This window comes from Grampus griseus (genome assembly GCF_964374135.1).
Source record: "Grampus griseus genome assembly, chromosome: 6".
NCBI classification, from domain to species: domain Eukaryota; kingdom Metazoa; phylum Chordata; class Mammalia; order Artiodactyla; family Delphinidae; genus Grampus; species Grampus griseus.
This window is the reverse complement of record NC_139000.1, coordinates 49,765,112-49,909,290: the sequence shown is the minus strand read 5'-3', so window position 1 is coordinate 49,909,290 and position 144,179 is coordinate 49,765,112. Positions and strand designations below refer to the sequence as shown.

At 42.5% G+C, this 144,179-nt stretch overlaps 1 protein-coding gene, 1 long non-coding RNA gene and 2 pseudogenes across 6 annotated transcripts; 2 read left to right on the top strand and 2 right to left on the bottom strand.

Moving 5' to 3' along the window:
* The first annotated feature begins 23,242 nt into the window (after nt 1-23,242).
* On the top strand, nt 23,243-129,041 carry TJP2 (tight junction protein 2). 3 transcript variants are annotated; one of them, XM_082656531.1, is made up of 23 exons: nt 23,243-23,356; nt 84,977-85,030; nt 87,785-87,909; nt 89,076-89,178; nt 94,899-95,484; nt 99,493-99,596; nt 100,500-100,653; nt 102,195-102,303; nt 102,409-102,542; nt 103,978-104,044; nt 105,104-105,254; nt 108,995-109,103; nt 110,355-110,565; nt 111,422-111,609; nt 112,242-112,337; nt 113,080-113,159; nt 113,574-113,784; nt 120,848-120,948; nt 122,170-122,382; nt 123,553-123,663; nt 124,861-125,190; nt 126,990-127,075; nt 128,111-129,041. In XM_082656531.1, the coding sequence occupies exons 2-23, from the start codon at nt 84,986-84,988 to the stop codon at nt 128,274-128,276; spliced, it is 3,480 nt and encodes a 1,159-aa protein (XP_082512657.1). In that variant the 5' UTR covers nt 23,243-23,356; nt 84,977-84,985; the 3' UTR covers nt 128,277-129,041. The 3 variants fall into 3 exon arrangements, with proteins under 3 accessions (XP_082512657.1, XP_082512656.1, XP_082512658.1); XM_082656530.1 differs by lacking the exon at nt 23,243-23,356 and adding an exon at nt 44,247-44,357; XM_082656532.1 differs by lacking the exons at nt 23,243-23,356; nt 123,553-123,663 and adding an exon at nt 44,247-44,357.
* LOC309824103 lies at nt 47,774-51,471 on the bottom strand. Its single transcript, XR_014296890.1, has 3 exons — nt 51,444-51,471; nt 50,684-50,859; nt 47,774-48,697 (listed from the first exon to the last, which is right to left on the bottom strand). It is a non-coding gene; the product is annotated as an uncharacterized lncRNA (long non-coding RNA).
* On the top strand, nt 90,484-91,793 carry LOC309823890 (UDP-N-acetylglucosamine transporter-like; annotated as a pseudogene). Its single transcript has 2 exons — nt 90,484-90,890; nt 91,291-91,793. The product of its transcript is annotated as a UDP-N-acetylglucosamine transporter-like (transcript).
* LOC309823891 (hypoxanthine-guanine phosphoribosyltransferase-like) lies at nt 93,435-94,346 on the bottom strand (annotated as a pseudogene). Its single transcript has 2 exons — nt 93,984-94,346; nt 93,435-93,745 (listed from the first exon to the last, which is right to left on the bottom strand). The product of its transcript is annotated as a hypoxanthine-guanine phosphoribosyltransferase-like (transcript).
* Nucleotides 129,042-144,179: the final 15,138 nt, after the last annotated feature.

Sequence of the window (144,179 nt, the reverse complement as noted above, 5' to 3'; positions counted from 1 at the left end):
AGGCTCAGTAGTTGTGGTACATAGGCTTAATTGCCCCGCAGCATGTGGGAATCTTCCCAGACCAGGGATTGAACCTGTGTCACCTGCATTGGCATGCGGATTCTTAACCACTGCGCCACCAGGGAAGTCCTCATTAATTCTTCATTCAAATCTTTTGGAACATCAGGTACTAGCTGCTCTAGGCTTTGAAGCAAATAAAAAATGAGCCCAAACTGAAATAAATTCCAAAAGAGCAAAGGAGTCGACAGCAAAGTGTTCTTTCCATGGTACCACAAGACCTCTCATGAGTGATCAATTAGACTATACGTGGCTTGAATGTAGCATTAGCATAGCTAGTCCAGCTCCCAGAAAAAGCATTGGGCGTTCTCCTTACTGAGACCGGTCAGCAGTACCATCTCTGCATATCAACCTGATGGTATTTACGAGGCACCCCAAGATGCTACACAGTGCGGAAGAAAGGGCACAGAATTCAGGTGCAAAAGAACTGAGACTTACCCTGACCAGCTGACTGAGCGGGAATAAACCTCATAAACTTGGAGCCACCGTGTTCCTAAATGTAAAATTAGGGAAATAATTATCTCCCCCTAAGATTATGGTAAGGACTCAGAAAGACCTTTTTTATAAAAATGCTTGTAAACTGTAAAATGATAATAAAAATGTCTTACCTTCATTTGGGAGAAATTTACAACGCAAAGGAGACAGAAGAAGCCACACATCTGAGGTACCGCACACATTTTACTTAACTGAGTTTGTTTGTAATTCTCTTCTAGCTTCTAGGTCATTCTTTAAAAAACAGTCTTATTGAGATGTAATTCACGTGCCATACAATTCATCTATAAAGTGTGCAATTCATTGATTTTGAGTATATTCACAGAGTTGTGCAGCCATCACCAGAATCAATTTCAGGACCTTTTTGTTGCCCTAAAAAGGACACCACCCCTTCGTGAAGCCCTTCCACCCCTTAGCTGGCACCTTCTAATCCCCTACTTCCCCCACCTTAAGCAACCACTAATCTACTTTCTGTCTATAGATTTGCCTATTCTGGACATTTGATATAAATGGAATTATACAATATGTAGTCCTATGTTTCTGGCTTCTTTCATTTAGCATAATGTTTTCAAGATTTATCTACATTGCAGCATGTATCAGAGTTTTCTTCTTTTTATTGCCAAATAATGTTCCATTGTGTTTATCACATAGTGTTTATCCGTTCATCTGTTGATTGACATTTGGGTTGTTTCTACTTTTTGCCTATTATGAATAATACTGCTGTGAACATTCATGTTTTTATGTGGGCATATTTTTTCATGTCTTTGGGGTACATACCTACAAGTGAAAAACATATCTAACTCTATATTTAACATTTTCAGGAACTGCCAGACTTTTCCAGAGTAGGTGCACCAGTTTACTATCTCATCAGCAATGTGTGAGAGTTTCAATTTCTACACATCCAAATCAGTCTTTTTTATTTTAGCCATCCTAGTTGGTGTGAAGTAGTTTTTTGTGTGTGTGTGTCTTTTTTTGCGTTACGTGGGCCTCTCACCGCTGTGGCCTCCCCCGTTGCGGAGCACAGGCTCCGGACGCGCAGGCTCAGCGGCCATGGCTCACGGGCCCAGCCGCTCCGCAGCATGTGGGATCTTCCCGGACCGGGGCACGAACCCGTGTCCCCTGCATCGGCAGGTGGACTCTCAACCACTGTGCCACCAGGGAAGCCCGTGAAGTAATTTTAATTCACACTCCTCTGATGCCTTATGATGTTAAACATTTTTTCATGAGCTTATTTATTAAGCCATTCTTTCCTGACCTTTTTATAAATCCTCTTCTAGGGGAACACTAGGTAGAGGAAGAGGAAAATCAATTTTGAATAAATTCCCTAGTTTCAATGGTTTAGAAAAATACTAAAAATGTAAATTGAGCCCTTTGCTCTTTTAAAATTTATTTTGGTTTTGGCTCATCTTTTTATTTGCCTTGGGGCCTAGTACATGTAGTACCTGATGTTCCAAAGGGTTTGAGTGAAGAATTAATACATAGATTCTTGGAGGCGAAGGGGAGTAAGTAGGCAGGGACTTTTCTTCTATATGCTGATTTAATGCGCACCAAAAAACCGTGCACCTCTCAAATGTTAATACACCAAAAAATATGCTTATGCTGATGGTGGACATTTTATTATTTATTTGTTTGTTTGACTGCACAGGGTCTTAGTTGCGGCACGCGGGATCTTCATTGCTCCGTGCGGGATCTTTTAGTTGTGGCATGTGGGACCTAGTTCCCTGACCAGGGATCGAACCCGGGTCCCCTGCATTGGGAGCACAGAGTCTTAGCCACCTGACCACCAGGGAAGTCCCGATGGTGGATATTTTAAACACTTGAACAAAAATATCGTTTGATATTTTGTTGGTTAACATCTGTCCATTCTACTTATTAAAATATGTAAGAATATACTTTACAAATCATATTAATAAATTGTTGATATCTTTTATTAGGGTACTCTCTTTTTTTTTTCTTTTTGCGGTACGCGAGCCTCTCACTGTTGTTGCCTCTCCCATTGCGGAGCACAGGCTCCGGACGCGCAGGCTCAGCGGCCATGGCTCACGGGCCCAGCCGCTCCGCGGCATGTGGGATCCTCCCGGACCGGGGCACAAACCCATGCCCCCTGCATTGGCAGGCGGACTGTCAACACTGCGCCACCAGGGAAGCCCTATTAGGGTACTCTTGATTTTATTTGCAAGTACCCCCAACAGGAGGGTAGGCTGATGGACATTTTGATGTGAGTTTGTACATTTTTGTTCTTTCCCAAGCTGCATGGCAGTGTTTTTTCTCTATAGCCGTATGGAGAATCATCTTCATGTTCTACAGTTACAAATCAATCCTGAATTTTTAAAATACCTATTAGCATTTTTAGAGGCCCACTCTATTGAACTTGGGTTGTGCTGTTTGGATCTTGTATTACTGGCAGCTGTAGGGAGCAGTAAGAGAAACAGGGAAATCATCTGGATTTAGAAAACGAAAATCACTGCCATTTGAAAATTAAGACAGCCTTAGAATAAGCAAATGAAAGTGTGTGGTTCAGTGGTCCTAACACATTGGGCTGTGTCTGAATCACCTAGAAGTTTGTTAAGACCCACATTACTGACCCCCTGAGTTTGGTTTCTGAGTCAGTCAGTCTGGGGTGGGGGCCAGAGAATCTGCATCTCTAGCAAGTACCCAGGTGATGCTGATGCTGCTGGTCTGGGGGCCTCACTTAGAGAACCAGTGGATTGGAGGCATTTGGAAGGGTAGGACCAGAGCAAGAGTGAGGGAGGGGACAAGGCTACAGGTGAGCTCACGGATCCCGTGTGTACAGGAGCTTAGTAGAGCTGAGGAAGTAGATATGACCCAGGCTGGGCTGGGAACTGGGACATAGGGATTCTGTGGGGAGGGGTGGCTGGAAGAGAAGCCTCTGAGATGGGGGAGAGGTGGGGAGAGAATTCTGAGGAGACAAAGGCCAGTGAGGCCCCCCACTGTAAACAGGGGACTGAGGACACGCCTCTTCAGGACACGCCTCCATGTAAACAGGGGACTGAGGACACGCCTCTTCACCACTTCTAGGAAGGCCAGCATTACCAGGTAGTGGGATAGGCTGCTTGGGGACAGGGCCAAGTGTGGACTTGCCTTCATAAGATAAGGCGTCCTTAGGCCACAGTCCTGGAGTCGTGACTGGCCCTCTCCCTCTTGCCTGTTACCATGAATCATAGTCAACCTAGAACCCAAGGAGCTTTGTAAGCCAGAGCAGGAGTCCTTTGTGCAGGTAGTGGCCATCGAGTTTTAGTTTTCTTCCTTTCACACCTTTGCCTGCTCAGCTTAATGGCTTAAAAAATCTGTGCTACCAGGTGTCTAGTCTCCTTAGCATAACTTGGCATAAGCCTATTCTGAGGGTGGGTGCTGACAGTCAATGCTGTGAAGGTCAGAAGGTTTGCTACAGAAAAGAAATCCAGGAAGGGCGGCGGCCCACTGCTATTGGGTCCTGTGAAGTTGAGCTGTGTCCCACCCTCCCTGCAGTTTCACAGACGTGAGACAAACATCTCCTAATTTTATTTCATATTTTTCTGAAAGGAATCCTCATTGTACCTGAGGATATAAAGCACTTCTCTTGGGCTTTGGAACAAGGCCAAAACCTGCCCCGCAGTGTTCTGTGTTACCATCTGGGGGCACCTGCTGTCAGCAGAGGGAGAGGGCTTAGCATCAGTGGGTGTTATCCCTGCCCAGCTCTGCCTGTGACTTGCTGCTGAGCTCAGGAGCTGAGTAACCACCGCCTACTTTAGACTCACCTTTGTGTCCTCTATCCCACTCAGCGAGTTGCACAATTTTACATGCCTGTGGGCCCAGGGTGTGCAAGTCCTCTGGTAATGGTCAGAACTGCACAGGAGGTATTTCTCAGTCCTGCTTCTGGGAGAGATTGTATCTCGGGATACTTAAGGTCACCTCCAGTTTCAGTGATTCACTAGGAAGACTCACAGGCTTAGCATATAGTCATAGCCACCTCTATGATTATTACAGTGAAGGCAAAAGTACACGATCACAATCTGAGAACACCGGGCGCAAGCTTCCAAGTATCTTCTCCCATTAGAGCTACGCGGGACAGGCTTAATTCCGATAGACCACATGTGTGAAATGTTGCCAGCCAGGGAAGTTCATTAAAGACTCAGTACCCAGGGTATTTTTTCTGGGGACTTATTATTGTTGGCATCCTCTGCAGAGCATGTACCAAAAGTTCAGATGCCCAGAAGGAAAGCAGATGTTTAGCCTAAACCGCATTATTTGTGTACAGAGTTTAGGGACAGTGGACAACTTTAATCAGTCCTGAGAACGGTGGGAGATGCCTCAGACCCAAGTTCCCTGACACCGTTCAAGGGCCAGTCTTGGAAGCAGGCCTCTCAAAGGATGTTAAGGCTTTTGTGCTCAGATGGGGACGAGGATGGAAAGCAAGGACGGTGGCAGAAGCCCTTGCACTTGGAGGAGGGGTCCGTCCATGCAGCTTCAGAGGCTGGTTCTGTAGGAGTTTTTCTCCCTTTGACCAAAGCGGCAGAGGGTAGAAGTGAACTGGGGTTTTGCACTTAGATCTTGGCTTTAGGAGGGTAATAGGGACTCCTTCACTTCAGGGACAGAGAAGGGTGAGAGGGCACATTGGCAAAGAGTTCAAAGCCCTGTTCATTCATGTGTTCATTCATTCTCAGCATGCCCCATTGATGCCATACTCTGCCAGGCCCTGTGGCAGCTGCTAGGGGTACAGTGGTCAACAGAGCGAAGTCTCTGCTGTCATGGGATCCTAGAGGGAGACAAATCAGTAAAGAGGCAATTCCATTTCATTATGATGGGGACACACCAAGGGCCCCAGGGCACCTACCCAGGCTTAGTGGGTGTCAGAAAGTATGAATTTTGTCATCAGACCAACCTGGGTAGGAATCCCACCTCCACTGCTTCTTACCAGCTTGGACCCGGGAAAGTTAACCTGGGCATCTGGTGCCTGAGTTTCTTCATCTGAAAACAGGGAGAATTTCCATCCACCTCTTAAGGTCCTTGTGAGAATTAAACAAGGTAATGCCTGTGGGGAGCCCTTATCTCGGTGGCTGGCACAGAGGACATGTTCACTATGTAATGGCTCAACCACATCTAGGCAAGGGGAAGGTGTGTTAGCAGGAGGGGCTGGCATCTGCCATACCTGCTGTGTGCAGAGCCTAAGGTCAGAAGGCATCTCTAGCCCTGAGTTCACAGGTGCACCTCAGGCTTCCCTCCTGCCAGCTCATCCTACTAACCGATCTGAGAACATTCTTCACTGTTTTGCTTTTCTGACTCTTGGGGATATTTTCTCCTCTGCCTGGGATGCCTCAGCTGCTTTTGTCCGCCTCAGGAATGCCTACTCATATTATTAAGACCTAACTCAAGTACATTTTCTGTGAAGAGTTTCCCAAGCCAAGCCCCTTGGGCAGGATTGTCCCCTCTTTCCTTTGTCCCACCCCTGTTCCATGGTCACTCGCCTCCCTACTGCAGTGTGCTGGGTTGCAGTTACTTGTTGCTCCATTCGACTGGATGGCTCTGGAGGGCAGGGACAGTTTCGTATTTTTCGTAGGTACAACATCCATGAGAGTGTTGGATAGGGAGCAGTTCAGTGGTTGTCCCAGGAGTGAATGAATGAATGGAGTATCGGGTTGGACTTAGAAAACCCAACAGGAGATGGATGCAATGTCAGCCAAATAGGTATCTGCCTTCAGAGCAGAGCTTACAGTCTAGTGGGGGAGATAGATAGTACACAGGTATAATGAGAGAAGCGACACAAGGGAAACAGAGTCTGGCCCAGCAGCAGGTGCAAGGGGAGCGGGAACAGAGAGAAAGGGGCGGTCCAAATGTTGATGCCCTGGGCAGTGTGAGGTTATCTTCTGGATATCTTCTGGAGCGTGGGTGGCGTTGGAGGCTGGAAGGACTGCTCAGCAGGGAGCCGCCCCAGGAGAGCCAAGAGTCCTCCCGTTGGGGATGGAGAGGTGGATCAAAGGATACCAGCACCTCAGCTGCCAAAGGGCAGGAGATCTAAGTGGACACTTGGAAGGTTGAAGTGGTCCACTTGGGAGCATGGAAAACTGGGGTTGAGGAACACAGGGTTGATTGAGGAAGCGGCTCCCGGTGAGCTGAACAACCTGTGGGCTGGATCCCCAGCCTTATTCTGCTCAGGCTTCCATAACAAATTACTGCAGCCTGGGGGGCTTAAACAACAGACATTTGTTTCTCACATTTCTGGCGGCTGGAAGTCTGAGATCGGGGTGCCAGCATGGTCCGGTTCTGGGTGAGGGTTGTCTTCCTAGCTTGAAAAAGGCAACCTTCTCACTGTGTGCTCCCATGGCCTTTCTTAAGTGCATGCGTGTGGAGAGAGAGCCATCTCTCTCCATCTTCTTATGAGGGCGCTTATCCCATCATGAGGATCCTACCTTCATGACATAACCTAAACCTAATTTACCTCCCAACACCCCACCTCCGATTACCGTCATGCTAGGGGTTAGGGCTTCGATTGATGCATTTTGGGAGAACATAAACATTTAGTCCATAATAACCTGGGCCAATAAATATTTGCTGAGTAAATAATAATCATGGCTAGCACTTAGATAGCACCTCAGATGGTTAAGGCCCTAAGTGTTTTGCATATACTTATTCAATTTAACTTTCACACAACTTTAATAGGTAGGTGCCATTTTTATCCCCTATATACAGATGAGGAAACTGAGGCCCTGGAGAGGTATAGAGGCTTGACCAGGTCACACAGCTAATTAATTGTGAAGCTGGGATTCAAACCCAGGCAGTCTGGTTCTAGAGAGCAGGGTTTTAACCATTACACCCTATTGCCTCTTAGGAAGTAAACCCTAATATTATTGGGTATCCGTCATACGCTGATGCCTCTTAGGAAGTAAACCCTAATATTATTGGGTATTTATCATACGCTGATTCCTGAGAGAGGAGAGATGCTGCAGATACAAGGTTGAGTATGACATCATATCTACCTTCTAGGCCATCATAGAATGCTGAGAGAGACAGAGCTGTGATTTTTGAAGACAACTGAAATATATTGAGGCCAACAAGGAGCTTTGTTTCACCTTTCTTTTGTAACTGTAGTACATAGCACCATTGACAGAGGCAAGTGTTTTGCTATTTCAGATGTATCTGATGGCTGAAGTGCTCACAAAATTATATATATATTGTTTAGGGAATAGTGGGCTGACTCATCAAATTAAAACTGACTATTTTTACTAGAGTTTCTAAAGTACTGATAATAATTAAATGATGGTAACACATATCCTAAAATTTATAACACTATCAAGATACAATTTGAGAAAAAGTAGAACCACTGATACGAAAAAGTTTTTTTAACTAAAAATAAATATAGGTAATTTAGAAATATTTTACAGGAAAATTTAAAACAAAATGACTTTAAAAACCTTGTGGTGTTTCAGGATCTTGACTATTAGGGAAGCTCATGTATATGTGGAAGCTCAGTAAACCCAGGAGGTAACTAACTCACTTTTATTGTCTGGATGGGGGTGTCCGGGGGAAAGCCCAGCCCATGAGGAGGAGAAGGACAGTGACCCCTAGGTGGGAAGCCAGCTTGGTGATGGTTGTGGAGAGGTAGAGCTTCCTGGAGAACGAGAAGGAAGAGGATGTCTTCTTGCCACAAACTCCACATTTGGATCCACTGGAAATAGCGGATTTGGGAAAGAGGAGGTGAGGGAAGAGGAAAGCCTGCAGTCAAGAGGCGGTTAGAGGGTAGGGGTGAGATATCCTTCTGTCTCAGAGGAAGCAGCACTTCTTCTAGGGATCAGGAAGCAGATGTTCTGTCTGAATCCTCAGCTGCGTGGAGGTCCACTCAAGAAGGCACTAGAACAGAGTAGGAAAGGGTCAGACCTGGGCTTGAATATCGGCTCTGCCACGTAGGAGCCGTGTGATCTAGGGCAGGTTTCTCAACTCTAAGCCTTAGTTTTCTCTTTGTAAAAGGGAGTCAATAATATTGCCTTCTCCCTGAATTGCTGTGGTTCAAGTTTCATTGCTCTTACGGTTATTTTTTTGTCTCAAGTCTGCACCCTTCTGTCTTGAGAGGAGGGGGTTTTGTCTAGCCTCCCACACTCCTCCAATGATCATAAGCTCCTTTTGAAGGAATAGAATTTGGCTTGAGAAGAACACGGGGTCACTGTAGCTTTTCTTCCAGGTCTCCAGCTACTCACCGTCACAGCTCAGCCTGTTATTTGCTTCAGACCTTTCCTCCTCTGGCTCTGCCTCAACAGGCAATATCCCAACAGGCTGTATTTCTTTCTTGTGAAGGAGTCATCATCTCATTTCCTCTCTCCTGAAGGTTTGGGGCTGCACTTTCACTCGAGGCTTGTTTAATCTGACATCACTAAGATGACCTGTTAAGTCTGCTTTTCTGTTCTCTTCTTCTGCAACATTGGTGTAAATTGATTTTTCTCTCCATCTTGGGTGGTGAGATGCATGCTTGGTTTTGGAACACTAGTCAGTTTCCTCCTGGATCTTCATGCCTGGTCATCAACATTATTGCCATCCCCTGATTCCAATTTATTACCCCGTTCTCTTCTCCAAGAGAAGGTAATGTTTTTAAAAAAATTTATTGAGATATAGTTGATTTACAATGCTGTGTTATTTATATATACATGTATGTATGTATATATACTTTTAAAGATTCTTTTCCATTATAGATTATTATAAGATACTGAGTATAGTTCCCTGTGCTATACAGTAGGTCCTTGTTTTTTATCTATTTTATATACTTTATAGTAGTGTAAATATGTTAATCCCAAACTCCTAATTTATCCCTCTCCTCCCCCCACTCCCACTTCCCCTTTGGTAACCATAAGTTTGTTTTCTGTGTCTGTGAGGGGAAGCTGATCTTCAGTCGTCAGTCCCACCAGACACTTGATCTAACTCTCCCACACAAGCTCTAGAGTGCCGTCTGGAGATCCCAAGTCTTTCTCAGTTGCTCATAATAGTTTTATATGGAATTTAACTTCTTCCTCTTTTATTTTATTGGATTCAGCTTCCAGAGAACAGATCCTTCTCACAGCATCAGACATTGGCTCATCTTGAACGTGATGCATTTTCTTTTCCCAGTTGATTTGCTATAAAGCACATAGGCTGGACCAAATCACAGGCTGGACGTGTCCAGGCAACTAGCTTCTTCTGGGCTTTTATCTTTTTCATCTCAGTTGATGAGGACTTTCCTTTTTTTTTTTTTTTCCAAGTTTAGGTAGCATTATGGATTGAATTGTATCCCCCCACCACCCAAATTCACATGTTGAAGTCCTAACCCCAGTACTTCAGAATGTGACCTTATTTGGAGATAAGGTCTTAACAGAAGTAATCAAGTAAAACTGAATTCATTAGGGTGGGCCCTAATCTAGTATCACTTGTGTCCTTATAAGAAGAGGAAATTTGGACACAGACACGTAGAGTGAAGATGATGTAAAGACATGGGGAGAAGGTGGCCATCTATAAGCCAAGTAGAGAGCCCTGCCTCATGGGCCTCAGAACTTTGATCTTGGACTTCCAGCCTCCAGAACTGTGAGATAATAGATTTCTGTTATTTAAGGCACCAGTCTGTGGTACTTTGTTACGTCAGCCCTCGCAAACTAATACAGTCAGAATAAGAAATTCTGCCTGGAACCAAGAGAGATGTTAACACAGCAGCTGTCATGCACAGTCCACCATCTCCCACTGATGTCTGAGGAGAGCGAGACAGGGGTTCACATCATCAGGTTCTTCTGCCTTGAACTCTGAAGTGTCTCCTGGGTTTGCCAAAAGTACAGCTTTGGGGCAGAATGAGGCTCCTCCGGGGGGCCCCGCGCTGAGGCTCTGTGGCCAGCTCGGCCACAACACTGTGATCACTAAACAGGCTCTGCCTGGAACCAAACCTGTGTCTGACACCCAGGCAGACCACCGCTGAGGTGGATTGGGGTGGAAGCCAAACCCACCAACACTGCCCCAGACTCCTTCTTAACCTTTAATTAATCTTCTCCTTCCATGGCCCAGAGGACCCACGCTATCCTCTGCACATGCCTAAACACATAATTTAAGTTCACTGCGGTTCTACTGTTTTTTTCTTTTTTTAAAATTAATTAATTTATTTATTTTTGGCTGTGTTGGGTCTTCGTTGCTGCGCACGGGCTTTCTCTAGTTGCAGCGAGTGGGGGTTACTCTTCATTGCGGTACGTGGGCTTCTCACTGCGGTGGCTGCAGAGCATGGGCTCTAGGCGTGCGGGCTTCAGTAGTTGTGGCTTGCAGGCTCTAGAGCTCAGCCTCAGTAGTTGTGGTGCACGGGCTTAGTTGCTCTGCGGCGGCATGTGGGATCTTCCCGGACCGGGGCTCGAACCCGCATCTCCTGCATTGGCAGGCGGATTCGTAACCACTGCACCACCGGGGAAGCCCTGTGGTTCCACTGTTGAGAGATTAAACAGAAAATATTTGAGAGAGAGCAGAAGTAACCTAGCCAGGTCTAGGTGGTTCAACCAAGAAGAGCTTTCTGGAAAAAATGAAGACGTAACTAGCAAGTAAAAGAATATAACACACACACATGACATATATTTTATGCTGGACATTAGATGTGCTAAGTGCTTTACAAGTAAAAACTGATTTAGTTTTTTTTTTTAATTTTCCCTGTTTATTTCTTTTTTTTCCCCTCCAGTTTTATTGAGGTATAATTGACATACAGCACTGTATAAGTTTAATGTATACAGCATAATGTTTTGACTTACATACATCATGAAATGATTATTACAAGTTTAATGAACATCTGTCATTTCATATAGATACAAAATTAAAGAAATAGAAAAAAAATCTTTTGTGATGAGTGCTTTTAGAATATACTCTCTTAATGACTTTCATATGTAACATACAGCAGTGTTAATTATATTTATCATGTTGTACATTACATCCCTAGGACTTATTGATCTTATAACTGGAAGTTTGACCTTTTGACCACCTTCATCCATTTCCCCCTCCCTCTACCCCCACCTCTGGTAACCACATATCTAATTTCTTTTCCTATGAGTTTGTTTGTCTGTTTGTTTTTGAAGTATAACTGACCTACAGTGCTGTGCTAGCTCCTGGTGTACAACATAGTGATTTGGTATTTCTGTACATTTCAAACTGAACACCACAATATGTCTAATTATGATATGTCACCATACAAAGATATTACACAGTTATTAACTATATTCCCCATACTGTACATTTCATACCCATGACTCATTTATTTTGCAACCTGAAGTGTGTGCGCCTGATTTAGTTTTTAAAACAGCCCTATGAGGTCAGCCCCACTTTACAGATGATGAAATTGAGGCAAAGAAACATTAAGTGACTTGTCCAAGGTCACACAGCTAGTTAGTGGTAGAGCTGGACTTCAGTCCTGGGCAGTGTCGTGCCACAGTTCATGCTAAGGAGGTTGGGGGTGGGTGTCAGCAGGTGGGATGTGGGATTATGTGAACTACTTCTCTCTAGCCACTGGCCACAGACTGCTGGATCTCAACACTTCACACCTTGTGTAGTCCCTACCAAGTTCCAGAGACTCTGTCCCTTTCCCAAAGTTGCAGAGCAGAGGTGACTGATATCCCCTAACCCAATGAATGGCCAAGCCCTTTGTGACTTAAACCAGCTCCTGTCAGTGTTCTAAATTCTGTGCAATGCCACTGCTCATCTGCTCCCAGGCAAGAGACCTGCCAGAATCCTACAACTCTACGTTCAGAGTAGAAATGTAACATGAACACAGTTTCTACCAACAGTAATAAGGAGTGAATTTCCCTCACATAAGGAGTTGAAAGTTTTTTATTTCTTAGGAATGAGGGTACTTACAGGATTACTATGTATTCAAGTTATTTGGGAGGTACAGTCAAGTGATTTTAATTTTGGCTTTTAATTATTCAGTAGCAGAGATTAAAAATTTGTGAAATATGGTAAGGGAGAACTTCCCCAGTTGGTGAGTACCACCTGAGCTGGGCCCCTTTCCTCTGCTCCCTGTAGCAGGCCCAGAGACCCTACTTTCTCTTTTTGATGGTTTCCATCATTCACTTCAGCCCCTAGGTTCCTGTACCCTTCAGTCAGTCTCCCTATTTTCCCCACAAAATCACTCATCCTTGGGCTTTTCTGTAGCTGCAGGGGAGGGTCAGAAGTTTGTAAGTACTCCTTGTGCTTGCCTGCAAAGAAATGAGGAGTAAGGAAGGTTTCTTACAGAGGTATTAGGAATGGAAAAAGAAGGACAGACGGGAGAGATGGAAGGAAGGGAGGGAGATGATATCCACTGACTACAAATACATCATCTCATTTATTATTTAAAGCCACCTCTGCAGTGTGGTCTTCTTGCAGCTTTACAGATAAAGAAATAGGTTCAGAAGGGTCAAGTAACTTGTTCAAGGTCACATGGTGTTAAACAGCAGAGGTGGGATTCAAATCAAGTCTTCCCATTTAAACTCAGCTCTCTTTCCCTGTGTCACGGGTTTGGTATGACTTGGCACTCCAGGGATGGGTGAGGATGGCTTCAAGGTCTCATGCCAGCAGAGCCAGGAAAAGGCAAGAAGCAACTGCTGCTGGGGGCTGGGCAGTGGGTTCCTTCAGGTAGATATTGGGTTGGATGGGAGGACAGGGTTGAAAGGACAGATTTGGTGACATCCAGTTGAAGGTAATAGTATAAACCCAGTAGTGAGTGCATTTTGAGACTGGCGATGAAGAGAGAAAACTAGTATGAGATGACCGGGGGTTGGCGGGGGTGGGGGGGAGAAATGGGGGGGGTGTTAAATCTAGGAGATCCGCAACTAATCTTGAACTCTTTGTAATTCTCTTACACCACGTAGTCTGTTTTTCTTACAGTGTTCTAGTGGCTCATCTGAGTAGCAAACATGTAAAGATGTATTCTATATGAAGCTACTGGGGACGGGGTGTGGGGATGAAATTATGCCTAAAGTCATATAATTTATCTTATGTGCAGTGGAGTTAAAAAAAAAAAAGGACTGTTTCCCCGACTCTTGTACTTTTAGTTAAGGCTTTTTTCAGCTCTCTGAAAAGCAGACCACACCCTGTATAACAGCCTGTTTGGGACATTAGTTCATTTCCATTTTTATACTTCTAAACACAGGAACAGTTAGAATACCCCGTGAAGAAGGATGTCCACTGTTTTCCTCCCACAGAAATAAGTAGAAATAATCAGTTCAAAGAGAAGGTCAGTCTTATCTGTGAATTTTTATATTCAATTTTGATTATTCAGAAAGAGAACTTGAGCATCCTGACTTAAAAGTTTTATGGATCATGTATATTTAACAATTTTTTAAAAATAAATAAGTGATTTTTAAATCAGATAGTTGTAGTTATAAAGAATTTCTAGAACTCTAGAAATTGGAATTAACCAAGTAAATGAATATTTCCGAAGATGTTATAGAATTACAAAGAAAATAGCCTTATAATTACATATCTGGATGGAGTAATTTGGTTAGATTAATTTTTTTCTGTATTATTGTCCTCATGTGCTATTATGAGGGAGTTCATACAAAGATGACAGTTTTTAAAAATGAATAAATAAATTAGAAAACTGAACAATCTTATTTGTGGAAGAAAAGCAAATTCTTTCTAATTACTTGCTAAAGCAGAATTTTTTTCCTAGTGAAAGACCCAATTTTAATCTTGTGTGACATCATCATAGATAAGAATCACTTTGTAAGAATTATTACGTTAAATGCATCAGAAATTCCTACAGAAAATGAAACTCTAATATATGCCTTTTATAAAGTATTGTCACTTTCACTGTAGTAAAACAGCTTCCAACGGATAACAAGTTGAGCTTGATTTTTGTTGTTGGTAACTCAGACTTCATTTCTTGTGTGAGAGGGTTGTGTCATTTCTTGTTTGAGAGGGTTGTGTAGTCATTTTTATCACACATCATTAGAAATACAATTTGTTAGAACAAAGACTGTTGTATAAGTATCATTACATCGTCCTGTATGATTAAATGAGGGCTGTATTGGAGCTTTTTCTGGCAGTGGCAGCTGTAGCCAACCAAGTTCAGCCTATAAAAGAATTCCTGTGACTAACTGGTACTAATTGTTTGTAGAACAACCAGTGGGAGTAGTATCACGCTTGCTATGGAAATGGAATATTCCAAGATCAAATGGTTTGTCCCTTGTTTTCACCACTTACTTGTGGTCAGATTATATTACAGTATCCATGGGAGATTCATTCCAGGACCCCCAAGGATACCAAAACCCAGAGATGCTCAAGTCCCTTATATAAAATGGCATAGTATTTGCTTACAACCTACACACATTCTCCTGTATACTTTAAATCATCTCTCAATTACTTATAATATCTAATATAGTGTAAATGCTACATAAATAGCTGTAAATACAATGTAATTGCTATGTAACTAGTTGTGAGTACTATGTAAATAAACAGTTGCCAGAGCTAGGCGAACTCAAGTTTTGCTTTTTGAAACTTTCTGGAATCCTCCCCCCCAACGTTGGTTTTATCTGTGGATAGTAATCCTCAAATGTGGAGGGCCAACTGTAATTATATAATCGGGCCAAGTGAAGCGGGGGCTTTTAGTCTGTTGCTGGTTTTGGAAGATAACTTGGTGTTCATCTGTTCAGGCCTCTAATAAAGAGGGAAATTGAGGCTTAGAGAGCAGTTGAAGTGTTAAGTTACCGACCTGGAAACTTTTTTTGCTCACACACACACACCCCATCAGATTTTTAAGCATACTCTATAATATATATGAGTATATTACTTTATAAATTATATATTTTGGGGACTTCGGGAACTAAGATCCTGCATACCTCGAGGCGCAGCCAAAAAAAAAAAGATATACTTTTATGTAATTTAAAATATACAATAAGTTCCCTACATATGAACCTTCACATTGTGAACTTTCAAAGATGCGAATGTTCATTCCCATGCCCAGTCAGGTAAGTTCGTTCCCGTGTCTAGCGTACATTGTCACATGCAGCTCGCCCTCCGTCTCCTATCGCTGACGATCCCTCAGCTCTACCATCTCCCACCTCCTCTCCCTCCTCCTGTCAGTAACTCTTCTTGCCTGTTCACTTGATGCCAGCCCCTGTATGCCAGCTGTTGTACTGTACTACTGTACTTTTCAAGGTACTGTACTGTAAGATTAAAAATGTTTTCTTTATTTTTTGTTTGTTTTTTATGTATTAGTTGTGTGAAAAGTATTATAAACCTATTACAGTACAGTACTATATAGCCGATTATGTTAGTTGGGTACCTAGGCTAACTCTGCTGGACTCATGAAGAAATTGGACTTACAAATGCGCTCTTGGAACGGAACTCGTTCATATGTAGGGGACTTAACTGTATTAGTCCCTAAAGTAAACATTACAAATATTTAATAACATAAATGCTTAAACTAAAATTTTAATAGAGAAGAGACAAAAAAGAAATAGATGGTTTAATATTTTCTTCCCACACCCCAAAGATTGTTGGTATATGCACCCTACTTTGGAGACCACTGATTTAGGTCCCTTAAGTTAAAAAAAGAAAAAGAAAAAGAAAAAAGAAACTTGCTGTTAAGGAAAGAGAGAGACTGTGGAAGAAGAGTTCAAGATTTGGGGGGATGTGGAAGGGTTTGCGACACTTATTCACTGTGAATATCTAGGTTAGTCAGAAGTATTACAGGACGACTCTCTTTGATTTTACTTCCCTTCTGTATATGAGTTTGTTTAGACAAGGAGCACTACAACTCGTATTGCAGTAAAAAGAGAAGAAGAGAAAATAGCTTGAAGAAGTGGTCAGGGAGGCGTATAAATCAGAACCCTTTCAGAGTGACAAAAACTCAACTAAAACTAAATTTCACAAAAATCAATTTATTATCTTAATAAAAGTGTACCTAGGATCTCCTAGGATGACAGTTATCTTAGGCATAGCTGGATCGAGAAACTCAAATGATGTCATCACATTTCCCCTGGTACTGTTTCTCAGCAGCTAGTGGAGAGCCCTTTCCACCTGGTGGGCAACATGATTGCTAGCAGCCCTAACCTCCTATCAGCCCTGGTTACCAACTCCAGTGGAGAGAGGGCATTTCTCTCTGAATGTCTTATTTTCAGCCCAGGGAGGGCTGGTCTACCCAGGCTGGGTCATGTGGACTCTGACCCATTAGGTGGGCCATATGATGGACCATCCACCTTTACCCCATGAAAAGAGGGTAAGAAAAGTCCTTACAGCTGAGAGGAGACATTTATAAAAAAGGGAGAGGGGTTTGAATATCTCCAAATAGTTATTATTTCCATGCTAGCAGAGCTCACCTCTGTTGGGTTTTAGAGGTATTTAAAAAGATATTTAAAAAAAAAACAGAATTGTTTCTCTATTAATTAATCTTTGCTTTGCAGTTGACTCAAGCAAAAAGTTTATAGCATTTAGAAATGCATTGCCATAAATGACAACTGGAACTCCTTTTTCAGTGTCAAGAGCAGCCTTGAGAGAGGTATTTATAGAAGGAGCAGATCTGCTTCTGATTTTAGTTCACCCAGAGGCATGCAGGCATTTTGGACCAATTACTATTTTATTACTAGACCTTGAGATAAATCACATCCTGTGCCGTTAGTACTTGAAGGATTAGTGGCTTCAAGGATTTATGTGTGGATTAATTGGGGATTGTACGTTAGATTGCCGTGTTTAAAACCACCGTCATCCTGCAAATCATTTTCATTAGTGCTTTATTCAAAATTCTCTAGCCTTATATAATACTGACGTTGCAGGGAAGTTTCTTTATTTATTCGTGGTTTGGCCATGGCCTCTCCCCCATGCCTTACCCCCTACAGTGGAGTGTAATAGCTCTGCCTAGGGGTATGCTGAGCATCTAAAAGCAGAGCAGCTTCTGGTATTGCAAAGATTACTTCATCTGCTTCAGCGGAACAGTGCCCAAAATTTACTTGACCTTGTACTGAAAGAGACAACATGAGGTACAAGAAATATATGGCTATTCTGGAAGCAGCAGTTGGTATCACCCCACTTAACAAAAGAGAACTTCTACCTGAGAGCAGAAGACACGTGAACCTTTGGCAGCACCCCGGGTAAGCAGCGGAGACCAGAAGATGCTTTGTGTGTTTCTGGGGCCTAGATGGAAGAAAGTGTCATCCCTGTCATAAGGGTAATAGATGTTGAGTTCTTCGCTGAGAACTTGTTTCTTTCTTTGCTTTTCTTTTTGTGTAGTTAGCCTCCCATTTATTTGTTTAGTTCTTATCAGCATTTTAAATAACATTGCTCCCCAAAGCAATTTATACACTTTATCTCATTTATCATATTCATTTTCTAAGCACACTACCTTTTTATGGCTAAAGTTAAATTCCATTTCAAGTTCCATCTGAGCTGATTCCAAATTTGTGTCATCTCAGCAAATGAGAACTTGTTTCTTCCTGGCAGATATGGCCTTCCCAGACTGAATTAAAATAGTCAGTAATGAAATTCATGGAAATAATACTCTAAGAAAATTCCTGGTCTAGCAGTCAAGAAGATGAAGTAATGGGTGTGTCTAGAGCCCATTTTTACATTCAGATATTTTAATTTCATGATTTTGAAATTTTTTTTACACGGTCTATAAACGTAGCAGTTCTTAAAGATGAAGTAAATTGTGACTTATTTTTTTTTCCTACAATGCAAGTATTTTTCTGACTGAAATGTACATGCAGACTATGTTTCAGGTAAACACTTCTCTTGAAACAGAAGTCTTTGCTTCACATCTCTTTTTATAGCCCCACTGATTTACCATGTTGAAGAAGCGTTTCTGAATGGTTAAGAGGCCTCAATCCTGACTTTATTCTCTGAAGTCCTTCATCCATGTCTTTTATATGTTGAGAAGTGTAACTGAAGGTGTCTGTATGGTACACAGTATTTTTTTTTTTTAAGAAGATGTTGGGGGTAGGAGTTTATTAATTAGTTTATTTATTTTTGCTGTGTTGCAGCTTCGTTTCCGTGCGAGGGCTTTCTCTAGTTGTGGCAAGCGGGGGCCACTCTTCATCGAGGTGCGCGTGCCTCTCACTGTGGCGGCCTCTCTTGTTGCGGAGCACAGGCTCCAGACGCACAGGCTCAGTAGTTGTGGCTCACGGGCCTAGTTGCTCCGCGGCACGTGGGATCCTTCCAGACCAGGGCTCGAACCCATGTCCCCTGCATTAGCAGGCAGACTCCCAACCACTGCTCCACCAGGGAAGCCCCGGTACACAGTATTTTTAAAGACCAAATTCAATTTTTAAACCGAACAAGCCACACATTGCCACTCAAGGACCAGCTTGAGGCATCTGTCTAGCTAATGATATTTCTTTTTAAAAAATAGAAAGTCACTAGCTCATTTTATCATATAAACAACAGATATTCAGAAAAATAAGGAAGAAAAAAATCATCCGTAGTCCCATCTTCCTGAAAGGATTACTATAATCATTTAGGTCAGTAGTTCTCAAGGGAGGGGGTGCAGTGGCAGGAATTGTCCCCTAAAGGATATTTGGCAATGTCTGGTCACAGTTCTGGTTGTTCCAGCCCTTGGGGGTTGGATGTGGAATTGGTATCTAGTGGGTAGAGGCCAGGGATGCTGCCCAACATCCTACAATGGACAGGACGGCCCCCGCCCCCCACAATAAAGAATCATCCAGTAAAAAAATGTCCATGCTACTGCTGTTGAGACACTTGATTTAGGTAGATTCTCTTAGAATCTAAAAGGTAGTTTTTATTGGAAATAAATTAGGTATTTCTTTGGGAAGTTTCAGAGATGCTTTAGAATGGAATCCCGAGGCGGCATGATGACAAGGATGACTTTGCTGTTGTCTTGAAAGTCAAAGGAAGTGAGTATATGTGTAGAGGGTGCAAGAGGTATAGAGTGACCCTAGGAGAGGCATTGTGGGTCAGTGTTTAGTGATGACTATGGAAAACATGTAATGACCAAAATGTGATTCCTCAAGTAGCCGCTAGAGATTGGGCATACCTTAGCCCGGCCCTTTGTCCCAGAATGGCAGAAATTTAGAGCTGGGAGGACCTTTTGTAAGGGGTGGCAAACAAGTTTCATAAGTCAGGCCAAAGCCTGCTGATGGGTGGATGACTTAGAGGGTCAAGTCAGGGAGGATCCCCAGGCCACGTATGGAATATTGTGAATAATGAGGGATGTTTGTTCTGGACATATAATATGGAGAATTGGGAAGCTGCAATACACATGGCTTATATCTTTACCATTCCTTAATTCTAATTTGGTCTTCGAATTTTACAAGTGTGAAACAGCCTCATCTGAAGACATCATGATCAAGGGCTTGGCCCTCACAGACAGCAGCTGGATGTTCTTAGTTTCTGGCTCAGGATCATTCATTAAGGGATTAACCCTAAACAAACACACATGATTCAGATGTGTAAATTGATTGCCACATTCTTTATTTCTTTTTGGAGATAACCTTTTCCAGCCCTCAGGATGAGTAAGTACCCTAGGTAGAACCACCTCTGGTTCTCCTCAATTCCCAAGTCTAGCCAAACAGAAGTCAAATTATTCATTCCAAAGTGATCCTTAATAAGGGAAGTTGAGTGTTCCTTTTTTTTTTTTTCTTAAGAGAACATTCCTTTAAACCTGATGAAATAGCACTGCATCACAGGTCAAGATCTTCCCTATATCTGTAAAACTTTGAGTTCCTTGAATATATACATGGACAAAAGAGTATTTTGCTGACTCTCATGTTTTGTTTGCTGACTCTCTTATCACCTCACACAGCCTTCCTGTGGACATATAAATATCCCTTGCTGACCTTGTAGTAAACTCTCCTTTCCCGGTATCCTAGGACGGATTATCTCCTTCTGATTAATTTACTTAATGAGTTCTAAATCCTTCAGAGGCACCTTGATATCTTATTTCTCACCCTTTAATGTGCATATGAATCACTCTGTTAAGTGCAGATTCTAATTCTGCAGATGTGTTGGGGCCTGAGAGTCTGCATTTTAATATGCTTCCAGGTGATACTGTCAGTTCAGGTGATGCCCACCCAGTGGATGGTCCAGATGTTGCTGATGCTTCCATCTTGCACCACACTTGGAGGAACAAGCATCTAGAGAGGCACTTTCCATGATATCCGACTTGTTCTCTCTTGACCTCAGAGTTCTCTGATCTTCCTGAAAACTTTTTGTCCCAATACCTTCCCTTCCTGCTGCTGTTAGACATCTCAGTGGGAAGAAGCTAGGTGGTTGGCTGTGCTGCTACAGAGGGAAATCTGCCCACCAGCATTCATACTGGAGATTTCTGTTGAGCTGGTTGACTGAATAGTGGGGCCAGTATTTCTTCCAAGAGTTCTATCCCTTTCATTCTTTTCAAGAAATATTCCAGTTGCTTCAACTTACATATAATACTGCATAGTATTTAAGAGCAGCTCCTTTTGTGTTTCAAAACATAATTGGAAGTCAGGTCATGATTGAGTTTTCAAACCTCGAGGAATTCTTTCACCACCAACCCCCTCCTCTCTTTAGTACTTTTGTCTTGCTGTCTGCAAACAGGCCTGTGCTGGGGCTTCTACTCTGCAAAATGTAATCACATGATAGGCCAAAACTGGCTGAACCAACCAATTGACTGTATGTTGCAAGTTTATTGAAGCACAGATTGGATGTCTTACACATGTGTCTATTGACCCTAATGCCCGGCAAATGACAGGTGCACAGCAAATATTTTGCCAGTGCTTGGTTTTAGCATAGACACAAATGAAAAAAAAATTTTTTTTAAAAGAATTGACATCCATTTACAAAACTACTGAGCCACTTATGGATTTCCCTTTTATTTTATTTTATTTTTTTTTTGTGGTACGCGGGCCTCTCAGTGTTGTGGCCTCTCCCGTTGCAGAGCACAGGCTCCAGACGCGCAGGCTCTGGACACACAGGCCCAGCGGCCGTGGCTAACGGACCTAGCCACTCCGCGGCATGTGGGATCCTCCCAGACCGGGGCACGAACCCGTGTCCCCTGCATCGGCAGGCGGACTCTCAACCACTGCGCCACCAGGGAAGCCCTGGATTTCCCTTTTAAAATTTTGTGAAGTTTTCCAGCACTAACTCATGTTACCTGACAAAATATTTGCATATTGAACACCAAGAGTATTATTTAGGTTTTTCTTCCAAGCTTATTACTGACAAGGTAGCCCTAGTCAATACTAGTGTATTTCAGAAATGGCTGATTGTTATTGGTGGTTCCTGTACATGTCAAAAACATCAGGCAATATCATAAAAGAAAGTTAAAATCAGGATGTTCTCAAAATTCAGAAAACTGATTTAATTCAAAAGCAAGCCATTTCAATAAAAGCAGCAAACTCTCTTTGGAACTGACACCTGTAGGAAAATTTCATATTAAGGCCAAAAGCATAACCAAGCCCATCTTGATCTGCTGGGCATGTATTTATCGTGGGAAGTAATAATAGAAACCATATATGGGCTGGGCTGTAATCCTGTTGCTTGCTTTGTAGGATATCCAGATGGCTCTGCTTTAGCCTGGGCTCACATTTCCTGCTGATCCTTGGAGAAGGGAAATGTGTCCCCTGCCTGTACAAATAGAATGGACACTATCTCTTATTTCTGTTGCATTGTGTAGGGAGTGTTTTGCACAGATGCCACAATATCACTTTGTCTAGCAAACAGAAGAGTATGTCCAGAACTGGTGAGAAGCCACATTCCTCCTCCCACTGTTAGGGCTCTCTGCGATGCCCCACGTGAGGCTGCCGGGGCCCAGGCCCAGCCCAGAAATGAACTTGCCTCCTTGCGTTGTGTGAAAGGCACATGCAGGATTCAGAAAAATGTCCAGAAGGGGTTTTCTTGGATTTCCCTGGGCTGAGGGGTAAAAAGAAAAACGTATTTGCCATCTTTTCTGATTCGTGGCAACCCACACATAAATATATAGAGACTAGCCAGTATTGTAATTATCTTTTAGTTGAAAATGTTTTCTCTATTGTATATTTTAAAATGGTAAATTTTATATTAAGTGTATTTTACCGCAATTTTAAAAAAGTTTTCTCTAGATGTTTTCTCACCTGCTGGGTACTTTTTTTTTAACCTGAAAAGTAAATTCTTATAAGAGCTTGGTCCTCAGGTGGATTCATGGTGCCCAACTTCACGTGATTACTCATTTTTTTCCACTTTTTGAAGACTGGAAACATTAGGGGCAGCAATTTCACTCAGAGATATATTTCCAAGAGAAATGAAAACTAGGTCCATATACACATTTGTGCATAATAGCTAAAAAGTAGAAACAACAAACCAAATGTCCATCATCTGTAAAGTAGATAAGTATGATATATCCATACAGTGGAGTGAAGCTCCGACACAGGCTACAATGCAGATGCAACTTGGAAGCCTTAATGCTAAGTGAAAGAAGCCAGTCACAAAAGGTCACGTATTGTATGAGTTCATTTGTATGGAATCTCCAGAAGGGGTAACTATATAGAAACCCAAATTAGATTGGTGGTTGCCTAGGGCTAGGGTGGGGGAAGGGAGGGAATTGGAGGATTAGGCAGTGATATCTAAGGGGTCCTGGGTTTCCTTCTTGAAGTAATGAAAATATTCTAACATAGATTGTGGTTATGGTTGCACAAGTCTGGGAATATATTAAAAGCCATACTATAAATGGGTAAATTGTACAGAATGTGAACGTCAGTGCATTTCGAAGATCTTGCCAAGCTGGGCATGACTGTGCCGGATTTTTAACAACACTGTCTTTTTCAGGGTGCGAAGTACCACATTATTATCATCTCCCTGTGAGTGGGATTGGCACCCCAGCTGCACCTCCGGGCACAAGTGCTCCAGGAAACACAGACTAGTGCCGGTTGACAGCCTGCTTTACCAGGTACTTGCTTTTTTTGTCTCTCATCAGCCTAGTTACTGGCTTTCCTCCACCAAAAGTGTGATGTAAATTATGTCACATCCTGGAAGTCAAGGCCACCATTTTTGATGTTGCTGATAGTGAAACTGTTTAATATCCAGGAAAATTTAATTGTAATGGCCTATTTCCCAAAGAACAGAAAGATCTTACCCGCATTTATGATCTGAATGGATAGGTAATTTTGGGCGAATGCCAGCTGAGGTGCTTCCTGCTAAAGCATGTAAGTCCAACCCCCGTAGTTCAGAATAAATGCCTAGCAAGGTATTTTGAGGTCTAGGGTTATAGGTCATTTTGGTAGGTCACGTTTGTTCTATTAGCTTTGAGGTAGCTGAATTATATAACAGTGGTAAGCACTTTGCTGAAAATAAAAAAGACATCAGTCACACTGGCTTCTAGAGATTAATTATGTACAGGCTTTTGGCAAAATAGGTGAGTATTACCTATTTACTGATTCAATTTTAAGTACGAATTAAATGGGATTTACAAGGTATTAAATTTTATTTTGACAGATGCTGGGATGTATTTGTTCTTAGTTACACTTAACCACTGATTATAGGCGTGACCATGGATGGCTGGAATGGGGTTAGAATTTTTTCCGTGTGCTTGTTTCATAATTCCTGTCTGTTGAAGCTCGAGGACCCTGCTGGGGTGGATTCCAACTGCATGTCAGCATTGGAGTTTAGTGGAGTGTGAATAGCAGCTGTTCAAATCCTAGGGTTCCTGCCTTCCGACTCTGTGATCTTGGCACATCTTAATATCTGAGAGCCCCAGATCTGTAAAAAGGGAGGGTTAGGGAATTCCCTGGTGGTCCAGTGGGTAGGACGCTGCGCTTTCACTGCTGAGGGCATGGGTTCAATCCCTGGTCAGGGAACTAAGATCCCCCAAGCCGTGCAGAGCAGCCAAAAAAAAAAGGGAGTGTTAACCTGAAGCTGAATGAGTTAACATACAGCAAGCACTGGGCAAAAACCAAGGCCTTTCTTGGAGTCTAGTTGTCCAAATGGGGACACTTGCGTGGGGAAGTCCTTAGTGTCCACTGAACTGACAGTGCTGGGAGTGGATTTTGTTTACTGAGATGTTCTCTGTGGAGCTCGTAAAGGTTCCAAACATAAGACAGATGCTTGCCCAGACCCCGGAAGTGGTTCTCCTGAAAGTAGATTTCTAGGTAGGATCTGTTGCTTTAGTCAAATGACTTACAGGGGCGGCATGGAGTATGGCAGAGGGGCTGGAGCCGGCATTGTCTTTGGAGGGAAGGATCTTTCTGACTCAGGCAAGCCCTTTCTGATAAATATCTCCCTGGTCTGATTCCCTACACTAGTGACCACATTCCCTTCAACATCAGTTTGTTTTCCCAAGTCAGCGTCTTATTCCAAAGCTCTTTCATGTGTAAACACTGAAGCTTGGGTTTCTGGGTAAATTAGCCTCAGGTGAGCTTGTGTGGTGAGGTTCTTTTTTTCCCCACATGGCTATAGTTTCAAATCCAGCAAACATTTATTAAGAGCCTTTTATTTGCCAGGCACTGGGCAAGGTGTTTTCACCCATCTTGTTTATCCTCAGAACATTCCTGAGGAGCTATTGCCAGCTCCCTCTTGCAAAAAGGAAACTGAGATTCAAAGATTTTAAATGGTTTCCCCAAGATCGCATAGCCTCTGATTCCTAAGTTCAGTGAGATTCCTATAGTAGCAGCTGTTTTCTATACTAACTTTACAGAGCTTGAAGACTTAACTCCTGAACTAGGATAGTAACAGGCTTTTCTCAAGGGCCAGTTCCGATCGATTGATAGTGGCTGCCTGGAGCGAAGGAATCCTAGATGCTGTCCACGTTTGTTGAGCAAGAATGTTGTGATCCATGAGCAATGTCTGGTATGGGCGGAGGAGGGTCCCTGTAGAGCACACTCTTGACCTGAGGTTTCTGATCATCAGCTTCTACCTGCGGCTGTCCTCCTTTACAGTCTTGGAGGCTCTGGAGAGCACTATTTGCCTGGCGCTTGTTTGTTGCTACTTTAAGGGGCTTTGGTGTTCACTTTTCTGATGTGGCAAAATCACCTTTGCCTCTTTGCTCTCAGGAAGGATGCTAAGAGTCTGGGCAGAGACTCACTTCCTAGATACGGATTCTCACTGTTAGGTAATTTAGATACTTTAGAGTTATTACCAGCTCATCCCATAATATGGGCATAGAAAAGTGAGTTGAAGGTAAAAATTAAAAACGTCTGTGCCCCTGGGAGCCCCTCTGCAGTGCCCTCTCCCCTGGGGGCGCCTCATCAGTAGGGGTACCTGGGGAGCTCACACCAGCAGCCCAAGCTCTTCATGTGGAACTGAAGACACTCATCACAGTAGCTCTAACTTTAACTGCATCAAAATCACCTGGAGGGCTTGTTAAAACCACAGATTCCGGGGTCTCACCCCCCAGAATTGCAGCTTCAGTCAGTCTGGGGTGAGGCCCAGGAATTTGAATTTCTAACAAGTTCCCATTCAGGCTCATACTTCTGCTTTCCCAACCATGCTTTGAGAACCACTAACTTGGACGGTACTTTTTTTTTTTTTAATTAATTTTATGGCTGTGTTGGGTCTTCATCGCTGCAGACGGGCTTTCTCTTGTTGCGGCAAGCGGGGGCTACTCTTTGTTGCGGTGCGCAGGCTTCTCATTGTGGTGGCTTCTCTTGCTACGGAGCACGGGCTCTAGGCATGTGGGCTTCAGTAGTTGTGGCTCATGGGCTCTAGAGCACAGGCTCAGTAGTTGTGGTGCACGGGCTTAGTTGCTCCATGGCATGTAGGATCTTCCCAGACCAGGGATCGAACCCGTGTATCCTGCATTGGCAGGTGGATTCTTAACCACTGCGCCACCAGGAAAGTCCCTGGACAGTACTTTTAACAGCTGCTGTAGAGCATGGTTTGTTTATAGGTGGTGTGTGGCCAGTTTCCCTACCTGTGGTGAAGGGTTTCTTTCCACAAACATTTAATGAGCGCCTCACACAGCACTGCCTGAGGGAGATTTAGAGGAACGTAAAGGCTTGTCCATCTGGGAGTCTAATTTGGGATCATTAATTACATTGCTGTGTGAAAAGGGCTGCTCTCACCCTGTACTGTAAGCAGAAGGCCTGAGGCAGTGATTATGTGACAGGAGGCCTCCTGGGGGAGGTGATATTGGAGAGGAACCTGAGGAGGGAAAGTCGTTGGCCAGGTATACAAAGAGGGGAAAAGAAATGCGGGGAGCCGGACTGTGCATCAGAGGCCTGGAGACGCTGCACTGAGTGAGAAGAAACGTAGTTTGTGGTGAGAATTCCATTGTAATTCTGATAGGAAGTGAAGTATCAACCTACAGTAATAAAGGTGGAAGCTTTTTGTTTATTGGGGTGCTTATTACAGTGTACTTGGTACTGCGCTGAGTGTTTTACCTGCATGTCTTCATTTAATTCTCATACCCACCCTATGAGGTGTAGGTCCAACTGTCATCTTGATTTGTATTAGTTTCCTAGGACTGCAGTAAAAATAAAATATCGCAGACTGGGTGGTGTAAACAACAGAAAGTATTGTCTCGCAGTTTGGGAGGCTAGAGGTCTGAAATCAAGTTGTTGGCAGGGTTGGTTCGTTCTGAGAGTTATGAGGGAAGGATCTGTTCCAGGCCTCTCTCCTTAGCTTGTCGGAGGTCATCTTCCCTCTCTATGTGTCTGTCTCTGTGTCCAAATTTAACCTTTTTATAAGGATACCAGTCATACTTGATTAGGACCCACCGTAAAGACCTCACTTCAACTTGGTTACCTCTTTACAGACCCTGTCTCCAAATAATATCATATTCTGAGGTAATGAGGGCTAGAACTTCAACATGTGAATTTGAGGAAACACGATACAACTCATTACACCATTTTACAGATGCAGAAATGGAAGCTTAGAGGGTTTAGATAAGCTGACCAAATCACACAACCATTGGGTCCAACCATGTAAACTTGCCATTTTTATAGCTCAGAAACAGTTGAATAGTGGCGATGTCATACTTTAAACCTAAGAAGTAGCAGAACTGGGGCTTGTCGAAACCCAGGTCTGATTCACCTTGTGCTCTTTCACCCAGTGCTTCAATTGTTTACTAGCTTTTCCTTTTTTTCTGCTGTTTCCTCATGGTTCACTGGGAAAAGCAGTGGTGTGGAGATTAGGATACCAAGCCACTAGCTTGTTTGTTTCTGGTTCTTGAGTTTCTGGATGAGATACTCTTATATTACAGTTTTCTATACTGCCTGTTTAAGGAGAGTGGTCAGAAATTGAGTATGTGAAATTTAACATTCACTGCTAGTAAAATGTTAAATACCTATACATACACAGGTTATCTGAGTATAGATGTTCTATTCTTTTTTCTGTAAGAAGGGAATTACACCCCACCTTTTTTTTTTTTAACATCTTTCTTGGAGTAAAATTGCTTTACAATGGTGTGTTAGTTTCTGCTGTATAACAAAGTGAATCACCTATACATAAACGTATATCCCCATATCTCCTCCCTCTTGTGTCTCCCTCCCACCTTCCCTATCCCACCCCTCTAGGTGGTCAAAAAGCACCGAGCTGATCTCCCTGTGCTATGTGGCTGCTTCCCACTAGCTATCTATTTTACATTTGGTAGTGTATATATGTCCACGCCACTCTCTCACTTTGGCCCAGCTTACCCTTCCCCCTCCCCATGTCCTCAAGTCCATTCTCTACGTCTGCGTCTTTTTTCCTGTGCTGCCCCTAGGTTGATTAGAACCACATTTTTTTTAGATTCCATATATGTGTGTTAGCATATGGTATTTGTTTTTCTCTTTCTGACTTACTTCACTCTGTATGACTACTTCACTCTGTATGACAGTCCCTAGGTCCATCCACCTCACTACAAATAACTCAATTTCGTTTCTTTTTATGGCTGAGTAATATTCCGTTGTATGTATGTGCCACATCTTTATCCATTCATCTGTCAATGGACACTTAGGTTGCTTCCATGGCCTGGCTATTGTAAATAGAGCTGCAATGAACATTTTGGTACATGACTCTTTTTGAATTACGGTTTTCTCAGGGTATATGCCCAGTAGTGGCATTGCTGGGTCATATGGTAGTTTTATTTTTAGTTTTTTAAGGAACGTCCAAACTGTTCTCCTAGTGGTTGTATCAATTTACATTCCCATCAACAGTGCAAGAGGGTTCCCTTTTCTCCACACGCTCTCCAGCATTTATTGTTTGTAGATTTTTTGATGATGGCCATTCTGACCAATGTGACGTGATACCTCATTGTAGTTTTGATTTGCATTTCTCTAATGATTACTGACGTTGAGCATCCTTTCATTTGTTTGTTGGTAATCTGTATATCTTCTTTGGAGAAACGTCTATTAGGTCTTCTGCCCATTTTTGGATTGGGTTGTTTGTTTTTTTGATATTGAGCTGCATGAACTGCCTGTATATTTTGGAGATTAATCCTTTGTCAGTTGCTTTGTTTGCAAAAATTTTCTCCCATTCTGAGGGTTGTCTTTTCGTCTTGTTTATTGTTTCCTTTGCCATGCAAAAGCTTTTAAGCTTCATTAGGTCCCATTTGTTTATTTTTGTTTTTATTTCCACTACTCTAACAGGTAGGTCAAAAAGGATGTTGCTGTGATTTATGTCATAGAGTGTTCTGCCTTTGTTTTCCTCTAAGAGTTTTATAGTGTCTGGCCTTACATTTTGAGTTTATTTTTGTGTATGGTGTTAACGAGTGTTCTAATTTCATTCTTTTACATGTAGCTGTCCAGTTTTCCCAGCATCACTTATTGAAGAGGCTGTCTTTTCTCCATTGTATATTCTTGCCTCCTTTGTTTATCTCTGGGCTTTCTATCCTGTTCCAATGATCTGTATTTCTGTTTCTTTGCCAGTACCATACTGTCTTGATTACTGTAGCTTTGTAGTATAGTGTGAAGTCAGTGAAACCGATCCCTCCAGCTCTGTTTTTCTTTCTCAAGATTGCTTTGGCTATTCAGGGTCTTTTGTGTTTCCATACAAATTGTGAAATTTTTTGTTCTAGTTCTGTGAAAAATGCCATTGGTAGTTTGATAGGGATTGCATTGAATCTGTAGATTGCTTTGGGTAGTATAGTCATTTTCACAATGTTGATTCTTCCAATCCAAGAACATGGTATATCTCTCCATCTGTTTCTATCATCTTTAATTTCTTTCAGCAGTGTCTTATAGTTTTCTGCATACAGGTCTTTTGTCTCCTTAGGTAGGTTTATTCCTAGGTATTTTATTCTTTTTGTTGCAGTGGTAAATGGGAGTGTTTCCTTAATTTCTCTTTCAGATTTTTCATCATTAGTGTATAGGAATGCAAGAGATTTCTGTGCATTAATTTTGTATCCTACTACTTTACCAAATTCATTGATTAGCTCTAGTAGTTTTCTGGTAGCATCTTTAGGATTCTCTATGTATACTATCATGTCATCTGCAAACAGTGACAGCTTTACTTCTTCTTTTCCAATTTGGATTCCTTTTATTTCTTTTTCTTCTCTGATTGCTGTGGCTAAAACTTCCAAAACTATGTTGAATAATAGTGGTGAGAGTGGACAACCTTTTCTTGTTCCTGATCTTAGTGGGAATGGTCAGTTTTTCACCATTGAGAACGATGTTGGCTGTGGGTTTGTCATATATGGCCTTTATTATGTTGAGGTAAGTTCCCTTTATGCCTACTTTCTGGAGAGTTTTTATCATAAATTTGTCAAAAGCTTTTTCTGCATGTATTGAGTTGATCATATGGTGTTTCTTCTTCAATTTGTTAATATGGTTTATCACATTGATTGGTTTGCATATATTGAAGAATCCTTGCATTCCTGGGATTAACCCCACTTGATCATGGTGTATGATCCTTTTAATGTGCTGTTGGATTTTTTTTTGTTAATGTTTTGTTGAGGATTTTTGCATCTATGTTCATCAGTGATATTGGTCTGTAGTTTTTTCGTAACATCTTTGTCTGGTTTTGGTATCAGGGTGATGATGGCCTCATAGAATAAGTTTGGGAGTGTTCCTCCCTCTGCTATATTTTGGCAGAGGTTGAGAAGGATAGGTGTTAGCTCTTCTCTAAATGTTTGATAGAATTCACCTGTGAAGCCATCTGGTCCTGGGCTTTTGTTTGTTGGAAGATTTTTAATCACAGTTTCAACTTCAGCGCTTGTGATTGGTCTGTTTATATTTTCTATTTCTTCCTGGTTCAGTCTCTGGAGGTTGTGCTTTTCTAAGAATTTGTCCATTTCTTCCAGACTGTCCATTTTATTGGCTCTTAGTTGCTTGTAGTAATCTCTCATGATCCTTTGTATTTCTGCAGTGTCAGTTGTTTCTTCTCCTTTTTCATTTCTAATTCTATTGATTTGAGTCTTCTCCCTTTTTTTCTTGATGATTCTGGCTAGTGGTTTATCAATTTTGTTTATCTTCTCAAAGAACCAGCTTTTAGTTTTATTGATCTTAGCTATTGTTTCCTTCATTTCTTTTTCATTTATTTCTGATCTGATCTTTATGATTTCTTTCCTTCTGCTAACTTTGGGGGGGGGGGTTTGTTCTTCTTTCTCTAATTGCTTTAGGTATAAAGTTAGGTTGTTTATTTGAGATGTTTCTTGTTTCTTGAGGTAGGATTATATTGCTATAAACTTCCCTCTTAGAACTGCTTTTGCTGCATCCCATAGGTTTTGGGTTGTCATGTTTTCATTGTCATTTGTTTTTAGGTATTTTTTGATTTCCTGTTTGATTTCTTCAGTGATCTCTTGGTTATTTAGTATTGTATTGTTTAACCTCCATGTGTTTTTATTTTTCACAGATTTTTTCCTGTAATTGATATCTAGTCTGATAGCATTGCAGTCAGAAAAGATACTTGATATGATTTCAGTTTTCTTAAATTTACCAAGGCTTGATTTGTGACCCAAGATATGATCTTTCCTGGAGAATGTTCCATGAGCACTTGAGAAGAATGTGTATTCTGTTGTTTTTGGATGGAATGTCCTATAAATATCAATTAAGTCCATCTTGTTTAATGTGTCATTTAAAGCTTGTGTTTCCTTATTTATTTTCATTTTGGATGATCTGTCCATTGGTGACAGTGGGGTGTTAAAGTCCTTTACTATGATTGTGTTACTGTCCATTTCCCCTTTTATGGCTGTTAGTATTTGCTTTATGTATTGAGGTGCTCCTATGTTGGGTGCATAAATATTTACAATTGTTATATCTTCTTCTTGGATTGATTCCTTGATCATTATGTAGTGTCCTTCTTTGTCTATTGTAATAGTCTTTATTTTAAAGTCTGTTTCATCTAATATGAGTATTGCTACTCCAGCTTTCTTTTGATTTCCATTTGCATGGAATATCTTTTTCCATCCCCTCACTTTCAGTCTGTACGTGTCCCTAGATCTGAAGTGGGTTTCTTGTAGACAGCATATATACAAGTCTTGTTTTTGTATACATTCAGCCAGTCTGTGTTTTGGTTGGAGCATTTAATTCATTTACATTTAAGGTAGTTATCGATATATGTGTTCCTATTACCATTTTCTTAATTGTTTTGGGTTTGTTATTGTAGGTCTTTTCCTCCTCTTGTGCTTCCTGCCTAGAGAGGTTACTTAATCATTTGTTGTAGAGCTGGTTTGGTGGTGCTGAATTCTCTTAGCTTTTGCTTGTCTGTAAATGTTTTAATTTCTCTGTCGAATCTGAATGAGATCCTTGCTGGGTAGAGTAATCTTAGTTATAGGTTTTTCTCTTTCATCACTTTAAATATGTCCTTTCACTCCCTTCTGGCTTGCAGAGTTTCTGCTGAAAGATCAGCTGTTAAACTTATGGGGATTCCCTTGTATGTTATTTGTTGTTTTTCCCTTGCTGCTTTTAATATGTTTTCCTTGTATTTAATTTTTGATAGTTTGATTAATATGTGTCTTGGTGTGTTTCTCCTTGGATTTATCCTGTATGGGACTCTCTGTGCTTCCTGGACTTGATTGACTATTTCTTTTCCCATATTAGAGAAGTTTTCAACTATAATCTCTTCAAATATTTTTTCAGTCCCTTTCTTTTTCTCTTTTTCTTCTGGAACCACTATAATTCGAATGTTGGTGCCTTTAATGTTGTCCCGGAGGTCTGTGAGACTGTCCTAAATTCTTTTCATTCTTTTTTCTTTATTCTGCTCTGTGCTAGTTATTTCCACTATTTTATCTTCCAGGTCACTTATCCGTTCTTCTGCCTCAGTTATTCTGCTATTGATTCCTTCTAGAGAATTTTTAATTTCCTTTATTGTGTTGTTCATCACTGTTTGTTTCCTCTTTAGTTCTTCTATGTCCTTCTTAAACATTTCTTATATTTTCTCCATTCTGTTTCCAAGATTTTGGATGTCTTTACTATCATTGCTCTGAATTCTTTTTCAGGTAGACTGCCTATTTCTTCTTCATTTGTTTGGTCTGGTGGGTTTTTACCTTGCTCTTTCATCTGCTGTGTATTTCTCTGTCTTCTCATTTTGCTTTACTTACTGTGTTTGGGGTCTCCTTTTCACAGGCTGCAGTTTCGTAGTTCCTGTTGTTTTTGGTGTCTGCCCTCAGTGAGTAAGGTTGGTTCAGTGGGTTGTGTAGGCTTCCTGGTAGAGGGTACTGGTGCCTGTGTTCTGGTGGATGAGGTTGGATCTTGTCTTTCTGGTGGGCAGGACCACACCCGGTGGTGTGTCTTGGGGTGTCTGTGAACTTATTATGAGTTTAGGCAGCCGCTCTGCTAATGAGTGGGGTTGTGTTCCTGTCTTGCTAATTGTTTGGCTGTGGGTGTCCAGCACTGTAGCTTGCCGGTCGTTGAGTGGAGATGGGTCTTAGCGTTGAGATGGAGATCTCTGGGAGAGCTTTCACCATTTGATATTACATGGGGCCGGGAGGTCTCTGGTGGTCCAATGTCGTGAACTGGGCTCTCCCACTTCAGAGGCTCAGGCCTGACACCTGGCTCAAGCACAAAAACTGTCAGCCACCCGCCTGGTTGGTGGGAGGAGTCTTGGTCAAAAGCAGATTCTGGGGAATTCCCTGGCCCAGTGGTTAAGACTCGGTGCTTTCACTGCAGGGGGCACGAGTTCGATCCCTGATTGAGAAACTGTGGCAGGCACCTGACACTTGAGAGAGCAGAAGGGTTTAAAGTCAGAAGAAGTGGATGAAGTGATGCCTCAGTCACATGCTGGTTGTGGAACCCAGGCACAGCCCAAATCTCCCTCAGCCTGTTTCTCACATTAATGGAAATTTGGAAGAAGTTGATTCCAGTCCTCATGGATGAGTTTGAGGGGTTCTAGACTTCAGTGGAGGAAGTACCTCCACTCAGCCCAAGGGCTGTTACAACGTTGTTGGGCTTCGCCTGTCACTTGTGGCTGGTGCACCTCCTTCCTGGCCCTCAGCTGAGCTGGAAGCAGACACGAGATGTTCTATTCTTAATTTCCATCTCAAACCAGCCTAAATGTTTTAAGCAACGTGCACTTGTATTATAAATACATTTTCTTGGAATTATTTCAGCATTCTGAGATTCAGGCAACTTAATTGTCTAGCTGTAGAGATTTCAGACAAATAGTTTTGTCAGTACCCAAAGAATAATTCCGTACTTTCTTCTCTAAGTATTTAAAATGAAAGAGCATTGCTCCAAATACGTAGATACAAAGACTTTGTCATTTTAGGAATTTAAGCAAACTTTCATTGTGACAAATTGGTGTACCATTGAAGTGGAAGAAAAATAAAAATATGAAGTGTTTATTTTTGGATGTGTTAGTTACAGTCTACCATGTTTTCCAAACAAAAATTAGAGTGCATTGTTCACTTATGAAATCAGCAAGACAGAGAGGTGGCCATTGGCCTATCACTGGAATCTGAGATGTCTGGACATTTTAAGTACAGCACATAGATGAGTAATATTCCATCTAGGTTCTGAAACATAAATTTAATTATACTCCTGCATGTTTTAGAGAGCCCAGAGCCCAACAATTCAAAGATGACTAGGGGCTTGTGAACCCAGAGCCCCACCTCTCTCTTACTTTTCACAGCCACGTTTCTTAAATGGAATCTCTGTACTTATCACCCTTTTTCCTCCCCACCACCTGCCTCTCTCTTCAGCACTTCATCCTCCACCTATTCCAGACACGCAGGGATCCAGTAACTGGCTTTAGGTACCCTCTAGGCTAAGCACAGCACTGCCTAAGAAAATTTTCATGGACAAGGGCTCTTCCGTGGCTGAGATGTGCAATTGAATTTTCAATCAGCAGTTACATTGTCTGTGTGTGTGCTGCCTTTATTGTGCTCCTGGTGCTGTGGCTGTGTGGGGAAGGCTGGAGTAAGCTTATTTTATGATTCCCATTATAATAAAATAATGCAATTAGCTTCTGGTTGGGAGGAGTGTCATCACTGGAGCCCTGATTTTGGTATTTCACGTTTTCATTAGTTCAGTGGTTGGTGACAGTGATTTTCATTTCAGCCAAAATTCTGATTCATTTAGAGGTAATGTGATTGTAGGGCGAGATTAGACAAAATACCCTGGGCGGGAATTCCCTGTTGCTTGCTTCTCTCCATTACTCTAGGAATGTGAGAAATTACCTTGATGCAGTCTTAGCCTCCAAGAACACTGCCAGGCAAGCTCTCCCAGAGATTATGAGACAGAAAGGCTCAGACACCAAAGTCGGGTGTTGCAGTCACACGATTTATTCAATTTGAAAACATGCAGTGAGAAGAAAGGGAAAAGATTCGAACACTTTAACATAGTTAGGTTAGGATATTAATAGGGTGAAAGGTCCATACGCTGGAACCTGTGCTTGCAATCTTTATATGTCCTGTCTCTGTGCGGTGTCAGCTTTCCCCAGTGACGGCGTGGTCACAAAGACCAGACCTGTTGTTGAACAAGGGGTCTTAGCAGATAAAAGGTGTCTGAAGCCAGCATAGGCTTGCTCCATCGGAGGGACACAGGGCAAGTATACCTGGCCAATAGCTGTAGCTCACTAGTAATTTGTCTGCATTTTGGGACAGAGTATACATGGGGCCAGAATTGGACATAATGGGTGTCACCAATGGGTGATCAAGTTAGGATGATTTAGCTGTCAATATGGAGGCAACATGAGCTGGGCTTTATTATGTATCATTAATATTTTATTAGATAGGGAATATTATTAACAATAATATAGTTATAAAATGTATTATTACATTATATTATATCTAAATAAATACAATTGTAAATTAGATATTATTACACTTATTAATATTTTATTCAATATGAATATTTACAATTTACTTTGTCCTTCCATCAGAACCCTTCTATTTATAAGTAACATTCTTATTTGTTTCATTCTTTTCATCTATATTTAACATAAAAACACTCCATTTATTTTTTTAACATATCTTACACGTTACTAACGTACTATGTACACTATAAACATCTTTTTTTAAAAAAATATATTTATTTATTTAGGCTGCACCATGTCTTAGTTGCATGCGGACTTCTTAGTTGTAGCATGCGAACTCTTAGTTGTGGCATGCATGTGGGATCTACTTCCCTGACCAGGGATCAAACCTGGGCCCCCTGCATTGGGAGCGCAGAGTCTTACCCACTGGACCAGCAGGGAAGTCCTGTACACTATACACATCTTATGAATTGTGCCTGAGTCTTACAAGCTACTTGTTTTCTCATTGTCTATGGAAAATCTTAAGAGTTTCATCCATCTGATTTTTACTTCGTCCTCTATACCAGTTTTTAAAAGAACTTTTAAGTATTTATTCAGCAAATTATGGTATGTTCATACAAATGGAATATTATGCAGCTAGAAAAATGATAATATAGATCTATATTGCCATGAAAAAATTAGTCAAACGATATTCCTATGTAGAAATAACAGGTAGCAAAAGAGCGTGTCTAGTATAGTCCCAGGTATATAACGTTATGTATGATATCTACATGCTTACCCGTGCATAGAGGTACCTGGAAGGATGCTCATCGAATTATTAACAGTAGTTTGCTCTGGATGATGACACTTTAGTTGCATTTTACTGTTTTTTGTGTGATCTACTGTATGGCTTGTGTAAATAAACAAGTATCATTTATTTAAAAATAACTGAAATCCAAACATATGTGTATATATAAATACGTATGCAAATCAGCATACCAAGAGGATTATAAGATCAGACCCTTTCGTTTGTAAACCAAAGACGTTTCGCAAGTAGAGAATTATTTTCTGACCTTGGAAATGTTTTACCTCCCTTCAAAATGGTAACCTTCCTGTCTTGGGCCAGAGAATTGTAACCATGTCCCTTTAGCAGAATGTCCTAAACCTCCCTGATGATAAGGCTCACCCTGGTGGGTACCTGCTGAAAATGTAAATTTCCCCAGGGCCCTTCTCAGATCCACCAAATCAGTATCTCAGGGAGGGACCTGGGATGCCTCAGGTGATTCTTATCATCAGGAAAATTTAGGAAGCTGTTCTTATAGAAACAAATGCTATGAGCCATGTTTCAAGCTTTAGAGCCATGTTTCAAGCTTTATCGAATGCCTCTTGGAAGTGCCTTTCCCTGGCCCAGCTTCCTTTGTTTTAAGAGGCCTGCACTGTTTTGCGTGGCTGCCCTGGAAAACTGTTTGCAGCTCTTTTCTAAGGCCCCTTTCAGGTCTGAGGATTCTTTGACAGTCAAGGAGACACTTCAACAATTTCAATCTGTGTCTATCAGGGTACTGAGATCTTAGGGCTAGAGGATTCTGTTGATAATTTTTTTAAAAGAAATTCAGGTGTTGCCAGGGACCCCTCTGGTCTTCCTGGAGGACCTGTGTATCACGTGGACAGTCCCCTGGGCCTCTCTCACCTTGGATTCCCTCCTTTGCATGGGAGATGAGGGCATTTTTCCTTAAAAAGGAAAAGTATTACCTTATTAAAGTGTGTTTCTTAAGGAACTTATTCTGGGAGAGGGACCGCTGGAATTCTTAGCACCAGAATCATATTTGAATTGAGAATTCTAATTCCTGGCCCACCTAGCTGGAGTCAAATGACATTTGCGGCATTTACCTTTCTAATATTGTAGAGGAAGATTTTCACAAATATTCCCCAGCATTGTTTGTTCGGTTGTTGTGTCGGCAAAACCCCTCTTAAGTTCTGTTAAAAGGAGCCAAAAGGAAAACAACAATAATAACAACCAAAGACTTACCTCTACCCCAACTGTGTGCAATTGTTTTATTGCTGTAGAGGCGAGGGGCCAGAGAGCAGTGATGAGAATGGGCTTTGAGTCCAGTAGGTCTGGAGTCTTACCCACCATCTACTCGGTGATGACCTTGGGCAGGCTGTTTTCCTCCGGGAAGTTTGGTTTCCTCATCTTAAAGTAGGGCAATAATGCCAACTATACAGGGGCGATGCGAGGATTTACATTAAATCAGTTAAAGTAGTGTTTGAAAGATTTTGCGGCACACAATGTGCATTTAATCAATTACTTTCTATCCAGGTTTTTTTTGTTTTTTAATGGAGTAAGGTTAACAAGCGGCACCTGTCCCCGAAGAGTGTGGATTTTATATACTCTGCAATGTAAATAGTAGTGAAATAATAAAAAAAAATATCAAAACGCAGAGCACAGTGCCTCTAGGACCCAGGGCACCTTGCCAGGAGGGGAGGGTTCCCCCACAGGCAGAGTGCTCTCTCTAGCAGGGTCTGTCCAGATGAGACCATACCCCAGAAAGTGCTTTTAGGATCTCCAGGTTTGGAGTTGGATTATGCTTTATCTCAACTCCCTGTTAATCAGGCTGAGTACACCTTGCCTTGCCTGCCAGCCTGAGCACACCCAGACCAGCCCCATAAGTCTCCTAGAAGCCTGCCCACTGACAGCCTTGCACCCCAAGGTCAGCCCAGACCACAGCCACCTCCTTCCAGCCAGAACTGCCCCCCGTATCGCCAGTCTGGGGCCTCCTCAGACGTATAATCCATGCAGCTGACTCTGAGTTGCACAGCTAATTCTTTTGACAACTTTGTGGCCAGATGAACCCATGGCCGAGTTCTTACCCAGGGCGGGGCGGGTATGGGGGATGCTGGGGTTTGGAGTTTGTGCCACTGGCAGGGAGAGGAGAGGCGAATAGAAGGCAGCCTTCCCCCAACTGAGAACTTTCTCTCCCCGTTAAGTCTGATTCCTGATGTGTTCATCCTTTTTGCTCTTACTCTAACCCTTTTCATCATAGTGATGATAGCAGCAATGCCAACATGTTACCAATGGTGGTAATAATGATGATGATGTTTAAAAAGAGGGGGCCCTTTCTTGGGCTGTTCTCCCTTCCTGCTGTTGTTCCTCTCTGGTCTTCACTTCCCCTAAACAAACCTGCTACCGCCCCCCCCCACCCCTTTCATACCCCTGCACTGGGCTCTCTGAAACCCTTGATTCACAGTAAATGAAACACTCAGCTGGACTCCACCTCCTTGCTTTAATTTAGACTTGGCTTTCTCCTGAGGGCATTGCTTCCTGATAACTACCTCGGGATGCTTCCTACTTCAGATGGAAAGAGAAATCTAAGCAAGAGCTGGCTCTGTGGTCCAGGCAGAGAAGCTCCAACAAAGGCTCTGGGGCAGAAATGAGTTTGGCAGGGTCTCAAGAGCAACAACTACAAAGAAAGGCCAGTGTAGCTCCAGGAAGTGAGGTTGGGAGTCTGCAGCCTGAGCTGTGCTTGGAGAACGCAGCAGGGTCCACTCATGTAGGAGGTGGAGGCTGCCTTAGCTCAGGCTGCTATAACAGAACACCACGGAAAGGGTGGCTTAAACAACAGACATTTACTTCTCACAGTTCTGGTGGCTGAGAAGTCCAAGATCAAGGTGCTGGCAGACTTGGTTCTTAGTGAGGGCCCTCTTGCTGGCTTGTGGACGGCCACCTTGTCGCTGTGTGCTTACAGGGCCATTCCTAGGTGCACGCACGTGGAGTTAGCAAACTTTGAAAGTGAGCAAGCATAACATTAAATAACGAAAGGTGAAGGCATGAGGGGCAGAGCAAAACTTTGAATGTCTCTCTCCTGGATGTTCTTTTAGGGGCTGTGGGTGGCTGCTTGTGGAAGAAGGAGTCCTTTAAGTGAATATGCACAGTTATTGGTATGGTCCTTTGATTTGGAAAGTTAAGGGGATGCCGGGCCTTGTCTCCTGAAAAGTGCCCTTTCCTCAGGCGGAGTTTTAACCCGTCAGCACTTCAGTCGTACATGTACTTGAGCAATTCTTGTGCCTTGTCATCGTTTGTTTACATGTCTTTCTCTTCATGCTGTGAGCAAGCCCCCTGTTTTATATTGCCTTTATCTTCTGTATACCTACCGCAGGGTACATGCTAGGCATTCAAGAAACACTTATTCACCAGCTCGGTGCTTTGTGATCGCCTGGAGGGGTGGGATAGGGAGGGTGGGAGGGAGGGAGACGCAAGAGGGAAGAGATATGGGAACATATGTAAAAAATAAAAAATAAAAAAAAGAGAAACACTTATTGAAGAAGAGTGTCTTTATAATTCTAATCTGCCATCCAGTGTGCAGGCCAATTAAATTGCTCAGTTAGCCTGGACCTTTTCATGTCAGGTTCCTTTGCTCCCATTTAATCATACTTTATAATCATGTTGCAAATATGTATGTAAGCGCGCGTGTGTGTGTGTATCCCCAAATCTTAACATTCTTGAGGAAATCTAATTAAAAGTGTTTAGTTTATTACATTTATTTGAGGTCTTCTGACTATAATTTAAGGATCTTACACTGTAATACATAATGACAAGTGTTGAAAAATTATCTATTGCACAAACAATAACTACAATTTAAAAAGAAAAATACACACAATCCTATCCATTCATCAAACCATGTTCTCATATAGTTTCCAATTCTTTTCTTTTGTAATTTCTTGGTTATTGCCATCAGGATAGATACTTTTTTTTTTTTTTTGGCTGCACTGCATGGCTTGCGGGATCTTAGTTCCCCAACCAAGGATCAAACCCGTGCCCCTTGTAATGAAAGCGTGGAGTCTTAACCACTGGACTGCCAGGAAAGTCCCAGACTTCTTTATATAATTTTAAATGATGGCTTGCTATGCCAATTAAGTTGATTTGCTGTAATTTAATAGCCCTCCATCCTTGAACATTGATGGTTTCCACCTTGTGTTATTATAAATAGGCATACAATGAAGTGCTGTCCCACCTCCCAGTCACCCTCTGTCATCTAATTTCCAGTCCCATCTTGCCATTGAAACAGCGCTGGCCAGGATGAGCAGTGGTCCTCTTCCTGGTGAATGTCTTCTGTTGTTATCTTAGTTGAACTCCTCGAAGTTCCATGTTGGCTCTTCTTCCCTTCTTGAAATTCATTCTTCTCTTGACTTTTTGGACACCTTGCACTAGAGGATTTTTTCCTTCCCCCAGAGGATTTTTTCCTTCCCCTTCTGGCAGTTCCTCTTTTATCTCTACTCTGAGGACTTAAGCTTGCCCCTTAAATATTGGCATTCCCAGGGATGGGTTCTATCCTTATTCTTCTTCTGCCTCAGTCTTCATCACTTCTCTGAAAAGTCTCTTTATCTCCCATGACTTCAGCTTTCTTGATACATTGGTGATTTCCAAATCTCTTCCTCCACCTCAAATCTCTCTACGCAAACACTCATCAATACCTGGCATATAGTAGATACTTGAGCATCTCCACCTGGAGAACGCGTAGTCCTCAAAACCCAATCAGTCCTTAATCGAATTCACCATCCTTCCTCAAGCCCCTCTCAACATCTGCTCCCACTCCTGTGTTTCCTATTTTGGCAAAAGGCACCGTCATCGACTTAGTTAAGCCAGAAACCTAAGAGTCACCGTAGACTTACTTCCCTCTTCCTTACCTCGCATCTGGTCAGGCAGGCACTCAGTCTGCTGATTATACTTCCTTAATTTCTCTTGAAGTGGCTCCTTTTGTCTAACTTCATAGCCGCATCATCTCTCACCTGCATTCCCACAAAAATCCATTTTTTTTTCTTTTTTTTTTTGCTGGTCTTGTCATTCTTACTGATGCCCCTCCCCACCACTGCCACCCAACTCATCCATCTTCCAAGAAGCTGACAGAGTGATCTTCATAAAATGCCAGTCTAATCCCTCTTCTATTGTGTCACAGTAGAACACTGCCCTTGCTTGTCTGGACAGCCTTACTTCCTGGCACCTCAAGAGCAAGCCCATGGTCTTCCTTCCTTGTTTCTCTACTTGTTATTTATTGCCTTCATCTGGAAAGTTCTTGCCCCTCTTTTTGTCTCACAAACTCATTCCTGCCTGTCCTTTAGAATGTGTAAGCTACCTCATTTCTGGAAAGCCTTCCCTAAACTCCATACCCCTAGTCTGGTGAGGAACACCTCTCCTGAAAGCCCCCAGACTACCCTGAGTCTGCCAGGAATGTCAACACTTACGTGGTTTCTTATAATTTACTGATTGTCTACTACAATAAACTGACTCTCTGAGGATAGAGCCTAAGTCTTTTATGAGGGGGTTCAGACTTGACAGAAGGTGTTTGGTAATTACTTGTTGGATAGAAGGTCTTCAGAGAAAAAAATTCTAGGAGTGGGGTTCACATGTGCACGCCCACATGTGAAAAATATGTACTACTATAACTTGTTTTTCCAAAGAGTTGTATTGATTTATACTGCCACCAGCAATGCTACTGTATCAATTGAATCACTTTTTTTCAACATCTGAGTCAGAACTATGTATTGTGCCAAAATATTTGTATTTCTACTGTAAAAGTATGTCATCATTTGGAGTAGTGTGATGCAATAGAACTTTCTGCAATGATGGAAATATTCTATATCTACACTGTCCAATGTAACCACTAGCCACATGTGGCTACTGATTGAGCACTGGAAATGTGACTAATGTGACTAAGAAACTGAATTTTTTGTTTCCTTTAATTTCAGTTAATTTTTAAAAATAAATTTATTTTATTTATTTATTTTTGGTTGCATTGGGTCTTCGTTGCTGTGCGCGGGCTTTCTCTACTTGCGGCGAGTGGGGGCTACTCTTTCTTGTGGTGCAGGGGCTTCTCATTGCAGTAGCTTCTCTAGTTGTGTAGCTCAGGCTCTAGGCGGTGGGCCTCAGCAGTTGTGGCACACAGGCTCAGTAGTTGTGGCTCGCGGGCTCTAGAGCGCAGGCTCAGTAGCTGTGGCGCACGGGGCTTAGTTGCTCCGCGGCACGTGGGATCTTCCCAGACCAGGGCTCAAACCCATGTCCCCTGCGTTGGCAGGCAGATTCTTAACCACTGCACCACCAGGGAAGCCCTAATTTTAGTTAATTTAAATGTATTCAATAGTCACATGTGGCAAGTGGTTATCATATTGGACTGTAGAACTCTAGAGAGAAAAAGGAAATCACTCAGCAGATATAATTGCTACATTCTGGGTTCCTTTGTTCCTCTTTAAATGCTTAGTGGTGTAAGCTCATGTCACTAAGGTGTGACCAGTTCACAAATGCTGCCATTGTTATTATTTGTCCGAACCGCCTAATTTGGGAAACATTTTTTAAAAATGGCTCTTTCATCAGGAGAGTAACACCTTACATCAGGAATACAGCCAAAACGTCTAATTCTGGAGACTTGAAGGAAAATGGGAAATGTTACTCACAGTGCTTTTTATTCAGAGGTAGGCACTTAGCCATTCCAAAGGAGGCCAGAAGCCTCACACTTTCAGAGAGGCATCTGCTGTACTTGTTTTTCCACATAAACTGCCAAACTTGTTTTGATTAGGCAGGAAGTGAAGCAACTTTTCAGGGAGAGAGCCCGGCATCTGTATCTTGTCAGCTGGTCAGATCAGACCTTTTACCTTTTACCTTCTTGTGAGTGTAGGCCGAGTTTCGCTTTTCAACTTAAGAGCAGGATGGGCCATACTTTTTTCTCTTACAACATGGTTTCCTTAAGATTTCAAATCCACCATTATATTTTTAATCAGTGTACCTGTTTTGATTCTCCAAATAATTTACATGCCCTTAAAATAAGGAAACGTTTATTTATCGTGCACAATTCTTTATACATAGAGGACTCTAAAACGAATAAATGTACTGAGTTGAATTCGATGAATCCTGCCTGATAAGCATTTGTGACCTACTTTTTTAAAGAAAGCCTTTGAAAAGCTGGTGATGGGAGAGGAGTTTTAATCGCTTTACTGGAGTTACTGGAAATGTGCCAAAGAGATAACCTGGAGTGCATTTTTCTCAAAAGTCGTGTTTTAAACGTAGGGGTACAGTGTGTGTGTGTGTGTGTGTGTGTGTGTGTGTGTGTGTGTGTGTGTGTGTGTGTGTGTGTGTGTGTGTGTGTGTGTGTGTGTGTGTCTGTGTCTGTGTGTGTGTGTGTGTGTGTGTGTGTGTGTGTCCTCTAGGCAGGACAGAAAAAACTTTTCGGTTTCTGCAAACCTCTCCAGAAAGGGTTCGTACAGGATGCGCACGCGACCTTGAGGGAAGAACCCGTGGACAAACAGGCCGCCCAGGGCTCGCTGCTACACGCAAACTTGCAGCGCTCCCCCGGCGGGCGCCCGGAGCCGGACCTGCTGCTCGCAGAGCTCGCCGCGGAGCGAACCATCAGGTCCGCCGGTGGGGGGGTTGGGTGTCGGGGCCGCGGGACGCTCTGTCCTCAGGATCCCCCTGCTGCTGCCGTCCTCCTTCGTCCCCGGCCGGGAGTCGCGCGTGACACGGCCCTCTGCGGGCCCCTCGAGGGTGCGGCGCCGGCGAACCCTCCCCCGGGTCGCGCGGGGGTGGTAGCGGCCCGTTTGAGAGTTTCCCGGGCCAGGCGGCGGGCGCAGAGGCGCTGCCTCGGGCCGGGGGCGGGCCGACGCCGCGACGAGGGGGGAGGGACAAAGGGGTGGGTTCCCGCGGGCCGGCACCTGGCTAAAACCCGGCCGCGGGTCGGAGGACTGACCTGACGCCCAGAGGAGAAGGAGGAGGTGGAGCCGGGTCCTGGACCTGCGCGACCACGCGGGACCCTCGCCTGAAGATGCTGGTGCGAGGAGACCGCGGGTTTCCACCCCGGCGGGAGATGTCAGGTTGGCTCCAAGTAAGTGCCCTCTTGCGTCCCGCTTGGTTGGGAGAAGGGTCGCGAGGACGGGGCATGGGAGCGCGTGGTGGGCTTCCCAGATGCGCATTAGGTGGCTGGGATTCTCCTATCCAGAGGTGGGGTTGAGGGCAGGGACTAGGTTTCACCGGACAAGGGTGGTGGCTCGTGGCCTCCAGGGCTCCTGGACCCTTTTCTCTGTTCTCTAAAGTCACTTGGATTTCAGGTTAAGTCGGAAGTAGGGAAGACTGTCTTGAACTCTGTCTTGGATTGGTGCTACTTCGGAGGCATCTCGTTGTTCCTGTTGTGTCGCCTGCCCTATGCCTTTGTGTTTTCCTTCTCGGTTTCAAACCGCACTCTCTACTTGATGCAAAATTACAGGCATGTGTGTGTGAGACAAACTGACAACTCTCTGGAGACCAGAATCCTCTCTTTCCCTTTTAATCAGTTGCCTCTGCAATATAAGTAAAAATTATTTGCAATAGGGAATGGATATGTACTCTGGTATTATCTTACCTGTCACCAGTTCTTTTTCTTTTGTGTCTTCATTTGTAAAGTTTCTGCTTTACACAGTAGTTTATTTTAAGTTATAAATAATCAGGGTTTTGACTGCAGGGTTTTAACATTCTTGAAATGTGGATGAACTTGGGAGGGAATACTCCAGGGCTTAGTAATGGAAAGGAATACAGCCTCCCACCTCTATTTTAGCTTCAGTTCTTAGGCAGCGCTGCTTCCTTGGCAGCTGTCTGGCCTGAGTAATGGTTGTGGTTTCCCTGCAGTTCCCAGCGTAGACTCATCCCATCCTAGAAATTGCCCTCCCTCCCCCTCCCTCCCCCCTCCCTCCCTCCCCCCCTCCCTCCCTCCTCCCTCCGTCCCTCCCTCAGCTAGGGGAATCGCAGCAGAGAAGAGCCCCTTTTCCTCAGATCTCTAGGTGGTCTGAGCTGGGTGCGCTGACAGTCACCTTGGGAAAACAGGTCCACCTGTGTCAGGGTTATTCCTGGGAGAGACAGTCTACATGCAAACCTTGGAAGTGGACCATTTTCATTTTAAGTGAGGAGTTACTAGTAGTGATTGCATTTGTGGCAAAGTGCCATTTAATATCTTGCCTGAGAGAATGAAATATGGTTATTCAATAAATTTTCATGAACAACTTCACTTCAGTGTGGGAAATACAAATGTTAAGAGTGTGCCTCTACCACACTGTCTTGGTGGGGAAGAATGCAAATAATTAAGACTCTGATGCATTCCAATTAGAAGCAGGAACAGGATGCTGTAGTTTCCCCTCTCCGGGGAGACTAGAGAAGGAGGGTGCTTTAGTAAGGCAACAGTGGCTTTTGAGGTGTTTCTTGAGCTTTTTCAGAGCTGCTGTCAGAGATTGATGAAGGGAGATTGTTTTCCCCCTGAGTTGCTGCTGTAGCTTTTTCAGGACCACGCAGCTGATAACTTAATGAGCACCCACTTGTGCCGGTCCACTGTGAGCAGGTGGGGTACAAGATAAGCAAGACTCAACTTCTGCTGTCAAGAGTCTGTTCGATCTGAAAAGTTTAGATGTTTTTTAAGACGCTGCAAACTCTCTCTGCTGGGATACCTGCGGCTTACAGAGGGAGTATGCGATACAGATGCACACTCTGCAATACAGAAATGCAACAAAGTGTGGGTTTGTTCCGTGCACACTCCCTTCAGGGTTTCTTTTTGGGAAGAAAGTTTGCCTTTGAACAGATACCTTACACGGTAAGCCAGTCTAGAAAATGGGGCTAATAACACGTCTCATAAGACGAGGACTGAGTGAAATGACATAGGGTGCCTGGCTAGTGGATGCTAAGTAGACAGTAGCTAGTAGTCATCCCTCAGTATCCTGGGATGGGGGGAAGAATGGTTCTGGGACCCCCCTCAGATACCAAAATCCAAGGATGCTCAAAGCCCTTTATATAAAATGGTGTAGTATTTTCCTATAACCTAAGGGCATCCTCCTGTACACTTTAAATCCTCTCTAGGTTACTTACAGTACTGGATACAATGGAAATATTATAGAAATAGTTGTAAATACAATGTAAATGCTGTGTAAATAGTTGCCGGTGTGTGGCAAATTCAAGTTTTGCTTTTTGGAACTTTCTGGAATTTTTTTCCCCCGCTGTATATTTTTGATCCACAGTTGGTTGAATCCTTGCATATGGAGGGCCAACTGTAATAAGAACCAAAACAGGTGCTGAAAACTCTTAAGTGCTGGGCTCTGGGTTACTAAGCACAAAAAGGAGGTACCAGGTATGTTAGGGCAGTTGCTGAGGGAAAGAGCAAGAGATGCGCACACTCTCTTGAAAGGCTTTAAATGCCAGGAAGAGAACTTTAAGAAAAAGAAAAAGTCCCAGAAATCCCTAATGTATTAATGACTTGACTTTTCCTATAAAGAAGTGAACCAGTTTCCCAGTAAACAGGGCTACCCCCAACACCCTACACAGGGAATATTACTCTTTTGGGGGCTCTCGTATGCATAAGACCCAAAATTTTTTAGCATCACCCCCTGGGGAATTCCATTTGCAAGGGTTTCTGCCTACGTTTGTTTAACTTTTAATCTGATTCTTTGTACATTGGCAAAAGGTCACAGCCAGACATTGCTCTTATGCTGGAGAAATGCCTGGGAATTCGAGGGAAATGATAAAATTCCTCCAGTGACTTTTTTTTTTTTTTTTTTTTTTGCGGTATGCGGGCCTCTCACTGTTGTGGCCTCTCCCGTTGCGGAGCACAGGCTCCGGATGCGCAGGCTCAGCGGCCATGGCTCACGGGCCCAGCCACTCCGCGGCATGTGGGATCCTCCCGGACCAGGGCATGAACCCGTGTCCCCTGCATCGGCAGGCAGACTCCCAACCACTGCACCCCCAGGGAATCCCCCTACAGTGACTTTTGAGCTTAGCAAGGTTTTCTCTTCTGAAGGCTTTCTTTTTAGGAGACAGAAAAGTTTTTGAAACTAGGCGGGGCCCCTGTAGTCCTGTGTACTGTCATATGTTCCGTAGTTAAAAGTTATGCAGATTTGGCTGGGGTGTGTCATGAGGTGTGGGAGGGGCTGGTGGGGTGAAGATTCAGGAAGGGTTAGTAATCACGCTGAAACTTTCAACATACCTCTACCAAGAATATGAGCCATCCGGGAATTCCTTGCCTAATCCCTAAAACAAATCCCATTGAGGAGCTGTGGCTGCAGATTAGTTTATCGAGGTTGAGAGCTGACACCCTATCAAATGCCTCATTGGTCAGACTCTAAGCAGTAATGGGGGCCAACAAGTGCTGGCTGGAATGGCCTTGGACCAGCCAGCCTTGGTATTGAGAGGCATTTTCCATTGAAAATTGGGTGGGTGCGGCAGAATGATTATCTCATATGTTTTACTGAGTTGTTTCTTCATCCTAAATCAAAGGGGCAGGGTCAGAAACATACAGTCAGACAGAAGTCAGATTCAACACCTATTTAGTGGGTTAAAAACTTCGATGTTTTACATGGACTTTTTTTTTTAATTTATTCATTTATTTATTTTTGGCTGTGTTGGATCTTTGTTGCTACGCATGGGCTTTCTCTAGTTGTGGTGAGCGGGGGCTATTCTTCACTGGGCTGCATGGACTTCTCATCGCGGTGGCTTCACTTGTTGCAGAGCACAGGCTCTAGGCGCGTGGACTTCAGTAGTTGTGGTGCGCAGGCTCAGTAGTTGCGGCATGTGGGCTCTAGAGCAGAGGCTCAATAGTTGTGGTGCACGGGCTTACTTGCTTCGCAGCATGTGGGATCCTCCCGGACGAGGGCTCGAACCTGTGTCCCCTGCATTGGCAGGTGGATTCTTAACCACTGTGCCACCAGGGAAGTCCCTACATGGGCTTTTTTAAGGTTAAAAAAGAAATGTTCCCTAAAACGATTTAGAACCTACTTCGTCCCCACAAGAATTTTCATGACGACCCTTGTGAGAGAAAGCTCGTATAGCTAGCAAATTTATGAGGGTCTGAGGTGGCATTCCCATTAAAAATTTTGCAAAACCTGTATAACAGCAATGGAGAAAAGTTATCAGGCACTCAGTCCTAACATCCGGTATTGGCAATAGCTAGTTCCAGGTCTGAAGGTTACCTAGGAAAGCAGTCGATTAACTTTGTACACTGCCTATGGCACCGTGTGAGGAAGAGAGTTCTGAGTTGGAAAGTACCTGCTTCCGCTTTTGCAGCTTGATTAGAAAATGCCCTTCTTGGAACTTAGCATCTGACTGCTAGAGCCTGGGCAGGCCTGCATGGGCCTTCCCATGACGGTGACTGTTTCATTCGGGTTTTTTAAGGGGGCTCGCGCCTCCATCATCCAAAGCTGTGTCAGCCTCGATAACCTGTGAACTCAAAAGGGAGACTCAGGACTGTCATATTGAAAAAATGCCTATTAAATTAAACATTTTCTCTGCCTTTTTTGCTGCCTTCAAAACAGTGTTGTTTCCAAAGTGTGCTGTGCAGACAGATTTACAGGTGGCACAGGGAGGGACATAGCCCATTCTTTAATTACTGCGCATGACCCTTGTAGTTCAGGACTAAAAAACATAAAGCCGGTCACCAAACTCATTTATTTCATGGATAGATTGCTTAGAATGAGGCAAAAATAAGTATGAAATAAAACGGTGAGTTCGACTTAAGAAAAATAGTAAATTATCAGGATAAGTGGTATGAGAATAAGGCCAAAACTGTGAAGACAGCCCTTGAAATCTGAGATTTGGAAAATACTCTCAAAATACGAGTGTGACGCTTAAGTATGGAGAGCTAGGTGTACCTCAACCACACCTTAAGGAAAGTCGGACACAGAATGGCCCAGAAAAGCCAGGAAAGTTGAATTTGATGGACTTTGTGTCTTAATATGTGCATCTTGCTCTTGTCCACCCAGTTCTCTTTTCTGTTGCTGCAGACAGTGTATTCGTGAAGCTATTTAATGTCTTCCCTAAGTCTCATTCCTTTCTTTGCTTCCCGCAAGCCATTCTGCAATTTTAAGGTCTGTTGGTGTGACATTTGTGGTAGGATAGAGTGAAAAGGGGGAAATGCTTTGGCACTCCTGGGGGACATCACTCTGTTACCAAGCGTATCTCAGTCACCATCCGTCAGCGCCTAAGAATACAGAGACCCAGGCAGCCTCACATGTAATGCATCTAACTCTTTAAAAATGGAGCTTTTATTGGGTCTGCAGAATAGGCTTTAACAAGGATTGTTGTAGGAATTGGAAGTCTTGAGGTAGGAAAAAAGAAACCCTGCCGTGACCTGGAGAAATGAGCAATTGAAGTTCATGTTCATGATAGGTGAATAAAACCACAATAGAAAACACTTTGCTTCAGTCAGCAGAATCCCTAATTGTATGTGTGTGCATACTCTTTATGAGAAGTCCTAGGCTTTCAATTAGTAACTTTAGTCATTTAAAATCACTACAGATATTTGTTTAGTGCCCCTGCCAAATGGTTAAAGTTAAATCAGGTCTTTAACCTTAAAAACATAATGCAGCTTTTCTTAGTCACTTATACACCATTGTGTGTTGCAAACCATAGCAGTATAAATTTCTGTAATAATGAATGTTTATTTTTACTTTCAAACTAAATATTTAGCCTGATTAGAATATTCATAGATTAGAGGTTCTATTTGTGTTTCTCTTTCCCCATCATTGTGTGTGAGTGTTGAGGGGTTGGAGAGTTTGGAGGGTGGCAGGAACGGTAATAGTGGTGAAAGACCCTTGATAGATCCTTTGAGAGTAAGATATTTGTTGGGTGTTACACAGGAAGCTCTACTGACCCCAGAATTTCAAATTATACCATTAATTATGGCAAAGACTTCATGTCACATCCTTGAATACAAATGTTTACTGAATTTTACCCATATGCATATGTAAACATGGATTTCAGAGTTAATATGATAATTATTATTTGTATTGTAGACTTTACTCAGCCAACACAATATATACATTATGTTCACAAGAGAAAATGACATCATCTTTGAAAACTAATTATAGTATGCTTCATCTGACACCCGATATAAGCAAGGGACTAAATATATAGCTATATATTTATAGTTAGTGACAATATAGTTAGTGACAAGTCAGGCATTTAGAGAGAATATATGTAATACATTGTGGGAGAGAATTATTGGGATAGTTTGCTGGTCGGTAAGAGTTATTAGGCTGTAATTAATAGATAATGATTAGAATCCAGTTGTATCTTTGCCATTGTATGTGTTAGAAAAACCTTTCATAGAGATGAGAGGACACTGCAGATACTCTAGACTTTGTCACTTAGTTGAAGTTGAACCGGGGAAATACTGCATTCTAGTCATCAGTAGGATTTACTGACCTTCTCTTCTAAGACTTGTAGCTTCTTGGAGCTTTGTTCTTCGGAGGAGGAAATAATGTTCCAAGTGTAGCTGTTTGTTTCCATTCGCTGAGAGCCATTTCTTATAAGGGAAGTGTTCCAAGTCCTAGGCTGTGGGGTTCCTTCTCTGCCTCCTCTTGCCCGGAGCACCTGAGAGCCTGGGTGGCGGGGAGAAGGGGTGATGTACCTGTGTGAGGCAAGTAGCCCGTTCTCAATCCTAGGAAGGCTGTTGCCAAACATATCTAGCAAAGCAGAATGAAATTCTTTGAAGGAGTTAGTATTAGCAAAGCTCGTCCGGACTTCCCTGGTGGCGCAGTGGTTAAGAATCCACCTGCCAATGCAGGGGACACGGGTTCGAGCCCTGATCCAGGAAGATCCCACATGCCGTGGAGCAACTAGGCCTGTGCGCCGTAACTACTGAGCCTGCACTGTAGAGCCCATGAGCCATAACTACTGAAGCCCGCGCGTCTAGAGTCCGTGCTCCACAAGAGCAGCCACCGCAATGAGAAGCTCACGCACTGCAATGAAGAGTAGCCCCCGCTCCCCGCAGCTAGAGAAAGCCCGCGCACAGCAACGAAGACCCAACGCAGCCAGAAATAAATAAAAGTAATGATTTTAAAAACCCGATCTTTAAAAAAAAACAAAAAACAAAAAACTCGTCATTTCTGCTTTTGAAAAGAATGAATAGTTTAGAAGAAACTTCCTGGTGAGCTCATTTTTAGAAGTCCAGTTTCTCCCTTACCCTTCTTCACTCGGGCTGAATCATTTGCCTCCTGGCCTGTGACAGGTTAGCGTGCACATGCCAGTGTTTATTCGAGCCCTTATCACATCTGCCACATGCCAGTCATTTCCCGTCAGCCGTGAGCCCCTCCCTGGTCTGAGTCATCTTGGTCACCCCAGAAGCTGACAGGGCACCAAGCACATGCACTAAGTGTTGACCTCATTGTACTGACTTGATCAGAAGGCTTGTTGCATAAACTAGTAAGAATTGAAGACATCGAGAACTTAGAAAAGTGGATTCCTGACATTGATATAGTGAGTGGATGATAGTTTATCCATAAGAAAAAAAAAGGTGTAGAATTTTATACAGACCCTTTCTTTAATGGTGTATAAGCTGTTCTACGAATTAGCTTGGTGACTTGAGCTAAGGCGTGTAATTCTAGTTCTCAGTTTCTTTATAGGGAAATGAATAATTATATTTGATCAACTCTGAAGTCTTTTACAGTGCTTAAGATTCTGAGTGTTTGGTATAAAGCCTAGAGAATATTCTAGGTAATTTCTGTTGGTTCATGCCATCTTTAAGTGCTTCCACACTCCTTAAACAACTTGTGTGTTTTCTTTCTCTCTGTTTTCTCTTTTAAGAAGAGAGCCAATGCATTCTCTCTGCAAAGCAACTTCCAAAGAGTGGCTGTCTTGTTTAGCTCATGAAGTGATGGAAAGATCTATTATTCAGTTGCAGCTTAAATAATGTACCAGCTCAGTGGGTGCTGAATTCTCTTCCTCACTCTGCAGCCCCAAGCCAGCAACTGCAGCCATCTCCCAGGGCTTCCTGAGAATCGTTCTTTCTCCTTCCTCTTTCCCTCCATCCTTCCTAGTAAAAGCTGCATCCTGGGGGCCTCCAGCACCCCTCCTTTCCCCATGGACTCCTCTCCCAGGGACCGCATTGCCTGTAACACGAGCACGGAAGGTAAGGCAGGCCTGCCACTGGGAAGCCTTTCTGATTTGTTCTTCACAAATGCGCTGAAGACGGGCCTCCTGGTGACTGTCGCAAGACCTCATTCACTGTTACTGACTGATGTGAAGTCACTCGCCAGCAGCCATGTTTCAGGGTTACCTCAGGCACATCAAAGTTTTTCTGCCTAAGTTCAGGGAGAGCACTTCGCCTGCCTCGGCCCGGTCTGTTTAGTGTCTGGGTGAGTTTTGAGAGGGGAGAGAGATTTGTGGCATCTCAGACACCCATTGAAATTTTCCAGAAATGGAACTGGAAACATTTGTGCTTTTCCTTCTGGCGTTATTGTTAAGTGTCTAAAAACAATCAGGTGGCGACACATTGCAATGAAGAGGCAACGAGTTCATTTTGAACATCGGTGGCCTTCTTTCTAGCAGAACCTAATTTGGATTTTAATCAAAGGTCTGGGAGAAGTATTTGGTCTGCTTATACTGCTTAAGCGCACAGTTTGCAGATGTCTTTACTCAAGAGTCAGGAAGAGGCAGGAAAGGTAGACTCAATTTACCAAAGAACTGAGGTGAAAAACATTTGCCTGAAACTGAGAAAAATTTTTCTATGGGAACAGTGGTATCCTGAGTCTGTCCTCCAAAGCCTGCTTACTCACAATGGAGCTTTTTCTATATTATTATTTTTAATTTTTAAATTGAAGTATAATTTACAGACAGTAAAATGTACAACTCTCAAGTGGAGAGCTTGATTTTTTTTTATTGTAGTAAAACACAATAAGATCCACTATTTTAACCATTTTTTTTTCTTTTAACGTCTTTATTGGAGTATAAGCTTTACAATGGTGTGTTGGTTTCTGCTGTATAACAAAGTGAATCAGCTATACGCGTACGTATATCCCCCATCCCCTCCCTCCCAACCTTATTTTAACCATTCTAAGTGTGCCCTCAGTGGCATTTCATTGTGGCAATTAATTGCAGCCACCACCACTATCCAGTTGCAGAGCCAGATGAACTTTTACGTGAATGTATTCACCTGTGTGATTACCACCTAGATCAAAAAATAGAACTTTCCATCACTCCAGAAGGTTCTCTCGTCACTTTTCCAACTGTTCACCACCCCACCCACAAGGGAACCTCTCTTCTGACATCTCTCACCATCCTATAGCCTTGCTTCACCTTGAGAGGATCTGTATAAATGAAATCAGCATTTGGTGTCTGGTTTCTTTCCTCAGAGTAACCTTTGTGTTGTTATACAATTCAGTACTTTTCTTTTATTGCTGAGTAGTAAATACTCCATTTGTATGAATTTACCAGTTTTGTTTATCCATTCTTTTGTTGACGGATATTTGGGTTGTAGTCAGGTTTTTGTTTTGTTTCTATTATGGACGAAGCTGCTATGAAAATCACCTATAGCTTGTTCTGTGGGCTTACGCACCCATTTCTTTTGTGTAAATTCCTGGGAGTAGAATTGCTGGATCATGGGTTGGAGATAGGCTTACCTTTCACTCTGTGTGTTTAACTTTCATTTTGTGATGTTGAAGTCAGGCAGACCTGGGTGTGAATTCTTCTTGTCCTGCCTGCTTACTTGCTTGGCCTTAGGCAATTTACTTTTCTCAGGTTTGGTTTTCTCAGCTGTGAAATGGACACTACAGACCCTCTGGGTCAGGGTTCCCTGAAGAAAACAGACATCATTCTAGCTAGTTCAAGGAGAATGAAACTTAATGGAGAGAATTAGGTGCCTACAGAGCAGAAGGGCCCATTGCTAGTCTCTGATTTGCCCCCTAGAAAGTTAGAAAGCTGCTGCTGCCCTGAGCCAGGACCTCCAAACAACCCTGTTACTGTCTCAGCCTCTGTAGCCCAGAGGAGGCTGAAATGATAGGGAGCTTGGAGGTAACTGCAAAGCTCAGGTCTGGGAAATCAGTTTTTGCCTATGACTGCTGCTACAGGAAAATGAGAACAAATGGCATCTGCTTCCCTTCATCCTTTTAGATCTTAAATAAATACTTGCACCTCATTGGTACCCTGTTGGCAAAGGGATTGGGGGCTTCTGGTCTCTGGGACTAGGGGAAGCTGAGTGCCAGCAAACAAAAGGCATAGATGCCTCCTGGGGTTGCAGTGGCAATTTAATGGCAGTGGTTATAATTTACTTGTATCATCATTATTACTGAGGACTGCTTTCTATAATTCGTGTTCAGAGTTATAGAAATCAGTCCTTTGACTTTATAATCACCTGCTGGAGTGTGGATGCTACCATAAGTCCTACCTGTCACATAAGGTATTGTTTCTCTGAAGGGCCTCAGATTCTCAACTGCTCTGTGATTCTTGGTACTTTTCTATATGAGTAAGCTTGAGAAATTATAGTTTGCTAGCCTACAAGTTAATACAGACTGAGAAGTAACTTGATTCTAAGAGCTGCTGCTTTTACGTATAACTGTATGAAACTTAATGAGTATTTTCTTTTTGAAGTCATTTTGATTTATTTGTTTTTATTTTAATTTTTAAAAAATTTTATTGAGGGCTTCCCTGGTGGCGCAGTGGTTGAGAGTCCGCCTGCCGATGCAGGGGACACGGGTTCGTGCCCCGGTCCGGGAGGGTCCCACATGCTGCGGAGCGGCTGGGCCCGTGCGCCATGGCCGCTGAGCCTGCGCGTCCGGAGCCTGTGCTCCGCAACGGGAGAGGCCACAACAGTGAGAGGCCCGCGTACCGCCAAAAAAAAAAAAAAAAAAAGTTGATTTACAGTGTTGTGTGAGTTTCAGGTGTACAGCAAGGTGATTCTGTTATACATATATATAAATATATATACTCTTTTTTAATATTCTCTTCCTTATAGGTTATTATAAGATAGTGAGTATTCCCTGTGCTATACAGTAGATCCTTGTTGGTTATCTGTTTTATATATAGTAGTGTGTATGTTTTAATCCCAAACTCCTAATTTATCCCTCCCCTGATTTGTTAGTTTTTAATAAAGTAAAAGGTGATATATAAATCCGGTTTATAGATGGGCTGAAGAGAATGTCCCCTTTTCCTCCCTCTGTCTTATCTTTTGACAAGTTAAATGGTAAGAGATTCAATCTTTATCCTATTTTGTGCCTCAAATCTCATGCTGACAGCACGTTCTAGTCTACCAAAACATTGGCAATAGTGTCTGTCCTACTTCTACTTATTTGTGAAGTATGAGCCGTAATGTATTGTTCTTGAAACATTTAAAAATATAGCCTCAATTTTGGCAAAATCCTCCCTATAATGATGTCTCATATGGAAAGAACTGAGTTTTTCTTATTTTAGAATGTCTGTGAATCTTCTCTCTCATTCGAATAATTTTCCCTATGACCCTGACTGATTAGGGACCTTACTATTATTGCTTTCAGGAAAGTAGCTAGAAGCAGACTGGCCAAGCAATTTATTGATTAATATTTTATTTTAGGCTTCTATCTACAGTGCTACTTCTGAAGACTCCTTTCAGAGAAATTTGAAGCGATAAGGAAAGCATATATTCTAAGGGCCAAGATAAGCATGAACAGTAACTTCATTTCAGCCACTTGTTTAGCAGTTAGAGTGAGCTGGTTCTGTGCGAAGCTTGCTTAAATTTGAATGTGCTAGAAATATATTGACAGAATCTCCTGTTTTATCTCTTTTTCGCCAGACTTATCCAGTCGGCCAGGACTAACAATGGATGTCCAAACAGTTTACAGTGGCTAATACAATGCACAAAGGTTTTCTTTGTTTGGAGAGTGGAAAATAGAGCTGAAGGGGAGCTTCTTAAGGGCACTGACCTAATTCACTCCTTCAACAAAAATGATTGGTTATAAACATGTAGGTATTTCTGATCCAGGTGCCTATAAATATTTCAGCTAGTAGTGTTACAGCCTGAGGAAGGGCCGTGTGGTGCTGCTTTGTGTATTTTTGTAAAATAGCTTTATTTTTATTTGACAATATCCTTTAAAATTAAGGAAAAAAAAAAAAAGTCAAGTTCTGGCATGAGCTGATATTCCACAGAAGCTAGGGAATTAAGAAAGGCTGCTGGCATTGCATCATCACCCTCCTCAGTCCTTGAAACCTCATATTTGGGGACTGGTTAGTCATCTGCTTTTTAAAGATAAAGTTCCTCTATAAAATGTGGGGAAACAGAACTTGGTTAAAATTAAAATTAGTTCGGGCATTGCTAAATTTTCTGAATTTCTTAAATTTCGTGGTTGTGATTTACTTTGTCCAGAAATCATACATCGGTGATGGTTTTGCTGTTTATTACCACAGAATATTTGCAGGCAGTACGCACTGTCTTAAAGAATCTCTCTCACTTATTAATAGAACAGGAGCCAAGGAGAGTACACATGTCACTGGGCGGGGGTGGGGCGAGGAAGCCCACTTGGCTTTAGCTGTAGTAATAAGCTCCAAGGAACAATGGCATTGTTGTTCTCAGTTGTCTTTGAGTGTGATTGGATGATCACATATAAATGTTGGCCTGATTGGATTATATCCCAGTAATGAACTGTCCTGAGAAAACAGCAGTCACATATCACTCCAGTCACCAGATTTGTCCTTTTGGCTTTATATACGGGATAGTGATTTATGTAGCCAAGTGCCCTGGCAACTGGGGTGCTGTCATGTCCGTCTGTCTGTCTCTTTCATCTCTTCCAACTTGGGTATGTTGGCTCTATTTGTGTAGTCTGCTACATTGGATAGGTTATTATCTTCCTGAGAAGCCACGTAAGCTTTTTGATTGGGTTGAGCTTAGTCAAAACGAATGCTTGGAAAACAGTGAACTGCCCCAAAAAAAAAAAAAAAAGTCCTCAATTAGATGTAAACTTCATTGCATGTGTTTATCCTTTCGGAAGAGCAGTGTGTTTTTCACGAGGCCTGGATTCTGCCTAGTGTTGGGAGGAGGGTCACTTTTAATGTGGGGGGTTGATTGTGAGTTCTCAAGGGCAGGTCTGATTCTTGGCATTACCAGTCCAGGCATAGAATAGTTACTCATTAAATGAAGGAAGGTGAAAGGAAGAGAATGGAGACGGTAAGTCCTAAAAAACTGAAACGAGATTGGCCTGGGTATGTTTTCTCTTGCCTTGCTGTGTTCCCCCCTACCTGGCCCTCCCCCAAAAAAGCACTTTGTAGGTAGCTTGGAGACTGAAGCTGCAACATTCCATTCCATTATTGGACCAACAAATGTAAAATATGCACTAATGGAGTTTGTAGAAGGGCTCTGAAGCTGTGTCCTTGATTTTTGCCAATAGGGGTGTGTTGGGGGTTGGCTCACTCAGCTCAGTTCCCAAGTGTCCATCAGAACTCCTGATGTCTCTGTAAAATGCCTAATTGTGAGGGGGCCCAGGACACAAAGTAAGATGCAGTCAGACCTTTCTGTAGTGAAGTGGTTGATGCAGTGTTAGACCCTTGGTACAGATCTCACTGAACCCTCCCAACCAATTGGGGGTAGGTGTTAAAACCCGACTTTTTTTTTTTTTTTTTTTGCGCGGGCCTCTCACTGTGTGGCCTCTCCCGTTGGCGGAGCACAGGCTCCAGACGCGCAGGCTCAGTGGCCATGGCTCACGGGCCCAGCTGCTCCGCGGCATGTGGGATCTTCCTGGACCAGGGCACAAACCCGCGTCCCCCGCATCGGCAGGCGGACTCTCAACCACTGCGCCACCAGGGAAGCCCCTAAAACACGATTTTATAGGTGAGGACACCGAGGCTCAGAAATGTTAAGTAACTCGTCCAGCATCACATAGTTTGTACGACAGGGAGGGAATTTGAGCCAAGGTCCCTTTAATTTGAAACCTATAGGTGCTTTCAACTCCCAGCCTCTGCTTTTCAGAATCATATGAGCAGAGAAATAAGAGGGAGAAGCTAACGGCCCTCTGTTGATTTGAAGGATTTTACACATTATCACTGAAAGTATACAGAAATTTTTCCTTCAGGGAATCATGAGTCACAATGAAATATCAGTGTTTTTAAGAGATGTTTTCATTCTTCAGTGACCCATGTGTGTCCATTACCGTAGGATGCCCCAAAGACGCTAAGGTGTGTAAGACACAGCTTTATGGGGAAGTAGATTTCATAGACAACTAGTTAAAATCATAATTTTGTTACAGAAATATTAAGACTGTCTTGTCAAGTGAGAGAGAGTCCACTGTCTTCAAGTCCACAGCCTCTAGTTAGAAATGACTGTGTAATCCCATCCCACAGAAAACAACAATTGTAATTAATGTCAAGAAAAACTGGTTGTGGCTACAAAGCGTCTGGATTGTGGAATTCGAAAGAATGTTCATCTTTGATGTGCTGTGTTTGTGAACTTGCCTGTTAAGGATCAGAATTCCATCAGGAGTTTCATCAGGGTCAAAGTACATCTTTTAAAAAAACACCGAGAGGTGTAGGTTACCAGGCACTCACACTTTAGTGGGAAGTAAGTCATCTTTTTCTGATATCTAGCTGAGACTGAAAGCATTGATACAGTGAGAGTTTGGGTTGGGGATAAAGGTAGAGAGAGAATTTGGGAGCCAGAACATTTTGCTGATGGAGCAGACGTTGTGTGTTGGGAGTTCACCTTTGAATGCTTTGGGGTAGGAGGACCTTGAAAGCCAGAGCAACCAGCAAGGGGTAGAAAGAGCTAGAAAGGCTCCAGATATAAACTTTGTTTCTTCCTGTTCCCCCTGGAGTCTTATTAAGGGTGCTTTTGTCTTTTCCTCATTGCCTCACTGCATGGCTTTCTTCTCCCAGGATCCAGAATTGATGAGTTTGATGAGCTTCCATGGACCGTCTAATAAGGTTCACACAATTAGAAATGCTGATTCTTGGTTCTAAGTTCAGCCCTGACACAAGCTGGATATATAGAATTCTGACCAGATTCTAATTCTGACCAGATTCTAAGTCAGACTTCATGGTGGGCAATGGAAACTTCTAGTGTTTTCACGTTCTCTTTAAATTTGTCTTGGGTTGTGGGTGCCGCACCCTTACTGTCTTTTTGTGAGGGTACACAGACAGCAGCCCAGCTTGAGGTCGGGAGCAAAGGTTTTTACTTCTCTGTGTCCAACACATCTCCTCATTCTTGCCCAATAAGCGTGTTGATAACGCGCCTCCCTGTAGTTAATCATCCACTTGGAGGATTATCTGAAGCAAGATTCTGATCTCAGGCCAGTTTCCCCTGTGGTATGTGATTGGAAATTGTGAACAAGTTCAGATTTTTTAGGTAAAATATAACCAGAGAAGTTAAGTTGCTACCAAAACCAAGTGCACTTCACTTTGTTTTGTTTTGCTTTTTAAAAAGTTTTTGGCTGCATTGGGTCTTAATTGCGGTACGCGGGATCTTTCTCTGTTGAGGCATGCGTGGGATCTTTCGTTGCAGCGCTTGTGCTTCTCTCTAGTCGTGGCGTGCGGGTTTTCTCTCTCTAGTTGTGGTGCACAGGCTTCAGGGCGCGTGGGCTCCGTAGTTTGCGACACGCGGGCTCTCTCTTTGAGGCGCTCGAGCTCAGTAGTTGTGGTGCGTGGGCTTAGCTGCCCCCGCGGCACATGGGATCTTAGTCCCCGACCAGGATGGAACACGCGTCCCCTGCACTAGAAGGTGGATTCTTTACCACTGGACCACCAGGGAAGTCCCGAGTTCACTTTGAATTGACCTAACTTTTGTATTATGTACCAACTAAAAACTTATGCCTTATTAATTAAAAAAAGAAAAGAGGGCTTCCCTGGTAGCGCAGTGGTTGAGAGTCCGCCTGCCGATGCAGGGGACACGGGTTCGTGCCCCGGTCCAGGAAGATCCCACGTGCCGAGGAGCAGCTGGGCCCCTGAGCCATGGCCGCTGAGCCTGCGCATCTGGAGCCTGTGCTCCGCAACGGGAGAGGCCACAACAGGGAGAGGCCCGCGTACCACAAAAATAAATAAAAAAAGAAGAAGAAAAGAAAGAAAGAAGCAAACAAAACAGGATTATCCCCAAATAGTGACTGGGTGCTGAGTATAATTCTAAGGCTTGTTGAGGATAGAAGTGAAAACCAAGGTGAAGGAAAGCAGGAATCAAGAAGTGTGTGCACCTCCCTGTGTGCTGCTTGTGAGCACCTCGCTGGCTAAACGTGGTGCCTTGCTTGGTGAACAGACACCTGCACATCTATTACTAGTCAGTTATTAAATTTTGCATAAGTGTGGACTAGGGGTTGGCACACTGTAGCCGGCTGCCTGGTTGGGTGGTTTTTTGGTTTTTTTCCTGCCTGGTAGCTAAGAATTGTTCTTACCTTTTTTTAATGGTTACATTTTAAGTTGCTATATAAGTATCTATTTAATATCCTCTACTTGCAAAGCCTAAAATATATACTATGTGGCCCTTTAAATAAATGTTTGCTGGGCACTAGTTTAGAACTTCCAGAAGCAGGATGCTTGGTTTCTAGGCAGTTTTTCTGCCATCTGGGTATAGGTATGTCAGATGCTGACTTATGAAAGGTTCTGGCTTTATGAGGACACTCTTGTCCAAGGTCCCCCTTGGCTATGGGAAAGCCAGATGCAGAAGAGTGTGGATCTTAGCACTGAAGGGCTGGTTTGCTTCTGGTTTCAGTCTTGGAAGGTGACTGGTAACAGGCCAGTCGAGAAATTATGAGTGTAGACTTCCTCTGGTTAAGCAGTAACTTAAGTACAAGAAAGTGTGGAGAAAGTATATGTCAAAGCTCATTTTGGTTTTAAGATGTTGAAAGGCCATAAAACTGAGATGTCCCTCTACGGTAAAATATGTGTCTGTGTTTTGGATTTTCTTATTTATGCTCTGCATTTCCAGCTTTGGAACAGATAATGTTTGTCGCATTTCTAAGTTGTTGGCTATTTCATTTCCAAACAATTCATTCTTTCCTGTGGCTGGCGGGGCGGGGGGTGGGGGCGGGGAGACTTCAAAGATATGATAAACCACCATCATGGTCAAAGTCGTGAAGAAATGTAACGCAGAAGAGGAATTAATGTCGTTTTTCCAACTCAGGGGATTTGGAAAGGCTTGAAGCTGATAGATCAGTGACTGATACCCCAGTTCAGTACACATTCACTGCCATTGTTCTCTAGACTATTCCAGGCCTTTCTGTATCCTAAAAAAGGCAACCTTTGAGAGTGGGGACTGTGTTCTATGTTGATAGGCCTTTGTTTTCAAAGCCTGAGTCATAGTAGATACTTAAATGCTGAATGACTAAATGCTATCTATTTCCAAAATCTTTTATTAAATGTGTATCATACTGCCTTTTTTAGAGTGAGATTAATTTAATATAGGAAGTACTCTTCATTTGTGTGAAACTTTTTGGTTTGTAAAAACTTCCACATAGGGCTTCCCTGGTGGCGCAGTGGTTGAGAGTCTGCCTGCCGATGCAGGGGACATGGGTTCGTGCCCCGGTCCGGGAAGATCCCACATGCCGCGGAGCGGCTGGGCCCATGAGCCATGGCCACTGAGCCTGCGCGTCCGGAGCCTGTGCTCCGCAACGGGAGAGGCCACAACAGAGAGGCCCGCGTACCGCAAAAAAAAAAAACAAAAAAACCCCAAAAAAACTTCCACATCAAATTCCACTTGATCTTCTCAAGAACCCTATGAGGTGGGTATTAACACCTGAGATGTTCAGCAAACTTAGAGGTTTTACAGCTGCTTAATGACAAACCGAGAACTCATCCACTGACAAACTAGAACAGCTGGAGAGAGCTCAGCGTGTTGTGCTGTTGTCTGGACCCTGGCCCCAGCCCTCTGGGGAAGCAGAAGCCTGAGTCTTCTGGCAAATGCAGTAGAAGTCCTTACCTGAATTTTCTTTCAATAGACAGGTTTTGGTTGTTGCCTTTCTTCAGACGAGCACTCTTTTTTTTTTTTTTTTTGGCCGTGTCTCGGGTCTTGTGGGATCTTAGTTCCCTGACCAGGGATTGAAACCTGGGCCCTCAGCAGTGAAAGCACTGAGTCTTAACCACTGGACCTCCAGGGAATTCCCCCTGATGAGCAGTCTTGATGGTGCAGTTTGTTGCCTTGGTCCTTTGGCTTATTTTGGTGTCTGCATCCATTTCTCAGAATGCCTGGTAAACATTCCTGTTTCCTGCCCTGATAGCAGTTTCTTGCCCACTCCTAAATTATGTACTTGCAGAGGTGGCTTTGGAACTTGGCTTAGAAATTATGGTTTGCTTTATTCTTTCCTCACAGTATAAGGGGATCTTGACTGGGGCTTAAACCCTTGGGTGGGCCCTGGGGTTCAGCTGCCCTGAGAAAGCCGTTACTGCCCTGGGAATTCAGTGCACCTCTCCCTTACTTCCTTCTTCCCACCTCTTGTACCCAGTAATCTACTGGGGCTATTGACCTAGGCTTAGATTTCTTCCCTGCTTCTCAGTAAAATGAGGAATTTGGACTCAAATATATAAGACTACAAATCCACTTGTGCCATTGATCTGCCTCAGACTTTTACTTACTTTACTCATAAATGAGACCAAGATCCTTACTGAGACCCAGGCTCCCCCATCTGCCTCCCTCTTTGTGCCTCAGACGTGGTGGTGGTCTCTCGTCTTGTCCTCCCTCAGTGGGTTGCATTCCCTATTTCCACGGGGTCACTAAGAAGGAAAGCCTTCCCTGATGTCCCTGGAGAGGCCAGTTCTTCCTATTCTAGACCTTTCTGTACTTGCCCTTTAAAGCACGTGTCACAGTTTTAGTTCTACAGTTGCTGACAGGCTCCTTGATTTACAGTTGGGCCCCCATTAGCCTGTAAGCTCCATGAAGGCAGGACCTTGTTTATTTTCCTCGCTGTTTAATCTCTAGTGCTCAGTACAAAGCCTGGCATGAAAAAGGAGTTTAATAAATATTTATTGAATGAACCAGTGAATGGACTCCACATTCTACATGAAACTCTAAATCCTGTAACTTTTTCTCCTGGAATATGTTCCACCATACCAATTAGGTCCTGTGATTAACAATTAGAAAGTGCTGTCTTCTACATTCCACATGGTTTAAATTGCTTTGACTATCCCACAACCAGAGCAGGGTCAAAAACCTCATAGGATGTTAATTGATTGTAATATCTAGTAACTTTTGAAAAAATATTAATGAGTGACAAATGAAAGTGTAATTTTCCTCTTTTAGTTTTCTCCCTCGAGTTGCAAATGTACCTTGCCTCTTATAAAAGCTATAATGGTGGGGTTTTATTGTAATTTTTAAAGTTTGTTTCTAATCTCCCCGAATTACGTTTTGAAGTTTTAAAGTTGAAACAGCCATCTTTTTTATTTCTGCATCATTGCGCCACCTAGTGGGTTATATGTCTGTTACTATGCGGTGGCCTTTGCTGATTTCCTAATAACCACAAATTCCACAAAAGGGAAATGTTGGGTGCCTTTTTATGCTTTAAGATCACATACAATTTCTGCCAACAATTTATGTTACTAGGCATAGACATGTTTTTTGAGAGGAGCTTAACATTGTTTAATTCAGAATTTAAAAAATAATATTGACTTATATCTGAAATTTCCCATGTCACCAATAAAGGAAAACAGTGGCAAAGAGTGGGGACAGGAGGGTGTCCTACACATTTTTTTATGGACTGTCCATTCAACTCAGTTTATATAATAATGCCATACAAGATACTAGATCAAAGAATGTGGTCCCTTTCTAAGTTTAGCAATAAGGCTGTTTCAAACATCTGAACTTTTTCTTTCAATTTTGTCATGAGAAGAAAAAATTAGAAGCCTAACTATTTAGGTACAACTTGCTTCCATTTCATCTGCTCTGTTTTCTTATTAAGTCAAAATCATTAGTAAAGCTTGCTGATGTGCATTTTCATTATTTTTAATAACTCGCTTGGGCTCCCACCTTTCGTTGGTGTGGGAGCTGGATGTAGGAAACCTCACCTTTCCCCTTCCTGTCTCTAGTCTTTGCTGTCCCCTCCCCTGAATGGAGTGTATTCTTGAATAACCAGGTGGGTCTTTGTTTTCCTCCGTTGATTCCCTGAGATACAGTGCACACTCATTATTCTGAATGTACCGTGCAAGTACACATTCCATTGTCAAGTTTATGATATTTAAAATGTACAACAAATATACAACTCAACAACAACAACAAAAAACCCAATCAAAAAATGGCAGAAGACCTAAATAGACATTTCTCCAAAGAAGAAATACAGAAGGCCAATAGGCACATGAAAAGATTCTCAACATCGCTAATTATTAGAGAAATGCAAATCAAAACTACAATGAGGTATCACCTCACAACAGTCAGAATGGCCATCATTAAAATGTCTACAAATAGCAGATGCTGGAGGGGGTGTGGAGAAAGGGAACCCTCCTACACTGTTGGTGGGAATGTAGGTTGGTGCAGCCATTGTGGAAAACAGTATGGAGGTTCCTCAGAAAACTAAAAATATATAGAATTACCGTATGATCCAGCAATCCCACTCCTGGGCATATATCCAGACAAAACTATAATTCAAAAAGATACATGCACCCCTACGTTCATAGCAGCAGTATTCACAATAGCCAAGACACGGAAACAACCGAAACGTCCACGGACAGATGAATGGATAAAGAAGATGTGGTACATATGTACAGTAGAATACTACGCAGCCATTTAAAGAACAAATGCCATTTGCAGCAACATGGATGCAACTAGAGATTATCATACTAAGTGAAGTCATTCAGAAAGAGAAAGACAAATACCCTATGATATCACTTACATGCAGAATCTAAAATATGACACAAACGAACCTATCTATGAAACAGAAACAGAATCACAGACATAAAGAACAGACGGGTGGTTGCACAGGGAGAGGGGGTTGAGGGAGGGATGGAGTGAGAGGGTGGGGTTAGCAGATGTAAGCTATTATATATAGAATGGATAAATAGCAGGGTCTGACTGTATAGCACAGAGAACTTATATTCAGTATCCTATGATAGACCATAATGGGAAAGTAAATTTTAAAAAGTATATATATATGTATAACTGAATCACTTTGCTGTGCAGCAGTAATTAACACAACACTGTAGACCAACTACTTCAATTAAAAAATTAAAAATAATAAAATGTATAACAAATACTTAGGCAGTTAAAGCCATAAATTATAAACTTTTAAATCTCATCCATAGATTAACGATTTAATAGAAAATTATTGTGTCTCTTACTGAGAGCTAGTTAAATTAGAGTTTTCAAAGGGTCATTTTCTAAGTTTTATCGATGTGCCTACAGAAGGAGTTCAAAATACTCTTTGCCCCACAATCCCTTCCTTTTCTTGCAGGAAAAGTTTTAAAAGAATACCAGAAAGATCTTTAAAGTATGGAAACAAGCACTGCTTCTGTAAATAAGTAGTGTTTTGTTCTCAAAATGACATTTGACTCATCTTGATACAGTACTGTAAATTGCTAGAACTTGATTTAAAAGTAATAGGTCAGGGCTTCCCTGGTGGCGCAGTGGTTGAGAGTCCGCCTGTCGATGCAGGGGACACGGGTTCGTGCCCCGGTCCGGGAGGATCCCACATGCCGCGGAGCGGCTGGGCCCGTGGGCCATAGCCGCTGGGCCTGCGTGTCTGGAGCCTGTGCTCCGCAATGGGAGAGGCCGCAGCAGTGAGAGGCCCACGTACCACAAAAAAAAAAAAAAAAAAAGTAATAGGTCAGTACACATGAAAAGGCTTAGAAATGAGTATGCTCTTTAATTCAGAAATACTGCAAATTATGGGGGGAGTGGCTACATGCACAACAGTGGCTGCCATAGTATTTGTTATGTAGCAAAAAATTGGAAACAGCATTAAAGGATTGCTAGGGATATGGCTAATTATTTACTAAATGTGGCTGTTTACAGTTAATTTAAATTAAAAGTTAGACATTCAGTTGTTTAATTGCAGTAGCCACATTTCAAGTGCTCAGTAGCCGCAAGTGGCTAGTGGTTACCATATTGGACAGCACAGCTACAGAAAGAACACTGTCATCATGGTGCAAAGTTCTGTTGCGGACCCGTGCTTCTCCATCTTTAATGTGCACATTAATCACGGGGGGCTCTTGTTAAGATGCATATTATTATCCACAGGTCCAAGGAAGGGCTTGAGATACAGCATTTCTATGAGGCTCTCAGGTGTTGGCAATACAGTATCTAAAGGTGAGGTTCTTTATGTGCCTGCATTTATTCCCCAATTCTCAGGGGAAAGGCATGTCTTTGAGGCTCAGGACTCTGTCTATAGGCTTCCTAATTTTCTGGGGATTAACCAGGCACACTGAAATATGGCAGAAGCGTCATGTTGCTCCCTTTTTTTAAAAAAATTATTTATTTATTTTTGGCTGCATTGGGTCTTTGCTGCTGCACACAGGCTTTCTCTAGTTGCCGCGAGCGGGGGCTACTCTTGGTTGCGGTGCGCGGGCTTCTCATTGCGGTGGCTTCTCTTGTTGCAGAGCACGGGCTCTAGGCGCGCAGGCTCAGTAGTCGTGGCTCATGGGCTCTAGAGCAGAGGCTCAGCAGTTGTGGCGCACGGGCTTAGTTACTCCGCGGCATGTGGGATCTTCCCCGACCAGGGCTGGAAACCATGTCCCCTGCATTGGCAGGCGGATGCTTAAACCACTGCGCCACCAGGGAAGCCCCGTGTTGCTCCTTTCTGTGTGAGCTATCCTCTGATGGTGCCTTGGGTCTGGGAGGGACAGTTGACCTTGGGTATTTAATACAGGGCCAATCCTGCTGGCAGGATTTAGCTGAGCACACTAATTGGTTTTCTAACCTGCCTTTGGACAAAGCAGTTTATATACCTTGGTACCAGCATGGGTGGTGGTTTGTATATGTTTGTTTTTTTAAGTAAAGCTATATTTTAAAGTTTATGGGCTTAGATTTAAAATCATAGAGTAGACAGGGCTGTGTCTGTGTTGCCAAATGAGCTCCTTTTTTGGCTTATTAATGGCTTCTTTGTGATTACAAATAAGAATGGCCTGTTAAATTATAATTATACTTTGTAACTTGGTGTAGCATAACTGTGAACATAGAGGTCTTAAATGTAATTATCTGTTGATGGTGTGTTTTTGTTTTTGCCTCATATCTTACTAAAATTGAACTTATGCAGATCCGGATTCAGATCATGACCATCCACTTACTAGCTGTGGAGTTCTGTGCGAGTCCCTTAATATCTCAGGATATGTACATATATGTATATATATAAAAACATATATATATATGTATATAAAAATGGGTTCCAGGACCCAAGGTGGATACCAAATTTCAGGGATGCTCAAGTAAGTCCCTTATATAAAATGCCATAGTATTTGCACGTAACCCAGGCAGTTCCTCCTGTATACTTTCAGTTATCACTAGATTACTTATAATATCTAATAATATAATGTAAATGCTATGTAAATAGTTGCTTGCATGTGGCAAATTGAAGGTTTTTTTGTTTTGTTTTTTTATTACAGTATTCATATTTTATTTTTCTTTAGTGAAAAGATACTGGAAGTACAGAAATATAGCATCACTGTGAAGAAATCCTTTTTTTTAATTTTTATTTTATATTGGGGTATAGTTAATTTACAATGTTGTGTTAGTTTCAGGTGTACAGCAAAGTGGTTGTACATATACACATACGTATATCCATTCTTTTTCAGATTCTTTTCCCATGTAGGTTATTACAGAATATTGAGTAGAGTTCCCTGTGCTATGGAGTAGGTCCTTGTTGATTATCTATTTTATATATAGTCATGTTTATATGTTAATCCCAAACTCCTAATTTATCCCTCCCCCCCAAAGTTTTGCTTTTTGGAACTTTCTGAAATTTTTTTTTCTTAATATATTTTCAATCCATGGTTGGTTGAATCTGCAGAACCTGCAGATACAGAGGCCAACTGTAATATGCATTAAGGTTCCTCCATGTCTTTTCATGGCTCCATAGCTCATTTCTTTTTAGCACTGAATAATATTTCCTTTGTCTGGAGGTGCCACAGTTTATTTATCCATTCACCTACAAGAGGGACGTCTTGGTTGCTTCCAAGTTTGGGCAGTTATGAATAAAGCTGCTAAAAACCACATGCAGATTTTCGTGTGAACATAAACTTTCATCTCCTTTGGTTAAATACCAAGGAACATGATTGCTAGATCGTATGGTAAGAGTATGTTTAGTTTTTTTAAGAGCCTACCAAACTGTCTTTCACAGTGGCTGCACCATTTTGCATTCTCACAAACAGTGAACGAGAGGTCCCATTGGTCCACATCCTCACCAGCATTTGGTGTTGTCATTGTTCAGATTTGGATCATTCTAATACGTATGTAGTGGTGTCTCATTGTTACTTAAATTTGCATTTCCTCGACGACGTGGAGCATCTTTTCATATGATTATTTGGCATGTGTGTATATCTTCTTGGTGAGGTATCTGTTGAAGTCTTTGGCTCATTTTTTAATCCAATAGTTTGTTTCCTTATTGTTGAGTTTTAGGAGTTCTTTTGTATATTTTGGATAACAGTCCTTTATCAGATGTGTGTTTTGCAAATATTTTCTCCCAGTCAGTGGTCTGTCTTCTCATTCTCTTGACATTGTCTTTCACAGAGAAGAAGTTTTTAATTTTAATTGAAGCTTCTTAATTCCTTGTTTTGTGGATCATCAGGCCTTTATGTTTTCATATGTAAAAAGGGAGGAATTTTATAGTTTTTGGAAGGATCAGTGGTCAAGAGCCATAAAGCATTTAGCACAGTGTCTGGCACGTTGTGACATTCAGTTAATAATGGTGTATGTCATGCCCCCTCATTTAATCGTGTTTTCACAGGGGCACGGCCATTAGGGAACTTATACCTAACTGGTTATTGAAAGAGCCAGAAATGAAACAAAATAAAGTCCGACCCTATTCCCTTCCTGCACTCTCTTCTTACCAAGTCACTGAGGAAGAGTTACTGAGCTGGATTGACTGAACCCAGGCCAACTGCTTGAAAGTGACCATCATGCTTTTTAAGATGTTCTGAGTTGTCAGAGTGATTGGATCCGTTGCAGGTCTGGTGCCCAAGCACCAACAACTATGGCTTTTTTTTGTTTTTTTGGTTGGTTGGTTGGTTGGTTGGTTGGTTTCAAGGCCAGGGACCAGTCATCACTCATGGATAGGTTCTGAAAGGCACAATCGCTGTATAGTGAAAGGCAATGTACTTCAGTCGAAAGGATACAGGCTTTGTAGCCACACTGACAAGGGTTAGAATCTATCCTCTGCCACCTTTAACTTGTATAACCTCAAACAAGTTACTTTATTTCTCTGACTTCAGTCTTCTTTTCTGTAAAATGAGTCCAATAATTATGATAATGATAATAGCTGAAAGTGGCAGAGCATTGGTTGTGTGTGCAGCACCACCCTGAGTTCTGTACATGAACTACCTTATTAAATTCTCACAACAACTCTAGGGGAGTGGGTCTTGTGACTACCGCTGCTTTACAGATGGGGGAAACTGAGGCAAGGAGAAGTTAAGTAATGGAAGTGGTGGAGCAAGGATTAGAATCCCTACTTTCTGGGAATTCCCTGGCAGTCCAGTGGTTAGGTCTCCGCCCTCTCACTGCTGAGGGTCCAGCTTCAATCCCTGGTAGATCCCGTAAGCCACTAAGATCCCGTAAGCGCAGCCAAAAAAGAAAAAAAAGAATCCCCACTTTCTGACTGCAGAATCCACGATGCATTCTTTAAATTTAAAAAAAAAAAGCTGTATTGATATAGTTCACAAAATAAAAGTATACAATTCAGTGGTTTTTAGTATATTTACAGAGTTGTGCAACCAACACCATATCAATTTTAGAACATCTTTATCACCCCAAAGAGGAAACCCTGTACGCATTTAGCCAGTCACCCCGCATTTCTCCCCGTATTCCCCTGTTCCTAGGCAACCACTAGTCTACGTTTGGTTTCTATGGATTTGCCTCTTCTGGACATTTTACATAAATGCAATCATAATATTTTGTGATTTCTCAAAATACTATGCATCTGGCTTCTTTAATAATGTTTTCAAGGTTTATCCTTGTTGGAGCATGTATTGGTATTTCTTTCCTTAATAGGCTGAATAATAGTCGATTCTATGCATATACCACACTTTGTTTACCCATTTATTATTTGATGGACATTTGAATGGTTTCCACTTTTCTGCTGTGATAAGTAGTGCTGCTGTGAGCGTCTGTGTACAGGTGTTTGTGTGGACATATATTTTCATTTCCCTTGGCTTCCATATGTGTTCTTATTGTAGTTAATCATACTCTGGGAGAGTATGATTTCTTCTGGGAGAAAGAAAACAGTTTCTTACTTGGGAGTGGTCACCTTACATTGCTGCTGCAGAACTAATGGTGGAGACCTTTACGGAGAGTGGTAATTGTGTGATGGCAGTGGGCAAGGCTCTTCACAAGCATTACTCCATTCAGTCCTCACAACAATTATAATAGGGTAGGGATTTTGAGCCCATTTTATAGACGAGGCAACTGAGCCTCAACAAGCAAACTGCTCAAGGTCACAGAGCTTGTAGAGTGTGTGAGAGATGAACTTGGACCCAGGCATGTGCAGTGACCTACAGGGCTATTCCCACCATGTTATGTGGCTGCCATTGTCAGGGGTATTTATGACAACCCCACCTCCCCATTGAAGGTTTACTGGCCTGGATTTTACAGTGTTGTTGTGGGAGTTTGCTTCATTTCACCCTGTGAAACAGATGATGATATACTTGTTTTCACCAAGTGGCAATGGAATTGAGTGGGTGCCCAAGGTCATGGATCAGTTGGGAGGGGCAGAGTCTTGGCTGGAAGTGTCTTCCTGGGAGCCTGGGTTCATTGCTTTGTGCCTTTCAGCACAGCTGCTTTCAAAACTGCAGATTGCATCCCTAGGAATACTGTCATCCTCTCCCAGTTCTCTATTATTATTTCCTTAAATATGCACTGAAATTTTACCTTAGGTAGATACTCTGGTACCCATCAGCAATAACTCCAGAATCTAATCCTGTGAATTCTATTGAGCTATCAAGAATCCCTCTTTAAACTTGTGTGTAGCTTTTTTCTTTAACCCTGGTCACACCCAGGCTGTGTCCGCTGTGAGTGGTGTGCTATAAGCACACCGTGCGCACTAGCTGTTCCCTGTCAGCGCTCACCTTCGTGAGTTGTGAAGGGAGGGTAAGGAGCTAGTGGTGACATTGTAATCGCATTTGAACATGAAATACTTATGGAATAAACTATGAAAGATTTTTTTTGGGAAACCAAGAATTACATAAGGGGTTGTTTAACTCACTGCTTACTAGTTTACTGCTACCAGGAAGGGTTTGGTTTTGAAGAGACACAGGCAGGTGCCTTGAAGCCAAAGACTTGGTTTATAATTTTAAAAACTACTCATTTTAGGAAGAGCAGTTTTTTGCCTTTTCTAGGGAAAAGGGGTTCCTGTGTACTTATTTGATGGGTGTTTCACAACTGGGTCTGGTGAAGAGAATTTTGACTAATTCACAGCCATTGAAATAAGACCAATTTCCTGGGGGAAGGGTGGGGGGAGGGTGAAACACAAAAGCCCTGTGATCAGCTAGAGGTAGGTGGGCTATGGTTTGCCCACCCATCCTGAGGCTGGCTGGCTGTTTGTTTATACTGTCTCTTGAGATGCCTTCTAAAATGACATACTGGACACAGCATAAAAACACCATAGGGGGCTTCCCTGGTGGCGCAGTGGTTGAGAGTTGGCCTGCCGATGCAGGGGACGCGGGTTCGTGCCCCGGTCCGGGAAGATCCCACATGCCGCGGAGCGGCTGGGCCCGTGAGCCATGGCCGCTGAGCCTGCTCGTCCGGAGCCTGTGCCCCGCAACGGGAGAGGCCACAACAGTGAGAGGCCCGCGTACCAAAAACAAAACAAAAACAAAAACACCATAGGAATCCTGGTGCAGGTAACCATTAGCCCAGTTTATCCTGGTGGTGGTCTCCCAAGATTTCATGTCTGCTCTATAGAGCCTCCTGGGAACCTTGATGATTTCACTTTGTGCTCCTTCTGTCTTACTTGCTTTCTTCCTCTCTCCTTTTATTTCCTTCCTTATGAGGTGTCCACATAATATTTATTAAGGGCTTAGTGTGTGCAAAGCACACATCACATTCTACACATAGAAAAGGAATCAAATCTGGGCTGGGGCTCCAGCCTCACATCCGTATCTGACAGCGTTAACTGTGTGAATTAGGGCTTCAGCTTTCCTGTTTGTAGAATGGAGACAGTCGTAGCTAACTCACAGGGTTGTGGGCATCAGTGACAAACTGAGAGCCATGGGCGAGGTGCCTGCTGAGTGTTAATGGCTTCCTTCCATTCCAGTTCCCATAGCCGTCTGGTCTCCTGTTTCCAGGATGGCTGTGTGTTTTAAGACTCCCAAGCTGTAATTAAGTTATTTAACACATCTGTCCGTGCTGAGGACGTAGCATCCCATGTGTGTTATTAAACAGCTTACTTCCCAGCCACACCGAGTGCTTGCAGTGTCTTGCACACACCTTACAGATTATCCCTCCTGCTCCGCAGTTCCCTCCCCAAGTCATCCACCCACCCGACAAGTTAGTCATCTTTCAGCACTGAGCTCGCGTAGAACGCAGGAGGGCCCCCCCGCCACTGGGGCACACTTCCATCCACTGCAGACCTCCCATCCCGGTTAATAACACTCATTCATGCCATCAATTTCACATTGTATATACCTGCCATTACTTCAGGGGTCGCCTTGCTCCAGCCCCATGTAGCCTTTTTTCTTTCATGATTATAAGCTTGTTTCTCACCTCGTGACCTTTGCATCTGCTGTTCCCTCTCCTTGGAGAGAGGTCCAGGTTTTCTTATGATTCATTCTTTCCAATGTCGCATCCCATGGCATTTACTGCTACTGGAGATTATAATATATGTTTACTTGTCTGTTATCTCCGTTAAAATCCTCCCGGTGAGGGGAGGACACTGGGTTGTGTTCCCCCCAGCATCTACAGCAGTGTCTGACACGTGCTGGGTTCTTGGGGAATATTCGTTGAATGAATGAGCCTTGTATATTCGTCTGCTGTTGTAGTTGCATTGACTTGTGATTACTGTTTATGTGTCCCAGTTCCCCACTGGACTGTGACTGCCTGAGGGTGATGATGTAGGGTAATTTTTCTTTTATCCACAGGGCGGGTGTCTAGTTGCTCGGTAGATGTTTCTCGCATATGTGACTATGGAAGTTAGGAATCTTGGAAAAGGTAAATCCCTAAACTATTGAGATCTTCTCATGGCAGCAGCTGTTCACCACAAAGTGTCCTTTTGATGCCACTGGTAGAATAGCTGCTCATCAGAACAGGCTGCAGGGGTTCTGATGGCCTTTTCACTAGCGGCCCCTCCTGCCTTTCTTTTTTCAGGGTCTTTGCCCTGTGCTGTTCTCTGGGTCCTGCACAACCCCACCCCATCCCCAATTGTATTCACTCTACAGACCTCATCTCAATGTCCCTTGCTCATGAGAAACACCTCCCACTCCCCACTCAGCCAGGTAGGTCAGGTGCTAGCTGCTGTCAGACTTCCTGAAGGCAGCGCTGTGTATGATTTGATCTTCATTTGATCCTCAAGGTCTGGCATATTGTACTTGGTAAATATTTGTTGAATGAATGAGTAAAGAATTAGTATATGTGCACACCTCCATTCATAGCAGCATTATTCACAATAGCCAAGAGGTGAGAGGAACCCAAGTGTCCATTGGTGGATGAATAAATAAAATATGGCATATGTATACAGTGGAATATTATTCAGCCTTAAAAAGGAAGGAAAGGCTGACACATGTTACAAGGATGAACCTTGAGGACATTATGCTAAATGAAATAAACCAGAGCAAAAAAGTCAAATACTGTATGATTTCACTTACATGAGATATTCAGAGTAAATTCGTGGGAACAGAAAGTAGAATAGTGGTTGCCAGGGGCTGAGAGGAGAAGGAATGAGGAGTTGTTCAATGGGTATAGAGTTTCAGTTTTGCCAGATGAAAAAGTTCTGGAGATTGGCAACAAGAAAGTTCTGGAGATTCACAGCAACGTGAACGGACCTAACACTACTGAACTGAACACTTAGAAATGGTTAAGATGATACATTTTATGTTATGCAGTTTTTTTAGCACAATTTTTAAAAAAGAGTGAGCGATGGCAGAGACTGTGACTTTTGGAAATCATAGAAGAAGAATCTGGAATTTGTAACTTGTGGGATGCCTATGAGTTCTGGGCAATATGCATAAATGTAAGGGAAAGAAGTGTTTATTTCCTCATCGGGGAAGCAGGAGTGTTTACTAAGGACAGACACAGTAAAGGAGTGAGCTGCTTTGTGCCCTCTGTCCTTGCTTCTCTGCGCCTGGGGCCCTGGGCTGGTCCTGGCTGGTCAGCCGGGGTCGCGTCCTGAGAATCCCCTCGGCTTCTAAGGGTCCTGCTTCAGTGGGACTCCTTTGTCCTCCCTGCCCTGCCCAGTGTAAGATTTGAAACAAACTTTCATTCATTTCCTATCCTGTTTTGCTGTCCCAACACTTCTGAAGGACTTACTCTTGTAGAGTCCAAGGGAAGGACGTGAACGTGTTCGAGTGCCTGTTCAGCAGTGCACTTTGTAGGGAAAGGTTGCCTCATCCCAGGCTGACATTCGCCCTCCAAGGTGTAGGTGTGTTATCCCCATTTCGTGAAGGAGACAGATTATCCCAGGCCCACAGCTAAGTGACGGAACAGAGATTGCCCCCAGATCGTCTGCCTTTAAAACTCACGTCCTTGCGTCTGCTTCAAGTTGCTTCCTATATGGTCTGCATCTCGTGGTCCACATTTATTTCACATCTCAACCTTAAATAAGTCAGGGGGCTCACTCTCACTCGCTCTGGCCCATTGGTGTCACATACACTGTGGTAGTGAAAAGGACCCCCAGCTCCCTGAGACCATGCTTCCAAAATCCCAAGCCCAACTTTCAAACCCCCGGTATCCCATACAGTCTTCCTCAGCTGTTCAGAAACCCAAAATGTGCTTTTCCACCCCACCCCCACAAGTGGTAAAGACAGAGAGAGAAATGGATAGCAGGGCGCTTTGTTATTCTTTTATCTTCGAAATTTACAGAAAGGGGAGAGAGAGGAAGAAGCTCTGCTTCGTGAGAGTTCTGTCCCTGCGGTGGCTCTGAGCTGCACCAGCAGCCCAAGTACAGATTTATGTATCTCCAAGGATGAGCAACTTCTTATCTTCATGCCTTTTAATTTTCTAGGTAACAGTAGCAATTCCATTCTTCTGAAACATTACCAGTAGCTGTTCAGCCAGTTTATGCTTTTCTTGTGTGTGTGTGTGTGTGTGTGTGTGTGTGTGTTCGTAGGTGTGTGTATGGGAGTATCTATGTAAATAAAACTTCTCTACGTGTCTCTAGAATGCCCTACTTACTTAATAATTTCTACTTGGATATTGAATCATTCTGCATGTCTAAAAGGAATATTTACTCCAGTTCTCTGGTTCCCTGGCACAGGAGAGAGGGAGGAAAAGAAAGCTAAAAGAGCGGTGCAAATCCAGACTGCTTTCTTTTCTCCTCACAAGTGGTGCTTTTCAAAGCGTTTGGCGTCCCTGCTGTAGGGATGTGTCACTGAGAGATGACAACAGGATTTGCTGGCAATGTGGGCCACTATTGTATCTGCCTTACGTAACCACGTGGAGTGATGGCAATGGGTGAGCAGCCTGGGATGTAGGCAGTGGTCTGGTTGCTTAACCTCCAGGGGCCATGAAGACCACTCAGGTCCTCCAGAGGATGTGGATCCAGGCTGTTAAAAAGTTGGGGAGATTGAAAGTCCATGTGAGTCCCTCTATAAGCTCTCCCCCTTTTCTTTCCTGACCTTTCTTTTGTGGGAAGTTGGGTGGGGGGAGCCTTCTCACAGTGGTTCCTTTTTCCTTTGCTTTATTTGTGCTTCTGGCAGCTTTCAGTAACAAATTGTGAGATGCAGATTGTAGTCATTGGTGGGTTTTTAAAATACTTGTATTATTTTTAGCAGACGTATGCAAAACTGATAGCCTCTTATGGGGTTTCTGAATCAAAGGCTGCTGTTTTCCATGTGTTGGGAATCTGCAAGCGCGGTGTTGCTTCCTGGGGGTAACTTAATAGTTTGCCTATTAGATGTTTGTTTGTATTTGGGTAATTGTAATTTCTTGTTTGGGGAAAAAACTTTTTGCTTCCTTATCCTGCAGAAATGTATATTCTTATTCTTTTTAAAAATACTCATATCTCAGATTCTAAATGATAGAAAAAAAGCTTTTCCCTTGTTCTTTTTTTCCTTTTATAGTTTGAACATCTGTAGCACTATAACATGTGTAAGTGTTTACTTTTATGGTGGGTGGGATTTTTATCAAACATGTACCTTATGGGCAGATGTTGATCAATCTTTAGCTTTGGCTCTGACCCTCCATCACTGGGAAGCAACAATTTGTAGACAAAAAGCTTAAAGATTTCCTGTTGGGGCAGTGAAGACTTTTGGTGTTTGCCTTCTGGTTGGTTTTTAACACGTTTCCATATTCTTTATGTAAAATATGGGATTTACCTGTTTGGCCAAGATTTTTCAAAGGAAAGAAACTTTATAACAACTAGAGAATATTTTTTAAAAGATCGAATAACTGTGTTTGTCCCTTTCTCATTCTGCATGTAAATACCTTACTGCTAACACAGTGTTTTATTTATGGTAAAAAAAAAAAAATTGGCCCCCTTTTATCTTCCTGTGTTGTCTAGGAATGAGTCATTACAATTTTGTGGGGGTGTTTATTCACACTACTTACAGGAAAAGTGAAAGTGATGCGGGGAAGTGGAGGTCCTCCTACTGCTGGAATGTTGACTCTTGGGGTGAAAAGGAGACTTGGCATCTTCTGCGGCCTGCTGCTCCCTCAGAGCTAGCCTCTCCTCCGCCTCGCCTGCCTTCATGCATCTCTCAAATTACTGCTACGATCCCCACCCTGCCCTCCTCCAGTCCAAACGGTCACACTTTCTTCTGCTCTTTGGCTTTGCAAAGTCTGTACTGCATTAACAAATATTTGGTATGAGGTCCTTGGGCCGGGAATCATTGAGTACCCTTTGTTCACTCATGAACCCGCCCCACTTTCCCCTCTGCTTTTTGTTTTGTCTTTTTGGGGGGGGCGGGGGCACGCGGACCTCTCACTGTTGTGGCCTCTCCCGTTGCGGAGCATAGGCTCCGGATGCGCAGGCTCAGCGGCCATGGCTCACGGGCCCAGCCGCTCCGCGGCATGTGGGATCTTCCCGGACCAGGGCACGAACCCGCGTCCCCTGCATCGGCAGGCGGGCTCTCAACCACTGCGCCACCACGGAAGCCCTCCCCTCTGCTTTTTAACTTACAAAATGTTTGGTACATATCAGAGAATTACGTGTCTAAATCATAAGCATAATTATAAAATATACCCATGAGCCCATCACACATACCCATGGACCCTCCACCAAAATGGACCCAAGGTCCCTTCTCACTCCTCTGCCTCACCCCAGGTCACGTACACATACATACACACAAACATCTCTAAACAAAAGATTGGTTTTGTTTGATTTTTTTCCATTGTAATAGAAAATGCATAACATAAAACTTATCGTTTTAGTCATTCTTAAGTGTACAAGGCTATATTAAGAATATTCACATTTTTATGAAACAGTATTTGCTCTTTGAATTATATAAAACTGATAGCACACTCTAAATTCTTCTGGGATGTTTTTCACTCCATATGATGTTTGAGATGCATCTGTGTTGTAGATGTGTGGCTCTAGTTTATTTTCATTGCAGTATAACATTGCATTTTAATAGTATATCACAATTTAATTGTCACTTTTGCTCTTGAGAGACCGTTTGGGTTGTCTCCAGGTTTGGGCTGTTGAAACATTGCTGCTGTGAATACTCTCTATGTGGATCTATGTGCACATACTGGCACATTGTTCTCGGGCCCCTGCGCCGGAGAGGAATCACTGCGTTGTGAATACGCGTACCTTTACTCTGATATGTGTGTGCTTGTAAAGCTCTCCAAAGGCTAAGCAGCTCCCTGCCGGCATTCATGCAGTCTAAATATTGACAGCAATTCTCTGATCTCTGCACAGCCCAGCACAGGTTGGGTGGGGCCCAAGCCCGTTGGCCCAGTTCGAAAGGCCTGATCTCAGCTGTCAGCTGAGTTGCTGCACGCCAGTAGGCTGTCCCCGGCCATGTACCCGGAGCTGATTTTCTGGGGAATATGTGTGATTGTGTGGGGTGTCTGTGTTTCTGGAAAGATAGTATATAGTTGAGGCAGACTTTCAGTGATTGGCTTTTCGGGGCACACCTGTGGTTGGTAAGCTCTACATGGGCTTTGGCTGTTTTTTTTTACCAGTGTAGTCCAGGTGCCACAAACCACATGCTTGGCACATAATGGATACTCAGTAAATATTTTTGACTGAGTGAGTGAGTGAATAAGTGAATGAATGAATGAATGAATAAAGGATTTTCTCTGAGACTTTGTAAAAAGTCACAGCTTTGTGGGCTAAATACAGCATGGTGTACTTTTAATTCTCAAAGGCACTATTAAAATTTATTTTACTCTAATTTCCTCACCTTTAAAATTAAGATTTAAAATTTATCACTTAATATAATCTGAGCAGTTTCATGACAAGTTGGTGAAGTCTTTGGCACCTGGCAAGGTCTGATTGATTAAAAATTTGATTCAGTCCTGTTGGCATGGTAGTGGTAAGGGATTCATCCTTTCTCTGCCAAATCGAATTTAAATTACTACTGCAGGCAGCACAGGAATGCTTAAAGACAGTATAATCTTATTAAGGAAGAACAGTGAATTTCAAAAGCCAGGTGCTTGGACGACATTTTGAAAATAAATTTTGTAGTAATGCACTTATTTTGCTAAATGATAAAAAATTTTAAATCCAAAACTTTTAAAGGAGAGTTTGCTGTTTTTATTTTTGACATTTATTCTAAAAGCACTGAACTCATAAAAATATTCTCTGCCATACCACAACTCTTGGGGAGATTTAATATTTTTTGGTATTTACTCTTCCAGTCTTTTCCCTGTATGCTTATAAAAATAAATATATCAGGGAAATAAAAAACAGAAACAAACTGATGTTTTGTGTCTTGATTTTTCCCCTCAATAGACATTTAAGTATAGATATGTATATATGTAACCACTCTGTTGTTGGACATTTCACTGATTATCTATTAAAAATTATAAGCAGCTGTAAACAAATTTATATGTATATCTTTGTGCACTTGTGCAAATATTTCTGTAGAATAAATTCCTAGAAGTGGAATTGATTGATCAAACGGTATGTAGATTTCACATTTTGAGACATATTAATAATTTGCCCCCTGGAGGGTTTATACCAGTTTATATTCCCACTGCTTCTACCAACAGCAGGCAAACCTGAAAATATAAAACGAATTCTCGGGTTTCCCTGGTGGCGCAGTGGTTGAGAGTCCACCTGCCGATGCAGGGGACGCGGGTTCATGCCCCGGTCCGGGAGTGGCTGGGCCCGTGAGCCATGGCCGCTGGGCCTGCGCGTCCGGAGCCTGTGCTCCGTAACGGGAGAGGCCACAACAGTGAGAGGCCCGCATACAGCAAAAAAAAAACAAAACAAAAAAACCAACGAATTCTCTCTTTCTAATTGAAAACACAGGCATCATAAAGAAAAAACTTTAAAAATGGACAGAAGTTAAATGAGTATTTCAGTGCCTATGTATTTCATTGTGTTGATTCATTTAATCTAAATATCACTCTCTTTTTGGACATTGTGCTCCCCTCCACCCTATAGCACTGCCCAATCCTAGGGGTCATTGTCATGGTACTGGTTCTTTTCTGATGACTTTTAAATACATTTTTGGGGCAGGGTACTGTGTGCTGTTTTTCTTAATATACGGAAGTATAGCTATATTCAAAGAGGAGTTGGCAACTGTATTTATTTTACCACAACTTACAGAGTAATTCACTTTGTTGAAATTTGTCAGCTTTAAGGTACAGTAAAGAGCAGAGAAGAAGCTTGGAAAACATACATGCTAGTAAGGTCACTTCCGGGTGATAGTGGATTGGTTGTACAAAAGCCACTTTGAAAACCGAAGGGGCCAAGAAGTTAGGAGGTATTCTCTGGAAATGGAAAGAGATGCTCAGTTCTGATCAGCTGGGTTTCTGCTTACTATTTCCCTTTAAGAAAAAATCCTTTTTTTGTTGTTTTAAATTTACTTATTTACGTATTTTTTTAAGTCACAATTTTTAAAAAAAATAAATTTATTTATTTATTTTTGGCCGTGTTGGGTCCTCGCGGCTGCGCGTGGTCCTTCTCTAGTTGTGGAGAGCGGGGGCCACTCCCCATTGTGGTGCGCAGGCTTCTCATTGTGGTGGCCTCTCTTGTGGTGGAGCACGGGCTCCAGGCTTGTGGGCCTCAGCAGCCGTGGCGCCCGGGCCCAGCTGCTCCGCGGCACGCGGGATCCTCCCTGACCAGGGCCCGAACCCGCGACCCCTGCATTGGCAGGCGGACTCCCAACCACTGCACTACCAGGGAAGCCCTATTTATGTTTTGTTTTGTTTTGGGTTTTTTTTGGCTGAGTTGGGTCTTCATATGGGCTTTCTCTAGTTGCGGTGAGCGGGGCCACTCTTTGTTGCGGTGTGCGGGCGTCTCATCATGGTGGCTTCTATTGTTGCGGAGCACGGGTTCTAGGCGCGCGGGCTCAGTAGTTGTAGTTCGCGGGCTCTGGAGCGCAGGCTCAGTAGCTGTGGCGCACGGGCTTAGTTGCTCCATAGCATGTGGGATCTTCCCCGACCAGGGATTGAACCCGTGTCCCCTGCATCGGCAGGCGAACTCTCAACCACTGCACCACCAGGGAAGCCCTGAATTCTATTTTTAAATCTCTCAAGAGTTCTTGGAGCCAGATGGTATTAACCAGGGAAATGTCCCTAAAGTGAGTACATAGAGGGAGGAGGGAACTAAAAGACTATAAATTCCTCTCAATTTGAGTAATCAGTTATAGCTACTCAAGAGTGGCTGGCTCATCTTTCTTCTCTACATACAAAAAAAATTGCCTTTTCCTAATCCCGTTCTATCAAAGGATAAATTATCTGCTCCAATATATCAGTTATTAGAATTGCCTTTTGTGCTAAACGTCTTTCCCCCCCAAGCCTAAGAGTTTGTTAACTGGGTAAAACAGGGGCACATTATCTGGACATGTTTTGATTCTTTTCTCTGTCGTTAGTAGCAGTGCAGGAATGGCACAGTTGATTTTTTTTAAAATTTTAATGTAAAGGGAATAGTTTTTCTTAAATTATTTGTATATAATAAGTACAGCAAGGCTTTTTATTCATATAATTAGATTCCTTTCCTTTGTGTCCTTATGTTTTAGATATTCTCTGTTTAAAAAAAATGTAGCAGGATCTACTTGTTTTTAGTCCATCTTGACCATCTGTCTTTATATTTATTGTGATTACTCTTCTATATTCTTCTATATTCATTTCTGCAGTCACAGTTTGTTTTGTATTTGCCCTGCTTTTTCTAAATTTCCCATTTTGTCTCTTCTGCCTGCTTTTGGATTGACTTTTGTTTTGCTTTGTTTTCATTTTATTTTCCTCTCTGCTATCTTGGAACTTATATATGCCAGAAAATTTAACATGTGGGTTTTACCCAGTGAAATTCAAAATTAATCTACAGTTTAACTCTACTCTTGAATAAAATATTTAGAATAATTAAATCATGTTTAAGTCTTCTGGATTTACATGCTATGTTGCCCAGTGTTCTACTTCTGTCTTATTTGTTTAACTCTCACAAATCATACGTTATTACATTGATTAGTTGCATACAGCCAATATATGTCCAGGCTTACATTCCTTCTTGCATCTTAGGTCTTCCTGCTGGGATTATTCCTTTCTTAAATTTATCCTTTGGAAGTTCTTTTATTGCTTGTGATAACCTTTCCCAATTTTTGTTTTAAAAAAATATGTCTTTCTGCCCCTAAATCAACAGATACTGTTTTAAAGATACTGTTCTACCGAGTTCAGCCTTTCATTATTGCTGTTTCAAAGTCGGCTCTTATTCTCTTTGCTCTTTTGTAACCTCTTCTACCTATATGCTCTCATCTCTGTATCTTTTTCTACAGTAAGATTACCATGAATTTCAAACTGGTTTTCTTTCTTTTTGAATTTACCCTGCTTGTGATGTATAAGCCTTCTTGAACCTGAAAAATCATCAAGTCCTGTAGAGCTGTTGTGACTTTGAGTATTGCATCTCTCCCACTCTCTTATCATCTCCTTCAGGAAATCTTAGAAACATTGTACGGCTTTCTCACTCTTAATTTCTTTCAGGTGTCCCATTTTTTTAATGCTTTGTGCTGTATTCTGGGTAATTTCTTCACATCTTTCTTCTAATTCATTATTGCCTTCAACCATGTGTCATATGTGGTTTAATCCATTTTTTAAATTTAATACATTATTGACTGGGGGATTTTTGCAGAAACTAACTCCTGTGGCCATAATATGTCTCCCGTCAAAAATGTGTTAATTTTATTATATTTTTTTATTTCTAGAATTTTTTCTTTAGATTTGCTTGGTCATTTTTTAAAAAAATAAATTTATTTATTTATTTTTGGCTGTGTTGGGTCTTCATTGCTGCATGCAGACTTTCTCTAGTTGTGGCGAGTAGGGGCTACTGTTCGTTGCGGTGTGCGGGCTTCTCATTGTGGTGGCTTCTCTTGTTGTGGAGCATGGGCTCTAGGTGCGCGGGCTTCAGTAGTTGTGGCACACGGGCTTAGTTGCTCCATGGCATGTGGGATCTTCCCATACCAGGGCTGGAACCCGTGTTCCCTGCATTGGCAGGCGGATGCTTAACCACTGCGCCACCAGGGAAGTCCGGCTTGGTTATTTTTGATGTTCTCTTGTGCTTTCATTATACTTTTAATTTCCCCTTTTAACTTCTTATGATAAACAAACATATGAAATATTATACATACTTTTTTTGGTCTGTGGTTATATTTCCAATATTTATAGTCTTTGATTCTGCAGTTTTTTGTTTCTTTTAACTCTCACTTGCTTTGTGTGTGTTTAAATTGTGAACTCATGTTCCTCAAATGCTTATCTGAGGGATTCTCTGAAGCCTGTGTTTTAATGTGTTTCTAGGGGAGAATTTCATTCTCCTCCATGTACCTGGGTGGTGCTACCAATGCAGTACCACTTTGAGTGTGAGGGTTTTGGAGGGGAGAGGGTGTGGTCACATCTGTAATATGAATTTCAGCCTCACACCTGAGTGAGTACAGGTCTATTGATATAGGAATTCTCCATGGAGAATATCTCCATGGAGATATTTTTAGTTATTTCCACTCTCCCCAGAGCCAAGAATAAGGTAGGCAGGCGACTATCCCTGCTGTCTCCATTGCCTGATAGTGTTTTTGCCCCAAATACCTTCACTCTGATCTGATCTCCACCCTGTTTGGATCCTACAGTTTCTCTTTTCCCGGACTCCTGTTGAAATGCCTGCTTCAGTGCTGCCTTATTTCTCTGGCTTTGAGCTTTCTTGGCATTTCTTGCCTTTAAGGATTTCCCCTCAAAGGCAGCCTGCATTTAATGAATTATTATTATTATTATTGAATGATATGCACTGTTTTCAGGTTTGTCTAGACATCTATTTTATTTTTTTATTTTTTATATTTTTGCGGTACACGGACCTCTCACTGCTGTGGCCTCTCCCATTGCGGAGCACAGGCTCCGGACGCGCAGGCTCAGCGGCCATGGCTCACGGGCCCAGCCGCTCCGCGGCATGTGGGATCCTCCCGGACTGGGGCACGAACCCGTGTCCCCAGCATCGGCAGGCGGACTCTCAACCACTGTGCCACCAGGGAAGCCCTAGACATCTATTTTAGAATACTGTCAGAAACTGAAGCCCAGTGGTCTTTATGCTGGCATCATCATCTTTCACACCCACAATACTGGTGGAGAAAAGGCCAAGGGGTCCCACAGATTACACAATTTGGCAGTCTCTGTGATAAGGCCAAGGATTCCTTTAGACATAAAAATCCATAAAACTTGAGTTCCCTGATGGTGCAGTGGTTAGGACTCAGCACTTTCACTGGCATGGCCCCGGGTTCAATCCCTGGTCAGGGAACTAAGATCCCACAAGCTGCACAGCGTGGGCATCCCCCCGCCCGCCCCCACACACAAAAATGCATGAAACTTGCCTAGGAGGTCACCTTTGACTGGAGGAAGGGAGTTTTTTTTTTTTTTTTTTTTAAAGAATGAGAGTATATCTGTTTGCAACTCTAGATAAGGGCTTTTATCATGACAGTGTTTTGGAGTGGTGATAGTAAAAAAGCTCAACACTTAGTATTCTAGTCGTTCTTTTTTTTTTTCTTTCTGGCCGTGCTGCACGGCATGTGGGATCTTAGCTCCCTGAGGAGTGATCGAACCCGTGGTCCCTGCATTTGATGTGCAGAGTCTTAACCACTGGACTGCCAGAGAAGTCCCTAATATTTCATTCTTCTTAGGGTACATCTCTCCCTATGTTTTTCTCTAATTTTCTAGTATTGTTAAGTTTGCCATTTCATTCAAGGAGAGTATATTTGAAAATATAATAGGTAGTGTAATGTTCCTAAAAAATACCCACTCTTTGGTGTATAGAATGTGTGAGCTAGCCTTTCTATGGAGACATTTTGAATTATAGTTTTATTTCTAACATTGAAATGTTTGTGTTTTTAATCAAATTGGTTTTGATTTTTCTAAAACAGGCCCCAGGCATGGAGGAGTTGATATGGGAACAATACACTGTGACCCTACAGAAGGTGAGTACTACACATGTCATATCTGCTACAGTCTGTTCTTGAGTTTACAGATCATGGATCTTTTTTTTTTAATTGAAGTATAGTTGATTTACAATGTTTCAGGTATACAGCAAAGTGATTCATTAAACACACACACACACACAAACACTTTTTCAGATTCCTTTCCATTATAGGTTACTACAAGATATTGAATATAGTTCCCTGTGCTGTTCAGTAGGACCTTTATCTGTTTTATATATAGTTGTGTGTATCTGTTAATTCCAAATTCTTAATTTATCCCTCCCTCCCCTTTTCCCTTTGGTAGCCATAAGTTTATTTTCTATGTCTGTGTATATGTTTCAACTTTGTAAATAAGTTCATTTGTATCATTTTTAGATTCCACATATAAGTGGTATCATATGATATTTGTCTTTCTCTGTCTGACTTACTTCATTTAGTGTGATAATCTCTAGGTCCATCCATGTAGCTGCAAATGGCATTATTTCATTCTTTTTTATGGCTGAGTAATATTCCACTGTATATGTATACCACAACAGATCATGGATCTTATTTATTTTTACACAAACACAGTTATTGCATTAACAAGGATTTGCATGTTGTTATTTTTTTGGCTAAGGTCTGTATAGTATAGAAAATTATAGAGGTTAATTAATGTATTGAGGTTAATTAATGTATTCACCTGTCTCCAGATAGAATAGTTTATGAAAAAGAGGGGAAAGGAAGGGAGGAATGGAAATAATCTGTTCCATTTAAGGACGTTGAGGTAGCTTCTACAACTTTTGTAATTTTAATTATAGCATTTGTAACTTATTCCCTCAGTGAGTTTTAAGTCCAAACTGAAAAAAACGTTTTTTTAAATTAAAAAAAAAATGTTTTTTGGCTGTGCCACACGCATGAGGGGTCTTAGTTCCCTGACCAGGGAATGAACCCGTGCCCCTGCAGTGGAAGCTTGGAGTCCTAACCACTGGACCGCCGGGGAGTTCCCCAAACTAATTTTAAAATGTTAGTTTAGCACTCAGGAGACATGGGTTGTAGTCTTTGTCTCACTCCTGATTATATTAATAGGTTCCGAATTAATCAGATTTTAAACAACAGCCCCCTCCCCACAGTGGGGTTGAAAGTAGAAGTAAGATCACATGGAAGTGTATTTTACTTAATTTTTAAAGGTATTTCACAGGTATTGCCCCTCTTGATTAAATTAATTAGGTAATACAAAGAGCTTCTAGTACTTGGAATCCAGCACATGATCACTGCTTAATAAATGTTAGCTCTGTTCCTTTTTATTCTGACAGCAGAGTTTGAGGTGGGCAGGATAGGTGCTAGCCCCACTCGAAACGAGCGCAGCCACCAAGAGTTTGTAAGTGACTTGCGTGCGGTTGAGTCAAGCTAGACATGCACTCGTGATCCCAAAGGCTTATTCCATCAAGCTGCCTTGGTCAGCATCTAACTTTTCCTGGGCCCTGCATGGCTCTTTCTCCACTCTGAGTCTCTCCAGTCTCTGTCACCTCTTAGATGGATTGTAAGTTCCTCAAAGGGAGAGTTTTCCTTTGACCGTCACAACCATGAACTTCAACCCTTGACTTCAGTGCAAATTTGGTTCTTGAATAAATGTGTATTAAATCGATCCAGGTAGAAAAACACAGATTGGTGCTCAAGTGCTGAAACTTCTGGAGCAGTAATCATGATTTCTTCAGTTGAGCAGCTTCCCCCTTTAGGTCTTATTTTTCACCTCTTGTCATCTTCTGACTCTTCTCTCTGCCCTTCCACCACATACCATTTGAGTTTGGACCCCGAACTGGCAAAGGTGAGAAACATTTTTGGCCTGGTATAGAGGATGGAGCTCTCCCTGTGTAAAACCAGGTACCAGGGGATAGCACTGCCAAATTCAAAGCCGTGTGATTAATGAACAACAAGCCAACTTGTCTGTGTTGCTGTTTGTTATCGATTGCCACAGTGGGCCCCACGTGGGAACTTATCTTGAGGTGAGGGTTCTTTCATTCTCTGAGAAGATTTTTATGTAATGAAACCTGTATTTAGTGTGATAGTCACATACATGCCCCGTGATCTGGATGAAATCCGGGAGCTTAGCTTTTTTAAACACCGAAATGAGTTGGGATTCTCTATTATTTGGGTTCACTGTGATACATTTCTCTATTAATCTTGAATCTAATTAATCTGTATTTCCATCTTATATGCATGTAGAAAAGAATTTAATGCTTTGCTCTCTCATGAGATCTCAAAACTAAGTTCATCTTCGGATTTTATCTTTAGAATCCATTTCCTTCTTTTTGACCCTATATGAAAGTGAAACCACTAGCTCCCCTAACTTGGAAGTTAAAGGTATTCTTTAAATATATGGTTTTAGCATAGATTCAGTTGTGACCAGCCCATCTGGCTCAGGCCTGGATATGAGAACAGGTATGATTGGTGAATCCAATAACACATCCTTATTTGGACAGAAGATGTAATTTCCCATCCCCTGCCAGCTTCTAGTGATAACTCCAGTCTGTGCTATCAATCTTGTCCAGCTTTCACAAGGCTGTTTCTTTTAGATAAGGAATTTCCCTTTATAAACCTGTCAGCTAACCATGATGACGCTGTACTCTGTTTCTCACTTGTTTCTCTAAGCCTTCTGTTCCTGAGCTGTCTCCGGTTATTGGTTTGACCTTTATTTTATCGAATGCTTGTAATAAATCCTGAAAACCACTTATAGAAGGATTTTATTTTAATTTTTCTCTTAACCCCAATGAACAGGATTCCAAGAGAGGATTTGGAATTGCAGTGTCCGGAGGCAGAGACAACCCACACTTTGAAAATGGGGAGACATCAATCGTCATTTCTGATGTGCTCCCGGGTGGGCCCGCCGATGGGCTGCTTCAGTGAGTGTCCTTACTCCCTGCCCCCAACCCCTGCCAGCCCACTGGTTGGCCCTAAACAGGGGGCTTTGAGTGGTGTGCACTTTTAAAATTCAAAAAGAAAAGAAAATTTTATATATGTATATTGAAAAGTCTTCAGGCAGTAATGGAGACCATAACACACTATGTTTTAACAATCCCCAAACCTTTGGGAATATCCAGACTTTGAATAGAGGAAAGCAATAATTTCCACAGGAAGATGGTTATAACTATCTATCGTAACTATCATTCCTGGGTTTAGGAATCATTTATGAACATCGAGTGTAAAATTGGCATGCTCTTTTTTTCCCCTAATGCCTACCCACACTGTCTATATTTATTTTCATTTTTATTCGTTAAGAATGAGGATAGTCTGATTAATGATTATCTAATTTGTAAGAGGGATGTAGAAATTGGAAAAATTTACCAGATGAAAACCCAAGTTTTCCAACTGCCAGGCTTCTGGTCTGAAGAGCAAATGCCATTGGAAAAGGTGCATGTCTGAGTCCCCTTAGGATAATTTCTCAGGGCAGAATCTAAAGTTAATTACACAGCTGCCTTGGCCACATGGCTCCAAAATTTAGCTTCTGTTGGCATTTCATCTCCATGATCCTCTCCAAGTTAGTATTCTTTCATACAGAGAGCATGGTAGAATTTTTACATGATTTTTTTTTTGATGAGACAAAGTAAGAGTTAGGATTCTGTGACCTCAAAATTTCTTTAAGAATCTGAGGCGAGCTCTTGATTTCATCCCCTCCAAAACACAAGTGAATATCAGCCTCCTTTGGGGAGATCTGTAGACTTGCTGAAGCGCACCGTTTTCCATGGGTAAGGAGGCCCTGACACACAAGTTCCACTTGTGCTCAAACCTTGCTGCTCTCCAGTGCCTCCTGGAGGGACCCCGTGGGTTTGGGTCCTTTTCCCCAGGTGGTTTCCAGGAGACACTGTCCACAGTGGGCTGAGTGGCTCCTGGGTTCCTTCCTCAGAAGAGCTCAGACCAAGTTGATGGATTAAGCCTCAGGAGTCATTAGACGCTGAGCCCTTTAAGAAGCATTTTGGGTCAATCCACCACTTTTATTTGTTCCTAAATAAATGATTCAGAGGGATGAGATGGGAGTTTTTCACATTCCGTTTTTCTGTTTTATTTGCAGAGAAAATGACAGGGTGGTCATGGTTAACGGCACCCCCATGGAAGGCGTACTCCATTCATTTGCTGTTCAGCAGCTGAGGAAAAGTGGGAAGATCGCTGCCATTGTACGTTCTGGGTTTGTTTTCAGCTTGCCTCGGTAGGACTTTGTTTTTATGCCCAGAAGAAAATGACTACTTGCTCTTCAGCCCTATCTAGGGACCACTATTTCCATATCCTTAGTACTTTGGGAGAATGATGTTAAGGGTGATGTAAAGATGTACGTGAGGGATGCCTCCCTGCCGTCTCCTTATCCTACTCCTGACTTAAGATCAATGCTTCTCTTGTCTGAGTGAATTTGCCTTGAGCCAGGTTAAACAATTATTCCCTAAGAGAATTAAATAGATTGAGAACAATGGTAAAACAACATTCATTTAGAGACTAAATTATGAGCTCAGAAACTCATTTGTAAAGGCCCTCACAGGATCTGTTCTATCTTCATAAACTCCTGTTTCTTAGGAGATACTGGCAATCTGTACCATTCACTCATTTATTAGCTCACTCAGTCATTCAGCAAACATTGGTTGAAAATGACCTGAAGCAGGTCTGAGCTGCAAGGAGTGTTCACTCCAGTGGGGCAAGTGGACACACTAAGCGAGAATTGGAACACAGTGTGTTAGGGGCAGTGCTGGGGGGGGGATGCATTGGGTGTGTGGTATTTAACTGTTTTTTCAACTTTATATTATGAAAATTTTCAAACAAAAAGAAAAGTTCAAAGATTAGTATAATCAACACATATATCTTCTACAGTGTTAATATTCTGCCATATTCACTTGATTTTTCTTTATGTATGTATATAAAGACATACTTGTGTTTTTTTTTTGCGGTACGCGGGCCTCTTACTGTTGTGGCCTCTCCCGTTGCGGAGCACAGGCTCCGGACGCGCAGGCTCAGCGGCCATGGCTCACGCGGCATGTGGGATCTTCCCGGACCGGGGCACGAACCCGTGTCCCCTGCATCGGCAGGCAGACTCTCAACCACTGCGCCACCAGGGAAGCCCAGACATACATATTTTTAGTGAACCGTTTGAGGGGAAGTTGCAGACATGACAGTTTAATCCTTCTTACTTCTCAAGTCTCCTAAATAAGGACATTCATCTGCATAATTATACTACTGTTATCCTATTTAAGAAAAGTAGCTACAGGCTCTATGGCAGGGCTAATGGCGGTCTCTGGGAGGGCTCACGAAAATGAGTACTTCCCAGAACTGCTGCTGCCAGTGCCCTTGTCCCCATGGTGAGCCTCAGCTGCCTGCCACCTCTGCAGGAGACCCTCCAACATTAGCAGGCAAATGAAGATAAGACATCATCAGCCAATCTAAAATACCTTTCCTTGGGAATTTTGGTCTTTCAGGCTACCAGTTTGGTTCTAACAATGTGTTATTCTAGGACTTTAAAAGAGGAGGGGCCTCGTTATCTATCATCTACAGCTGTGGCTGTTGCTGAACTTTTGAAAACAATGGCCTGCATTTTATTAGTCTACAAAGACAGCAAATGTAGTCTAAGAGCACTGAATTGAATACTACGTGGTGAAATTCTTAACAAACCTATGGAAACGCTTAAACTTGCTATTCCATCAGGGATATATACTCTTCAGAATTATTTACTCTCTGTGGCACTGTCAAATCTAGACGCAGCTACTTATCAGGTCACATATCAGTTGAAAATTCTTAGGACTGCATTATTTTCTGTGTCGATGCTTAGTAAAAAAATTAGGTGTGTACCAGTGGCTCTCCCTAGTAATTTTGATGACAGGAGTTGCTTTTGTACAGTGGCCCTCAGATTCTCAAGCGCTTAATTCTTTTTCTTTTAATTTTTTATAAATTTATTTATTTAGTTTTGGCTGCGTTGGGTCTTCATTGCTGCGCGCGGGCTTTCTCTAGTTGCGGTGCGCGGGCTTTCTCTAGTTGCGGCGAGCGGGGGCTTCTCTTCGTTGTGGCATGCAGGCTTCTCATCGCGGTGGCTTCTCTTGTTGTGGAGCATGGGCTCTAGGCACACGGCTTCCGTAGTTGTGGCACGCGAGCTCAGTAGTTGTGGCTCGCGGGCTCTAGAGCACAGGCTCAGTAGTTGTGGCGCACGGGCTTAGTTGCTCTGCGGCATGTGGGATCTTCCCGGACCAGGGCTTGAACCCGTGTCCCCTGCATTGGCAGGTGGATTCTTAACCACTGAGCCACCATCGAAGCCTCACAAGCGCTTAATTCTAAGGAACTTTCACCTGGCTCACAATTCGAAGGCCTCATGGCAGTTCGCACAGCATGTTTTTCAAGTGGCTTTGCTGGGTTTTAGTTTGAGAAAATCTTAAAAGAAACCAAACAATCAGTGTGGGTAAGAAACATCCAGCTTGGTTTTTGGGGGAGTATATTTGGGTTAATGGGTGTATATGTTTATGAAGGAGAACTGGAATCAAAGAATGGATTTTTTCAGGGGTATAACCAGCTGACATGGATAGTTGTTGTTCAGGCACTGGGAGGCCTTGTAATAACTGCTGTGATTAAGTATGTGGATAACATTTTAAAAGGATTTGCAACCTCTTTGTGAATAGTATTATCAACACTGATATCTTATTTTTGACTACAAGATTTCGTACCAACCAGTGTCTTTTCCCTTGGAGCCATCCTTGTAATAAGAGCTACTTTCCTATATGGTTATGATCCTAAACCTGCAGGAAATCCCACTAAAGCATAGTGGTAATACTGTCTTTACCTGGTTTTTCACATTGGCGCACTGGGAGTCTCTACATTAATTCTGAACAGAGGACTTCTACAGATTCTAAGAAAAAATCACCATGCTGAGTCTGATTATAATGTTCAAATGGTTTGAAAATATACAAGTTTAGGGAAAAAATACATGTATATGTATCAAAATGCCCATTGCATCTAGAAATCAAAACTTGAAAGTATTTCCAGGGAGTAGAATAATTATCAGAGGAAACTTGAAATCTGAGTTTAAAAAGATTTTGTTTTTGATTGCTGCAGAAATAACCTATGCACTCTTTGTTGCACGAGCACACAACAAATGTCAGACATCAATTTTGCAAATTAGATATATTTAATTTTATTAAATGTTTTTTATCTTACTCTTTCTGTACAGATATATCAAATAACATGGATATTCAAAGTTTGAAAATTATAATTACGTATAATTTTGCACATATAAAGCTGTGAAGAAATAGAAGTATGATTTGAAAAACATTCTCATGTATCTCAGATTTTTATATTTATACTGAAGATTACTAAACAAAGGATTGCTATATGTTGCAGATGTTCAAATGCATAAAAATTGATAAAGTAACATTCTGGGTCTGACTTGTCAGAATAAAATTCATATTTAAATTTCATGTAAAGAAATATACACATCTATTTCTCCATCCACATTTTAAGATCTTTTAGTGCTTCCAAACTGCTGGAAGCAATCCAGTTGTTCCTGTGCTAGATAGTAGCCAGTGACTTTTACACTAATGGAGTTTTGTCCTTAATCTCTTAATTGTATTTCTTTTCTGTAAATCAGATAAATACTTGTTATTACTTTAAAATTAAAAAAAGAAAAGTAATAATAACTCTACAATATCATTTAATATACAGTCCATACCCTAAGATGACTTTGGTAGATTTTTCTTCCCCATCCAGGATCCAATCAAAGTTCACTCATCACATTTGGTCCTAATCACTTTAGTCCATTTTAATCTTTTTTTTTTAAAGAGACAGCCTTTATTTTTAGGATTTTTACATTGAAGACTTCAAAAAGTGGTAGGTTTTTAGAACTTATTGACCTGTATTTAAATGGAACTGTTGACAAAGATTCACCAGAAATAATCTGAACAAGCGGGAAAATACAGTTAATGCTCCTGAAATCTACTAAAGTAATTCCAGGACATATGGTTTATCCAACATAACAATACCTCTAAATGCTGTCACTGATATGAAACTGACTGCTTCTTTTCTAAGCATACAGTGGTATAATTAATATTCAATCACTTCTGTTCTTTCCTGAATATATAAAAATTAAAATATCAATTAAAAAACTAATATATTCTTGTCTTTAACTGTTTCTTACAGATACAGTTTCAATATTTTCGTTCAATAGTGGTGTGGTTTAAGAGACTTTTCATTCACAAGTCAAACAACAATCCACCCAAAGGGAACTGACAGTCTATAGGCTCATAGTGCAAATAAAGAGTTCGGGAATTCGGCAACTAAAATACAAAACATAAAATTCTTAGAAGATACATGCAGTAAGCTCTGCTAAGCAGCTGGCCACAGAACTAGAACATTTGGTAATTTTCCTGGTGATTTCAATGGGACTCCAGAGGTTTCCAAACTCGAACTCTCAGGCTTTGTATTTTGCTTTCCCAGTTTCGCTAATGACACAAACATGATTCAAATCCCTGAAGTACTCATTGTAGTCAAGGGCATATCCTACAACAAACTTGTCTGTAATTTCACATCCAACAAAGTTTGGTCTATTTCCAACACTTTGAGGGGTCCTTTTCACCAGCAAGCTTGCAGCCTTGACCATCTTTGGATTATGCTGCTTGACCAAGGAAAGCAAGGTTTGCCTTGTTTTGCCAGTGTCAGTTATATCTTCAACAGTCAAGACATTCTTTCCAGTTAAAGTTGAGAGATCATCTCCACCAATTACTTTTTTTTTTTAACATTCTTATTGGAGTATAATTGCTTTACAATGGTGTGTTAGTTTCTGCTGTATAACAAAGTGAATCAGCTATACGTATACATATATCCCCATATCTCCTCCCTCTTGCGTCTCCCTCCCTCCCACCCTCCCTATCCCACCCCTCTAGGTGGTCACAAAGCAGCGAGCTGATCTCCCTGTGCTATGCGGCTGCTTCCTACTAGCTATCGGTTTTACATTTTCCACCAATTACTTTTACCTCACCTGTTGACTGGTCATTACAGTAGCTCTTCAGTCTGATAAAATCTAGGCATAGGTATAGATCTATCACTATTTCTGTTCAGTGCTTGGATGTAATCCAGCAGGTCAGCAAAGAATTTATAGCCCCCCTTGAGCACACAGAAGGCCACGATGTGATGGCCTCCCATCTCCATCACATTCTCAAGCCAGCTGTTCGGTCCTGTCCATATTTAGTCCATGAAGAATAAACACCTTTTCCAAATCCTCAGCATAATGATTAGGTCTACAGAATAAATCTAGGTCATAACCTGGTGCATCATCACTAATCACGACTCTGGGGCTGCGGGTCGCCATAGCGGAGCCGACTGGTGCGCGGGCTGAGGGCAGTCTCGGGAGGAGAAGCCGGCGGCGGGTCCGAACAGGAGGCGGAGGGCGGGAGGCTGCGCGGCGCGGGAAAGCGGAGTGGTCCGCCCGAGCGCTCTTCGCTGCCTCCACTCAGCGCCCTCGTCGGTCCATTTTAATCTTAAAGGATCCCTCTTTTACCTCCTCTCTCCCCTTACCTGCCTCCCACCTCTTTTGAATGACATTGACTTTTAGATGAACCTACGCACTTGTGTACAGAATGTCTCACTTTCTGGATTTTCATTTTTGTAACTTAGTGATTTAAATCCCTTTGGTGCTTTTCACACTTTGAGTAGAAGCAGATTTTGGAGGCACTGTGCTCAGAGTTTTATACTTATTGTCTTATTTTATCCTTGACCCCCCTGAGGGGGTCCTCATTTTCCAGATGAGGACCCTGAGGCTTAGCAACTGGGTGGGGACACAAGAGTTTTACTGGAAGGAGAACCCGGGCTCTTAACCACTGCATTCTCTATGTTTGGTTGTGATTGTCTTGCGTCCCCACTGTTTGTTTTGTGACAGGTGGTCAAGAGGCCCCGGAAGGTCCAGCTGGCCCCGCCGCAGGGCAGCCCTCCCGTCCACGAGCATGACCGGGCTTTCGAGCTGATGGACGAATTTGATGGCAGAAGCGCGCGCAGCGGGTACAGCGAGAGGAGCCGGCCCAGCAGCCGCGGAGAGTGCAGCCGCAGCTGGGAGGACAGCCTGGAGAGGGGTCGTCCCCACGACCGGGCGCGCAGCCGGGAGCGGGACCGGAGCCGCGGCCGGAGCCTGGAGCGGGGCCTGGACCACGACGACGACTACTACTACCGGCGAGCCCGAGAGCGCAGCCGTGGCCGCAGCCTCGAGCGGGGCCTGGACCACGACGACGATGACTACCGGCGAGCCCGGGAGAGGAGCCGCGGCCGGAGCATTGACCCGACCTACGATCGCGCCTACAGCCCGGAGCGGGAGTATGGCCGCAGGGCCCAGCCCGATGCCCGGTACGGGACGTCCTGGAGCCGCAGCCGCGAGCACCTCCACTCCCGCAGCCCCAGCCCCGAGCCGCGGGGACAGCTGGACTCGGACAGGCCCATCGGGATCCTTCTGATGAAAAGCAAAGCAAATGAAGGTAGTCATGCTTGATGAAGAAAAAGCACTATAATAGCTAACTCTTACGTGGAACCTGCTGTGTGCCAAGCACTGACCTAATAAATGCTTTGCACAGATTAGCTCATTTTGTCCTCACCACCACCCCCTGTGGGAGTTAGTCATATCTTCATTTTATAGACAAGGAAACTAGTGGCACAGAAAAGTTCATTGACTTGCACAAAGTTGTATCATCAGTGACTAAGCCAGGTGGTGGAAATCTGGCTTTAAACTAATAGGCCAGTGGTTCTCAGAGCAGCATAAATATCACCTGGACGCTTAATAGAAATGTAGATTCTCAGGCCCCAGACCAGCCCCCACTGAATCAGAAGCACTGGGGTGGCCCCTGGGGTCTCTGTGTTAACAGGCTCTCTTGGTGAACCCAGTGTAGCTTAAACTGTTGAAACCACAGTAGGGGACAATACTCCAGGTAATCTTGATTGAGTTTTTGCTCTATGCCAGGGCCCTCTGTGGAATAAATACTTTCTAATTTAATCCTCACCAGAAGCCTTTGTGGTAGGTAGGAGACTTCATTCCTCTTTTACAGGTGGGTATAGCAAGGTGCAGAGAGGTTTTTGGTGTGTCCACAGATGAGGCAGGCTCTGGCCCAGGCTGCCCGTCCCATGTTGCGTGCCTGGAGCAGTTGCATACGCTTAAGCACATCCAGATTAACTAAACCCCTTTGTGGCAGCTGGACAAGCAAGTAGCACTTGCAGTGAGGTGAGGCTTCTGCAACTCAGAGATGGGAGGTGACATGCCCACATCTTGAAGCAGGTAAGTAAGTGGTGGAGTTGGAGCTCAAACTTCATCTCTTGGAAATAGATGATAGGAAACAAGTAGGTGAATGAACAGGGATTTAGAGCCCCATGTTGAGCTATTCCCTGCATTGATTTTTAGCTTCCAACTTTTTGAATTCCTGGTAACATCTTTTATCTCTGCATGTTCTCTAATTGTCCTCCTTCAAAGAGGAAAAAAGATAAGAGTACCCAAGAGGGCAAAGTGAAAGACCTCTTGCTTTTTAGGTTGGGAATTTGCATTTTAAAGAGCCTATCAGATGAGAGGGTTTGTTTTCTTTAGTTCTTCTAGAGGAGCTTAAAGAGTTGAGTTATACAATTGGGTATCTATTGAAAGGATATTGAGGTAACTGCAAGGATGCGAATAATGGGATACTGGAGCCCAGGTCCAGAAAACAAAGGTGAAAGTTGAGATGGTACTATCTCTGAGGAATGTGAATCTTGGGAGATTTAAGAATTCTAGAAAATCTTTATAACCATGGATAATGACGTATTAATTCATCAACCCCCAAGAATTGCAGAGTAAAAACCATTCTGCTTCCAGATTGTGGACCGTAGAGAAGTTTTGAGAAAGATAACTTGACACAAGGCCTCCTTCACAGAAGGCTGATGCACGTCCGGTAGGACTTGCACCCAGATTCTTGAGTTCCCCGTTGCAGTGCTTTTCAGTATTTTCCTCCCCCTCTCTCTCCTCTTCCCCTTCTTCCTCTTTCTCCTTCTCTTCCCCCTCCTCCTCCTGCCACAGAAAGAACCACATCTTGCAAATAATCGTGGAGGCACCAATATGTGAAAAACTTGGCCAAGTGTTTCACGGAATGGTACTTAACTCTGAGTGATGATTTTTGAGAGGTTCTCTTACATTAAATTAAAAGATACTGGTCCCAACTCACTAAATTGATTTCAGGACTCACTCATGAGTTGTGACCCACAATTAAAAAGATGTTTGTCCTAAGAAACTGCCCACATCATGCCTGGTCTTAGTAATACTAGTAAGGAACAGAGAGGGCTCATGCCCCTTTGCTGATGCGCCATTTTACTGTTTCTGGGCCATTTTGCTTTTTAAACTTAGAATTCAGTGTTTGCTTGTTTGTTTTTTCCAAAGTTCTGCTTTTTAAAAGATTTTTTAAGCCACCTTTTGCTAAGATGACACGGTAGTTTAGCTATCACTGGCTAGAGTTGCATAAGAATTAATCTTTACAAATATCTGGCTGCAGGCAAAACCTACATTTGATTAAGAAAAATAGGATCCATTCACATGGCCAGCTTTTACATGTTTCATGGGCATTAGATAGTCTTGCTGGTAAAAGTCTTAGAAGATGGCCAACTGACTTTTTTTCCTCATTTGAGAGGTGCCCACAAACATACCAATAGCAACCTATTTGTAATTTTACAATAAGAGTGCAGTTTTTAAGAGGATGGAGGAATTGTTGACACGTGAGAAAGAAGTCATTGCTCAAGTTTGTCTCAACCTTCTGTCCTGGGCTGTGAGGCTGTTTAACCTGTAAGGAATTGCCATCCCTGAAGAAAATGCTGTCTGTCTTACCTTTATTCTTTCTTGAGTATCAGCTCCCTAAAGGGCAGGGGTGGACCTTAACAGCTTTAATCCTTGTGGTAGGATCTGAATCTAACTTACTATAAGTCACTTAAAACTTCTCTTTAAATCTACTTCTAAGTGGCAGAAAGTTACTTTATTTTGAATTGATAAGATTTTTTTTTTATTGGAGTATAATTGCTTTACAATGTTGTGTTAGTTTCTGCCGCACAGTGCGGTGAATCAGCCATATGCATACACACATCCCCTCCCTCTTGGACCTCCCTCCCACCCCCCATCCCACCCAACTAGGCCATCACAGAGCACCAAACTGAGCTCCCTGTGCTATACAGCAGGTTCCTACTAGCTATCTGTTTTATACATTGTAGTGTATATATGTCAAACCTGATCTCCCAATTCATCCCACCCTCCCCTTCCCCACCGTGTCCACACATCCGTTCCGAGTCTGCCTTTCTACGCCTGCCCTGCAAATAGGTTCATCCGTACCATTTTTCTAGATTCCACAAATATGCGTTAATATACGATACTTATTTTTCTGTTTCTGACTTCACTGAGTCCATAACAATAATAATAAAATTTGAGTGTGCCTCTTTTCAAACCTGCTAGGTTTAGGTAGCTTCCTAAAATAACCAAAATTCATCCTTAAAGTGTGTATTTTTACATGTTTAATAAGTAAAATCAGAATAGTCTGAATAGTATTTAAAATATTTTCAAATGTACATACTTAGTAAATACAGTGGTTTTTCTTGAGAACAATGCAAAGTCCATAAATCCCCAGAGCTGTGCCAGTTTCAGTTGAATACTTTATTTGTTGCTTTGCTGGCTTATCTACCCCTTTTCTTCACACAGTGACATTTTTTCAGTGCCAAATCCCACACAATCTAAATTGTTACAGATAGAGGGTTTGCTATTTGTGGTACTTTCCTGTAGGCAACTGTATTGTCAGTAGAACACGCCTGTTAAGATGTACTGAATTGTTTTTTTTTCTCCCCAACATTTTGTTTTGAAAAGTGTTAATTTTGTGGCAAATAACTCAAATAGCCTTCACCTAGTTTTACCAATTGTTAACATTTTGCCACATTTGTTTTATTTCTCCTTTTTTTCCCTTTCTCCCTCCCCCGTCTTCCTCCCCTACCGCATCTCTCTGTCTCTAAATGGTGTTTTGGAACCACTGAAAGGTAAGTTGCAGGCAAAATGACCCTTTACCCCTAAATATTTCAGCAGGTATCTCCCAAGGATAGAAACATTGCCCTTCATAACCATAATGCCATTATTACTCTTAAGAAAGTTAGCATTAATATGCCTTTTAATATATTATAGTGCAGTTTATTTTGAAGTTGCTCCAAAATAATGTAATCCACCCCTACCCCCCACCTCTACCCCATATTGGATTGAGGATCTAGTGAAGTTTCACGCAGTGCATTTGGTTTTTATGTCTCTTTTAATCTAGAACAGTCCCTCTGCCTCTTTTTCTTTTTTTTTTAATGACATCGACTCTTTTGACAAGTGAAGGCCGGTGGGCTTACAGACTGTCTCACATGCAAAATTAATTTTGCATACATATTTTTAAATCATCCTAAAAGCCAGCCTTAGTTTTCTGAACACGTTGATGAAATATGTGTTTGTTTGTGTGTTTGTCTTCTAGAGTATGGTCTCCGGCTCGGGAGTCAGATCTTCATAAAGGAAATGACCGGAACAGGTCTAGCATCTAAAGATGGCAACCTGCATGAAGGAGACATAATTCTCAAGGTGGGTGGGTTCATGCTCAGCTTCCTAGTCTGTATTTCCGCATTCAAGTGCCAAGTCAGTGAAACTTTGTTGAGATAGGAGTCAATAATAAGACAAAGCCTGGAAGGGCAGCAGAGAGATCATTTTTAATCAGGAAAACCAGACTTGGAGATTTGTAATAGTGTAGTGTCAGTTAAAAACAAAAATCTTGGGGGTTCCCTGGTGCAGTGGTAAAGAATCCACCCACCAGTGCAGGGGACACGGGTTCGAGCCCTGGTCTGGGACGATCCCACATGCCGCAGAGCAACTAAGCCTGTGCGCCACAACTACTGAGTCTGCGCTCTTGAGCCCAGGAGCCACAACTACTGAAGCCCGTGTGCCTAGAGACCATGTTCCGCAACAAGAGAAGCCACCTCAGTGAGAAGCCCGCGCACCACAACAAAGACCCGACACAGCCAAAAATAAAATAAATTAAAATAAATTTTAAAAAAATCTCAGCAAAGTCTTTCTTCTTCCCTGTTTATTAAAAGTTTAAGCTCCTGTTCTCTAAACGAAGGAAAGATGAGAGGGCAAGTTGGTGGTATATGAATGCTGAATATTTAATCGTTTTTGTAAACCTCTCTAGTCAGGAAACATGTTCCAGTAGTAAACCAAACCATCGTCTTGAGCTTGGAAGTTAAATAAATTAGCAGAGTAACTTAAGTACACTACAGCTTTCTCAGGCCTGTGTTTGGGTTCCAGGCATGTGGGGTTATATTTAATTTAAAGGATAATTCATTTTTATTCAGTCAGTCATCCTAAAGCCCACGTCTGTTTGAGTAACTGAGCAAAGCCCTTAACTTTTTAGAAGAGGAAAATAAGAATTTTCTGTTTTGCTGTGGGTAGTTGTATTGCATGGAACATTACTCTTCTTCATAAACACAGATAAATGGAACCGTAACTGAGAACATGTCTTTAACGGATGCCCGAAAACTGATAGAAAAGTCAAGAGGAAAACTCCAGCTCGTGGTGTTGAGGGACAGCAAGCAGACGCTCATCAACATCCCCTCGTTAAATGACAGCGACTCAGAAATAGAAGGTAAAGAAAGGGGAGGCTGTGAGCTGAGCTGGAGGAGAGGAAGACTGTTGCTTCTGCATTGTCATCTCTATCTAGCATAGCCATTCACCTGGAAGTTAAATTTCTAACAGAAGCCTCTCTTTTAAACTTTAATTCCAGGTTTGGTTGTTATTTTCTTATTAAAGGGTCTGTTGAAATTAGGATTCCAGTATGAAATTCTGGTGTACTTGTGAATCCCTGCGGACTCTGAGGCCATTGAAAACAAAACTTGTTAGTAAAAAAATGTATGTGGGAGTGGTTCACAGAACTAACCACATACATTTGTAAATTGCTCATTCTTGTGCTTTATCATGTGATTTTTTTTAAGTGACTGTTAATATTTCCAACAAAGAGAAGACAATGTAGAGGATAGTTAAAACTGGTAGACACTATAATAGACTCAATCAGAATGGATGAATAGTCTGGTATTCATTGGTTAGCAATCTGTGTCACCTCTTCTCTTATGAAGCTATAGTCGTTTCTTTTTTTTTAATTTGAATATGAATTTTACATAAGATAACATTTATTTATTTGGTCTCTCTTCATTAATTTCCACAGCCAAATCCAACTTCTTGTCCTTCAAAATGGTCTTGTGTCTTCTTAGCCCTTTACTTTTTGGCAGGGCGGGGGGCTCTCGGGCATGTCTTTATTATTTATTTTTATTTTTTTAATTGAAGTATAGTTGACATACAGTACATACGATAAAATTTTAACCATGTAAAAACTACCAATAAAAATAAATAGACATGCTATTTCCTACTTAATCATCTAGTATTGGCTTTGTGCAGAAAAGTTTAGAAAATATTAAGTTCTCAAGTTTAGAAATGGACTTGTTGATCTTTAAAAGAATTACTTTATAAAACCTTAAAACTTGGTTTAATTTCTATTATATACAATGTCTAATCAGGTGGTTACTGCTCTGAATACAGGAAAACACGTAGAGCACAGGAAGTAATGCCAGGGTGCTAGGAGCTTACGGGTTATTTCCTTGTTACTCCAAGTGTGCTACTTAGCCCACTAGCAGCATCGTGTCATCCAGGAGCTTGACGGAATTGCAGAATCTCGGGCCCGGCCCAGAAGAGTTGCATTCTAACAAGATCCCAGGTGATATGTACGCACATTAAAGTTTCAGAAGCACTGGTCTATGTGCACACTCAAAATGAGTGTGTGTGTGTGTGTGTGTGTGTGTACCTGTGTATATACACTAATATAGATTCACACATACACACACACATATATATATTCCCATCATTGGATTTTGTCTCTTCAGTGTCAGCTTTGATGGAAAGTATGATGAAAGAGGAACATAAAATTCTGGATTTAGAGCCCTCTTTGTTAATTAATGCCTTTCCTTTCAAACGATCAGATTCTTTTTTTTTTTCAACGAAAGACTCAGACTAATAGCACATTTACTGCCTGCCCTCTCTTCCATTTCCCCTGTTTCCTTGCCCAGAGAATAGAATAATTTCTGGCACAGGTCTCAAATGTTTTATTAAGAAGTCTTTTCTTATTTTTGAAATCAGATATCTCAGAAATAGAGTCAAACCAATCATTTTCTCCGGAGGACAGACGACAGCAGTATTCCGATTATGATTATCATTCCTCGAATGAAAAGCTGAAGGAAAGACCAAAGTAAGATGATGAGTATTTTCCCTCGCCCACATCCCTGTGAGTGTACACACATATGTATTTGCAAATCTGTCACATGATGAGACGTTAACATGACGTGTGCTTAAGTTCAAGAGAGGACACGCATAGCAGATGGTCCAGGATGGGCGCCACACCCACTCCCTTTAAGTCCACTGGAGATATTGCAGCTGCAGTGAGCGCAGAACCCAGCAAGGAACCCACATACCAAGAGGAAGCCCCAGGTGAGGCTCATTTTAAACAGTCATGTTCAGGTGTCAGTGCTTGGTAATTCCAGAAGGTGGCTGGAAAGAGAGAGAGAAATTATTTTAAAATCATTTTTATATATGGAAGAGGCACTCCTGTCTCATTTAATATTGAGAAAAATACAAAGAATAACAGCTCTTTCTGTGTGCCAACAGATTGGTCACCTTTTGTTATGTTTCATTAGTCATGGTCCTTTTGTCTCCCATCCCTGATCCCAACCTGAACTGTTATCTGCTCACAACACTTCTGACACCAACTGTGTGGGTTTTGTCCTCTGCCCAACTACCAGTTCTCGAATTCTCCAGACACCGACCGGGTGTCATACAGTTCAATTCAGTTCTGGCACTGACTACCCAAGTTCGTGCAGACCCCACAGGTTAAGGGCTCCGTCTCACAAGATGCCCCCACTACAGGCGCCAGTCACGAGTCCCGGGTTGCCGCCTTCACTTCCGACCAACCAGCTCTAAACTGGGGGTTCCCGTGACTCTTTCCTCAAGTTTGATAATTTGCTAGAATGACTCACAGAACTCAGGAAAGCACTTTATTTACTATTACTTTTTTTTTTAATACAAGATACAATTTAGGAAGAGCCAAATGGAAGAGCTGCATAGGGCAATGTCTGGGGAGAGGGTGGAGAGCTTTCCTGCCCTCTCCAGGCACATCACCCTCCCAGCACCTCAATATTTTCACCCACCCTGAAGCATTCTGAATCCCCTTGTTTATGGGGGCTTTGTCATGTGCATGGCTTTCTCTTCCTGGTGACCAGCCCCATCCTGAGGCTCTCCAGGAGTCATCTCTTTAGAACAAAGGATGCTCCCATCACCCAGGAAATTGCAAGGGATGTAGGACCTCTGTGTCAGGAACTGGCCTCAAAGATGGAACATTAGAGCAAAAGATACTCCTGGCACCCCTTTCACTCCAGAGATGAAAGGGACTTCAGGATCTCTGAGGGTGGGGAAGAGACCAAATACATACTTCTAATTATGTCACAGTCACATTTTGTCAAATTTGATTAGTTGAAGTCCTTTTATGTCCCATTTCTGATCTCAACTCCATTCCCTACCCCTGCCCCCAACCCCATAAAATTATCATGATTTAAATGCATAAATATTTATCCATGGAAAAAAAACAGCATTATTACATGGCTTTTAAGTTACTTAAAAAATGCTACCTGCTTGTAAACGTGATTATGCATCTTGGATTTTAAAGGTTCATTTTCTTCTCACTTCTTTTGAGAAATCATTGACACCTACTAATGCCTCAAACTTAAACTTAAGACATTTTTGTTTGATGTGATAACATATGTAGCATAGGGTACAGACTTGAATTTTTTGTGGATTTTGTGATCTTTATATTTAGAGACAAGACAAAGCCTGTTAGTCCAGGTCGGTAATGATGTTTTTTAATCCACAGTTCCTCCACCAAAACCAGCCCCAAGAACTGTTCTTCGTCCAAGTCCTGAAGATTTAGCAATATATGGGTATGTATTTCAGTCTTTCTTGCTTTCCCCCTTTCTTCCTCCACACAGCTCTATCTCCTTAACGGAAATTTGGAAGAATGGTTTTCTTAAACTTTAGATGGTGATTTTGCATATAATTAGCTGCCCTTTAACCAACCCCTATTGCTACTGTTTGTGAGAAAGAGAAATCATTTGTAGGACGAGTAAAATGTGGAAGTGAGTGAATGTTAACTTTGTCTGCTTGCCTGGCTAGTTTTCCAGATATTATTTTGAATACTTGAGTTTGCCAGGTCAAGAACGCCCACATGGATGAAGTATTGCTTAAGTATGGTGCCTCTGTAGGGGCTATAGTGACAGGTGATCCTGGCATGTGGAGGGAGGGGAGAAGTGATACAGTGCTCTGCACTTGACAGTGAGAACCCCTGCTTCCAAGCAGTGGCCTCTGGATTCGGATCCTGCTTCCCTGGACCCAGGCTGTGTCTCCATTTGACAGGATCCCTATGGGGTCAGCAGGCTTTCCTTTGAAAGAATCCTGAAGTAGGAATCAGATGGCCTTGATTTTTGCTCTAATCCTGCCCATTATTTGCTTTTAATCTTGAATGAGTGTACTTAAACATTCTCTATTTCTGTTCTTCACTGGTAAAGTGGCCTACTGATATTCATCTCACAGCCCCAAAGAAGATAAAATTATAGATTATGTGAGAAAAATGAGAGAGAGCTTTTTTTTTTTTTTTTTTTTTTTGTGGTACGCGGGCCTCCCACTGCCGTGGCCTCTCCCGTTGCGGAGCACAGGCTCGGGACACGCAGGCTCAGCGGCCATGGCTCACGGGCCCAGCCGCTCCACGGCATGTGGGATCTTTCCGGACCAGGGCACGAACCCGTGTCCCCTGCATCGGCAGGTGGACCCCCAACCACTGCGCTACCAGGGAAGCCCCGAGAGAGATATTTTAAAAGGGTAAATCACTCTATAGATAGAATAAATTAAATTGCTCACTGCTAATGTTGGTTTTCCTTTACCCCGCCCCCAACCCCCCCCCAAAAATCTCCCATCTTTCTTTCCTGAAACGGAACCCATTGCAGCCCCAATACCAAAATGGTGAGGTTCAAGAAGGGAGACAGTGTGGGCCTCCGGTTGGCCGGTGGCAATGATGTCGGGATATTTGTGGCCGGCATTCAAGAGGGTACCTCAGCGGAGCAAGAAGGTCTTCAAGAAGGGGACCAGATTCTGAAGGTAGGAAATCCCAGCCCTGTTTCTAAATGTTACTGGGGAAGAGTGGGGTTTTCTGGAGGGTCTTACATAAGGGACAGGAAAGTGGTCCAGCTTGTGAAAATAGACCAACTGCAGGTTTGTTGCTGCCAAGCATCAGGTCTCTGTTTCCTTCGAATGGGTCCTGTCTCCTAGTCCTGGAACCCAAAACTCATCCCTATGTCTGTGGGACTTTATAGTGTTCAAGACCCTCACAAAGATTTTTATTAGTTTGATTAACAAAAAAATGGAGACTTCAGCTAAAGGGCTAGGTAGAAGAGCTTTCAAAAGATCCTGCTAATGGTTGGGTTTTAGTTGATGCCCCTGCTTGGTTGTCACTCTTCAGGCCGTGTGCTGGAACTGAACAAAGGTGGGTATTGGCATCAGATCATCTGATTTGAATCCTGTCCCAGCTTCATATGAGTCTGTGGCCTTGGCTTCGGCTGTGAGACTCGGGTTTCTGTATCTGTTCAATGGGGATAAGCATACCTGCCTCGCAGGCACCCTGGGAACATTAGAACAGATGATACTCGCAAGGCGCCCAGCAGAGTTCTTGGCACAGAGTAGGAAAGTCAGTGTCTGTTCTTTATCCTGTTGGAAACTAACGAGTTGCTGCCATTCAGTGTGTTACTTACATCTAAAATTGTCCAGGAAGGAGAATCCCTGGTTAATCAAATATTGGTACTTTTCAATTTACTATATATATGTTTGTATAATCTATTGGTTTAAAAAAAAGGATAACCAACTCATCTCTGACATTTTATCATGTATTTTCCACTGACTTCAGTATTAACTTCAGGAACACTGAGTACCTTGTGACTATAAAAATACAGAATGCTGGGGAATTGTCTACACCAGAATTTCTGCTTCTGTAAACTTGCATTTCTTATGCGTACTAGGTGGTCTGGTAAGAGTGTCTAGCCTCAGAGGAGAGGGGAGAAAAGCAGAATTCCCAAAGGAAGCAGGCAGAGCACAAAAAGAGGTGGTCCTTTTCCTTCTTGGCCCTTGGCCTCGTGGTGGTAGTTCAGATTTCATTTCTGGAGCCGATGAAGAGCAAACCTTGACCTTGAGCTTTGCTGAAGCTTTCCAGTGACATTCTAGACCCTCTTCGGCTCTGGACAGGATCCTAGAAGACTAAGTGTACCTGAGTGAACCTCAGGGTACCACATGATCCTAGGAAATAGCACTTACCAAGTGCTACCGACAAGAGCCCCGTTTGAGTGCCAGCTTATACCAATTTACTCGTGGGCTGATGCCAAAGAAGAAAAAGCGTGTTTCCTAACTGATGTGGGACCGTAGGAAGTCAGGTAGGAATTTGGAAACTTTTGCTCACAAAGGTTCAAGGATGACATATTTTTGTACCCTGTGGGGAAAAGGATTTTTAGAATTTTCATGAAAAAAAATAGTAAATTCACTTAGGGGCTTGACAGACCTCTCTAAGTCGTCAAAATGAGAGTCACTCCCATGTGTAAAAGTCGTGATACACAATGTTTTCTGCTTGAGAAAGTGTCTTGTTTCCTGTTACCACCTTGGCGACAAGGAAGAAACTGTGGGAACCAGCTTCTTTTTTTTTTTTTTTTTTTTTGCGGTACTCCAGCCTCTCACTGTTGTAGCCTCTCCCACTGCGGAGCACAGGCTCCGGACGCGCGGGCCCAGCTGCTCCGCGGCATGTGGGATCTTCCCAGACCGGGGCACGAACCCGTGTCCCCTGCATTGGCAGGCAGACTCTCAACCACTGCGCCACCAGGGAAGCCCAGGAACCAGCTTCTTTTGCAGTAGTCTCATCTGGAGGTCAGGCAGTAGGTGGTCCTCATTCTTGGGTGTGTGGAAATTTTCTGTTGACTACAAAAGGAGCCCTCAATTCTTCAAAGGGGTGAAAAAGATTGAGCTCACCTACTGGGGCAGAGAAGTTGCGACACAGCCTTAGCGTAGCTGACACAGAATCCTCTTCAGGCTCACAGCAGACACAGCTAGACCGTGTAGACTACTAAATAGATAATGGAAGAGGATATTTATTGGGGAGGGCTGTACAACCTAACCAAAGTGCTGTCTTGGCCTTTTTTCCTTTAATTTGTTTCAGCACTCCTTTTCATGGTCAAATTGAATATATCAGGGTACAATGTACATACAGTAAGCACTTTACTCTGCTGTGGGTTTTTTAAGTGCAGCTCTTCCTTTTGTAAAGGTGACAGCTTGACATGTGGAACGAAAAAGTGAGTGTGCTGTGGCGAAATATGTGCCTTGTAACTAACAGAAGTGCACGTGCTTTAGTGCTTGGCTTACCTATCTCTTTGCTTATTTTTTTACCTGGTATGATTGTCATTTCTCTTTCAGAAACTATTAGAGGAAGGGAAAGAGAAAAAAAAGCTCCTAAGTTTGGTTATTAACCATGTGGATTTTAGCTACCATGTGTTGCTTTAATTTTGACCATTATAGTTTTTGGCTTGACAGAAGGTCAGTCTCTGAATAGAGAAGGACAGAGGGACCTCCAAGGTCTTCCCCCATGCCCTGTGGCCCTATCTTATTTAAATAAACAAATGCAAGCATGTACAGTGCATGTAAAAACATACACGTGGCCACATATAGACACAGATGTAGATCTGCAGATGGTGCATAAGAAAGGATTAATTACCAAAGCGTGAATATCCCTAATTCAGGGACAGAGAGATGGGAATGAGCTGTCTTAAGTGCTATAAATATTGTTTCAATGGAAAAGTTGACATGATTGGTTTAGTAAATCACTCTATTTTAAACGCACCAAGTAAATTTTAATCTCATGCCTATTTTCACTTAATGGTAAATTCCAACCTTAATTAAATTAGACTCAATTAATGATTTTTTTCAGTAGTAAGGCATTACTCTTTGATTAAAGGATTCTACAAGTCCTCAGTGACTGAAGAAAATATTTCAGAGGAATTCTGTGTCTTCACTTCTGTAATACATTATCAAAATATTAGGTACTTTAAAATCATTTTTACATTTTACTTATGTGTAATTATTCTGTTTTAAAGTGGTTTTCAAGGTACAAGACAAAGATGTCAAAATGTCTTTTTCTTTGTCCCACTTTTCAGTTTTACCTGCTTTCTAACTTGTCTTCTGAGCGCTATTTACAGTGTACCCTACTCAGTGGGGAATAAATGTGAACTTCTTGCCCATTATGTATCAGAAGCTTAAACTAAAAGCCTATAGATTAGGCTAATGGTCTGCCACCTAAGACTAATGTTCTTTAATTTCAGGTGCTAGAAGCTGTAAGAGAAAGGTGGATTTGGTCGGAATCCTTCTTTGCAGGCTTTTATTTGAATCAATTTGAAAAGTATTAGTGCCTTAAGCTGGGCCAGCACGCTCATTTACCATAGACCCCACCAGTCCTTATTGCATTACAGTAATTGGATTTGTACCTTCCTGGCCACCTCTACAGGAGATTCAAAGAAGAGAGGGAAGCAGACACAGCTACAAGAAATTCTAACCTGATCCAGTGATGAGTCCTTGGTGGAATGGCATAGTCCTAAGGGGTGTGCAGTGTGGGGAGGCAGGAGGATATGGTGGTACCCACAGCCCAGGCCGGGTGCTAGGAGTCCCTGGGTAGGGCACGAAGGACTTCTTTACATCTGAGGTTTGCTGTGGGCAGGCCCTGATGAAAACAAACAGATCAAAAGCAGGTGGCACCTTTTTGAAAACAACTTATTTCTTCTTGTTTTGTTTTTTCTGTTTGCCCCTCCGATCAGGTGAACACACAGGATTTCAGAGGGCTCGTTCGGGAGGATGCCGTTCTCTACCTGTTAGAAATCCCCAAAGGCGAAGTGGTGACCATTTTAGCTCAGAGCCGAGCTGATGGTGAGCAAGTTTGGTTATGAGTTTAGTGGGCGGTAGGAGAGGGAGGTAGCTTGAGAGCACAACAGGAAAATCTGGGTATTAAAATATCGAAGTGGATCCTGACACCTGATCTCTAGGTCGTAGGTATGTGGAAAGAATTCGGGTACCATTTAACTTTCTATACACATGTTTTCTGTGCACCTACTGAAAGAATTTCACTAGTTGTGTGATTTTGGAGTAAAACTGCTTTTCTGGACAGAGATCCATCCTTAATTACTGCCTGAAGTTATTATTGAGTTTTTCCATGACAGGTGGAAAGGGCCACACCTGCTGGTCAGCTCTCATATTAACCCGTATCAGTCTGACAAGTTGCTTCACCTTTCCAAGCTTTATTGTTCTCATCTGTAAAATGGGGGTTAATAGAATCTTCTTGTCTGCTTCAGCTAGTACAGTTGATTGGCAACTGTATTAAGGTTCTCCAGAGAAATGGAACCAATAGGATGTGTATGTGTGTGTGTGTGTATATATGTATATCTTTCTATACATAGAAAGAGAGAAACAGAGACAGAAACAGGCAGACAGAGAAAGGGAGAAAGGGAGCTATTTATTGATACTGTGAGGAATTGGCTTACATGATTATGGAGGCTGGCAGGTTCCAAGATCTTCAGGGTGAGTTGGTGAGCTGGAGACCCAAAGAGAGCCAATGGTTTAGTTCCAGTCCAAGTCCAAAGACCTGAGAACCAAGAGAACCAATGGTGTAGTTGCTGTCCAAAGGCGGACTGGCTCAAGATCCAGGAAGAGCCAGTGTATCTGTTTGAGTCTGAAGGCAGGAGAAAAGCTGACGTCCCACTTTGAAAGGAAGAAGGGTTCATTTTTCTCTTACTCGGGGGACGGTTTACCTTTTTGTTGTGTTCAAGCCTTCAATGGACTGGCTGAAGCCCACCCAAACCAGGGAGGGCAATTGGCTTTACTCAGTCTGCCCGAGTTAAATGTTAATCTCATCCAGAAACACCCTCATAGACACACCTAGAATCTGGGCACCCCATGGCCCAGTCAAGTCGATGCATAAAATTAACCATCACAGCAACTCGTGAACTTAGTTACTTGTCCTTCTTCCTGTTTGAACTATGGTTCCCGTGGGGCCTGTGTGCTGAGTTCGCTAAATGCAAAGAAAGTAAAGAGGGTGACCAGAGTTCAGAGAGCTGATAACTCTTCCAGAAAAGACCTCTGGCCAAGCTGAGTACCACATGCAATGATGCTTTTGTCTTTCAGTGTATAGAGACATACTGGCTTGTGGCAGAGGGGATTCGTTTTTTATAAGAAGCCACTTTGAATGTGAGAAAGAAACTCCACAGAGCCTGGCTTTCACCAGAGGGGAGGTCTTCCGTGTGGTAGATACGCTGTACGATGGGAAACTGGGCCACTGGCTGGCCGTGAGGATTGGAAATGAATTGGAGAAAGGCTTAATCCCCAACAAAAGCAGGTATCTTGAGACTGCACACTCCCACGCAACCCCTTTAAGCCTTCCTCCCACAAGTAAACAACACCTCCCCCCGCCAAAGGAAGCCCCATATAACTTCATCATTTGTCATCACAGCCTCTCCCATCATCCATTTCTTGTGTATGAGGAGACCTTGGAGATAACTGCGGGTTTGGTTACAGACCACCGCAGTGAAATGAATATCGCAGTGAAGCAAGTCACACAAATTTTTTGGTTTACCAGTGCATACAGAAGTTATGTTTATATTTTACTGCAGTCTATTAAGTGTGCAATAGCATTATGTGTAAAAAGAAAATGTACATACCCTAATTAAAAATTCTTTATTGCCAAAAAGTGCTAACCATCATCTGAACCTTCAGTTAGCCATAGTGTTTTTGCTGGTGGAGGGTTTGAAATTTTGAGAGAATTCCCAAACTATGACACAGAGGCACAAAGCGAGCAAGTGCTGTTGGGAAAATGGTACCGATAGATAGACTTGCTCAACGCAGAGTTGCCATAAATCTTTAATTTGTAAAAAAAAAAAACGCAATATCTGCAAAGCACAATAAAGAGAAGTACAGTAAGACAGGGTGTGTCTTATATCAGCCTAAACAGAACAAACCATGTCATCATGTTTGTTACTGAGCTATTTCCACTGGATTTTATGTGCACCTAGCCTTTCTCTGCCTCCGTCCAGAAGAGGAAGGCCCTGTGTTTCTCACCCCGTGCAACTTGCTCATTGTCAGGCTGCACCTCTAATCTAAGTCCATGAGTGACATTGACTGAATTTGATTAGTGACCCACACATTTGCGCATTTCCTGGCTTTAGACCTTTACTTCCCCTGGTTTCTTCTCTCAGAGCAGAACAGATGGCCAGCGTTCAGACTGCCCAGAGAGACAGCAGTGGGGACAGGGCAGACTTCTGGAGGATGCGCGGCCAGAGGTCGGGCGTGAAGAAGAACCTACGGAAGAGTCGGGAAGACCTGACGGCCGTTGTGTCAGTCAGCACCAAGTTCCCGGCTTACGAAAGGGTTTTGCTTCGAGAAGGTGTGAAAGCCAAGTGGGCCAGGAAATAATCCGACTGGGCTCAGAGCCTGTTTTTCTTTGTTTTTTAACTTTAATGATCACATTCCAACTTATCTGTATCCCTTAGGCCAAGCCAGCTTACAGATTGGAATCATGTTTAAACATGAAATAAGACTTACAAAAAAGTGAGCTGTGCCAACTCGTAGTTCTACAATCTCAGTTATTTTTTTTTAATACTACCATTCAGAAGTTTTTATATATTCTGTAGAGCAAAGCTTATCTTTAGTAATAGTGGGAGGAGTGAACTATAATAAAAGAGGGAGCTCTTTTATTTTTCAGAAAAGAGCTAGTCTGAATTGGAGGTGGGAGAACACACAATTTCTTTCATTTAGTTGTGTTATCAATATATAAAATACTTTTGCTTCTTAACAGCTAAGGACATGTAGATATCTTCATGGCTTTTTTTTAAATTGAAGTATAGTTGCTGTACAATATTATATGTTACAGGTGTACCATATGGTGATTCATAATTTTTAAAGGTTATACTTCATTTGTAGTTACTATAAGATATTGGCTATATTCCTCATGTTGTACAATATATCCTTCTAGCTTATTTTATACCTAATTTCATGGCTTTTCTTATCTCATTTCAGCTGGTTTCAAGAGACCTGTGGTCTTATTTGGCCCCATAGCAGATATAGCCCTGGAGAAGTTGGCAAATGAGTTGCCTGACCTGTTCCAAACTGCTAGTAAGTCTGTCAGTGATATTTTTTTCTCCACCAATTTTTATTTTGAAAGATATCTAACATACAGAAAAAATAATTAACACCCACATACCCTTCATCTGGGGTCACTGTCAACAGGTAACGTTTTGCCATCTACACTCTTTCCCCCATAGACACACACATGCATACACACAGGCACACACACAAATTTTTATAATTTCTGCTGCACTGTTTGAAAGTTTAAGTTGCAGGCATTATAACAGTTCCTACCTCTGTGAATCTCCTAATTCTCCTCCTATACAACCACAATACCATTATCACAGCCAAGAAATTTAACACTGATACAATAATTTTATGTAGTATATAGTCCTTTATTCAAATATTCTTCATTTATCCCAATTATGTCTTTCATAGCTTGTTGCTACTGTTTTTTTTAAATTCAGAATGCAACCAAGGAGCATGCAGTGCATTTGATTTTTATGTCTTTCTGGTCTCCTCCTTTTTCTAAATTAGTTTGTAATGTGATATTTTGAACAGTCCAAGCCATTTGTCTCATAGGATGTTCCCTGTTGGCCTGGCCTGTTTCCCCTGGTTAGACTTTGGTTAAACAGGTAGTGTGGGTCCTTCCCATTGCCTCTCATTAGGAGACAGCGAATGTTAGCTGTCCCATCCTTGCTGATGCTAGGTTAGTGTACTTGGTTGTTACTGGTTTCTAAAATTTTATTCAGTCCCTCCCCCCCCCCTTTTTCTTTTTTTGCTTTTGCAGAAACGGAACCAAGAGACGCGGGATCTGAGAAATCCTCCGGGGTGGTGCGGTTAAATACCGTGAGGCAAATTATTGAACAGGTGAGGAAATTCACCAGAAGGCCATGCTGTCAGAAAGAATTGGGTCATGGATTGCTGCAGTCTTTTCAAGAATAGAATCTATATTTTTAATAATTATTAACTGTTAATGATAAAAGCTGACTATAAACATAAGCTGTTTCAGTATGTGGAAACCAGCTGATGTTCTGTGGCACTGATATGTTGGTTCTCTCTGAGTTCTAAGCATTATACCAAATAACCTGTTAATTCATTTTCTCAGAAGTTCTCATAGATTGGTAATATTAAAGTGGAGGGTAACATTTTCTGCTTTTTGATTTAAATTGGTACATTTTGTCTGATGCAGCCTTTACTTATCAATACAAACTCGTTGATGCTATGTGGCTTTACATATTCACTCACATACCCATTTATGTAACTTTTTCCCATTTCTAACAGGAAAAGCATGCGCTCCTGGATGTGACTCCTAAAGCCGTGGACCTGTTGAATTATACTCAGTGGTTCCCGATTGTGATTTTTTTCAACCCAGACTCTAGACAAGGTGTCAAAACCATGAGACAGAGGTTGAATCCGTCATCCAACAAAAGTTCTCGGAAGTTATTCGACCAAGCCAACAAGCTTAAAAAAACTTGTGCACATCTTTTCACAGGTAAGTGAAATGCAGAATGTAGTCTCTTTGCTCAAAAGTGAGAAATAGAGAGTTGTAGAATGGAAGGAATAGGAAAATAATCAGAATGGAGAATAGTAATCTGAAATTCTATTCATGACTCCTTGAAAAGTCGCTAATCCTATAAAGTGAGTATACTAGACTCCTGGCGTTTGTACATTTAGCTTTGTAATTTTGACTATTTGAAAATGATCATAAAGATCCATAATACACAATACCTGGTCATTTTGATGAGGCTCAAATTTCGGGGTGGGACTACGAAGCTAGTGATTAAGCCTGGTGTAGCACCAAGTACCCATATCTGTTATGGATTGTGTCATGGTTCTCTGCTTACCATCCATGCATGTGCTGACTTACAAGGTGATCAGAACTTGGTTTCATTATTTTAAAATGTCCTTGAAATAGAAACTTGAACACTCTGGATATTAGATGATATTAAGGATTTATTACTCCTATTTTTAAGATGAAAATGATATTGTGGTTATGGGTTTTTTTAAGAGTTCTTATTTTTTACGCATATATGCTAAATAAAATATTTATGGATGACCTAATATCATGTCTGGGATTTGCTTAAATAATCTTAAGTGAGACTATAGGCCAGACTGGCCAAGAGTTGATAGTTGTTGGGTGACGTGTACATGGGAGTTTGTTAAACTGTTCTCTTCACTTTTGTGTATGTCTACAATTTTCCATAATAGAATTGTTAAAAATATTTATTTATTTGGTTGCACTGGGTCTTAGTTGCGGCTCATGGGCTCCTTAGTTGCAGCTTCAAGCCTCCTTAGTTGTGGCACATGGGCTCTTTGGTTGCAGCAGGTGGGCTCCTTAGTTGTGGCACATGGGCTCCTTAGTTGTGGCATGCATGTGGGATCTAGTTCCCTGACGAGGGATCAAAACCGGGCCCCCTGCATTGGGAGTGCGGAGTCTTATCCACTCTGCCACCAGGGAAGTCCCATAGAATATTTTTTAAAGTTCCTGAAATGAAGGCCTGCTACCTACTGCTACTGTTATTCATGAAAATAAAATGATTTAAGAATGTGACCTGTTTTAGTAACTGAATACGTGCACTATCTATGAAAATGACTAGTTCTGTGAATGTGGTATAATTAAGGGTCTAACAGGGTGGCATGAAGTTTTTGGTCATGTAGTTTTGTGGGAGCAACATGAGGAGACTGTGTGGATGTAATTAATATCCTTAGGATAATGATAGCTCTTTTGAGTTCAGTGCCAGTCATCACCAACCTGTGTCATTTTTAGCTTATCTGACACTGGGAAGGGGAGGGGAGGGGGTGAATGATTGATGAATGTCCACATTAGACCCTATTTTACTCTTACTGGCTTTTCTTGTTAAAGAGTGAGATGCACTCCTTACCACTATGGTGAAGTGCTCTAACTAAGAGGTAGGTAATCTAGCCAAATGCAAAGAAGGGAATGGTGTGTCATAAACTGGGTTTTTGTGAATGTAGCGTCTTAAGAGCTTGTGCTTTTGGTATGTTCATATATAATCTTTCCTCTGTTGTTTTTACTACTACTACTATAATTATTATTATCATCATTACTATTTTTGCGGTACGCGGGCCTCTCACTGTCGTGGCCTCTCCCGTTGCGGAGCCGTGCAGGCTCAGCGGCCATGGCTCACGGGCCCAGCTGCTCCGCGGCATGTGGGATCTTCCTGGACCGGGGCACGAACCCGTGTCCCCTGCATCGGCAGGTGGACTCTCAACCACTGCGCCACCAGGGAAGCCCGCCATCATTACTATTTTTATTATAGCTATGGCTAACAGTGGTACAGACTTTCATGTGTACTGTCTTATTAGGCCATAGGAAAGGCCAGGTGATTTCCACAAGGTCACACATTAGTGTATGGCTAAGCCCAGACTAACATTGTAGTGTCTCTGACTGTGGGTCCAATATTCTATATACTTTACAGCACAGATGTATTATCCTAATGCTGAAAGGGGTCATATAGTGCTGTTTCTCCATTTAATAGATAATTTGCCCATTGAACTGAGGTCCATATGATTGCGACTAAGCTAATCAGGAAGTTGAAGGTTTGGGGATAACTAAAGTTGGAGGCTGTGACTCTGTGAGTGTCCAATTTCATCTAGAACTTGGAGGTGATCCACTGTCAGCATAGGTTGCCAACCTTCGGTATGGAATTATTTGGTCATCAGGATGGATGGAGCAGGGTGCCAGGTAACTTATCAAAAGGCCCCAGTTGTCTGTGAGATGGCCTTTCGCAGCAATCTTCCAGACTTCTAAGTTTAACTCTTGAGAGCTGTGTGAATGGCCCCACTGAGCGCTTTCTATGCCTCATGTCTCACTCAGCCTGGCCAGGCTGTGATTTGATTGTGTGCACCATGGCCAAAATCCAAGGTTTTTTTATTATTTTAAATTTATGTCATTTTAATGAATTAATAATTGGGAAAGATAGAGCTACTATGATAAACAGTAATTCAAAATCAAGGCTTATGTTGCAGGTGGTCTCACCAGGCTCAATATCCTTCTTTTTTCCTTGTTGCACAGTAACAAGAAAATCTTGTTTCCCGCAGGTGATTATTTAATTATGATGGTATGAAAATGGCTCTTCTTGAAGTTACTGTGTAGTAAACGTGATTGAGTAGAAGAACTGAAGATTTGTAAACTGTTAGTGTGTTGGTAAATTGTTAGTATTTCAGATATAGGACAAATCAGGGCTTAGTATGATAATAATAGTGAGTGGTTACAGGAAAAGCTAACATTGCTAGTGCTTGTTGATTTACATTTTTTGTACTGTTATACTTATTGTTATGTCTTGGTCATTTTTGAAAGTTATAATTTATTTTATAAATTATTTCGTCTTTTGTTTTTTTACATATGTCCATTACTATTTTTACAATATAATAAATGCCTTTTACCTAAAAACTAAAAAAATTAAAATGGCTCTTCTTGCAAACTCAAGATACTTCTTAATTAAGTGGAGATGACCAGGGAAACTTCATTCTGAGATTTTCCCCAAAGCAAATTAACTTGTCAATGTAAATTAAAATATTAGGCTGCCCAACCCTCCCCCCTCATTTAAAAAAGTTTATTTGAGAATACATTTGCATGCATATGTTGCAAAAATTATTTTTTAAAACCTGAAGTTTAAGTTACATGCTTTCTTGGAATTCCTGAAGCACTCAGTTCATGGTTTAAATACCACGGAAATGGAATTATGGACTTAGAGACCCACACAGGGCCACCCTTTGTATGAAACTGTGGGATTTTTAAAGTACCAAAGGATAGCACTTTTATCAGTTTTCTAAGATTTCATTAATGTGAAATTTGTATAATTCAGTCCTGAGATTTTGGAAATGCTAAACAAATGCTATTAGTGATACTATTTTACGCTTTTTAAAAATCTTTATAGGGCTTCCCTGGTGGCTCAGTGGCTGAGAGTCCGCCTGCTGATGCAGGGGACGCGGGTTCGTGCCCCGGTCCGGGAAGATCCCACATGCCGCGGAGCGGCTGGGCCCATGAGCCATGGCCGCTGAGCCTGCGCATCCGGAGCCTGTGCTCCGCAACGGGAGAGGCCACAAGAGTGAGAGTCCCATGTACCGCAAAAAAAAAAAAAAAAAGTCTTTATAAACGTTACACATTGTAAAAGAAATTTTCTATGCCATAATATAGTGTTTGAGAAAGCCTGGGGAGAGGAGTGAATCATGTACTAGTCAAAAGTACCCAAACCGCAGGAGGCAGTTCTTGGTTTCCCAAGGACACGTAGAGTCTTGTGAGGGCGACAGGAAGCAGATGGAAGTTGCCACACTCCCTGGCCGGGCACTTCAGTTGATGCTTGTCCATTTAGAGAGGGTCCCTGCCACATGAATAGCTTTACTGAAATTTAATTTATATACGCTATAATTCGCCCACTTAAACTGTACAGTTTAGTAGTTTTTAGTATATTCAAAGATGTATAGCCCTCAGCACCATCAATTTTAGAACTTTTCCATCACCCAGAAGAGAAACTTCACACCCATTACAGTCACTCCCGATTTCTCCCCAGCCCTCCAGCCTCACATGTCACCTTTTGCTGTTGTTCTCGGTGCTCCCCAACCTCGTTGGGTAGAGAAGGAGAAGAAGCACCGAGCGCACTTGTGCGGGGGCTGGGAAGGGATGCCCCTAGAATCCCAGGACTCCCACCCGCGAGGGAGGCTGAGTGAAGCTCCTTTCAATATTTCACTTTCTGGCGTTCTATCCAAGGGAACATGGGTCTAGTCCAGAGGTTGCGAACAACAGGAATTAACCAGTATTGCTTGTAGTCAAAGAATCTGAAAAAGTTAAGGAGCAGAAGCCAATAGTAAACCAAAGGAACTTGATTTCAAGTGAAGGGAAGCATCATAGCTGTGCACCCACCTGTTAAAGAGAGGTCAAGTGCATGAGTTGGATGTTACCAACTTAGTCGGAAATTACATTTTTATGGGGCTTAGGAAATTAGTTACTGTAAAGCTCTTTTTTTTTTCATATACTTGACTCAATGTGGGTTCAATAAGAGGTTTCTGACTTTTTTCACTTTATCAGGGGGCATGAACATATTTTCTGCATTTCACAAATGCCCCTTTTTTTTAGCGGTACGCGGGCCTCTCACTGTTGTGGCCTCTCCCGTTGCGGAGCACAGGCTCCGGACGCGCAGGCTCAGCGGCCATGGCTCACGGGCCCAGCCTCTCCACGGCATGTGGGATCTTCCTGGACCGGGGCACGACCCGCGTCCCCTGCATCAGCAGGCGGACTCTCAACCACTGCGCCACCAGGGAAGCCCCACAAATGCCCCTTTTAACTTTAGGTTTTCCTCATGATAAATACAAACTGTACTCATCTCAGACAGCTCCAACATAAAGCTTTAAAAGGCAGCTGAATGTTCTCACTTAGTGCAAATCACCCATTTTTTCTATATGCCTGATCTCACTTCTGTTACCAAGAGGACAATAATCTTTTTAAAATACCATGATAAGGATACAGAAGTCCAAGGAATCAAGGTTAATTTTCCTTGAGTTGTCCAAGGTATCGGTTTATTCTAATGCTGTAAATAATTAATAACCAAGGAAACTGTACGCTCATTCAGGATTTTCCAAGGTCAGCGTTAGGACTCTTTAAATGAAAGAATGCTATACATTACTAGGAAGAAAACCTGAAGCATAATTGCTTACGAAATTTGCTTACTGGTTCTTTGTGGCTCTTTACCAAGAATTATGCAGACTTCAGGATAGGTGGGACAGGCTGCCAAACAACTTTTATCAACAAGTTCCCATTTTCTTTTGGGTGCCACATAATGCAATACCCCTTAATTACAGGCCATGGTGTGATATAGTTTTTAAAAATCCTAATTTACCTTCAGTTTGTTCATTTTAGGCCCAATTTTTTTTTTTTTTTTTTTTTTTGCGGTACGCGGGCCTCTCACTGCTGTGGCCTCTCCCGTCGTGGAGCACAGGCTCCGGACGTGCAGGGTCAGCGGCCATGGCTCACGGGCCCAGCCGCTCCGCGGCATGTGGGATCTTCCCGGACCAGGGCACGAACCCGTGTCCCCTGCATCGGCAGGCGGACTCTCAACCACTGCGCCACCAGGGCAGCCCTAGGCCCAATTTTGATTATCTGGTTTATCCCCATTAGGTCCATGAATACATATTGCTGAAGAACAATCACATGTGTTTTACTTGGTTGGTATTTTATACCGGTGCTCTAAATTCATGTTTGTCATGCCGTGGCCAAGACCATAGACTCTAAAAGCAAACTTCTGAGTTTGTATCGAGGCTTTTCCACTGGCTTGGTGCAAGGCCTTGGGCTAGTTACTTTCACTACCGTGCTTCAGTTTCTCACCTGTAAAACAGGGATAATAGCAATACCCACCTTGTGAGGTTTGTTAAAGCATGAAATGAGCTAATCCATGTAAGGTATTTGGAAAACTACTTGGTCAATCATAGTAAGTGCCGTTACATAAGACATACTTTGTTCTGAATAGAAAATGTATGTTCTGTAAATACACACCTGTACAGTTTGGTTAATCTATGTCTATATTCTAAAATGTTTAATCCTATCAAAATGATATTCACTTAAATGTTATCTTTAGATTTTTATTGGAGATAACATGTACCTTGGTATATGTTTTTCTCACTTATGATGTTCCTGTCTACGTATTGCTCTTTAAAACACAGCATATTTATATTTGGTTCAGATGTGTTAATTTTGGCCCTGAAAACACACTGTTTAAAAACACATTTGGGAAAAAAAAAAACAAACACATTTGGGAGTTTCCTGGTAGTCTAGTGGTTAGTATTTGGCGCTTTCACTGCCGTGGCCTGGCTTCGGTCCCTGGTTGGGGAACTGAGATCCCACAAGCCGTATGGCGAGGTCAAAATGAAAACAACAAATTTTTTTAAGGTAGCTTTTCTGAAAAATAGACATTCTTTAAAGAAATTAATCCATTTTTAGCTTTATAACATCCACCTGTAATGTAAACTCCAACGGCCAGTCGGTAATAGGTTTTTTTTTAATATAAATTTGTTTATTTATTTTTATTTTTGGCTGTGTTGTGTCTTCATTGCTGTGCACAGGCTTTCTCTAGTTGTGGTGCGCGGGGGATACTCTTCGTTGCGGTGCGCGGGCTTCTCATTGCGGTAGCTTCTCTTGTTGCGGAGCATGGGCTCTAGGTGCGCGGGCTCAGCAGCTGTGGCACGTGGGCTCAGTAGTTGTGACTCGCAGGCTCTAGAGCGCAGGCTCAGTAGTTGTGGCGCAAGGGCTTAGCTGCTCCGCAGCATGTGGTATCTTCCTGGACCAGGGCTCAAACCCGTGTCCCCCTGCATTGGCAGGACGATTCTTAACCACTGCGCCACCAGGGAAGCCCCAAGATAGTAATGGTTTTAATTACATTCGACTAAAGGGATTTACTGTTCACATATTTGTAAACACTTTCTCTTTCATCAGCCAGAATTTTAACTTAAATATGAAAGTTAGGATAAATTATGTCCAGTGGGATTTCTGATAAAAATTTCTCTGGAAATTGAGGCACACCTTTTGGTTTGCATTTCTATAGCTACAATCAACCTAAATTCAGCCAACGATAGCTGGTTTGGCAGCCTGAAGGACACGATTCAGCATCAGCAAGGAGAAGCAGTTTGGGTCTCCGAAGGAAAGGTATGTGGCACAGATACTCTGCTATGAGGTGAGAGTCCGCGTTCTGAGTTTTTTCTCCAGAGGGTAGTGAATGTAGTAAAACCATGCCCATTTCAAGTGATCCCAACATGTGCATCAGTAGTTCGAAAATTTATAAATTCTCTGAAAAAGTAATAAAATGAAGGGACGTTTACAAGAAAAGCAGAATGGGATATATGCAGCCCTACATTCACTTCCCTTTTGCTTTTAACGTAGTAACTAGTGTTTTGTTCCAAGCACACTAATCAGAGCTTACAAGACCTTGTGTTGAGCTCCACAGCTTATTATGAAGGACTTGGGAAACTCAGAGTGGAGAGGTGAGGTTGAGCTATGTGGAGAACACAGTTAAAAATTAATAGAAAGAAGAAAAGCTAATGGAGTTTGAATCATTGGCTTAGAAAGAAGTCTGGCAGAGAATGTGTCCTAGGGATTTGAGTAGGTGATGGGAGAGCACTGGGTCCTTGTATAGGCGCCTAACCTTGGCTCGCGTCTCATCTGTGGAGGCAGTTTACACGCAGCCCTACTTCAGGGAGGAAGCAAAGAAACTATAGAATTCCCTGTGGTTCTAGGAGCCTTTGGTGCTGGTATTCTGTGGTCCAGCTGAATTGAGGTAGTTCGTGAGACGTTAGAGGTACGATGTTTGTTGCGGAAGTGCCTCCATTACCGATTAGATGGTTGAGCCTAGTCTTGCCCTTTAGGAACTGCGTGTTTAGTCAGAGTATCTAGTAGCATCTACTGAGTGCTTATACCCACTATGGCTTTGTGCTAGCCTCTGTGGTGAGAACACGTTGAATGGGACATAGCTTCTGCCCTCAGGGATTTGAGAATCTCATGGATGGGCGGCGAGGTGTGCAGCTCAAGGCAGCGTGCACTATTGGTAGGAGACAAATACAACAGAGACAGCTGGAGGAGAGCCAAATTCTGGAAGAAAGTGCAACAGTCTGAGGAAGCTTGGCTCAGTAGTGGTATATAGGACGGATGGTGGCAAGGAGAGATAGGGCGGAGGGTTTCTAGTCTGAGTCTCTGCACAAAAATTAACATAGTAATTTAAAGCCAAGTGATTCCAGGAGGATAAAGGTGACTTCCCTTTCTAGAACAAGTCAAGGTTTCGGTCACTTGGCTGTGCCCTTGGGAATTTTCTTGAGTCCTCACTCCCAGGAGCCATGTCAGATCCCACTGACCCTCCAAAACAAATTCCTCTAGATGGAAGGGATGGATGATGACCCCGAAGACCGCATGTCCTACTTAACCGCCATGGGCGCGGACTATCTGAGTTGCGACAGCCGCCTCATCAGTGACTTTGAAGACACCGACGGCGAAGGAGGTGCCTACACTGACAATGAGCTGGATGAGCCAGCTGAGGAGCCGCTGGTGTCTTCCATCACCCGCTCCTCGGAGCCGGTGCAGCACGAGGAGGTGAGGCGAGGAGGCCATGGGCTGCCCGGCCCTGGGCAGGAAAAGGAGGTTCTGGCGTTTCACTTGAATTCCTCCGGCCAGCTGTTTATTCAGGGTGCTGTGGCAGGTATTCCTAAGGGTTGGAGTGGATGATGTCTAGGGAGCCTCTTATTCCAAGCCAGTGCCTGTATGATTGTGGATGTGGTCTAGGGGGGAGTGGGACAGGAACTAAGCGCTGGGAGAGGTTGAGTGATCAGCATTCGTCACACAGATGCTGTCGGGCATGACGTCATGATATCGGGCCAGCTGTCCAAATTGCAAGTGGGACATTATTTTTAAATACAGTATTGTTATATTTACTTGTAACCTTTGATTAGGTCTCTCTCTGTACTCTTAGGTATCCGTGCTTTTTCTTCTCCACCCTACCTTTAACCTTTCTAATCTTGCAAAAACTCCTGTTTCCCCATCAGTTTCCTTCTCTCTTGTATTTCAATTTTTTAATTGAGTTCGCTGATTAATGATATGTCTGATCTCATGTACTATGCATCCACTGACCAGCGAATAGACAGCTTCTGTGATCCTAGGAATCACATGGCCAGCACTAAGGATCAGAGCGATTATTAGTTACACCTCAGAGAACATTGGGATCATTACCTTTGTAGACAAGACGCTTCATATATTTGGATAATTATTACTGTGGACTTCTCTTTAGCAGTTTAGCTCATTTCAATGAATGGTTTTATTCTTTACGAAGTATAAGTACCAAAAATACAAGTTGAAAGGAGGAGCAACTCACCATGACAAATTAGTATATACTGCTGGACAAGTGGTAAAGAATAAATTAACTCATGACTGTCTGCAGATACAGCTGAGCTAATGCTTTAAAATGTTAACAGCTGTTAGTGACAAAAGAGATTTTAGACTTTAGGAAGACCTTTTGTTTTCGTACTTTAAAGGGAGAGATGCAGCTAGTTTTGGAAAAATGTATCTTAAGCACTTGCTAATGGGAGAATATGCCTAGTACCTGCCTTTTTAGTAAAGAAGCACTGGGTCAGTAGCTCAACTTATGCAAGTTTTGAACCTTAACGTCTGAATTCCCACAAGTTTGAAGAACTCTCCAGCAAAGCAGACCAGTGCTCTCTTCTTTCTGCTGGGATGTTCTTGTTATGAATGAACCTTTATGTCTTGTAGAGCATAAGGAAACCTAGCCCAGAGCCAGGAGCTCAGATGAGGAGGGCTGCTAGCAGAGATCAACTTAGGGACAATAGCCCGCCCCCGGCATTCAAGCCAGAGCCGCCCCAGGTACGTGGCTGGGAAGCCCAGGATGGGAAGGAGAAGGAAGCGTATGCCCCTGGAGCTCCTCGCATAGCCAGGGAGGAGCACACACAATAATATGGTATTGGATTATGTTTTTGACTTACCAGGTTCTCTATTAGAGCCTATCTTTTGGCCTTTTGGGTGAAACCAAAAATTAGGAAAAGGTGAAATAGTAGAATGGAAAGGCAGTTTTAGAAGAACATATAATTTTAGGACTATTAGTGTTTGTTTCCTTTTGTTTTGGTTTATTTGTTTATTTATGTAGAAAGAATAAAAGTTTGATAAATACTGCATGCCCAGAATCACCTGTCTTAGAATCTGTTTTTCTTCTTCTGTCCAATTAAATTTTTCTGCCCATGATCTGATTTAGATGCACCTGAAAAATCCTTCCTGGTGACGTGCTAAAGAAAACAATCACCACCATTGTTGACAATGCATCTCATTAGGAGGACCATTTAATTTATTTTTTAAATAAACCATTGTCCAGGACAGAATCGGTGCGAGGACACATGGGCGTATGTCATACGATGGTTTACCCCTCTCTGAATCAAAGCTATGACTCTAGGCTTTTCCTTATAACCCAATAAAATTTCTCTCTCTAACTCAATACTTTAGATAAGAAGAAAGTAATAATTGATTGGGCTTTCAGAAGTAATTGGTGACCTCCTAAAATAGAACAGTGAAAATTGACAAGCAGGCCTAGGATGGAAGTATGAAGAAAAAGTGGCCATCAGCGTGATATGCTCCCTCTCTACTCCCCACCCCAGTCTCCTGCACCTCTGGCTGGACCTCCGGGCCGGGCACGCACCCTCCGCGTGGTGTGAACTCGGGAGCCACTATTCCATCCTGAAGCCTGACTTGTTCTGAGGTCTTCTCTAAAATTCTGATCTCCTCTAGTACAAAGTGAGGTCTGATCCACCTCTAGCACTTGCGGGCCTCCTAGCACGTCCCCAGCACCCTCTTGCTTTCCTGAGCACTTAATTCTCTTCTGTAGGGAGTGAGGTAGGGCTCCGGATGCCAGATCAGTGGCCGTGTGCCTTGCCGTATTTGATTCCTTGTCGGAATGGAATTTGTTGACCACCTTTGGAAACTGATCAGGAAATGGAGTGTATTAAATCACTAATAGAGATTTGAAAATAAACCGAAAGCTCACGGTTAAAACTATGTCATTGCTCTCTGCAGGCCAAAACCCAAAACAAAGAAGAATCCTTTGACTTCTCTAGATCCTATGAATACAAGTCAAACCCCTCAGCTGTTGCCGGTAATGAAATTCCCGGGACATCTACCAAAGGATGTCCACCTCCTATTGCAGCAAAACCCGCCTTTGGACGGCCTATACTGAAGCCGTCCACTCCCGTCCCTCCCCCAGAGAGTGAGGAGGTGGGAGAAAGCAGTGAGGAGCAGGACAGCGCCCCCAAGTCTGTCCTGGGCAAAGTAAAAATATTTGAGAAGATGGATCACAAGGCGAGATTACAGAGAATGCAAGAGCTCCAAGAAGCGCAGAATGCAAGGGTAATTCTTTTTCAACCACTAGGTCATCTTAGTGTGTCATCAGTAAGAATTTTAAAGAAGTTTCATTGCAGTATAATGATTTGCAGTCCTTTTGCCCCTGCGACAAACATGAAAGGATGTTCACACGCGTGATACAAAGGCACATCCTGTATGTGTGTCATTTCCAGGTGGCCAGCTATCAGCGCATCCCTTTTTCTTCCAGTCAAGAAAACCTAACATTGTAGGCGAATAGGATTCTGCCCTTCATGCTTCAGAACTTTTTATCAGGTTCTAGAATGGGGAAGTGTGACAAGAGAGAATTAATGGCCTCTTTGAAATTGTTTTTTGTTAAAACAGTTGATAACTGAGTTTTAATTTGCTCCCAGATTTGCCATAGAAACTCTGCACACCTTGGTTGCTAAAATTGAAAGGCCCGTAGATTGTCCTTTTTGATACTGTTTGAATTTTTGTGCCGTGTGCACAAAAGCCTTTCAGAAGCCAGAGAAGAATTTAAGCATATTCTGCCCAGTGGTTATGGGAGTCTTTTTCATTTAAGTTTGTCACAACAATGGCAGTGCTTCTGAGCCTTTTTCTGATTTTCTTTTTTGTTTTTTTGGTGGCGGGGGCAGGAGAAGGAAGGATTTATTACTCACCGTAAGTGAGGAGAACACTGGGGATCTTTTCCCAAAGTAGCGTCTCCCGAACTGCAAAACTGGGGAGGTTTTAAACTAAGGGTACGTGCATATTCATCAGGGGGCTTGAGTAGAGAATTCAGCATAGAATTGGGGCAGAGCTTGACAGAGTCCAAGCTTTAGCTGATTGAAGTCAGGAGGGTCAACGTCATTGTTCCATCCTCCACCTGGCTGGGGACCTTAGTTCCTGGTGTCAAGACTTACTGAAGCTCATTTTTTTTTTTAACATCTTTATTGGAGTATAATTGCTTTACAATGGTGTGTTAGTTTCTGCTGTATGACAAAGTGAATCAGCTATACATATACATATATCCCCATATCTCCTCCCTCTTGCATCTCCCTCCCACGCTCCCTATCCCACCCCTCGAGGTGGTCACAAAGCACCGAGCGAAGCTCAGGTTCTTTGTGTCTCATCTCAGAAAGAATTCAGTGAGAGATAAAGTGATAGATAAGAAGTGGATTTATTTAGAGGTACACATTCCATAGACAGGACACTGTTCGTCTCAACAGGCAAGAGTGGCCCTGGGAGAAACACACTCCACAGAGTGTGGGCCATCTCAGAAGGCAAGAGACCTCTTTTTTCTTTTCTTTCTTTTTTTTTTGGTAGTAAAGTATACATAAAACTTACCATTTTATCCATTTGCAAGTGTTCAGGGGCATTCAGTGTATTCACATTGCTGTGAACTACCTCCACCATTCGTCTCCAGAATTTTGTCATCCTCCTCAGCTGAAGCTCTGTATATGTCAATATTAATGACCCCCACCACCTCCTTCCCCAGTCCCTTAACCAGCATTCTACTGTCTGTCTCCATGAATTTCACAGCTTAGGAGCCTCATATAAGTGGAATCATACAGTATTTGTCTTTTTGTGACTGGCCTATTTCCCATAGCATAGTGTCCTGAAGGTTCAACCATATTGTAGCATGCGGCAGAATTTCATTAGTTTTAAACATTTTTCCTATTTGACGTATACCACTAGTCATCACGTACAACCCTAGAAGCTAGAGATTTGCTTCTCTTTTTCCTCTTCTCCTTGAAATGGGATTGGAATATGGAACCAGCAGGGAATGAGCAAGCTGACTTTCTAGTCATTCATCCCTTCCCTCTTTTTTTTCTTAATCACCACAGATTGAAATTGCTCAGAAGCATCCTGATATCTATGCAGTTCCAATCAAAACACCCAAGCCGGAGCCCAGCCCACCCCAGTACACAAGGTAAGAGCTGCTCGGAAGGTATAGGTCTAAAAAGGGGGCTTGTCTAGGACTTGGATGCCTAAGAAAGAATTTTTTTCACCTACATTTCAAAGTAACAAGAAGGTTTGTTTTTTTTCCTGGTCAACTATTTGCTTATTCAGTCAAATTAATTGTAAAGATCATAGAGTCAAAATTTTATGGTAGTGTTGATCGTGTGCTAAAACTGACACAGTGTAATCATCGACATTCCAAGTCAGTGCCATTAGACCCATTGGGGCACAGATGTGTTAAATTATGTTCAGATAGCACATGAGCAAAATTCCTGGGGCTTAGATGCCAGTTGTTTCATTGCTAATATTTTCGAGCTCTTAGCCAAGCTCGTTAATTCCTTTGCGTCACCTAGCAAAGTCAGGCCACTTGTTCTGAGCTGTGGTCTGAAGGGAAGGTGACATCAATCGACCGGTGTTGGTAAGATGCTTTATGTTGAGAGTGCTACATAAGCACTAGTAATTATCACAGTGTCTTCCTGTTGAGGTTTTACGCTGGATCATTTCCTGCTTCTGAGAATAGGAAACAAAAGAAAACAATCACATTTTCTTGCAGCCATTCTGACTGGAAACTGGAGTCTAGTTTTAACGCGCAACAGAAAACTAGAGGCAGATTTCTTCTTTGCCAGTTGAACTGTGGCACAGCCTACCAAGTGGCCCCTGGAAACAGAGGGGATTTGGTATAATTGACTGAAACTGGCAAAGAACTTGCTCTGCTTGTGAGCTTTTAGCCAGTGAGCTTAAGAAGGCACCCACATCCGGCTGGAGAGTTCTTAGGTCAGGGAGCACGTGACCAGCTTCCCCACTCGCTGCTCGAGTGGGCATTGGCCTTGTTATTCCCGTCCTCACTCCTACCACTCTGGGAACCTGGAGCCGGGCCAGGAGTGCCCTGGCTTGTCAGCAAAGTGTGACTCAGGTGAGCCAGCCGTCCTGGGCAGTTGACCACTGCATGCATCACGGGCGGGGAGGCCCGAGATTTCGGCTTCATGTAACCCTCTCACTTTGTTAGTTCCAGGCCCCCCGAGCCGCAGAAAGGCCCTGCCAGACTTTATCAGGATCCCAGAGGAGGTTATGGCAGTGACGCCGAGGAGGAAGAATACCGGCAGCAGCTGTCGGAACACTCCAAACGCAATTATTACGGCCAGCCTTCCCGATACCGGGACACGGAATTATAGATGCCCGAGGATTGACTCTTGGGTGCCCCGCTGCCGCCCACTCAGAGCAGCATTCCCACCAGCCGTGGGAGGATGGTTCTTTGCAGTTTTGATGCACTGTGGAGATGTAGGGGCACTTCCTGGGGAGCCCAGGAGACTGAGTCTGGGGAGCTTATGGCTTTTGGCTCAGAATTAAGAGAAACACTACCGTCTGATACTGTTACCTGCTTCAGTGGACCAAAATCTGTATTAATTCTGTTTGCGTATTTTTAACATATATATTAAGAAATGATAACTATTTTTCCTCATTAATAGCTGCTTTCCAGGACCGTTTCAATGAAAGACAGAATGTGAAAAAACTAAATAAAAATACTATGTGACTCAAATTGAATTCAAAGAAGTAGTTTATTACAACTATGTAAGTGCCTTTGATGAGAAGTGTCTTAAATTTTCTTCTTTTGAAGCTTTATGCAAAGCCATAATGGACTAAAACATTTTGATTAAATTTTTATACCAGTCTAAGAGCTATGGTTTTCTCTGTACCGTGTCATCTTTTCAAGACATTTGTCTTTGTAATATTTTCCATAAATTCTGACTGTATATATAATAGCTATACTTGGTAGTGCTAAATAGCTTGAAGTCCAAGAAGTTGGTATAGAAATATTTTTGTCTGTCTGTTTAAAACCATGTGTTCCACAAAAGCAGATACTTGAGAAAAACACATTCCCAAAATTGTGTGTATTGACTGCAGTCAGTTTTATAATTTAATAAAAAGGAGGACATTGTAATCAAGGTGCTTTGTGGTGGATTTCTACACTACTTCCTACTTTTTAGGGCAGCTTTTATTTCAATTACTGATTGTAAAAGTGAGGACATGCTCATCGCTGAACATCGGAAAATAGAGACATATGAAAAAGAAAATAAAAATTACTTATAGCCCCATCCCTCAGATAATTTTGGTGCATTTCCTCCAATTATATATTTGTGGATGTCCATGTGTGTAATAGCTGGGTGTACACTGTGCAGTTCTCTTTCCTGCTTTTTCTGTTTGAACGTTTCAGGTAGGTAAAACTTACGCAACATCATTGCTCATAACTGCAGAATAATAATACATGCCGTGACCGCTGCTGCATAAGTAGATAGTTCTACTAGTGTTGGCCGTTTCGATTATTTCCTATTTTTTGCTTCTTTTTACAGGAGATGCACCTTTTTATATATAATCCACTTTTGTATATCAATGATCAGCATTCCAGTCCTCTTCTTTAGGTGGGTACTCAGAAATGGAATTACTGAGTAAAAGCAGAGAACATTTTTAAGACTCTTGATGTTTACTGCCAAATTGCTTCCTAGAAAAGTTGCATCCGTTTATACTCCTGCATTCACTCTTAAAGGCTAAAATATGTTTAGAATTTTTAAAAAACAGACAAGGAATTTAGGTTTGTGTGAATCAAAAGTACCCTGAATTTAGGAAAGGAGAAGAGTCTTGGTTCCATTAAGGGCTTTTTGTAATAAGAATTCACACAAAGATGATAAGCGTGTGTTTAGCAGAGTTGGTAATTCAGCTTATTCATAACTGAGTTACATTACCAATTTATCATTGGTTGTATTGTCAGTTTGGTGCTCTAATTTATATACCATCCAGTGCAGTACCTTGAATTGAGCAGACTTCAAGGCACTGACTCAGATCTGCATATTTCATAAATAAAAGCCACCTTTTGTGGGTGGGGAAAAAAAAACAGGTTAAATATATGATGGTTTAGTTTGCTTGTGTTCTTCAAATACAGGAATGAGCCCTTTTGCAAACTCAAGGAAGGGAGGAGAGGAGGCTTTTGATCAGGAGCTGGGCTGTCATCTGGCTCCAGCACTTTTTTGTGATGCGTTAGGTGGTGCAGGCAGGAAGGAAGGACCTCTGTTCCCTAGAATGTCCCAGTGGTGCCCAGTGGACCACCAGTGTCTGCCCCATACCTTTTTAGTTCATTTTCAGCTTTGTCCTAGGGAGGATTTAAGGCTGCCTACAATATATGTGGAGTATAAGGAAGAAAAACTGGTGCTAGGCAAATGAGGAAAGGGAAGAATGTCAGAATAGGAAGGACAAGCATGAGGAGGGAGCATAGTGTTCACTCTACATGCAGGAAGGGCGGGAGTTGTCCCAGAATTCTCTCGCCTCCCCCATTCTTTTTATTCTGTGGGGTCTCATTTTGCCTCATGCAATCATGACCACTTACTTGCAAGGAGGACTTTGGAGGTCCATTTCTTACTGTGTTTTTCTTCGTAGGACAGTAGCGTGATTCTGAGGGCCATTCAGTAAATGTTCTGGAGAAAGCACCTAAAACTGCGGTGTAGAAGCATCGCTCTGACTTCTGATCTAATCCAGAGAGCAATTCTAGAGCATTCAGGGCCATTCCCTCTCAAACAGCAGCATGACATGCATGAAGCCCCAAGGAAAATGCGTTATCCATCTTTCTGCAAAATCCATTGTACTCAGAGTGGGTGGTGGGTATTTAAAACACAGGGTAGATCGTGCAGCAGAGTGCAAACCTCACACGAATTTGTAGGATAAAACGGGGGACTTCTGTAAAGTTTTGTACCCTCAGCAGGTCTCTTTGGGGCACCTTCTACCCTCCAACCTGAGACTTCCCGAGTCTGCGTGGTAGTCCTGCTTCATGAGCAGCGTGTTCAGCCTCTGCTGGTTAGAGAAGTGCAGCATAACCTTCTATCCATCCCTGAGTTTACTGCTTCTGTCAGCCGTGCTTTTGTCTGGTGTAGGAAACAGCAGTAGTTGCGGAGTGGATGCTGGGGGAGATGGTAACTTGGGAAGCAGACCCCAAGATCAGGTTTTGAGTTCAAGTAGTTGGTTTGGGAAATACAAGGAAACTCTACAATGGGAGACCAGAACTCAATCCCCCCAAGAAATGCTAGTCAATGGTATGAAACGCGTGCCTCAGAGTTTTCCCACCCAAGTTGGGGGCAGGGGCTGTGCTGTTTGTTCACCAGCTGGCTTCAGACTTTGACTGAGGGCTGCTTAGTGCAAGTATGCTTGCTTTTTTCTTTTTTTTTTAACATCTTTACTGGAGTATAATTGCTTCTGCTTTATAACAAAGTGAATCAGTTATACATACACATATATCCCCATATCTCTTCCCTGTTGCATCTCCCTCCCTCCCACCCTCCCTATCCCACCCCTCTAGGTGGTCACAAAGCACCGAGCTGATCTCCCTGTGCTATGTGGCTGCTACCCACTAGCTATCTATTTTATGTTTGGTAGTGTATATATGTCCATGACACTCTCTCACTTCGTCCCAGCTTACCCTTCCCCCTCCCCATGTCCTCAAGTCCATTCTCTAGTAGGTCTGCGTCTTTATTCCCGTCTTGCCTCTAGGTTCTTCATACCCTTTTTTTTTTTAACATCTTTATTAGAGTATAATTGCTCTACAATGGTGTGTTAGTTTCTGCTTTATAACAAAGTGAATCAGTTATACATACACATATATCCCCGTATCTCTTCCCTGTTGCATCTCCCTCCCTCCCACCCCTCCAGGCGGTCACAAAGCACCAAGCTGATCTCCCTGTACTATGCGGCTGCTTCCCACTAGCTATCTATTTTACGTTTGGTAGTGTGTATATGTCCATGCCACTCTCTCGCTTTGTCACAGCTTACCCTTCCCCCTCCTCATATCCTCAAGTCCATTCTCTAGTAGGTCTGTGTCTTTATTCCCGTCTTGCCTCTAGGTTCTTCGTAACCTTTTTTTTTTTTTTTTTAGATTCCATATATATGTGTTAGCACATGGTATTTGTTTTTCTCTTTCTGACTTACCTCACTCTGTATGACAGACTCTAGGTCCATCCACCTTGCTACAAATAACTCTATTTCGTTTCTTTTTATGGCTGAGTAATATTCCATTGTATATATGTGCCACATCTTCTTTATCCATTCATCTGTCGATGGACACTTAGGTTGCTGGCTACTGTAAATATTGATGAGGGAGACGGTGTCCTGACCCTGCTCCCTCTCCTTACCCCTCCCCCCACCTTCAGGCAGAGAAATGCAGAGGCAGGCAGTTGACAGGCTAGAGCATGCAGCGGTACAAATCCTGAGGAGCCCTGACTGCTTGTAAGGTGATGATGATTGGGCTGTGAATCTACTGAGCCCTCCAAGGCGAGGGATTTTTTCTGTCTAGTGTCTTAGAATGGGCTTGGAGAACATGAGTAGAACAAGGGAACTATCTGCTAGGGAGAGTGGAGCGGGAAAGCCTGCGTACCTGTATTAGGGTTCTCCAGAGAAACACAACCAGCAGGATGTGTGTGTTCAAATAGAGATTTATTTTAAGGAATTGGCTTTTACCACTAGGGAGGCTTGGTAAATCCTAGATCGGCAGACTAGAGGCCCAGGGAATCTTGTAGTCTGAGTGCAAAGGCGATGGCCTACTGGCAGAATTCCTTCTTGCTCGGGGAAGATCAGTTGTTCTATATTCAGGCCTTTAACTGACTGGATGAGGCCTGCCCACATTAAGAAGGACAGTCTGCTTTACTCAAAATCCACTGACTTGAATATTAATCTCATCCCCCAAGCACACTCACAGAAACATCAGGAATAACCTTTGACCAAATAATCTGGCCGCCATAGCTCAGCCAAGTAGACACAAAATTAATCATCTCGGGCTTCCCTGGTGGCGCAGTGGTTGAGAGTCCGCCTGCCGATGCAGGGGACACGGGTTCGTGCCCTGGTCTGGGAAGATCCCACATGCCACGGAGCAGCTGGGCCTGTGAGCCATGGCCGCTGAGCCTGCGCGTCCGGAGCCTGTGCTCCGCAACGGGAGAGGCACGAGGCCCGCGTACCGCAAAAAAAAAAAAAAAAAAAAAATTAATCATCTCGGTATCCTTACAGGCTACCCCTGCAGCTGTACTTCTTGTCCAGTGTTAAAGCATGAGTGAATGAATGAACAAATGAACGAATGACTGAATGGACCAAAAAAAGGAAAATTACATATATTTACACATCTTTATAGATTTTATATGATATTTATATAATCACATATGCATATATTATATGTGTACTTGTATTTTGTTTTAAATAAAGAAGAGTTAATTTAATTTTAATGAGTAGAAAAGCCCTAAAAATTAAGAGAAAATGGAATTCCCTGGCGGTCCAGTAGTTAGGACTCAGCACTTTCACTGCCATGGCCTGGGTGCAATCCCTGGCTGGGGAACTAAGATCCTGCAAGTTGTGTGGCACGGCCAAAAAAAAAAAAAAAAATTATGAGAAACAAAATGAATAAAAAGGATTCAAATAATAGAGTCTGCTTGCCAATGCAGGGGACAGAGGTTCTAGCCCTGGTCCGGGAAGATCCCACATGCCACAGGGCAACTGAGCCCATGCGCCACAGCTACTGAGCCTGCACTCCAGAGCCCACGAGCCACAACTACTGAGCCCACGAGCCACAACTACTGAGCCCACATGCCACAACTACTGAGACCGCACACCTAGAGCCCGTGCTCAACAAGAGAAGCCACTGCAATGAGAAGCCCGCGCACCACAACAAAGAGTAGCCCCCGCTCACCGCAACTAGAGAAAGCCCGTGTGCAGCAACGAAGACCCAACTCAGCCAAAAATAAGTAAATAAATAAATTTATTTTTAAAATTAAATAAATAATAAGTAGTGAAATGAGATTTAAAATAAAAGGCTCAATGGCAATTAAAATATATGTGAGTAAATAGGGAGATAAATACAACCCATTGCCATCCTACCTTGTATTTTATTTTTTTACTTTTTAAATTTTTTTATTTTTTGGCCATGTCACATGGCCTGTGGGATCTTAGCTCCCCAACCAGAGGTGGAACCTGCGCCCCCTGCGGTGGAAGTGCGGAGTCTTAACCACTGGACCGCCAGGGAAGGCCCCCTGCCTTTTATTTAAATCATGCCTATATGTACATAGGTATAAAATTGGCACAGTCTACATTCCCCAAACTATTGGTTGCAATGGCAATATAGTATTTTGGTATTTATTTTGTGCAGTCAAAAGTGAGATGTGGTTTCATTGCTTCTACATTGTCCTCAGATGCTATTCCACCTCAGAGAGGGCCAGAGTCCAGGTTCCTCTGTCCTTCTGAGCTTAAGTCTCTCCAGGAAGGATGGTTGGGGAAAAGATATTGACTGATATAAATCATCCTGGGAGAGATGCGTTGAGTTAATGAGAGTAGATCTGTCTCTGAGGACGAGAGAAGAGAGGAGTAGAAAAAATGAGAGGGGGCTGGAACTGGACTAGAAACTTCCCAAACCCCCTTTCTCCTCCTTCCCAAATCCCCCACTGAATGCTCTCTTTGCTTTCCACAACCCTCTCCTCCCCCCCTCTGCCCCCGCCATTCTAAAATAACTCCATTACAGACTGCTGTAAGTATAGATGGAGCAAAGGATCTGTGAGAAACAAATGGTGAATACACATAAACCTCATTAGAAGCCCAGGAAGAGGGAATTATAGCAAGATACTTTGGAAGGGTTTGAAAGAGCGGAGGGATGGATTCTGAATCTTTCCAAATGAATGCACCTTTGAGCCAAAATGTAAATGACTCAAACTTCAGGCATTTTAAAATATCAAAATGATGTTTTATACCAATAAATAAACTGGCATTTTATTACTCAAAAATACTATGATGGCCAGGATATAAAGTCAGTAATCCAGTCCCTTCCTCAAATCAAATGTTAGTTCCCCCCAGAGCTGGTTCCCTCATTATCCCTATCCTGCTGAGGCAGCACATATAGGTTATGAACTCAGATTCTGGAATCAAAATGGTTTTATGTTTAAACCCCAGTTTTGTCAGGTATTAGCTTAGAACCTTGGGCAAGTTACTCAGCTATCTTAAGGCTCAGTTTTTGCATTTATAGAATAGGGATAGAAAATTATACCACTGTATTGTGGGTTTTATGTGGCACTTTAATCAAATGATCTGCATAAAATGTTTGCAGTAGTAGCTGGCACAAAATAAATGCTCAATAAAAGTAGCTAGTGGTCTAATTCCCAGTGGTTTTCCCGTATCAATTTGGAAATCTGAGTGGTGTCTGATTTTCTTACTCTTCATCCAAATGATGACCTACTTTATTCTACGTAAGAACTATTTTTAATTTGTCTCTCTGTCCCTTTTCCCACAGCCACTACCCTAGTTCAGCTGGTTGTAAATAATCCTCCACTAGCCAACAGGCATGATCATCTTTCTAACATAGATCTGAGAATGTCTCCCTGCTACTTAAAAAAACAGTGATGACTTCTCCTTGCCTAGAACGAAGTTTACTTCTTTCATTTTTTTATTGAGATATAGTTGGCATACAACATTGCATGAGTTTATGGTGTATAACTTGTTGATTCGATACACTTACATATTGCAATATAATTACCACCTGGATGTTAGCTAACACCTCTATCATATTATATAATTATCATTTCTTTTTTGAGGTGAGAACAATTAAGATCTAATCTCTTAGCAACAAAGTTTAATTGTTAATCATGGCATTCAGGTTTTCCTACTATTTGTCCCTGTCGAGTCTGTTCTTCACCCTTCTGTGTATCTATGTTCTTTGTCTTGTGACTTTACAATTCCTTCCTCTAAAGACTCAGAATGTATTTCCCCACTCCTTGGCTTTGGATTGACCATATGACTTGCTGTCCTGCGCCTCTGCCATCCTCCAGGGAATTCCTCAGACTACCTGCTGTGGCCCAGGCAGGGTGGGAGGGTTATGGAATAGAAACATGCTAACTGACCCCAGCTTAGATCAGCAGATATATGAGAAAGATTACACAAGCTTTGTGTTTAGCCACTGAGTTTGGGGTAGTTTGCTTTGTAACAATAGACCCCCAAATCCTTTTTCAGGTTAACTTTCTCCTGCAAAGTAATGTATGTTCCAACTTCATAGGAGGACTTGTCCTCACTGCATTTCTTGAATTCTCTGCTGTTTCTTCTGCTGGGAATACCTTTCCATTTTCTTCACTGTTTTTCAACATCCTAGGCATTTTTCCAGGATTTTTCCAATCAGCTAATATATCCCATTCTCTGGCAGGCCTTCTCTGATGCCCCCAATCCAATTTAACAGTGACTCCTTCAACAAGTTTCCATAGCCCTTCATCTATATTCTCTGATATTCTAGTTATCAATGTACAGGACTGCTCACCACTCACTTCTAAACTCCCTTAAAAGGAGTGTGAGTGTGTGTGTGTGTGTGTGTGTGTGTGTGTGTGTGTGTGTGTGTGTTATTCATCTATGTATACTCTTCAGTGTCTTGCATATATTCCAGAAATGTTTGTTGGAAAATGGAATGAATGAATGAAGGGAGAAATAAATTAAATGCAGTGTCTGTGTTTTGTCACAAAAGCATGTCAGTGACATAAGATTTTCTAACATTGTGCCCAGTTTAAACTTCAACACTGATAGCTCTGATATAAACTGGAGAACTTTAGTAAAACAAGCTGAGGAAAACTATTAAGAACTTAGTTTGGCTAGCAAAAGACAGGCTCATATCGATGTATAGTTTTCAAAAGGATAAAATTATGATTCTCATGCAAATATAAAATGAATCCTTGTCAAAGATTTTTTTCAGCCCATTACTTAATGAGGGAACCAATAAGGTATTAAGACTGGTTTAAAGAACATCTGAGGAACTAGTTATAGATAAGCAATTAATTAAGCAATATTAGAATAAGAATTCAGAGTTAAATAAAAACTGGTTAATATCCTACAGGATAGGAAATGATAACCTTTGTCTTTGTCTTTTCCACCAGGCAGAAATTATTTGCGTCTCTACGAGACAAAAATCTACACATTAGCGTGTAATTTGACCCTGTCTGGGAACTTTGATCAATAGTTTTAGCCATCATCAGTCACTATGTGAATTATTATGCGTCATAGTCATACAAAAATATTTTGTAGATCCTTAGAAAGATTAGTTCTGTAAATTTGGATTATAGCAGGAATTTCGGTAAGCTAAGTCAATGAAAAATATTTACTGAGTGTCTCTGTGTGCAGATAAACACAGGCACTATGTACTGAATATGAACTATTCTCTGCCTTTCAGAGGTTTACATTGCAAATTACTTTATTTGCCTGAGAAATGCCTAAATTGATAATCTGATCTGTTCTTTGCAACAGCCCTGCATAGTAAGAATGGCAGGTATGGCTATGCCAGTTTTATGAGTAATCTATAACTTAGTTGTGTAACTTGTTCAGAATCCTTCAGCTGATAAAAAACATGTATAGTTTGGGTTCAAAACAAAGTTTTCTGCTTGTGAATCCAGTCTTCCAGTCTTTCTTTCTAGAGTCCGCTTCTATAGGATCTCTCAAAATAGTTTGTTGATCATGTTGTATTGTTTTCTATTTACAGTTAAAATTTAAAAAGCACTTTGAAGCCGATTCTGCAAATTGCCAGAAGCTATGGAACTAATCTAGTTCATAAACATGTTTTGTTTGGCCTGCACAGGGTGATGAAATTTTTTTTTTTTTAATTTAAAAATCAGCAGATTTTACGTACAAGTCCAGATTGGGGGCTTTCCTTTTAAAAATGGTAGATGTGGCAATTCTGGGCGCACATCTTTGCATGGCAACCATAGGCTGGGGCTGGGTGTTTGCTGCCCCATATAGAACCCACCCAGGCTCATTTACTAATATGACCTTCATGACAGGTGAGAGGGCATTGAGTCTGCAACCCTCCCTTACCTCTTCCCTGCATCCCTTCCCCACCATGGCTGCTGAGTGTGCAGCATCTGTGCAAGTGCAAGGGATGCCAGCGTTCTGAACGTGTGGAAGGAACTCTGCTGCTCCCTGGCATGGTTTGTAACTTACTCTACAAGACGGGCCAGAAATTTCACCTGGCTCTGGAAAGAACTCATGAGTATAGCTCTTCAGGTCCTGTTCTCTGTGTCTACTACAGTTGAAATGTGTTGGAATAAGAAACAGAGATTTGGGAGAAGGTGACAAATATATTTTTGTTGCTTAGAAAATTAGCTCCCAAAGCTCTGATGCATAAGGACCAAATGGGATTTCAGAGGGATGGCTGTCCACCTTTGTTAGCAGGATGATTGCAGAGGTCACATTTGTGGAGCTGGTCTGGGGAAATGCATTCTGAAAACTTCTCTATAGAAATAGAATGTAGTCCAGGGCATTACAGGAGATTAGATAATGGTTTTAGGTCCAGCTCCTGGACTTGTCCCTGGGCCTGTATTCCTCTTCAGGCCTAGATGAATTAGCATTTCCTAACTTAGTCAATACTTACCTATTAATAGATATGGATGTGACAGAGGGGAATGGGAACCAGCTCTCCAGCCTTGTGCATTTGTATTAACTGGACGGAAGGATGGTAACGTTCTTTCTGTGAGATGGGGGGCAGAGGCAGTGCCTTCTCCCTGTTTGTCACTTTCTTATCTGCTGCACAGATGATTGAGCTGATTGAGCTGAAAGAGGAAAAGAGTCCTGTGAGAGAGAACCTCAGAGGCTGGGCTGGAGCTAGTCCCATCCATCCTCAGTTCAGAGCAAGGGCTGGTGTCTCAGCTGATCTGGCTGCAGTGCCTCACTGGTCCTGGGACCTGGGGTAAGTTGCCTGAGCCTCAGGCTCCTCATGTACAAAATAAGGGTTGAAGTAGTTCCTTCTACAAAGTGTGATGGTGAGAATTAAGTGAGGAGCCTACCTAAGGGACTGGCCCAGGGTAGGCACTACAAGAATATTAGCCCAAACCTACCACCAATGTATGTCAACCTCCTTTCTTTTTTGACAAAGCCGAGGGAGTAGAATTCCTCTGAAGGCAATGAATTCACAAAGCACAGTGACTGAGGATGTTGGCCCCTGAGCGGACTACCTGTGTTTGAATCCCTCTCTGAAAGCTATTGATTAGTTTTATAACCTCTTTGTTACAGCCTCAGTTTCCTCATCTGTAAACTAAGCATAAAAATTGCACCTCTCTCAAGAGGCTGATTGTGAGGGTTACCTGCTATAATACAGCTAATTTCTTAGCACAGGGCCTGGCACATGGTAGGTGCTCAACAGATGTAAGCCTTAAAAAACAAAAACAAAGAAACCTAGATGCAAAAGTTCTTCTTTTTAAACTGAGGTAAAATTCACAGAATATGAAATGAACCATGTACTATTTTAAAGTATACAATTCAGTGCCATTTAGTACATTCACAGTGTTGGGCAAGCATCACTCCTATCTAGTTCCAAGGCATTTTCATCACCCCAGAAGGAAACCCTGTACCATTAAGCAGTTACTTCCCGTACATCCTGCCTCCGAGCCCCTGGCAAACATGAGTCTGCTTTCTGTCTCTATAGAGTTGGCTATTCTGAATGTTTCATATAAATGGAATCATACAACATGTGACCTTTTGTTTCTGGCTTCTTTCACTTAGCGTAATATTTTGGAGGCTCGTGTGTGAATGGAAATTGACTGAGGGGCCATGCCTCTTCATTGTGATTCATGCAAGTCTCTTCCCAAACCTAAAGTTTTTCAGCTTATACAAATCAAATAAGACTTTTGAAGCCTAGCCATCTACATGACCATGATCAACTAGCCCACGTCAAGATCTCTGCAGATCGGATTGCTGACTACTGATCCACTCTGCTCCCTGTTACCATAGGCATGCCCACCATGTCTTTGAGACTTACCCCGGGATCCCGTCATTTCCCTCCCTGAGAAGCTCACCAACAAGGAAAGGACCAGAAATTGCACTTTCTAACCTCAAAAGAATGTCTGAAGCCTCAGATATAGGTGTCTGGATATTGATAGAATATAAATGTGTGGGTTAGTGCTCTCAATCTATTTTATTTATTTATTTATTTGTTTTTGGCTGCACTGGGTCTTTGTTGCTGTGCACGGGCTTTCTCTAGTTGTGGCAAGCTGGGGCTACTCTTCTTTGCGGTACACGGGCTTCTCATTGTGGTGGCTTCTCTTATTGTGGAGCACGGGCTCTAAGCACACTGGCTTCAGTAGTTGCAGCACACGGGCTCAGTAGTTGCAACACGTGGGCCCTAGAGCACACGGGCTTCAGTAGTTGTGGTGTGTGGGCTCAGTAGTTGTGGCTACAGTAGTTGTGGTGCATGGGCTTGGTTGCTCCGCGACATGTGGGATAGTCCCGGACCAGGGATCAACCCCGTGTCTCCTGCATTGGCAGGCGGATTCTTAACCGCTGCGTCACCTGGGAAGTCCCTATTTTTTTTTTAAACCTTCCTTCAAGTCAGTAAGGAAAGATGAAAGCCCAATAGAAAAATGGGCAAAAGAGAAAGTTTCCTTAAAAAGTGATACGTATAGCTAATAAAGATATGAAAAAATATTCAACTCCACTAATAACGGCATGAAAAATAAGACAACAAAGAGTTACTATTTTTCGTCTGTGGGGAAGGAAGTGGAGACTTAGAGTCTCATGTTTTAAAATTGGAGTATAAATTGGTACACATTTTTTTTGCAGGTCGACATAGCAATATACATAAGACCCTTCAACATGTTTGCTTTTGCTCAGCAGTTCCACTTCAAGAATTTATACTAAGAAAATAATAAATGTACGAAGATAGCTGTTTTTATGAGCATAAACTTGGAAACAACCTAAATATTCAACATAGGATCTTGCTTTAAATAAATTATGGTATATACATGAAATATTATTCAGGCATTCAGTCATTCATTCAATAAGCACTCATTGAGCACATACGTTGTGAGAATATCATTGTAAAATCTAGGGATACAGATATGTCGGGTTTTTTTTTTTTGTCTTTTTTTATGGACCTTACATTTTAAGGGTTGGTGACCTGGAATAAATAGATAAAAACTTTTTTAAGCTGGGGTGTGTAAGTGCTATGATGAAAATGAAAAGGGTGTTGTGATAAAAAGTGATTAGGGATGGGGCTACTTTAAGTAGGTCAGAGGAAGCCTGACTGAGATGACATTTAAGTAGAGTTTTACATGGCAAGAAGGGCATTAGAAATCACTGTTATTTAGGCCTATATTTCTTGACCTGAAAAGATAGTACAATCCCTGTTTTTTTCATAAAGCCATATGTGTGGGAGTCGGTCAGTGTGTATGCCAGAAAGAAGTCCAAAGAAACTGACATTGATTAGGATCCTTTCCCAGCTGCTAGTAACTGAAAACTCAACTCAAAGCTGATTTAATAATGAAGTCAATTGATTCCTGTAACTGAAAAGTCAGGGTTGCCCGGGGCTCAGTGACATCCCAGAGAGCCTGGTTTCTGTCTCTCTCTCTCTTCTGCATTCTGTGGAGTTGCTTCTTTTCTTATGATCCCAAGATAGCTGCCAATGGTCCCTGGGGCTACGTTTCCTCATTCACTTCCAGTAGAACATAGAGAGAATCTTTGTTTGAGTGTCCTAGAAGATGCACACTTCACTGGGGTTGGTCTGGCTTGGGTCACATAACCACTGCTGAACCAAATTCTCTGGCCACGGAAATGGGCTACAGTGGTGAGCTGAAGCCATTAAGGACCGGACAATGGAACTGAGAGTGAGGCAATCCCTAACCACCAGGCTGAGAACTAGAGGGAGAGAACAGGTGCCAAAGGAATTTGGGCGGATTTTGCCCAGAGAAAGAGGGAAAGTCCTGGGTAGCAAATACCAGTTGTTTACGTACAACAAAAACAACAACAAAACACACCATAAAGTGAATAGTGTTTGGGGCTTCCCTGGTGGCGCAGTGGTTGAGAGTCCGCCTGCCGATGCAGGGGACACGGGTTCGTGCCCCGGTCCGGGAAGATCCCACATGCCGCGGAGGAGCTGGGCCTGTGAGCCATGGCTGCTGAGCCTGGGCGTCCGGAGCCTGTGCTCCGCAACGGGAGAGGCCACAACAGTGAGAGGCCCGCGTACCGCAAAAAAAAAAAAAAAAAAAGTGAATAATGTTTGTATTTCTGAGCTTTGGATAATGGAATTACTGCTGATTTTCACTTTCCTTTTTATTATTTTTTTTTTATTTTTATTTTTTTGCCCAGGTCTTAGTTGCGGCACGTGGGATCTTGGTTGCTCTGTGCAGGATCCCTTAGCTGCGCATGAGGGACCTAGTTCCCTGACCAGGGATTGAACCTGGGCCCTGTGCATTGGGAGCGTGGAGTCTTAACCACTGGACCACCAGGGAAGTCCCTACTTTCATTTTTATACTTTACTGTATGTCTGTGTGTTTGTTTGTTTTTTTTTACAATGAGAATATATTGATTTTATAACTGCAAGACAACAAAGTTAATTCCATGTTTTAAATCTGGCAAAATGAAGAAAAGGCATTAAATGAATGAAGACTTTTTTTTGGCCTTTGTGTACTAGCTCTCTACTTTGAATTTACTTCTTCTCCCCTAAAGCATTGTTTTTGCAACAAAACCGGCTATTCCGGCCTTTTCCCTGAGTGAAAGGAAAGGCCCTTTGACCTGGCTCTCAGTGTCCACAGAACCTCCCTCCTCCCCACCCAGTTTCACTTAACAATGTAGCAGCGTGCCTGCTGGCTCGCTCTTCCCGGCTTCAGATGTGCTATTCTGAGCCACTGGAATTATTCAGCCAGTTGAGAGTTCTCTTCGGTGACCACTGAGATACCTCAAACTAAGAATAGGACTGTGACTGATGAAGAAGGGCGACAGCGATGGGGCCACGAGGAGCTTTGCTTGCTTCCTGCCAGGGATTCCGTAAGACCTAAAACTCAGCTTTGTTCTCTGCTCCTAGGTTTTCCATCGGTCTGTGGTTTGCTGTCCACATGTTTCTGTGAAATCTTATCAGCTGCATCATCACAAAAATAACATGGGCTGGAGAGGCTTATCAAAGTTCTCAGAGAATGTTCCTTCTCAGGTCGCCTTGCAGCTGGGAGCCCTGGGTGTAAATGTGCCAGACAATTCCTGTTGTACACTTGGGGACTTTTTCCTCAGAGGCCTTTTGATTTGAGGCCAAAAAAGATAATTTTGCATTTTCTAAGAGCTTCTGAGAGAGACCAATGAAACTGTCTGCCCTCTTTGCACAGTAGAAGTGGTTCTAAAGAGGCAAAGATTTTAAAGTTAGAGGGTGGGGCTCTACCTCTGCCTAGCTCTGTGGCCTTGGGCAGTTTAAGATTTTTAAGCCTCAGCTTTGTCATCCATAAAATGGGGATTATTAAAACCCACCTCACGGAGTTGTTGTGGTGATTAAACTGTGGTAGCACGATCAATGCCCAGCAGATACTAGCCGATATTATCCTACAGTGGAGAAATTCCTTATGCTTCTCAGGAAGTCCCATGGAATCACACTCCACGATCTAGAGTAGCAACTTCAAAGATGTACGCTTTTATTGGTTTTTCCTCCTTGCAGGTCTATTCTCCCCTCTCTTTCACTCTGGCTCCCTGGGATCTCCTACCACATAGACCACCTGCACATAGGTCCTTGTCTTGGGTTCTGCTTGGGGGACCCAGGGTGAGATAGCTACAGATGAATAAAAAACAGCAGAATATACCCAAGTGGTTTGGAGTTATACTTTTCATAAGATTAAGCATTACTTGGTCATAACAAAGATAATGGTGACAACAATGTTGACAATGATTATGATGATTGGGGATTATTGGGGGGAGGATTGCTGATGGTGCCGCCACTATTGGGTATTCTGCTCATTAAATTCCACAAATTCTGTTTTTAGCAAACTAAGCAATAATGAGTAGACGCGTATGAACGGGAGAGAGGGTTTGGAGGAAGCCAAAAAGCTGGAGGTGGGGCTTCCCTGGTGGCGCAGTGGTTGAGAGTCCGCCTGCCGATGCAGGGGACACAGGTTCGTGCCCCAGTCCGGGAAGATCCCACATGCCGCGGAGCAGCTGGGCCCCGTGAGCCATGGCCGCTGAGCCTGCGCGTCAGGAGCCTGTGCTCCGCAACGGGAGGGGCCACAGCAGTGAGAGGCCCGCGTACCACAAAAAAAAAAAGAAAAAAAAAGCCCAGGGGAATGAAATGATTCAAA

What these genes read in the sequence shown, in the direction of transcription:
- TJP2 (XM_082656530.1), top strand. Translation starts at nt 44,298, where the DNA reads ATGCTGGTGCGAGGAGACCGCGGGTTTCCACCCCGGCGGGAGATGTCA. An exon ending in ACACTGTGACCCTACAGAAG is followed by an intron (nt 85,031 to 87,784) that starts GTGAGTACTACA and finishes CCCAATGAACAG; the next exon opens with GATTCCAAGAGAGGATTTGG. An exon ending in TTTGGGTCTCCGAAGGAAAG is followed by an intron (nt 120,949 to 122,169) that starts GTATGTGGCACA and finishes AAATTCCTCTAG; the next exon opens with ATGGAAGGGATGGATGATGA.